The 144,179-nt window shown below is 41.3% G+C and overlaps 4 protein-coding genes and 1 pseudogene across 5 annotated transcripts in view; 2 read left to right on the top strand and 3 right to left on the bottom strand.

Annotated features, from left to right (window-relative positions):
• Positions 1-3,098, bottom strand: part of LOC143516396 (L-rhamnose-binding lectin CSL1-like) — a 5,509-nt gene extending 2,411 nt beyond the window's left edge. Inside the window, exons 1-4 of the mRNA XM_077007946.1 lie at positions 2,952-3,098; positions 2,510-2,548; positions 2,317-2,361; positions 1,660-1,795 (exon numbers count right to left, since the gene is read on the bottom strand). Of these exons, the coding sequence (XP_076864061.1) occupies positions 1,660-1,795; positions 2,317-2,361; positions 2,510-2,548; positions 2,952-2,982 (251 nt within the window). The 5' untranslated portion in view covers positions 2,983-3,098. The remainder of the gene's footprint in view (positions 1-1,659; positions 1,796-2,316; positions 2,362-2,509; positions 2,549-2,951) is intronic.
• Positions 3,099-7,192: 4,094 nt separating this feature from the next.
• LOC143517663 (cytosolic phospholipase A2 gamma-like) lies at positions 7,193-23,727 on the top strand. The gene is made up of 13 exons (XM_077010400.1): positions 7,193-7,327; positions 10,311-10,428; positions 10,830-10,972; positions 11,232-11,430; positions 14,802-14,907; positions 15,219-15,359; positions 17,664-17,741; positions 17,836-17,970; positions 18,187-18,306; positions 19,789-19,875; positions 22,576-22,730; positions 23,186-23,348; positions 23,521-23,727. The coding sequence occupies exons 2-13, from the start codon at positions 10,312-10,314 to the stop codon at positions 23,682-23,684; spliced, it is 1,608 nt and encodes a 535-aa protein (XP_076866515.1). The 5' UTR covers positions 7,193-7,327; position 10,311; the 3' UTR covers positions 23,685-23,727.
• A 2,320-nt stretch (positions 23,728-26,047) lies between these two features.
• LOC143516395 (general transcription factor II-I repeat domain-containing protein 2A) lies at positions 26,048-27,466 on the bottom strand. The gene has a single exon (XM_077007945.1). It carries the CDS (start codon positions 27,464-27,466, stop codon positions 26,048-26,050), a length of 1,419 nt encoding a protein of 472 aa, XP_076864060.1.
• A 45,857-nt stretch (positions 27,467-73,323) lies between these two features.
• LOC143516394 (cytosolic phospholipase A2 gamma-like) lies at positions 73,324-80,120 on the top strand. The gene is made up of 14 exons (XM_077007944.1): positions 73,324-73,477; positions 73,910-73,979; positions 74,182-74,290; positions 74,684-74,826; positions 75,339-75,537; positions 76,089-76,194; positions 76,436-76,576; positions 77,169-77,243; positions 77,339-77,515; positions 77,701-77,817; positions 78,222-78,308; positions 78,502-78,656; positions 79,450-79,615; positions 79,763-80,120. Exons 2-14 carry the CDS (start codon positions 73,963-73,965, stop codon positions 79,924-79,926), a joined length of 1,656 nt encoding a protein of 551 aa, XP_076864059.1. The 5' UTR covers positions 73,324-73,477; positions 73,910-73,962; the 3' UTR covers positions 79,927-80,120.
• An 11,789-nt stretch (positions 80,121-91,909) lies between these two features.
• On the bottom strand, positions 91,910-141,251 carry LOC143517671 (interferon-induced very large GTPase 1-like; annotated as a pseudogene). Its single transcript, XR_013132007.1, has 9 exons — positions 140,504-141,251; positions 126,455-127,246; positions 124,888-124,932; positions 123,870-124,502; positions 121,661-123,610; positions 110,430-110,841; positions 109,585-109,610; positions 99,492-99,526; positions 91,910-98,000 (listed from the first exon to the last, which is right to left on the bottom strand). The product of XR_013132007.1 is annotated as an interferon-induced very large GTPase 1-like (transcript).
• Positions 141,252-144,179: the final 2,928 nt, after the last annotated feature.

The following is a 144,179-nucleotide window of genomic DNA, read 5'->3' as shown; positions in this document are numbered from 1 at the left end:
AGGTGTAAATGGACACAAATTAAGTATTATATCGCGATCGATCGCCAAGTATAAACGCCTCCGCCGAGCAGAGCGTTGAGTAGCGATTTCGATTGGAGGATCGTGCTCTATTTTTTATTATTAATTTTTTGCTGATGCTGGTCCAGCGTGTCGCGTGCCACTGATTATGCCTCAGTATCAAAACAATACTAGTCTTCAAACTTTATTTGGATTATGTCACGGGTTTTGCGTTGGTGCACTTTATTTATTAACTCCTACATTTTCAATGAGACTGTGTGATCGCGTCCTTCTTTTACTTTACTTGCTGAGCTTAATTTCGACAATGGTTTTAATATTCAAAGGCTCTACAGGGTCGGCAACCTATGGCACGCGGGCCACCGTTGGCACGCCGAGGCATAATCAGTGGCACGCGACACGTTGGACCAGCATCAGCAAAAAATTAATAATAAAAAATGGAGCACGATCCTCCAATCGAAATCGCTCCGCAACGCTCTGCTCGGCGGAGGCGTTTATACTTGGCGATCGATCGCGATATAATACTTAATTTGTGTCCATTTACACCTCCCCTCCGCTAACCTTTACACTCGCCACATATACATGATGTACAAATGATGCAATACGTGCAATAAAGGAAAAAAAACATTAAAGTGCCGTTCCAGAAAAATAAGTAAGAAGTATTTTAAACTTTGATATAAAAATATCTAAAGTCATGGCTCTTCTAATGTTTTTATTCAGCTACTTTTGTGCAAGAATGGCATATACTTCTGTTTAAAGAGCTTCTCCGTGCAGTTTCCGCCTTCTTTTGGCAAATCTGTTAAGATGATTGGCTGCAGTAAAAAACGATTGACAGCTAACTCTGGCTGATAATTGGCTTAATAAAAATTGATTGACAACAAAAGTCTAGTATCTGATTGGCTGCATTCGAAAATGATTGACACATGCTCCGCCCTTTACCCACGCCCACCGGGGCTCCGGGCTGCAGCATTACCCTTCTCGGTTTTTCTGTCACTTTCTTGCTACGGTGGAGAAAGTTTGCGTATGTGATCACGTGATTGACCGGCTTCATTTGATTGGTCACTCATACTCGGGTGACGAGACGTTGGTCAGTCTTCTCACTAAAAAGACGAATTATTTACAAAACGAAAGTAACGGTAGCGCGCGGTGCAAATCCGATTGTAACGGAGTAAAAGTCGCGTTTTTCTCACCACATATTTACTCAAGTAAAAGTAGAAGTCATTCATATTAAAACTACTCTTACAAGTACATTTTTGTCCAAAAAGCTACTTGAGTAAATATAACGGAGTAAGTGTAACGCGTTCCTACCCACCTCTGGTAATTAATGTGTAATTAAGTAGTTTAATGTAGCTCTGCATAATTCAAAGCTGTTTACAAATGAGAGAAGGAAAATGAGCTTCCCAGTAACTGTATGAACTGACCTAGCAAACACTGTGGGGTAAGAACAGGACTACAGGTGAACTAACCTAGCAAACACTGTGGGGTAAGAACAGGACTACAGGTGAACTAACCTAGCAAACACTGGGGTAAGAACAGGACTACAGGTGAACTAACCTAGCAAACACCGTGGGGTAAGAACAGGACTACAGGTGAACTAACCTAGCAAACACTGTGGGGTAAGAACAGGACTACAGGTGAACTAACCTAGCAAACACTGTGGGGTAAGGACTACAGGTGTTACAACTGGTGTTGGAGAGCTGTGATGGATCCTTCTGAACAGAACACGTGGATGAATCAGTCCTGCCATATTTAACACCGGTGATTATTATTTGTCCAGCTCCTAAAATGGCAAAATGTTAAATATTAATAACATCATAATAAAAAATAGAGGACTTCTGAGCCAGGATACTGGATTAAAATGGTTAATTTTCTAAGTTTTGTTTCAGAAGAGTTTGAAATGATTTATAGTAAGATTATGCTCAGACATGTCATTTCTCTTCTGACCACTAGATGGAACTATTAGTGCAGTTTTATACCGACTTCCAGAGAGACTGTATGTCCATGACTTTCAGCATTATTGCAGATTAATCATTTAAAATTAATTTTAATTGTCAAACATTCAAATAGTTTCTCGAGATTACCAAGATAATTAGTCTAATTTAACTTTAACTGGTAATGTTTAATTCTTTCAGTCAGAAAATGGTTTTTTTTTCAGTCTTGTGAATCCTCTTCCCTTAACATTTCTCTTATATTTCTTTTTGCATTTAGAGAATCTATTGCAAAATATATTCAGCTTTTAACTGAGGACAGAAAACAAAACCACAGGAGTCAGAGGGAGACGAGAGAGGACGAGGACCTCACCACAGCTGATTTCAGTCTTCTCATTTTGACACGTCAAACTAATGTCTGGGGAAGGGGAAGTGGGTTGTGTTAATAAAAATGTTTATTTCTCATCTTGCACCAGTCATCTGATGTTTTATATTTTTCCCTTTCAGAATGCATTTAGGCCATGTGTGTAACTTCATTAATGTGTAATTTAATCATGATATTTTACCTGCAGATGCCAGGAACACAGAAACTGCCAACAGCTGCACTGAGAGACAGAAGCAACACCTTAAATCATCTCCGAGATTATGGTTTATAAGACTATACACCTTAAATCATCTCCGAGATTATGGTTTATAAGACTAAACACCATAAATAATCTCTGAGATTACTGTTTATAAGAGTAAACACCTTAAATCATATTTGAAATTGCTGTTTAACAGGCAGATTAAACAGCATAAATCATCTCTGAAATTACTGTTTAACAGACAAACATAATAAAATTATCTTTGAAATGATTTTGTGTAACAGATTAAATCATAACTGAAATTGCTTTTCACACTATTTAAAATCTTTGCAAATTGAAATTATAGCAAACCTACACTGGTTGGAAGAGGAAAAAAGACATATTACTTATATCTGATGTTACCATACGAAAGAGGAAAACGTACATGTTCTTACAAAAAGCTTGAAGGAGAACATTGCGCTGTCTGTATAGAGGAAATCACGGCTGAGGTTTTGAACGTTGCCGTCACTGGTGTGTTTTTATATCCGGCTCCAGGACTGAAGGTGTAATGAGAAACACAGTCCCAGTTCAGCTCCAGGAATGAAGGTGTAGTAGAAACACAATCCCAGTTCAGCTCCAGGACTCCTGTGTGGCAGCACCAGTGTAGCTGCAGATTTGCTTAATTATGTTTTCCTTTGATTCTTATTTGACCACATTGCAGAAACCACCCAAATAAACATGAGCACATTAAATAACGTTAACGTGGGAAAAGTGACAACCTAGAACACTCTGGCTTTGAAAAATGTTTTTTTATACTTTTTATTATCATATAAACAGTAAAATAGGCAGTCACACCATGAAATGAAATTCTTAATTGGCTAGTCCTTCAAATGAAAGTGAGATGTATAAAATAAAAACATATAACTAAGTACAGGATGCAAAAAGCAAAAGAAGTAGGTAGTGTACAACACAAGAGAAGAGAGATCTTGTTATTGATCAGTGTGTTCAAAGCAGAGACCTGCACACACGTTCTCAGGGGCTAAAGCCCAAACCTGGTCATCCTGTCCTGACAAATGTGAACCCTGTCTGGAAGATCATCACGCAGCACAGTCTTGGTTCTTATTTAATGCATTCAGCAATAATGTTCAGTTTCACTGCATCCCCTACAGTCTACAGCCATGTTTTGTTTTAAAGATACAGTGCCTAATACACTGCTACAGCTAGATGAAAACTACATTAACAAAGCCACTTCATCCAAAGGTTATTTTAAATGCGTTCATATGAATATGGTGATGTAACATTTAGGTTAGATGATTCTCCTAGTTGATTCTTCATCTGAGTCAGGTAGCACTAAAGCTTTGTATAAATAAGGCAAGAACAAGACTCCTGATGTAGGACCAGGTTAGCCCAGATCTACCAATGCAGCTGTCAGTGGAACATGTCAGTGGAAGATGTTTCAATGTGTATTTATTCCACGTGTTTATAACAGGGCTGGTTGTGGTGGTGTTTTTATAATGTAACAGGGCTGGTCGTGGTGGTGTGTTTATAATGTAACAGGGCTGGTAGTGGTGGTGTGTTTATAATGTAACAGGGCTGGTCGTGGTGGTGTGTTTATAATGTAACAGGGCTGGTCGTGGTGGTGTGTTTATAATGGAACGGCTGGTAGTGATGGTGTGTTTATAATGTAACAGGGCTGGTCGTGGTGGTGTGTTTATAATGTAACAGGGCTGGTCATGGTGGTGTGTTTATAATGTAACAGGGCTGGTTGTGTTGGTGTGTTTATAATGTAACAGAGCTGGTCATGGTGGTGTGTTTATAATGTAACAGGGCTGGTAGTGGTGGTGTGTTTATAATGTAACAGGGCTGATAGTGGTGGTGTGTTTATAATGTAACAGGGCTGGTCGTGGTGGTGTGTTTATAATGTAACAGGGCTGGTTGGGGTGGTGTGTTTATAATGTAACAGGGCTGGTAATAATGGATCACCTACACGCTGAGGCGTACACATCCAAGCACATGCAAACTCTCCACACTGATATACTAACATGGGTGATTGTGAATTGTGACTTTCAAATCAGGGAAACACCACATTATATTGTTTGTGGGTTTGACCAAATGTATTTAGATGTATTTACCTGTGTATGCAAAATTAGAGCAATTCCAGGTTCAGATATTAAAAGTCCTCACCAGGATTTTGCTCAGGCTCCCTGGATTGTGTTGATTCCACTAATTGTACCTGGATTGCTAATTAGAAAATCTAGCAAGCTTGAGCAAAATCCTGGTGAGGACTTTTAATCTCTGAACCTGGAATTGACACCACTATGCAAAATACAGAGTTGTCATGATAATTTAGCTCCAACAAGACCATTTACCAAGACTGAAATGGTTCTTGTGACAGGACCTTGCATGTTCTAACAACAAGGTGTGACAGAGAGAGTGAGAAAGGAGAAGACATAGAGGGATTATCTGTCTAGAGGACAAAATGTCTGGATTATACAGCAGTAATTTTGTTTTAGGTTTTTTTTTCTTATTTTTATTTCTCTTATGTGATCTTACATTTTTCAATTGAAGTTTCTCTTGAATGTTTTTGAGACCTGAACTCACTACAGCTACAGAAAACATTTAGCACATGCAAAAACGCCTCATTTAAATATGTTGTTTGCACATAATGATATTCAAACACATTTTCTTTGTAAGCTATTCAGAAAATACGTGTGACTTAGTGGACTGTCCATGCCAATCAGCTGGGGATTCTTAATAAATCCTTATTGGGATTTCAGTAAATCAGGATCTGACGGGTTCTGTTATTTTGTGGTAGGCTACTGAAGATGCGGTGAACACAGATACTCTCATGTTTCTCTTTTCAAACTGAGAAATGACGTTCCTCCACTACTCTCCACGCTCTGGGAATGAGACTGAACATGTAAATGGCACAAAAGGGATTTTCACACAGACAAATGTTTCAGTCAAATCGCTTCACTTTTGCATATGCAGTAGACGGGCCACAAACTCCATTACCATCACCTGATGCTCTGGTGGTGATGCTCTCTCTCACACACCAAGTCCTGGACACTTCAGAGACTTTAATCCCACTGCTACGAACCTCATCTGTGACTGTAACGTCCACAGTCACCTTCAGAATATTTAATCCCATTGCTACAAACCTCCTCATCTCACTGTAACGTCCCAGGTCCATATTAACTAATAACTAATAACTAATGTTATTTTTACTTCTATCAATTTTTCAATTTATTTATTTAACTTCTTCATTTTATTTTACCTGTTTCTCCTTTTATTTATTCAAAATCTTTGTTTCGTCTTAATTTTTAAATTTAATTTTTAAATTCTTGTTTTAATTTTAATCTTGTTTTTTAATCGTCATCATTGGTTGTAATAAGCTTCTTCTATTGTGTATGAAACGTGCTGTATAATTTACGTTGCCTTTCTTATTCACCTTCACAGTATTTAATCCCACTGCTAATCATAATCTGTGACTGACTTTTTCCCCCAGTCACCTTCGAGTGCTTGGGGACTACAAGCTCTTTGCTTACAGTATATATTGCAAAGGAAATTGACATGAACTGACCGTCTTATTGATATGAAGCACCAGTTTATACTTTATTCACGGATTTTTCCAAAGGACAATTTGTCATTTAACCTAGCTGGGATCAATTTAGCACTTCTAATTGTCCCGGTGAGCGCGACTCGGGTGCGTTTGTGTGTATGCGCGTTCACGCTCGAGTGGGTTTTTGGTGTGCATGTGTAGGTGTGTCCGTTCGTGTTTCTTTTCGTCTTTCGTTTTTGTCTCGTTTGTCTTATTTATTGCACTTGTGTCTTGGTGTAAGCTACTTTAATGTGTATAATATTACCATTTTAAACACAACGCGCTGCACAAGAAAAACGCGTAAATACACAATGGAAATTCATCAAATTCATTAAGGACAACGCGTACACTACAACTCAAAAACGCCGTAACACTATTTGGACAGAAACTAAGTTGTGTTAAATGGGATTTTTATCAGGGGTTTTAAACCTATGTTTTGTCTAAATACCTAGCTAGCTACATTTAAACAGCATTTATCTTACCCGTGATATAAGCAGTTGACTCTCTTGACAGAATAAAGACTCTGATTATTCCTGATCCTGTCGCGAAGAATTAAGACTCTGAGTTTTGCTGCACCTATACGGTATTATTGATAGAAAGGTGTTTAAGTAGCCTAGGTGTATTTCATCTAATGGTGCAGAAATGCTACGGTACTGTACCACTGTAAATACAAGAACATGCAGGACCTTTGGTGTGTAATACAAGATGTGGTTGTAACTGGCAGGTACTGCGCTGATTTATGGTGGTTATACATTTTGAACTTTGAATATTGAGCTATGCATTCATTTTCAGTCTTACCAGTCTTCATTATATTTATTCAGGTCATATTTAAAAATGAAAATATTAAAGTGATCTAATCCTGGATGGGTCCTTCCTGAATGTATTGTGTCTGTGTTCTGTGTGTTAGATCTACACAGTACTAGTGTGACTGATCACACTGGCCTTAGTCAGTAGTATTTTGACTATATATGAATATAATATATAAAATCTGTGTGCACACAGCTACACAGTACAGGACATGGTGATTGGACATGTGTATGGGGAAATTGCATTACTAGATGTTGCTATAGCAACATCGTAACGATCAAAGAATCAAAGCAAAATAAGTGATCTACACCCCGTGGAGTGAGTGTGATGATTTAAACATCTACGTTTTCTAACAAAAACAAAATCCTCCTCAGAAACGGAAAAGGAAACTTCGTCCTTGGATATATACGCAGGTGAGTGATAAATAATAAAATATGTATAGCCTAATATAAAACATGTATATGCCTATAGAGATCAAATTCAACTTTACGAACTAGAAAGTAACGGGTTGCAACAAGTACCGTTAGATAACACAGTTTCAACGTAGCTGTAAGTATCGGTTTTGATTTAAGTTCGTCTATCGGAGATAAGATCACGGACCCTAGCCGGCCTATCAGCGGAGGCTGTGCGCGCATACTTAGCAGCGCCCTATTTCTACGGTGGCCTAAAACCCATCGCGCTGGGTACACAAAGCAATTTCAGAAATGTGCTACAAATTCATAAACGCTGCAAATCGATTACCAGGATTGTAACACGGGTAAGCCAACGAACGTAGTATATGATACAGAAGAAAAACTTCCTTATTTGTGCACTGCATTATTGCTTCTTTCTGCTATGCAGCCTTAAAACCCTGATTAAAATCCCATTTAACAGTATGGAGGGCGAAAGGTGAAATCAATCAATAAATAAATATGAAGCATTAAAAAAATCATTATAACAATTAAGTCAATAAATAAATGCATAAATATTCAACATAAATTATATATTTTATTTATGCATTGATTTAAGAATTTATTTATATAAAATAAAACAAATAAAATCAATATAACAATACATAAAGTAAATAATTAAATGCATAAATATTCAACATAAAATTGTATATTTTATTGATGTATTCATTTAAGGATTTATTAATTTCTGGATTTACCCTCTGTTAATTAGGTGGGTGGGACTATTGCAGTTCTAATGAGCTATTGGTCGAGGGTGGGTGGGCGGGGCTGCAAGGCGGACCAGAGGTAACTAAATTATGTAACGTGAACTAATAGGAAATTGGCACGTGGGAGGTTGTCCAGGTCCTGCTGGGAAACACAGACGAGCTGGACAAGCATCGGTTTCTTGTTTTGTTCTTCTTTGTTGATTATCAAAAATGCATAGGCATATGCATAAATAAATAAAATTGAGTATTTATGCTGAATACCTACACATTTGTTTATTGATTTTTATGCTTCAAGGGTATTTATTTCTTTATTATTGATTTATTACCCTTTGCCTACATACTTCTCAGCCACTGTATTATATTTTGGATCAGCAAAATAAAAAGTCACACTACCAGTAAATTGTTTGGACACACTTGACTATATGCATGTCCTTAATAGCAAAGATCTATATCCAATAGCCATTTAATCTAATAATTATGCTAAAATTTGTTTATAAGACAAATTTAATTTGGGAAAAGTGATCTTATATATGAACTAATTCTCAAAACACACGGACAAATTTAAATGCACCCTTAGCAGTTTTATTTCAGAACTGTAGTTCCTCACTCTACAGGGTCTCTGCATGTGTGAATGTCTTCAGGACTGATGGAGAAGCATCACAGGTGCTGCTTCATGAGGCTGGTTAACAGAACACCATGAGTGTGCATCTAAATACAGTGTCATCTAAATACAGAATACTTCAAAGAATCTAGGCCTATAGAGTATATTAACATGATTTCTTTAATTGGTATGGCATCTTCTGTTTTTTATGATGAAAATGATCAAAATAAACATTTGTCCAAACTTTTGACTTGTAGTCTATATAATTCCAAAAAAGGGTCAATGCTACAGTTGAATTTACTGAAATCTCAGTAATGCTGAACATCTATCCTGAACATCTATCCTGTTGTGCTAGTTTGGTGGCTAATGCTAGCACTTCCTTGTCCAGTGATCTCACTAATGCGAACACTTGTGCCATAGTTCTGTTACTCTGGAACTCTGGAGTTCAAGTTCAAACGAGTTTGCTGTGCTGACATGCTTGGATCCCTGTTCAGTCAGGGTTCCATACTCAACACTGAATTTGGCCTTTGAAGAGTCTAAATCAAGCGTCTGCTGGCTGCTGATAATGGGGGCGTTAACATCCCCCTCTTGATCTAAGTGCAGCACTCTCAGTCAGTTATGATGGAGTCCTTTGTCATCCGTCCTCAATCAGCATATTGAGGACGGCAGTTAGACAGATTTTATTCCTACCTAACAGACGGACAGAAATATGTCACTGATATTTTCCTCATTTTCATTATTTGTGTGAAACTAGCTAAACTGGACAAAAAACTGTTTTAATTATCTAAATCTCCATTGCTATGCTGATAAAATCCTCCCACTTCTGACCTTCCCGGTTTTTTTATAAGACCAGGCACTCTGTGTCTCTAGAAACCCATACTCCCCTTTAGATCCATACTCCCCTATAAACCCATACTCCCCTTTAGATCCATACTCCCCTATAAACCCATACTCCCCTATAAACACATACTCCCCTATAAACCCATACTCGCCTTTAAACACATACTCCTCTATAAACCCATACTCCCCTTTAAACACATACTCCCCTTTAAAAACATACTCCCCTTTAAAACCATACTCCCCTTTAAACCCATACTCCCCTATAAACACATACTCCCCTTTAAACACATACTCCTCTATAAACCCATACTCCCCTTTAAACACATACTCCCCTTTAAAAACATACTCCCCTTTAAAACCATACTCCCCTTTAAACCCATACTCCCCTATAAACACATACTCCCCTTTAAACCCATACTCCCCTTTAAACCCATACTCCCCTATAAACACATACTCCCCTTTAAACCCATACTCCCCTATAAACCCATACTCCCCTATAAACACATACTCATGTTTCATCCTCCAAGTGTCTTTAAAACTCGTCTCTTTCAACAACACTTTTGTCCCTGATCCTTGTTGCATTGTAACAAGACCCCTGCTTTGGGAAATACGCTATATAAATTAATATGTTTATTATTATTATCTGTGCATTACCATGCTATGTTGTCCCTGCTCAGCAAAATGTCAGATATATCTACTGAACAAAAGCACTACAGTGAAAGCCTGTTAGTATGTGAAGGGTTGGTGTAGATTACTTTGATAGACTGTGTTCTTACATGCCTTTCTTACTATTGTATAGTATGAGTAGTGTTGTGAGACTTGGACACTCTCTGAATGAGGCTGAGAGACAACATGTGTCCAGCAGGAGAGAGACTGTCCAACAGTGTCTGCAGAAGCACAATATACCCTGCACTCTGGTAAAGTAGATTCATAACTATATTAATCACTTGTTCTGCTCTGTGCTACATTTTGATTATATGTGTTATATCTCTTTCTATCTTTATCCAAGTTAGCAAAATGGGAGTGAAATGTATATAAGAATTGAAATACGAAACATGTTTAAGTTTAAGATCAGTGTGGGTGGGACACCTCTGCAGCACTCACAGCTGATAGGCTGCCCGCACTGGAGCTTGGACCAATGATATACAGATTCTCAGAGCTGTACAGCATCTGTACATATTTCATAACATTGTCCATCAGTGTTAAATCTGTGCATATACTGGTCACCAATAATCCTGCAGACTGTGTGTAGCTGCTGTGCTGGTAGGTTCTCCCCAGCTGTGTGGTGGGTTTAGGGTGTGTGTTCCTACACCTGCAGGACGAGGTGCCCAACATTGCTGTGCTGGGCTCTGGTGGAGGGGAGAGAGCTATGATTGGACTGCTGGGGTCTCTGAGTCAGCTGGGTGAAGAGGGACTGCTGGACTGTATCATGTATCTCAGTGGTGTCTCTGGATCTACATGGTACTGATCCTGAACGTCCAGATATTTATACATCTTAATTATGTTCACACACAGAACAGCACCTCACACGCTCAACCTCAATATGCCTCAACATTCATGTCTATGGAAAACCTTATTCTTTCAAAACATGCACAGACAAATATTTGTACACATATTCAACAAAACAATATTATACACATTTGTCATCTCTATTCTTGAGGAGGAAAATCCAACTATTCCAGTTTGTTTATAATGTAAACACTGTGTTTCTCCTCTGAAGGTGCATGTCATCAGTGTACAAAGAACCAGACTGGTCCACCAAAATGGAGACAGTGGGAAAAAACATCATCCAGAGACTCGTTAGTGGCCACGTCAGCCAATCTGAACAACACAAGAAACTAGAGAAACTGTTTAAAAGAGACAACTTCAGTTTAACTGACATCTGGGCATCCTGCATTGTGCCTAGTGTAGTGAAGGAGGTAAGAACTGTTAACACATCCTATAGTCAGATATTTAAAAGATATTTTAAAGGAATAATTTATCCTTGAGTGGAGTGGTACTATACTGCATGTCTAGAGGTAAATGTACATCATCAACTATAATCTACAATACTTATTGAACTTTGCAAATGTACTATATATAAACAGCTTTGAGAGTGAATCAAATGTATTGTCAAACTAAAAAGAAATGTAAACAATGCCGTGTGGTGTTTAGTGCCATGGGAATTGCAAATATTGTTATTGTACAGAATACACATTTTCTTCCCTCAATATTTATGGGGATATGACCTTCAGGGGTGCGTTTCCTGATAACAAACAATCATAGAACAACTTTAAGAACGACGTAACTTTAAGAACGCCAAATTTACGAGTGTTTCCCAAAAGCCTTCTTAGTCTCCAAATTTACAAATGAGTTTTAAGTAGTTCTTTGTTAACTCCACCACTGCATCTGCACTGGAAAAGCTCCGCTAGTCGAAAACTGAACAACCAATTTACATACATTTCTAACAACTAATAAGTGTTGAAATGTCAAGTATAAGAAAAAGAAGAAGATATATATATATATATATATATATATATATATATATATATATATATATATATATATATATATATATATATATATATATATATATATTAGTGGTGGGACGCGATTAAAAAAATTAATCGAATTAATTACAAGCGTTGTAATTAATTAATCGAAATTAATCGCATTTTAATCGCATTTCAATATTTAACATGAGAAATATTCATTTAAGTTTGAATGATGAATGAATCAATGAACATAATCATAAACCTCAACATCTTGTTTATTTTTCTACCAGTCTACTACACAGACCAATAGATGAGTGCAGAAAACAAAGCAAACAGTTTTCAGAACACTGGAAATTCTGACCAAAAATGTTTAATTTTGGGAGCTTTGCTCATGATATTGGAAGAATAAGAAGTGAAGTAAATCAGATGTTTTTTAATACCATTTTAGATGGTAGACTTTTTCTTTAATTTCCCAGGCTTCTGCCACAGGCATAAAGTCCTCTACACAGGCATCTCCATAGTGCCTAGTGATCTTCTGCATGCTCAAAGCAAATGACTGGATCTTTCATTCATCATCTATAACATGAGCTGTCACACCAAGATAATTCTTGTTGCTAACAGAGGCCCAGTGATCCCCAGTCAGAGCCACATTTAGGGCACTCTTCACAATAACAAAATAATGTGATACGTAAAGTATTGTAATGATCCTTAAGGGATTATTGGGTTACTGTTTCTTTAAGTTAAGTTGTGTGTGCGAGTGGAAAAGTGCGCGAGGAGCGAGAGTGAGAGAGAGAGAGAGAGAGGATTCGGTTATTTTTCTTGAGTGAGTTCGCTTGTATTAATGTTTAAATAAAAGAGACGAGTTGTCAACAGTAAACTGTCCTGGTATTTAACCAACGTTACAGTATAAACGCCTCCGCCGCTCGTGCAAGGTGTGCGGAGTCGCGCGCGTCACTAGCGAAAGTTTAATCAGTCTTAATGGTCCAATGAAGGTAATTTAAAAACCAGGACATTTCTTCACTTAAAAAAACCCGCGACTCCCGGGACAGGATGTGAAATGCGGACGTTTGTTCACCATATCGTACTAGGAATACATTTATCAGCTAAGTGATCATTACTGACCTGCGCGTTAGACCCAACATGTTTTGCGTTGAGGTGGTAACGAAGGGTGGAAGTGCTCCTGTGATAAGCGAACTCCTTCCTACATAAAGTGCAAATAACACTATTTTTGTTTTTACTTCCATCTGGAAGTTTCTTATATTTATATTTCCCATCCACCAGCGTAGCCTCTTCAGTCATCTCCATCATGCTCATCTTATTGTGCGTCCATATAATCTGTATGTCTGGAACTCGCGCACTGAGAAACGGAACACGGTGCAAAAGTGTCTCATGCGTTAAATGCGTTAAAATGCGTTAATTTTTTTAGTGCGTTAATTTTCCTGTAATTAATTAATCGAAATTAACGCGTTAAAGTCCCACCACTAATATATATATATATATATATATATATATATATAGGACACAATTAACCCTTCACATGTCATTCAAAACCATGGCTAACAAGCAAAGGAAATGAAACTTTCTGTTGAGGGAACTGAGCTAAATGGTGAACGAAGTGGAAAAAAATAATGGGATGATGTTGCAAAGGATATCAGTGTTTGTACTGGCATTAAGAGATCGGGCACGGGGTAAGGGACAAGTGGCATGACTTCTCTAGTCAAGCCAAAAAAGGGGGGTACAACTCAGAAAGGAGAGGGCTAAGACTGGTGGAGGTCAAATGTCCACAAGTTCCCTTACTGTTGAGGAGGAGAAGGCACTGGGGATACTGGGGCCCACAGCTACTGAAGGGATACCAGGGGGTATAATGTGTCTGGGTGAGATTCCCTCTACCCCGCCTGAACCTACATACCCAGGACCTTCAAATATCAGCAGTTCTGAGGCATCTCCAGAGCCTTCCAGAGGGAGAAGCACCACCAAGAGTAACAGCATGCACACATTTAGATACTGCAGCTTTGCTTAGTACGTGGGCATCACCAACAGTCTGCAGAAACCCACATGTGGCATAAAATCGGAGGGCTGTCTAACTACACTGTGGGGCTAAGGGCAAAATTTCTCCTTGTTCCTCTAACCAGCTTCTCCTGCACAAGTTCAAGGAGAGCCATGATCTCCCCCCTACGTAGCCGGTATCTGTCACACAGCACATCGTCTGGAAAATTTAGGGGGTTCATATTCAAACGCTGTGCTGCATTAAGTCGAACTGCATGGCTTCGTGGACTACATCGTCTTCTTAAATGTCTCCTATTCAAATCCAATATCCTTTGAAGAGCCGCCATGTTCATCACACAAGTGCAATTGCTAGCCTTATTCCAGGTTACTTATATGTGCTACGGATTAATCAGTCAATTTGATTGTTTAAGTTAAAACAATCTTAATAGGCCAACGTGTGGCCATTTCTTTGTAAAGCATACAATAATTGTGAAAGTCTGATTAACTACACGATGATAAATGGAGATATTTAATTAAATTACTGGCTGGTTTGATTGTCAGAACAATGAACAAAGACTCAACAATGCGAGTCTGATTTCCCAGGCTCTTTAAAGCCTGACCACCTTATTAGGCTTGATTGCCTCCCAGGCTCCATCTGTTGGTCAGTGGTGGTATGGCGCTGCTGCCAACCCTTGCAGGATATATTTGCCATAAATTTGTCTTTACTTGTCTTTACTACATGTACTCAGAATATCATAGTGAACAGAGCTATTTTCACTGGGCGATTTCAGAAGTACACGTAAATGTTGCCATCTGTAATATCTCTGCAGATTGATGAACATGTTCTCACAGAACAGAGGGGTCAGCACACCAGAGACCCTTATCCCATCTATACGGTGATTGACAAACAGTGCAGCCATGATAGACTGTATAAAGGTATTTTTACTTGTATATATTTATCTGTGTTGTGTGCAAATGTGTGTATGTCTATATGAATGTATAATTAATTAAAGATTTAAAGTATGTTGTGTTTGTAGATGTTTGGTTTGAGATCACCCCAGATGAGTGTGTGAGTAATTAAAGGTTTAGAGTATGTTGTGTTTGAAGATGTTTGGTTTGAGATCACCCCAGATGAGTGTGTGTGTAATTAAAGGTTTAGAGTATGTTGTGTTTGTAGATGTTTGGTTTGAGATCACCCCAGTTGAGTGTGTGAGTAATTAAAGGTTTAGAGTGTGTTGTGTTTGTAGATGTTTGGTTTGAGATCACCCCAGATGAGTGTGGCTACTCCCTCACTGGAGCCTTTGTGGATTCCAGATGTTTGGGAAATCAGTTTAAGAATGGAATAAAGATCAAGGAACAGCCTGAGATTGACATGCTCTACCTACAAGGTAATGCCTGGGAAGGGGGCGGGACTTACCCTTAGCATCCCTAGAACTCCAGTACGTGTTAAACTTTTCTCTATGGAGTAAGATTTACACCAGCCTTGTTTATACAGAAAGCACACAAAAGAAAAACTCAATGTTCAACAAACCAATACCAGATAAATTACGGGATGCATTTGACTTAAACATTACAAATGGATCAGGTACCACTTTTCTATCAGTGTCCAGTTTTGATGCTGTTCAATTTTGTTAGAAGTCTATGGGACTGTCATATGCACTGGAATCTGAGACACCAAAGGGTAATGCCCAAGCATCAAAATATGATGATTACCACACATGATGATTACCTCACAAGATGATTACCACACATGATGATTACCTCACAAGATGATTATCTCACATCATGATTACCTCACATGATGATTACCTAGCATGATGATTACCTCACATAATGATTACCTAGCATGATGATAACTTCACATGATGATTACCTCACACGATGATTACCTCACACGATGATTACCTAGCATGATGATTACCTCACATGATGATTACCTAGCATGATGATTACCTTACATAATGATTACTTGATGCTTTGAACCAATTAACCAATGGTGAAGATGTGACTAGTGGTGAAATTGCTGCATGTTGAAGGAATCTCTTTTGTTGCAAATTATTGTTTGTTGCATTAAGACAAAAAGGAGCATTGTTTGTCAGTGCTTACATGTAGTGGGACTTAACCGCTGTATACTGAAGTAGAGACTGTAATCGTGATGCTTCACTAATGAGATGCTTCACTAATGAGAAAAGTTTCACAACCACTATTTTTCAACTGGAAAAACTTTACATGGTCCACTTCCTGCAGAACCATCTTGGCCAAAAGTGATAATTTCAGAAACAGTGATGATTTAGAGCAGGTATCACCCGAACGCCGTCCTGTCCGGACCCAATCACATTCCTGATTAACTGGATACGGACCCAAATGGCAAAAAAATTTTAACGGGAGACTAAATTTTAATTTTATTTTCAGACGAGTGTTACGTTCACCACCCATTTGAGTGTTACGTTCGCCCCCCCCCCCCCCCCCCCCCCGCTCAACAACTTTCGTTCGCCACTGCGGACCCGGACCTAAGGTCTGAGCTATCTGCCAAAAATGGACCGCGGAAAGATTTAATTGATTACCCCTGATTTAGAGCAAAAGTGATCATTTAGAGCATAAGGTTCACTGAGCAGTGTCATTATGGCCTGTACCAATGGGATGCATCACTATTGTTTCTGTCAAGGAAGTCAACTTAACATTCAAATGTATGATGCAGACACCTGGGAAACACTATAATGTACTCCCACTAGACTTAACCAGACTCCTACTATACTTAATCAGACTCCCCTACACTTAACCAGACTCCCCTACACTTAATCAGACTCTCCCTACACTTAACCAGACTCCCCTACACTTAACCAGACTCCCACTATACTTAACCAGACTCCCCTACACTTAACCAGACTCCCATACACTTAACCAGACTCCCACTATACTTAACCAGACTCCCGTACACTTAACCAGACTCCCCTACACTTAACCAGACTCACCTACACTTAACCAGACTCCCACTATACTTAACCAGACTCCCACTATACTTAACCAGACTCCCCTACACTTACCCAGACTCCCCTACACTTAACCAGACTCCCACTATACTTAACCAGACTCCCCTACACTTAACCAGACTCACCTACACTTAACCAGACTCCTTCTACACTTAACCAGACTCCCCTACACTTAACCAGACTCCCACTATACTTAACCAGACTCCCCTACACTTAACCAGACTCCCCTACACTTAACCAGACTCACCTACACTTAACCACTCCTTCTATACTTAACCAGACTCCTTCTGTACTTAACCAGACTCCCCTACACTTACCTAGACTCCCCTCCATTTACCCAGACTCTCCTACATTTACCTAGACTCCTCTACATTTACCCAGACTACCCCTACACTTAACCAGACTCTCCTACATTTACCCAGACTCCCACTGCACTTAACCAGACTCTCCCTATACTTCACGAGACTCCCGTACACTTAATCCGACTCCCTTACTCATAGCCCAACACCTCCTACCCTTTGCCAGACTCCATGAAAAGTTGCATACATTTCCTGTCATTTAGAAACAGCTAAATAGAATATATGTTTTTATTGTAACTGAGCTGAGACATTTGACTGACATGTATAATGCAGTTTTGTCTTGCTGTCTGTTCTATATATATTGTGTATTTAATCTCTGTTCATTTCTCTTGAATCTCTGAAGGTCTGTGTGGTAGTGCACTAGCTGATGAAGCTGAGATTAGAAAGTGGATTGGTAACGAGCTACAACAGTTTTTCAAAAGTATGAAAATGAACTAGTAAAAAAGTTAGCTTGTTTATGTTAGTCATAACAAGAAGTATAGCACATAAAGTTACTTTTTCTTTCATTTCTTTAGTGTCAGAGAAACAAATGGTACCAAAAACGAAAGAAGGTCACCAGATCTTGTGTGCCCTTCTGGACCTAATTCATCATTTCTTCAGAGAAGAGGATATAAAAAAGCACATAACCAAGATTAATGAGTTACTGAAAGGTTGTGTTCACCTAACTATTCCATAATGTAAAGAACAGAGCATGCATTATTTAACCTGACATTATGAATCAGTACTTTATTGAGAATAGTGGAGTCCTATTGACCTAATATTGAAAATGTTTGTTTCTGTGCATCTATACATTATTTTTGTTTATTATTATAGCAATAGTTTGTACTAGCATTTAAGACATGCAAACTAAAAACATTTCTCTTTAGGAAAGTTTGATAAAGAAGGAAACGAGCTCAAACTTGATCCAAATGTCTCCAAAGAGCAGTTGAAGAAGCATGCCATGAGTGTCTGCCATTGTTTCCTGGACTGGTTCTCAGAGCATAAGGGTGAGTCATGCCCCAGGGTCTCCTGATGGATTTTCAGAACAGTGATCCAATCATTTTAGTATGTATTTATTTTAGTGCTGTCAATTTCAGGTGCCGCGATTAAAAGTCCTCACCAGGATTTTGCTCAGGCTTCCTGGATTGTGTTGATTCCACTAATTTTACCTGGACTGCTATTTAGAAAATCTAGCAAGCTTGAGCAAAATCCTGGTGAGGACTTTTAATTGCGGCACCTGGAATTGACAGCACTAATTTATTTATACAGATTTGAATAAGCAAGACAGACATTATTTCACACTGGTTCTGCATTTAATTTCCCTAGGATGTTTTCTGCATGTACATGGCAGAAATACTGACTAATATCTGTATCTTCCTTTTTTTAATATTCAGTTATTCTGTGTCACTTCTGGATGTGAGACATTAGAGAATGAGTGTTGTTCCTGTTTTATCTCAATGTTTCTTCACAGGACTAAAATAAGACAGCAGTTCTGAGCAGAAAATGTTTTGCAGTAATTCTTAATTCATTGTTACATAATAGTCTGATTACTCTTTTACACTGAAAGATCTTCCTAAGTAATTCCTAAACAATCTTACTCAGAAAGTCATACATCTGCTTGATGAATGTTAATTTCCTTTTATTTTACTAGTACAAGTAGTGTGTGTCAGGGCTGAGATACAGCTCCTCCAGCTGCCACGGGAGACTCCCGAGTCAGTGCCAGACTCAATAAGCGCAATCAACAGTGATCCATCACACCTGTCTCCCTGGCTACTTAAAGAAGTTTGTTGTGACGGATCACTGGTGAATCGTTATGGCTTGCCGTCACATTCTCAGCCTCTCTCTCGCAGCCTCTCTCTGCTCATTACGTTGCGTTCCTGTTGCAATGTGTCTCACCGTCTTTGCCTTTCTCTCTTTCTCTGTATTTATCCTGCCTCTTATTCGAGTATCTATCTCCTGCGTCGCTTCCTGGTCCTCCTCAAGTTTTCTTCTAACTGATTCTCTTCCTATCCGTTACACGTTTATTTTGGGAAGGGTTTTTGTTTGTTGCGGTATTTGCCTGCTGCCCGTTACTTCCCCTGGCGTTGTTAGTTTCATTGTCACGTGTTGAGTTTTTTCCACATAATTTTAGTTGCCTTTGTTATTTTCCTCTCGTGTCTCTACGGTTGAGTTTTCTTTTTTCACGTGTTGAGTATTCCGCGTCTTTTGTGTTTCGTTTGGCTACTGTGTGTGTATGTAATGTGCACGCAGATTAATTTCACCGTCACTGAATTCTGTCTGCTTTATTCTGCACTTGGGTCTACTTCGCCCTCTGTTTTCGTCCGCTGTGTGTACTTGTTTGTACACTCATCATCACAGTGTGGTCAAACGCACATTATGTTAGTTCAGTAAAAGTGGTGACAGCTCTGTCCAGATGTTGTTTGTGTTATAGGGTCTCATTTTGTAGAACAGCTGAGATCTGTGTTAATTTCTCTATTTTATCTTGTCAGGACTTGGGATTCTCCATTTAAAATGCATAAAGAAACTTTGTCAGTGGAACTGGGGAGCAACATACAACTTCCTGTATACGATGGCAGGTGGGAAATGTCCCAGTATTATCAAGTGTTTATGTGACCACAATGAGTTTGGCCATTTCATATTTAAATACACTTGTGCACTTACAATGGAATTGAATGTTTCTACTACAGTGTGATTTAAACGCTTCAACGATTTGCCATTCCAATTAGGAGTTCAAACACTTTGTAGTCATAGACATTTTGTAGAAACCACTTTGAAATGTCACTACAAATAATAAATTAAGAATAATAAACTTTAGAACAGAATTTCAAATATACAAATACACTTTGGCCAATGGAAACGGGAACACAAGGCCCTGGAAATAACTAACACTGAGTATTTGCTTATCCAAAAATATGCTCTGCTAGGCAGAGGAACTCACACTAGACATTGTGGTAGTCTTTGAAACAATTTCTTCTTGCACACAGCACATCAACTGCAATTTTCCTCCGTGACAGGCCAATGGGTGATTTGGTCAAAACGAACATCTGCACTCCGATAAACTCGAAGAAATCTTGGTGGTGGCGGGAAGCATGGGCCAGGAGTTGATGGCCTACCCCGCCTCCTTTCTGTTCCAACTTCAACCAAGCCCTGAGCTACCAAACCCTGAAAAGTTTGAGGATGTTTGATCCACTGATTCCCTGTGCCTTACAGTCATGCTGGTAAAGAAGCCATGCTTTGATTACCACGACAGACAAGACATGCCAGAAGAGTATCATGTACCAGCCACGGGTCCTGATGGGAAATTTATACAACGTGCAAGATGTGGATCCAGCATGTCAACTCCTCCCATGGAAGTGTTATACTCCTTGATGATGTTCGGCTGATCAATGTTGACGTACTGCTTTTTGGACTTGTCCCAGTGCTGAGCTTTTCCCATAGGCTCTGATCCAGCATAGGTTGACATCAAACTGCTTTAGTGTCTTGCTATTTCAAACAAACAGTGTTGGTGTTGGACTCTATTCGATAATCATAGGATCCACAGCCTATTCTGGACAGTTCTTTGTCTGTTATCCGATTTTTTTGCACAGTTCTGGTGTAGTAGATTCCCTTTGCCAATAATTTCTCAATTGGGGCAATGAAGTGAAGAAATTGTCTGCAAAAATCAGGAAATGTACTTTCTCTGCAAGTGATTCACATAGCTTAATCACAATGTCTCCACCAACTCCCAACTGACTCTTCCTTTTTTGTTTATTACCACCACCTTTTCCCTGATGTATGTCAAAGTCGTGCAGGAGACCAGTGACATCGCAGCGTGCCCACACTTTGAATCCCCATGGATGTGGCTTCCCTTTGATGTACTGTCTTATGCCACCAAATTTTCATTTGTACGGCACCATCATCTCATCAATGGTTTTTGGTGAGGAGCTGTAGACATTGCCTCCGAAAAGAATCCAAAAATGGTCTCAATTTCCAAAGTTGATCCTTTTTTATTTCTTCACTGGCCGTTTCATTGTATACAAAGTGGATGGCAGAAAGTAGAAGGCTGAATAGGTTGCGATTCATTACGTCTGCCACAGGCCCATAACGAACTTCACTTTCCCAGTATTGACGTACTCCATTCTGATCCCATTCTGAGATACATTCCTAGAACTTGTTCTAGCTCCTTCACTGAAGTGTCTACACATTTTCTATGCTTTTGAACACTGAATTGATTTGTATGCTCCACGATATTTTCCAGCATATCAAGAGAAAAAAAACGTCGAAAGTAAACCAGTGGGGTGTCTGTCGCAGCATCCTGGTATGACTTAACCTGTTCACCTTGAAAGTTTATGTCAGGCAACTGAAAGTCTTTCTTTCACCACTTTTTAAGTGTTGGTGGCTGGATTTGGCTCCATCTGTGCAATAGCAGTGTTGGCAAACAGCACATCTTCATCACTGGACGAGTTATTGGACAAGTCACTGTCTTGGGAAGAAGATTCACCACCATCTCTTTCATACAGTAACAACAACTCATCGAAATCTCTATCACTGTCAAACTCAGGGCCAAAGTCACTAACATCAGCTTCAAGTTGCTCTAATACTTGTTTTACAGTGAACTTTTGCTTTCCCTGTCTTGAAAAGGGAGCGGCCATACTCGCTAAAAATACTTTCTTAGTCTCTGCCCCTGTACTACCATGGTAACTTACTAAAACATATAAAAAATACATTTATTTGAAGGTTTTAGCCAAATACAAGACTGTCACAAAAATTTTACCAACCTCTGATTTGCTGAGAAGCCAAATTAGTTTCCTGGGTTTGCAGCTCAACAAAACAGCATGTGGGTAGCCATCTTGTCACTGACACTGTTACTAACTGCAGTTCAATATTCACTACATAGGTGTCACTATACAGGGGACAGAAGTGGCACTCTAGGTTTTGAGGTTATATATTAGTGCTGTCAATTCCAGGTGCCGCGATTAAAAGTCCTCACCAGGATTTTGCTCAGGCTTCCTGGATTGTGTTAATTCCACTAATTTTACCTGGATTGCTAATTAGAAAATTAGAGCAAGCTTGAGCAAGCTTGAGCAAAATCCTGGTGAGGACTTTTAATCGCGGCACCTGGAATTGACAGCACTAATATATATATATATATATATTTTTCCATACTTGCTCATTTTGGATGGCAGCAATTAACCACAAACCAAATTTGACCCCATGGGTTCTCCAGGGCTAGTCTGTGTGTATCTGCGTATAATCTGGTTGAATCTCATGTAATGAGTCTTGTTTGTCATTATCAGCTGCTGAAGTTCACCCCAGCATCCTGAAGTCAGAGACTCGACAATATGAGGATGCTGGACTGTTACTCAACTCTCCCTACTTCTCTGTACTGAGAAAGGAACGAAACGTTGACCTCATCATTTCACTTGACTTCAGTGCTGGAGATCCATTTGAGGTACCACACACACACACACACACACATTATATATATATATATATATATATACGCACACATAGACTACATTTATGGCATTTAGCAGATGCTCTTTTGCATCTGATCACAACACCATAGACTATGTAATCAAATGTGCCTCTGGATAGGCAGATTGACATCTGATTGCTGTATAGCATAATAAATGCAAATCTGCTCCTGCTGAATCTGCTCCTGCTGAATCTGCTCCTGCTGAACCTGCTCCTACTGAATCTGCTCCTACTGAATCTGCTCCTACTGAATCTGCTCCTGCTGAATCTGCTCCTACTGAATCTGCTCCCGCTGAATCTGCTCCTGCTGAATCTGCTCCTACTGAACCTGCTCATACACACACACACACACACACACACACACACACACACACACACACACACGCACAAACAGCTAATTTTGAAAATGGTGCTTTTTGCCCCATACAGACAGTATATAGATCTGCTCAAATGTGCACAGACCTGCAGATCCCTTTCCCTACAGTCAAGCGTCCTGGACCTGGTGAAGAACTACACGACTTCTATGTGTTTAAGGACAACAAAGCTCCAACTGTCATTCACATCCCTCTGTTTAATGTTGGTAACTGTAAAGGTAACTGTGATATACAGTAAACAAACCTTCACTGTGTAACTGGCTTCACTGTGCATGCATGTTTCAAGCACAAAGCACATCTTCACCAAATCCAGAGATAAAATAACAAACAGCCAAGACAATAGGGTTATGAGATCTATGTGTTATGAGTGATCTATGCCTGTTCCCCCAGGTGAAGTTGAAAAGTGGAAAAAGAGATATCACACCTTTCAGTCAGCTTACAGTGACAAAACGATCAGAGATCTTTTGGAGAAAGCTGCTCAGAACATCACAAATACAAAGGAGAAACTCCTGAAGGAGGTCCAAGATGTGGTTCAAAGAAAGAAGAAACATTAGAGAAGAAACCTGTTAAATAAACACATGAGCAATTTGAACATGATGCCTGAGAATGTGATGATATACACCTTTATAACTGGGTAGACTGGGTAGAGGTCTGTTAATTATGTTAGGGTTAATTAAACCCTGTCTGGTTTGCCATCATTTCCATATGCCGTGGACACCAACACCAATCACTTGTGAAATGGCTACAATGCTCATTAACAGACCCATATGCGAGATTAATAGGTAATTAATACGTATCACTAGTACATACATACGTACTGAGGGGGAGGCACTAGGGCGCGGTTCTGACATCGGTGATGGTGTGGGGCTTACAGGTGCGGGAGCGGGAGCAGCAGGTGAGGTTAGACCTTGAACGTACTGAGTCAACGTCTCTACGGTTGCGTTCAGTTGATGGAGGAGTTGGTCATGACTACCCAACAACCTACCCTGGGACTGAACAGTCCCAGAATTCTGAACGAATCAGAATCATGAGGCAGGTTGGGATCCATGTGCAGGTAAATAGGTTTAATATCGGACAATCCAGAAAACATAGTCGTACAAGCAGGGGTCGAATAATCCAGATAACAGAGGCAATATCGAGGGCAAGGCAAAGGCAACGTCGAGAGAACCAGGCAGCGAGATCATACACAGAGAGGCTAAATAGAGATAAACGCTCGGTATGCAAACTAAGAAAGAATGGCAATACTTTGCAATGAGCAAGAGGGCTGGGCAGTGTTAAATACGCTTGTCAATCAGATGTAATGACAGACAGCTGGGCCACACTAAAACTTTGGGAAGTCAGACCTCTGGTGACTACCCAATCCTAGACTCAGTAGGTATAGCCCAAATTGTGACAGGGCCTACTCACCTCTGTAAACACACCTTAGACCAGGGGTGTCCAAACATTTTTTGTTTGGGGCCAGAAGCAGAAAAATATGTGTAGTCACGGGCCACAGACTCTCTGTAACAAAACAAATCAGGAAATAATATGCCTCCTTGATTACTATTGTAGGGGTTATAGTTATGAGATATAACTAACCTACCTGCTTGCCTACAACCAAGGACGGAAATAGGTGCAGAAGAAGGATTGACGTGCATAAAACTTAAATATCTGACTCCAAATTATAGTTGGTAAGAATCTAAAAGAACTCACTTCTTGAATAGATCAGTACAGGTTATAGAATATACCTAACCAACTTTATAAAGTACCTTGCTATAAACAATAGCCTGCTTTGTCAGAGGTTTATCATAAACATGCGTAGCAGATGGGATACTTTAGAGGGAATTGGCATTAGCATTGATTTACCTTTTAACTGATACTAATAATGAGCTCATCTGGCCCAGTATAGCTATAATCAAGGAAGACCGTGGCTACACAATTAACCAGATTTATTCAATAACCAACAAAATATAAAACAATAACAACCATACTAAATTAAAGTAACAATAATACCTAATGGAAACAGAGATACCAACCGGTGCAGGCTGCCTCACGGAGAAGGACCCCAAAGGAAGCAAAGAGAGAAGAGACCAGATGAAAGAAGAGACCAGATGAAAGAAGAGAGCCCAGATGAAAGAAGAGAGACCAGATGAAAGAAGAGACCAGATGAAAGAAGAGAACCCAGATGAAAGAAGAGACCAGATAAAAGAAGAGAGCCGAGATGAAAGAAGAGAGACCAGATGAAAGAAGAGAGCCCAGATGAAAGAAGAGACCAGATGAAAGAAGAGAGCCGAGATGAAAGAAGAGAGACCAGATGAAAGAAGAGAGCCCAGATGAAAGAAGAGAGACCAGATGAAAGAAGAGAGACCAGATGAAAAAAGAGAGCCCAGATGAAAGAAGAGCCCCCAGATGAAAGAAGAGCCCCTGCACCCACAAACTTCTCTTTTTATATTCCCCCAGCATCTCAAAGGGACAGCAGTCACAAAAACCAGGTTAACCAATGGGAATCAGGTTGCTGGTAAAGACATCAGAGTACATTTGCATACAGGGTGCATTCCATACAGGACTGTCCCCTTTGGGGTGAAATCTACAAACCTTATCAGGGAGTGATGGAACTCTTATCCTGTTAGCATAACCTTTACCCAGTACACAACAAGCTGCAAAATAAGACTAAACATGCCACACAAACATACTGACATAACTAAAATCCAAATGGTCAGTTTTATCCCATTGCTCTGGGAACCTCTTGAGGTAAACCACCATTTGTTGCCCCCCATGGTTTTATGGAAGAACACCAGATCCTGCATCCCCCACAGGAACACATCTGAGCACTCCTACACTATCAATTACACTTCATTTTATTTGAGTGATTAACTACATATCTTTGACAGTGTTGTGTAACTAAGATTTTGCAAATTTCACTCACCAGTTAATAATCCTAATGGGAGCAGTGATATTGTGCTTTGGACTGTAGAATTGCTGTCAAGTCAGGCTTTAGTCTGGTTGTGGAGATGCGAAGCACATCGCAGAGGTGACTATCAGTTATCCTAGATCTCAATCGGTTCTTGTTCAGTGTCATTAGAGAAAATGTTTGCTCACATATATATGTGGAGCCAAACAAACTGATCATTCTTTTGGCGTGGCGCCTCATTAGAGGAAATCTGGACCTTTCCAAGCTGCTGTAGAATTCTGGAAGTGGGAGCATCTGGTGGCGACTGCGCAGAGTATCATCACATTGCATTTCAATAAGTTCTAACTGCACTTCCCCCTGTACTCCTTCCACATCAACAGAGAAAGGGCTTGAGAACACTTGGATGTCTTTCTCGATGGCAGCAAAGTCTTGAAATCGCTTGTTAAATTCTTTGATCAATGATGTGAGCACCGTCACATATTTGTCCATGTTTTCTGGAATGTTGGCATTTGGAAAATGGGAGATAATTTCTCCCAAAGCAGGAAAGTGTGCTGTATTACGGTCACGTATTTGCTTCTCGAAAAGACGGAGCTTCACAGCAAATGACTTCATGTGTGCATACATTTGAGACACGAGCGCGTCTTTCCCCTGCAGGCTTTTATTCAGTGTGTTCAGCTGGCCCGTGAGGTCAACTAAAAACGCCAGGTCTGCTAACCACATTGGCTCGCACAGTTCATCAAGGCGAAGTTGTTTTTCTTTCAAAAATCGGTCGATTTCAGATCTCAGTGAAAAGAACCGCTGCAGAACAGAGCTGCGACTGAGCCAGCGCACATCCGTGTGATAGATTACATCACCATATTCGGCATCAATGTCAGACAGAAATGTCCGAAATTCTCTGTGATTGAGAGCTCTCGATCGTATTAGGTTGATGGTTTTCACCACAGTAGCCATTACATTACCCAGTTGGGCGGCTCTGGCGCAGAGTGCTTCCTGATGTATAATGCAGTGCAACTTCACAGCCTCACCTCCAGCCTCGCGAACTTTTCTGCATACCATGGAAGCCATCCCGTTTCGCTCGCCCGTCATAGCTGGAGCTCCGTCAGTGGTGACTCCACACAACTTGTCCCAAGGGAGACTCATATTTTCGATGGCAACTGACACAGCCTCAAAAATGTCCTTTCCCGTTGTTGTACCTGTGAGGCTCCTTAAATCGAGGAGCTCCTCCGAAATGCTAAAGTCATCGTCAATCCCTCGCAAAAAAATTAACAGCTGAGCCGTGTCTGTGGGGTCAGTACTTTCATCACACGCGATTGAATAAAAATCAAATGCGCGAGCTTTGCCTGATACTTGCTGCTTTAAGTTGGTCGACAGGTCTTCGATTCGTCGGGCAACTGTATTTCTTGCCAGAGTAACGTTGTTAAATTCTTGCATCTTTTCTGGGCACATTATACCAACGACTTTAGCGAGACACTCTTTTATAAAGTCACCTTCTGAAAAGGGTTTCCCGCGCTGGGCTATAAGTTGAGCTACCTCGTAGCTAGCCCTTGTAGCATTTTCTTGCACTTGGTTAGCACGAAAAAATTAGTTTTGTTGAGCTGACAGGCTAGCTGCTAGTTGTTTTACCTTCTGTTCTCGCTCAGCACCAGTGCATGCCACGAAAGAGTGATGTTTCGTTTCATAATGTCTCTTAACATTATACTCCTTCATTACAGAAACAGTTTCCTGACAAATTAAGCATACACACTTCCCTCTGAACTCAGTGAAAAAATAGTCATTTTCCCAACGTGACTGAAATCTTCTGCATTCATTGTCTATTTTTCGCTTCTTTGGAACCGCCATGTCTACCCAAAAGCTCAGGAACATTAATGTACACGTAACGTCGTGAGCGCTTTGCGTTAGAGGGAAAAGGAGATATGGAGCGTTTTAGATTGGTTTTACGAGACAGCGACACCCAGCGTTAAAACTAGTAATAGCGGGCCAACTTTCATTTTATTTCTAAAATACAACGCGGGCCGTTCCAATAATGGCAACGGGCCGCAAATGGCCCGCGGGCCGTAGTTTGGACACCCCTGCCTTAGACTTAATACTTACTTACGGGTTAAACATAGAACATTTGGCAATCATCCCCCAAAATGATGCCATTTCAGATCACTCCCTACTGATATATGAAATAGCTTTATACGATGTACATCAGATGTGCCATACAAAAATCACACGCACTATCACATCCGACACCGCAGCAACATTTATAAACGTACTGCCAGAGCTACCAAACACTATGCCACTGTAGCTGAATGAATTAGAACAGGCAACACAACAGTTTTATTCCACACTCAACAATACCATAGACAGGGTAGCTCCAGTTAAAACAAAATTAATAAGGGAGAAAAAGCTTGCACCATGGTATGACGACCACACTCGTCTTCTAAAACAGGCAGCTCAAACAGCGGAGCACAAATGGAGATCCACCTCACTAGAAGTGTTTAGAATCACATAGAAAGACGCCGTAGTCAAATATAAACATGCCCTAATAAAAGCTAGAGCCTCATACTATTCATTACTAATAGAAAACAACAAAAATAACCCTAGATTTCTCTTTGCGACCGTGTCAAATCTAACAAGAAATATCAATGACACTAGTTCTAAATACAGCACTTACACACACTAGTGATGAATTTTTAAACTTTTAAAATAATAAAATAGATAATATCGGACTACAGAGTCGCAATACATCACAGCCTAACCTCCAATCCAACCCCAGTAGTATAGGAATTAGTAACTACGCTTCTGAAAATATTACTCAGCTGAATAGCTTCAAATCCTATATTGCAAAAGAGCTCACAACACTGATTCTAGCCAACTATAGAGATCCAGAGATTCTAGAAAAAGCAGTTTCCAATCAGTTAAGCCATTAAGTTCCAATCAGGATTTAGACCGAACCACAGCACTGAAACAGCTTTACTCAGGGTAGTGAATGATCTACTAATATCGGCCGATAATGGGCACGTCTCGTTCCTTATACTGTTAGATCATGGGTTAAAGTTCTCCGTCACTACGACGGATTTCCGTCATTTGATTTTTTTGGGGAAAAAATCCGTCAAATCATAATAAACAACACGCGCGTGCTATCTGTTTTGTGGCCGAAATATGATTCTCACTGGCGCTCATCAGCGCTAGATGGATGACGGCGGTGTCATTTGATTGACTTGCGGTTCATTCCGCCTTCAGATTTGCGGATGTTACGTAGAAAAGTTTTTACCCCCCTCCTGCCTGGCGTGATCGTAGAGCGCGACTCTGTACACCTGCGCGAACGGCGGAGGCTACTTGCTGCGTCACATTCTTTTTGCAGTGTTGTCCGAAGCAATATGTGGTAGTATAAAGAAACACCCCTCAAAAACAGGGGAATGAACATTTACCTGACCAATTGTAATGTTGCATTAGTGCTGGAATTTAGGCTAAAGTGCTTGAAAATGTAACTACTACGTTTCACAACAAATATCTGTCTGACTGAACAGTTCTCTTTACGTTAACAAATACGAGCCTCTTGTAATTCCAGGATGAAACATGAGAGAACGTGAAGTCGTTAAGATTGGGCGTTTTGAAAATAAACCACCATTAAATAATGTGATAAAAAGAGAATTATTTCGAATCATTTCGAGTATAAATATTTAACTTAATTAAATTTAACGTTGAGAACGCATTGAAATGGACCTTGAAAGTGACGTACAAGTGCTTTAATTCCACCTTATAAAGGTGTATGAACCCGGCAAACATGACTTGGTTCACTGCGCTGAAGCGCGAAGTTACAAAATTCGAGAGGTGCACGACTGCGAGGCTCTCGCGCACGGGTGGAGCCACCGCGATTACGTCATTTTCGGCGTGCGGACCCTCGCGCTGCTCACGCCACTCGTGCTGCGTCAAGTATAAAGGCTTAAACCAGGCTTAACATGGATGGTGTTGTTCTGTTTGTATTTAAAAGCTCTATCCAGTGGTGTTAATTTTTTTGTAACATACCTACTTAAAGCATGTAATCTTACGGCTTATGTTTATGCGATGGTGAATCTGATAAAAACAAGAGAGCTTCATACCTTTTAAAACTCACCAGGATTCACTAAATTTGACTTGATCTTTAAATAATTTTCTGGAAGAGGACCCCCAGATAACTCCCATTAAATACACATTTATGTACATTTATTGCTCAGATGTTCATTCTCTCTTCTCTCCTTACACAGGCTGTTTAGATAAATATACTTTATAAATGTGTTTATTGTGTAGAATTAGGCAAAAGAGGCCGTGTCCCAACTACACCACATTTTCAGTAATTGCTGGCATTGTCTTTTGCCAGGAAAATTTTTTCAGTCAAATGAAAATTTCTTGCTTTAACCCATGTGTTAGATCTTAGTGCAGCTTTTGATACTGTAGACCACAACATTTTGCTGGATAGACTAGAAAACACGGTAGGTATTAGAGGAGTTGCACTCTCCTGGTTTAGATCTTATTTGACCGACCGCTTCCAATGTGTAAGTGTTAATAATAAAACCTCTAAATCTGTGCAGGTTAAATATGGTGTCCCACAAGGGACAGTCCTAGGACCACTTCTATTTACACTGTACATGTTACCCTTAGGCGAGATTATGCATAAACACGACATCAGTTTCCACTCCTACGCAGACAACACTCAACTATATTTATCGGCAAAACCCGATGATTTAGGTGTAAACAGTAAAATCGAGAAGTGTGTAGAAGAGATAAAACATTGGATGGCGTGTAACTTTCTAGCACTAAATCTGGATAAAACAGAGCTAATAATAGTTGGGTCTAGGGCAGTGAGAGACAAGAAACGTAATGTAGCATTGAATCTACATTCCTTTACTATAAACCCCAGCGCAGAGGTAAAGAACTTAGGCGTCACAATAGACCCAGATTTCTCGTTCGATACACACATTAGTAATATAACTAGGGTAGCGTTCTTTCACTTACACAACATTGCTAAAATTAGAAACATATTAAATACTAGTGATGCGGAAAAACTAATCCATGCATTCATATCCTCTCGTCTAGATTATTGCAACAGTCTTCTAGCTGGATGTTCTGGTAAATCGATAAACAAACTCCAGCTGGTTCAGAACGCAGCAGCGCGAGTTTTAATAAAAACTAAAAAGTTTGAATCCATTAGTCCCGTACTATCGTCATCACATTGGCTGCCAATTCGATTCCGTATTGACTATAAAATATTTTTATTAACATATAAAACACTGCATGGCTTAGCTCCAGACTATCTTAGTGAACTTATTGAACATTACAACCCAGCAGGTTCACTTCACTCGCAGGACACAGGGTTATTAACTGTTTCTAGGATCAAATCACAGCAGGTGGAAGAGCCTTTTCTTTTAAGGCTCGACAACTGTGGAATAATCTTCCTGCCTCTATTCAGGACTCAGACACGGTCTCAATGTGTAAATCTAGACTAAAGACTCATCTGTTTACTTTGGCCTTTGATTAATCTGTTACATATTTACCACATCACATATCTTTCTTCTCCGAGGTTCACCTGGGGAGTAACACTGCAGTTGGAGCCTACAATACCAGTATCATCGCTCCGACACGGAATGAAAACCTGGAGTTCATCACAAGGCATTTACAGTGACAATATCAACACCCAGAATTTTCATTCTAATTACCTTATACTTAGTCTGATTGTGTGATTTGTGTGTGACTTGTGTGTTCATCTGTATAATTTGATTTTGTGTAATTTGTGTGTTAACGGGCCACCCAATGGAGGATGGGTTCCCTTTTGAGTCTTGGTCCTCCCGAGGTTTCTTCCTATTCCCCACCATCATAGGGAGATTTTCTTTGCCACTGTCACCTCTGGCTTGCTCATTAGGGATTTGGACCCATTGTATTGTTAACCTTGTAAATCCTGTAAAGCTGCTTTGTGACAACATGTGTTGTGAAAAGCGCTATACAAATAAATTTTGATTGATTGATTGATATTTTTAGTCATCAATGTAGCTATATTATTACATAAAAGAAAGAAATACAAACACACTTAACAATTTCAGAAGTGACATAAGCCAAAATAATAAACAAAACCCCAAACTAGAAAGTAAATACGACTATGTCTAACCCAGAAAAGAAAACACACAAGTCCCTGTCTCACTACTAACAAACAAAGATACATCCAACTCAAAATAAAATGGCAGCCACTTCCTACTAACCAGAAAACATAAGAAACACCAACATAACATGCCTGGTCACATATGAATATAATACACTGTTACAGCCACGCCAACAAGTCATGCCAATGCAACACAAAGTCTGCACAGACTATCAATCGTGCCCCCACGCTGCCACTACAGCTGCTGGCCTGTAGTAGCTTCTTCTCTTCCTGTCTGCCATCCTTATATTCCCGTTGGCCGTCCTCCTAGGGCGGAGCAGCATCCCAATTAGGAAAAGAGGTTTAAAACAAATCCCGGTCTGGAATCTGGAACCACTTCCATCCTGTAACAAAACATGTATGCACCATCCCACTAGTAACATAACAATATGTCTTGTCTTTGTACCAGTTGATTGGTGGTCATTGTATCCTTGATTTGGATCTTGTCATGGGTTTTTGGTTTGCTCACTTTCTACATTAAAACCTCCCTTTTCCCTGAGTCATGGCGTGATCGCTTCCATTTCATTTCGCACTCCCTGTCCATCACAGACACGTAAAAAGTTATATTAGTCTCATTACCTGAGGGTGAAATTAATAGTCTGTTCAGTGACCTAATATGGTTAAAATATGATTATTATATATATATGATTAGTTTAGTGTATAAATGCAAATTTTATTCATTTATGAATATCAACAATTTAACGTTATAATGCATACAACGCATACGGTCGAAAACTTGATTTAGCTTCAGAGAGATAATCAAGTTATTAACTGAATCAGATGAAGAAACATGCCAACTGAAACAACTATGAAACAGAAAACTACAGACCATTTAAACCAACATTAACCAAGCCAAAAACTACAATGACTAAAACAAATCTTAAGGAGGAAATGCCTTATGAAGTAAATTCTTAACAGGGTGAGAATGGCATGTCCTGCGTGTATGCTAAAGTGGATAAAATCTAAGTCTAAAATGCAAGAAAAGGACTGGTATGATCACACTAATTTGGTCGGAATAGCTAGTCTTATGGTGAGGACTATTTCTGAATGAAGGCAGCCTTACTCAGGGCGAGGGGCGTGGGAAGAAATGGACTTCCATTACTGTTGACGCCACCTCAGTCAAGACACATTTCTTTTGGAGTAGAACTGACTCTCTCCGTTAGGTTTCAATATTTAAGTATTAATCTGAGGGTGTTGTGAGAAGGGAGGGACTAGCTGTCATATGAATATATAAAGCTAAGGCATTTCCCTCCTGTTGGAAACAAACAGAAAAAGACAAATTACATATCAACAGACATTGTAATGTGCATTTTTCCTACAGGTGTCAGGATACGAGTTACGACATTTCAGTGGCGTTCACTCTGGTGAAACTGCAACAGGGAGTGTGAATAGTCTCCACTACACATGATTATACACTATTCATATGTTGGGATATGTTGGGGGAGGGGGTGGTATACATTATTCATATGATGGGATATGTTGAGGGAGGGGTGGTATACATTATTCATATGATGGGATATGTTGGGGAGGGGGTGGTATACATTATTCATATGATGGGATATGTTGGGGAGGGGGTGGTATACATTATTCATATGATGGCATATGTTGGGGGAGGGGTGGTATACATTATTCATATGATGGGATATGTTGGGGGAGGGGGTGGTATACATTATTCATATGATGGGATATGTTGGGGAGGGGGTGGTATACATTATTCATATGATGGGATATGTTGGGGGAGGGGGTGGTATACATTATTCATATGATGGGATATGTTGGGGAGGGGGTGGTATACATTATCACAGTGTAGTTGACTGTGTAAGGTCCTCCTCACTGCTCCTCTCTCTGTGTAGTTGGCTGTGTAAGGGACACTTCCTCCTCCTACTCCTCCTCCTCACTCCTCTCCTCTGCAGCATCTGTTCTTTGTTGCTGTGTGCTACCTGGAGGTTCTCCATCTATCTGCTTCCTGCTTCTCCTCCGTTTCTTTAGGAGTACCAACCCAATAATGTGTACAATAACAACAAGCCCAATGATTACAGTGGTTTCCAGAATCTTTAGGACTTTGTTGAATTTGCAATTTTGCTGAAGTGTCTCAACAGAAACTAAGCCGCCCCTCATGATGAAACTCAGATGGCCACAATGTTGAGTGTTGTTGACCCAGTCCTTCAGGAATATTCCCACAAAACCGCCGTCCCCAGTGTCAAACTTCAGAGACAACCCTGAGGAAGACTCACTGCACTCAGGAAAGCTTCCTGAAACAGAAGGCAGATATACGATATCAGTAGCACCATCTTCAGCACAGTTGTCAATGGTGATCCAGCCATGATGAGGCACCATCATGTAAATATCTCTTCCCTCTCCTCCAATTAGATAATCCCCGTCTACTACAGACACAAGGACATCATCTCCATCTGATCCTTTAAGAAGGGCAGGTTCATAACCAGAGACCAGGATGTCAGAGTAGATGGTACCAATTACGGTTTCCACATCTTTCAGCACGTCTCCCTCTGCATCAGCCTGGTGTCCTTCCCCACTCAGCAGGTTCACATAAACCCCTTCACCCTTCCCATGATCCCCCTGGTAGAGCACTGTGTCTCTCCCAGAGCCCCCGTCCATCACGTCTGCTCCTGGTCCTGGAATGAATTTGTCCCAGCCTGGACCTCCCATCAAGGTGTCATCTCCATCTTCTCCATACAGGGTGTCATCTCCTGAGCTCCCACGTATGATGTCATTTCCCTGCCCACCTATCAGCGTGTCATGCCCATCACCTCCATCTATGATGTCATGTTTAGAGCCACCAAACAGGGCGTTATCCAGATCATTACCTTCAATGTAGTTGGACTGACTGGTGCAGCCCTGAACCGTGTAGACAGTAGACAGATTTCTCTGTAAACCCAAATTTATGTGGCAGTCTAACTGTTGGTCTTTTAGAATCACTTTGTAAGCCTCAATCCAGGGATCTTGAAGTACCTGAGACTGGTTTGTCATAGGAGACCTGACCCAGAAATGAACTCCATCAGCACTCTGGAAGCTTAAGTGCTGATGTTTTTGTCCTGCTCTGTAATTCTTCAGCCTCACTTTCATGTCCTGCCCTTTCTCATTGGCTGAAATTATGACATCATGATTATCTGCATGAACTGAGAGTGGATTGGTCAGAAATTCTGCCTGAAACAGCACAGTGTCTTCCATTCCATCCTCTGCAAAGTTATCGATCACTATGTGAGTTCCATATTCTGGTTTTACATTGTAAGTGTCTTTACCTTGTCCGCCTGTCATCGCCCCTCCCCCAGTGTAAGGGTCCAGCAGGTTGTCCTTGTCATTTCCTATCATGGTGTCATAACCAGATGATCCATACATTTCCACCACAGAAACAAACTCTCGGTTGTTCATTAGCATCATTTGATCAGATGTCTTAGTCCTGTAATCAACAGTCTGTGGAAGTTTTAGCTGGTCTCCACATTTGCTGGAATTTGTTTCCAGATTGAAAGTGATTCCATCTGCTGTACGAACCTGCAGGTGCTGTGACTTCACTGAAATAAACCACTGTTTAAGGTGGACTTCCTCTCTGTGGTTTTTTAGCCTTCTAACTGGTTTAAAATATGGTATATGGTAAAATGAAGAAAAAATGGTCAGATCTGGCCCAGAGCATTTGATTTCAATGAGCTCATAATTTACTTTTAAGAAAAGTGTATCGAGAGCAAAGTCTGGTGAGTAGTTGTCGATAGTTTTAAGTCCAAGACCTGGTGTTACAACGTACAAGTCCTGTCCTACACGACCCTGGAGAAAATCTGCTCCTTCTCCTGGAATTATGGTGTTTCCTTGGCCATTTCCTTTAATATTGTCATCTAGGTTTGAGCCACGAACTTCAGTGACATTTTGCAAAGCCTCATCTGTTTCTAGATCGACCACAAGAGGAGATGGAGACTTACTGTAATCTATGATTTGGCTCAGGATACACTTACTGTGGACTGGATCAGGCTGACTGCAGAGAGACATGTCTGCAGACAGACTAAAGATGATCAGATCTTTTGTGACAACTAACAAATGTCTGTCTTCTTCTGAACTAAACCAATTTATCAGAGTAACATCAGACCAGATGTCACTAAAAGGCATTAATATTAAACTGGTCCCTTCTACTTTAGTTTTAAAGTCATGCAGGTTTGCCTCTATTATTACCATGTCCATTTTTTTATCCATGGAGTAGTTTTCAATCATCACTTTAGAATCTTTCTTCTCGTTCACCACATAAACATCTTCTCCCTCCCCCCCCTTCATATAGTCCCAGCCCCCTCCTCCGTCTATCATGTTTGTCTGTGCGTTCCCGGTCAGACTGTCATTGTGAGGAGACCCCATGATGTTGGTGACAGTGTTGAGAAGGGGGTCAGTGGTGTCCACTGTCTGACCTTCAGATTTAGACATCAAGTTCACCCCTCTGGCCACAAGCTTCACAGTGGAAATCACAGTTGGAGAAATACCAAACAAAACCCCATCTGCTGATATAATGTTTATATGCTGGTATTGTTCTCCTGTGAACCAGTCCATCATCATCACATTATGGTCACCATAATACTGTAAAACAACACTGTTCCCAGTTTTAGTCACTGATATTTGATGGTAATTGACACTGAGAATGAGAACATCAATTGTTTTCTGAGGGTCGTAGTTATTGATGATGGCGTTGCCTCCATCTTTAGGAATGATGTACGTGTCTTTTCCACCCTGACCTTCCACATAGCTCCTCTGAGGGCCCAGGTAGAAGGTGTCGTCTCCTTCTTTACCATACAGCTGATAGTAATAGCTCAGCATGACTTCCATTATATGTTTGTCTGGGTTTGTCTGAACGGCATAAAAATTATTTTCTTTACTATTTCCACTATAATGTCCATATCTGGAGTTCTGAATTTCCTCATAACCAGAAACTACTCTTACTGATCCAACTGGTATCAATAGCAAGATTCTTATTTGTATGTTACTATATACTAATGAATGTGATTCCCCAGTGCCCAAAATGACATCATCTGTCTCATGTGTGTCAATATTCCAGCAATGTCTCCCGATGCTTTCATCAGCTGATACAAAATCATCCATACAGAATTCTGAGGGGCCCTGATCAGAGAGACAGAACGTGATGTCCCCTCCATTCCAGGAACTCTGACCTCCTGTAAAATCAATGGCCTTTCTCCCAGCTTGGACTTCTGTTGTGGAATAATATTTATGGTAGTCAGATATTTGTTCTACAAGCTCCTGTCCATTCTCTATCTCACGATAAGGAATAGTGACAAAGAAACTTTCTACATCAAGGATAAAATGAACAAAGCCCTTCCCAAGACCTCTGAAAAATGCTCCTATCTTGTCAAGAATCTTGGCGTCTGGTGGAAGCTTTTCAAGCTCTTTCTGGACATCAACATAGATGTCATCAAAGACCATTCGAATTGCATTCACTGCGAGATTGATTGGAGCTATAAATGGTGTTAGTACTGGCACAAGTTCTACAACATCTAAAGCAAGAATTAGAGAGTCAAGGGCTAAATCGATTTTCCCCAGTGTATCATTTCTTTTGCTGTCCTCCCAGATATTGTAAATACTAAACCCAATTCCAGCAAGAGGCAATACTACAAGAGCGCGTTTGGTTACAGGGTTTTTTAACGCAGTTGCTATGGTCTTCATTACTTTGCTTCCTGCAGAAACAGACACTTTTTTCCCAACTGCAGCCAGAGCCATTCCTGTGAATCCATGAACAGACTGTAGAGTACCCATAACTCCCTGTGTTATGTTTCCGTGTTCAAATGCCTGTGCTGCCCCATGAGCTCCCAGCATAAACCCCAATATCCCCAGTGCCGTCCCAGTTCGCTCCATGTGCTCAGATATCTTGTGGGTGGAAATTTTGGCAGAAACTTTTTTCATGCTTTTCCAAATCTTTTCCATTTGAGTTTGGCTTTCTGATGGTAGTTTCATCTTCCATTCAGTAATTTCATGGGGATTTTTCACAGATATCAGTTCAAATTTAAATTCTCCATCCTTGATGATCACACTGTCTGGTTTCACATGAAGTTCCTGCACTTTCTCACCAAATGTTCTCTGTAGTTCAGTGTGAACATGTTCTGCCAGTAAGGTAGATGATCTGTAGTAGTGTGATGAAAATTTTAGAGAACTCTCCACATCAGCAGCTGAATGAACATCACGTAGTGTAACTGCTCCATCATGTGATCCTCCCAAGACTCTTACTGGATGCTGCTCCTGCTCTGAACCATAATTTTCACTGAATTTCTTAAATTCTTGTTTAAAATAATTAGAATCCTTTGGCTGATTATTGGTAAAAAGATAACTGAATAAATTTCCATCAAATACAATATTTTCAATTTTTTGATTATGGTTCAGAATTGACTTGTATTTATAAAATTCAGTTGCAACATGATTTTCATTTCTAAGCAAAATCTTTAGGTCATTTTTTAACGCATCTGGAGTTTTTGTATAAAGTTTATTGTTTAATTTACTTGAACCTTTGTCTGAGGCTGACCCTCTAAATCCTCTTTCATTCGGGGAGATCCAAGTGTTTTGTCGGGCCATAGGAAGCTCCTCTAAGAGAAACTTTATGCCATTTTCTTTAACATTGTTATCACTGCTCTGGGCCATTTCCAAAGCCATTAGATTAAGGGGTAAAGTACGGAAATTTCTAGAGGACTCTGACATCCATGATCCCAAAAAATACACACTAAACCAAGACTCTGTTTCCATGTTGTATGTCCCTGCTGTGTATGAACCCTCTAGAGTCTGCTTGCAGTATTGAGCATAACCGTGCCTATCTTTTATGTTTTTACGAATTTTGAAATAACCTTCTTTCCCAATGTGGTTTTTAATGCATTTTTGGACACTGGGCATTATTTCATTTTGTTTAAGCCTTTTTCCAACAGGATAAACATATAAATTTTTACTGTCTACCTGAAAAATCCATTCATTTATCATCATAAATGTATCATAATTATCTCCATATTTTGCATTATGATGTATCACGTTAAAAAGATCATTACCAGATTTTATTTCTCGACATTTCTTAAGAATAGCTTTCATTTCACTTTCTGATTTAAGAGAGATGTCCACGTTCATGTCAGGTGCTTTATTATTTTTGTGGTCTTTTTCAAATTGTTTATACTGGTATCTAAGGTTTTTAAGTTTTTCTATATCAAGAATCAGATATTTCTCCTTTTGTACATTAGGCTTTACCCAAAGTCTGTCTATGACTGATTTACTGTCATGCTTTGCAAAAAGAACCCAGCAGAAACCCTCTATCTCAGTAATATGCTCATAATTATTTAGCTGAATTTTAATATCCTCATCTTCATAATGTTCCACAAATGTTTGAGGTCTGTTTATGTCTGGCCAGTCATTTTTATAACTTGTTAAGTCTTTCTTTATATTTCGATAATCTGTGAAGTCATGTGTGCCCAAGACATTTCTTTCAGCAGAAAACATTTCTTGGCCTCTGATGCCAGACTGAATCTGAGTAAGAACCTCCCCATTTTTGTCAAGCTTTACTATGATTTTCTTACTCTCATCCCTGTGTGTCCAGAATAATCCATCTGTTCTAATGTCTGCAGTAATCTTCTCTCCAGAATGGAAAACTTGAACCAGTGTATTTCTCAAGTGAAGCTCTGTTTCTATTGATCTAGCTTGAAGCTCTTTAAGTAGAGTGTTCCTGAAGGTTTCATCTGACCCAACGTCACAGCCCACCACACTGGTGGTTTTGATCTGGTTCTCCTCAATGTTCATGTGTGTAATGATCATTGCTACCTCCTCAGCTTCATAGCCTGCCAGCCTCATTTTTCCATCACTGCTTTTCTTCCCATGACCTACAAGCACCAGTCTGCTTTCTGCAGAAAGAGGCACTGGGTCTCCTTTGATTAATTTGGGCCTCTGATTCTCCAGTATGTAGACAGAGCTCACAGTGGGATGTTTCTCATAGAGAAATGTAGCAGCATCTCGGACCATGGGGTCATCCTCCATGATGAGAATGTGCTGTGTGTCGTACTGAGTGGTGTGGTCCACAGGCCTCTTTGGGACCTGATATACAACAGCTGCTCCTGCGTCCTCCACAATCTGGTAAACATGATCATTCTGGATGGTGGTTTCTAAGACTGCATTGATGTCATGTGATCTAAAAACACTCAGGAAGTTATTTCTAAACGTTCTGCTGATGTTGCCAGTGATGGAGAACAGGGAAGCCTCATGGAATGAAAGTATTAACATCAGAGATGACAGAGATGATCCAGAGAAGCCTGACAGAGTGTCTCCATCTTGTGAGATTTTCCCAATAATCTTTATAACTGTGTCACTACCAGCCACTGAAGAGCATGAGTCAGAGTTCAGACAGGTGGGATGAACCTTGGTAGAGTAGTGAGGGTCTTCACTGTACTCCTCTTCAGCCTTCCTTATGGTCTCTGGTTCATTGTCCATTATGAGGATGAGTTTATGTCTGTAGGTGTAAGACACTTCAGATGCAAACAGTAAAGCTTCATGGGCTTTTTGTCCTTCAATGTTCTTCAGAAAATTATTTAGATCCTTAAACACACAAATGATTTTAGTTACTAACTATTATTAAAATTATTATTGTTATTGTTTTTTTTATGTGCACTGTATATGCAGATAAATTTATTATGAAATTATTCATATAGGCTACTAAAACAGCACAGTAAATTATTCATATATTAAAACAGACTTAACAGCATGTGATAAAGTTAATTTACAATATCAGGAATATGAATGTGTGCCACGTAGGTCCTCCGCCCGTGTTGTTATTGTGTGTTTAGTTCCTTTGTTTTAGGTTTCCTTGGTTTTCCTTATGTCTTATGTTGTGTCCCCACCTTGTGATTATCGTGTTCAGCTGTGTGTTGTTTTATTTCTTGTTTGGTCTGTGTATTTAATCCTTGTGTTTCCCAGTCATGTTCGTTGGTTATTGTGAGTCTGTGTATCCCTGCTTATCCTGTTAGTCTTGTATTATTGTGTATGCCAGTCGTAAGTTCGGTCCTTTCCCTGTCGTGATTCGCCTTGCATGAATGTCAATATCTCGTTCTAGTTCTGTGTCCAATCATTTAGCTTTAGGTTTGTTCATGTCGATGGCCCACGTTAGGATCTTACTCTATGTCTTAGCTTAGTAGCTGTGTGTATCTGATGTCTTTGGTTTGGTTTATCTCTTTTAAAACCAGCATCTCTCGCACGCGTGTCCAGTCTGCCCTTTCCAGTCGTTACAATTGGATTCACATTCAGCATTGTTTAAAATGTCATTTTGTTTGTTCATTTTGTAGCGTGGTTTAACAGCTGGGAAGAAATGTATGACAGATTCAAGTCATTAGTGTTCTTCCTACCTGCTGTTTGTGTAAGATGCACACAGCAAAGTCTGAACACTGTTGGAGATGTGTGAATGTTTCCATTTTCATGAGCTCATCACTGCGTTTGAGGCTGCAAGAGGGTCAAATACAATACAGGTGATGTGATGCAATACAGCCCTGTGATAAATGTGAACACACTTCTGACCATCAGTCACTTATTAGGGTTCACACACACAGTGTGGGAAACCTATAGTTATTGTCGGGTTTTTTCTTTCTTTCTTTCTTTTTATTATTTTTCTACTGATAAAACGCATACTGCAGCCTAGACCGTAAGGCCCAGAGACACCAAACTTGGCAGAATGGTGTAGTCTCTTTGCGAGACCGTGCTAAAGCACAGAGACCCACATTGGCCTGATGGTGGTGCTATAGCGCATCATTTTGCGTTTTGGTCCATATCTCCCAAACCGTAGGGCCTAGAAACAAAATTCCACTTCTGATGGATTCCTTGGCTCAAGCCAAACAAAAAAGCCTCAAGAACCATTAAGCTCCGCCTACTTAGATTTTTTGCTAATTTGCATAATATGCAAAACCTACTTTTTTGTACTAGTCCCTGGTTTTTCATCCGATCACCACAACCTTGGTGTCAAAATATTCAGGAGAATCTCATTATCAAAGTTGCTTAAAAACATTTTGAGATTTGCATACAGTCTGGTTGTCACATGTCAATCAATAGCTCCGAGGCGTGGCCAAAATTACTTAAACAGCCATATCTCAGCAACGCTTTAACCGATCTTCATAAAATTTTAACAGTTGTTAGGGAACATGACTTCGAGGTCATAGGTCAAAGCTGGCCACGATTGTCCAATAGCGGGCGCTATAACATGGGAAAAACTGTTTCTCAGAAACCATTAGTCACATCAAGCCAAAACTTTACAGGCATCATCAGGGGCCCAAGTGATCTCAAGACACACAATGATGACATCATCACTCAAAAAACATGGCTGCCATGAGCCAATTAATTTTTATTTGAATTAATTGGCCATTTGACAGACTTACCATTGGCCAAACAACATGAAACCTCACCACTGTGCATATCTCAGGACTATGTGTCATGCTGTGCAGTTTTGAAACATTTGGCCACTAGGTGGCGCTATTTGTGAAAATCATGCATAACTCCTCCAAATTTTCACTTAGGAACATGCAACTTGTTTATTTTTATTCCTTGCAGTAGACCTGACATCTTTGCAATTACAAGTCCTATTAAAAAATGCATACTTTTGTCACATTCATCAATTGTTTGAAAATAGCTATTTACAAACTAGTCATAGGAATTTGATCCAATTATGGCATAATTGCTATGAGCATAATCAGTAGACTCTGTAGGTAAAAAGTCATTTAAAAAATTTTGGATTTTTATTTTTCTGATTGGTCCATTTTACCATTATATCATTGTGGCCATGCCATATATGACCTATATTGCTATAACTGATAAACCATGTATGCAATCAACTCCCAATTTGAAAGGCTTTTATATCCTGAAGTCCTTGTGAGGAATGTCAAGTTTGGTTCAAATTGGCCTGTCGGGGGCGCTACAGTACCCAAAAACCTAAGAAAACATAAAAACTCATGCTGCAATCTTGTTATGCAGAATACAGACAAGTAATTGGTCTTGTATGATCCAGATCAATAAGTTCTATAACATTGCAATTGCATCTTATAACAAAAAGTGCACTGCCTGACCAGAAATGAACCTTTTAATTCACCAAAATGTCATATTGCATTACTGAGATTAATGAGATAACAGTATGGTAGTACTTGGGCTCCATCTAGTGACCAAACATCGGAACGGACTGAAAACTATTGCTCACATGAAATATCACATAAACACACACACAAAGCTGATCTCAGCATGTGATTTAGTTCTGTGATCTAAATAATTTTGCCAATACAATTTATTTTGAACCTTTTGTGTATTTAGTGCCTCAACTGAATCTTTTTTTTTTTTTTTTTACATAAAGTACACTGCCTGACCAGAAATGAACCTTTTAAGTCACCAAAATGTCCTATTGCATTACTGAGATTAATGAGATAACAGTATGGTAGTACTTGGCCTCCATCTAGTGCCCATATTCCGGAACTGACTGAAAACTATTACTCACATGAAACACCACACAAACACACACAAAGCTGATCTCAGCATGTGATTTAGTTCTGTTATCTGACTCAATTTCCCAATACACATTATTTTGATCCTTTTGGGCCTTTAGTGCCCCAATTGAACCTTTTTTTGCACATTGATTTATTTGTGCATTTTTTCCACTCAAACAGCTTCTTTTCACATTTAGGGTCTAAAGGACCTTTTTGGCCTCTGCCTATTGAGGCCAAGAAGCCTATTTGTGTGTGAACCCGCCAATTGCCGCTTGCGGCTATATTTTATGGTAGAAATTTACTGCTTCACTTAGACTGATGAAACAGATCATTACACTCTCTCTACGTTTTACTTTTTAGTCTCAATCTTTAGTTTTAGTTCAGAGCAGATCTTTCCATATCTGGCTAAAATACAAACAAACTACATTTGGAGTTAAGATTGTAAGTTCCCAAGCCACAAGAACAGCCAACAGCTCCTTTAGCTCCGCCCACTCTGGCCTTCTGCTCATACAGGCAGAGGTACATGTTACTGGTTACCATGGAATCCACAGGGTAACACTGAAACTAAGACAGAACACAGTGACCTGTGTGCAGTTGTGCTCACCTGGTGTCTCTGGCGAGACCAGAATCACGTATCTTCTCTTTCCACCTGTGCACCTCACTGTGTTGGTTAAAAGCTTGATCATCTGCACTCCTCACACTTTACATTAATAAACAACAACAAAATGTATTTACGTTTGTTTACACATGGAATTAATGTCAATGTGAGTTTTGCCCACTTTTATGTATAAATGCAGACCACTAAAATATTAATTGCAAAGTAATAAAATTCCATTGAGTGACAATAAATTAAAGTGTGTGAGAACATTTGAAGCATTATGAAAATATATTTTCATATATTTTAACTGACAAATAAAAGATAACCAGGGATTATGGCATGTGAGATGGAGATTGCATCAAACCTTATAAGACAGGCTGATCCCTATAATGTTTAAACCTGATACAACAGGCCGATTCTTATTCTAGTGTTTAAACCTGATACAACAGGCCGATTCCTATTCTAGTGTTTAATCCTGATACTACAGGCCGATCCATATCTAGTGTTGTTCAGTAATGAAATGAGCTCTGATGCCTTGATATTGAACATCCCATCTCTTCTTCTCAGTTCATCATATTGGATTGTAAACACCCCATCTCTTCTCCTCACTCTGTATGAGCTCTGTATCTGTATCATATTGTAAATGAGCTCCGTATCTCTGTACTGTATTGTAAATTATCTCTGTATCGTATCATAAATGAGCTCTATATCTCTATATCATATCATAAATGAGCTCTGTATCTGAATCTTATTGTAAATCAGCTCCATATCTCTATTGTATCGTAAATGAGCTCTGTATCTTTATTATATTGTAAATATGCTCTGTATCTCTGGATTGTATCGTAACTGAGCTCTGTATCTGTATCATATCGTAAATAATGAGCTCTGTATCTCTGTATCGTTTCATAAATGAGCTATGTATCTCTATGTCATATTCTTGATATCAAACGTCAAGTCTCTGTCTCTCTCTCTGGACTCTGACTCTGTTTAGACCAGGGGTGCCCACACCTTTTCAGCTTGCGAGCTACTTATAAGATGACCAAGTCTAAATGATCTACCTACTATAAAATGCAAAACAAATTTATTTCTTCTATATTATCATTAAGTTATAATATAAGATGCTTCAGTGGCTGCCTTCGCTTTTGTGGTCAGATGTGAGAAAAATGACAAATGAAAAAATGAAATGAAAAAAAAGAAAAATGTTTTCACCTTTCTCCTTCTCAGCTCACTTTTTTAGAGGAAAGTCAATGTCATAATTTTTATGAACAGTCTAAAAATGCCGCTCCACATTTTCCTTCTTTGGAATAGCAACGGCACACTGACAGATGAGGCAAACACACTTATGACATAGTGAAATGTAGTGAATATGACAGTGAAATACAGTGAATATGACATAGTTAAACAAATTCTCCTCCCATTCTGTATGAAGTAGGTTTTAGGCTTCTTACTCAGACCAGCTACGGCACTCATTTTTATACCCTTTGTTGTATTTAGTTTAAGATAAGATAAGATAAAATAATCCTTTATTGATCCCACAACGGGGAAATTTGCAATATTACAGCAGCAGAGAGGAAGGGACAGAGAGAGAAGTATAAAGATAATATATAAGGTAAATAATAATTAAAAACAAAACAAAAAGTATACTGGTTACAAAAATATATGATATTGAAAAATATAATAATCTTATGTATGGTGATATTGGACATAGAAGTAGTAACTATTGCACATTTGCCGTATTGAGAGAAAAAAAAAATTTAAATTGGAGGCTAGCTACGCAGCAAGCTAACTGAACAAGTTAGCGCGGTATAACGCGCATGCATAGGTTGTCAGAAGTTCAGACGTCAGATTGGCTACCTTGTATGTCAATCAAAATACAACTGTCAGTGCAGATGGACGATAGCCTGTCATTCATTCAGTACTTTTTAATGTCATGTGATCTACCCACACTTCCTTCGCGATCGACCAGTAGATTGCAATCGACATATTGGGCACCCCTGGTTTAGACCTTAGATTGTTTATCATTCTTATGAAACCCCATTTTAAATCAAAATATAAAGAAACAGTTTGGTTGCAATACGTGGCAGCCAGTTAGGCAGTCATTGTTGGATTAAAAAAATAAATAAATAATAATAATAATAATAATATTGATGATGACGATAGGAGTGATGGTGATGGTAATAGTAATAGTGATGATAACCATTGTAGTTGTTATCTCGGTTATTGTTAGTAGAGTAATTTATATTGATATAACTACCTACATAGTAATGTGAAATGGACATATGTAATATGGAATAAATCTGGGATACTATGTATCTATAATGTTGTGTGGGTGATAGTGTTGTGGGTTGTGGATGGCAGCAAAAAGATGGATTCTGATTTGGGATGGACGGGGGGAATTAATAAGCATGGCTTCATCCCACTCCTTTCCAAGTTGTTGTATGTATGTTGATTTATGCGTAATGTATGCATATGTGTAACTGTAAAAAATATGAATATTTATATGCAATTGTAATATTGGATTGTAATTGTTGGCTTGGCTTGGAATAAATCAAATCAATCAATCAATCAATCAATCTGGTTCTCAACACCCTAGTGAGTCTGAGTGGTTCAAAGCTCTTACTGGTCAGCTGAACTGACCACTGACACTTTTGCAAACTGCCCCTCCCCCTCCCACTGCCCCTCCCACAGGATATAATGCAGCACTGGGACATGGATGAATATTAAGAAATGGACAAATATATTTTCAAATAACTACTTCATGCTGGCCCTTATTTTCCCCTAAACATTTGTTGTTTTTATACAGTCACAAGCACTCAAATCTTTAAATTCAAAAGAATACACAACATCTACTTAGGTAGCCAATCTTTGACAAAGAAATCTTTAGATGCTTTCAAATTAGTAGGATTTAGTAGCAAACAAATCATCAGATACATGTCAATGTCCTGATAATGTTTCTGTCAATTATACTAAGATATAAAGGAGTGAAATATGTAGTTGAGGTATCTCAACTCTGCATTTGTGCTTTTTACAATACAAGTTGTAAAATAGAAGCTTTGCATTGGTCCTAGACCCTGATGAGCATTAGAGGAGAGGAATTAATGAAGAAACCTCCTTGGGAGTTTCCTTGGGCTGCCCAGCTAATCAACACTTGATGCTTTGTTAGTTGTGTTTAGTCCAAGCCACTTCAGTAGAGGTGTGGGAATGTTAGCACATTTATTCATTGTAAATATTAATAAAACATCTACTTCATGTGCTTTGTCTCCTGTGGCTTCACCTTTGCCTGTGACTTTCTCCCACACAATGTTGTTTTAATCTCATCTTCAGCATTGGTCATGCTGTACTTACTGACGATGGTCTCTTCCCTCTGCTGTGATGGGGTGATGTGTGATGTGTTGGGCCAGTCCCTTCAGTCTGTGCAGGGAGGCCAGGTCAGACCCCAGATCCTCCCAGTCACGCTCATCCAGCTCTGGGGGGTTATGGGGGTTATTGTTCAAGCATAATTTAATTTCATTATAACTTCTAAACCAACACAGTGATGTTGAAACTCATACGAGAGTATTATATAGAATTATTATATTGAATTATTTCAGTGCAAGCGAATCTGAGGAAAAGACGTTTCCCTGTACTCTGCTGCCCTCTGTCTGCCAACAGTAAACTTACCAAATTCTGCTGTTGGGCCAATAACACAGATCAAGAGCACCACCCACAGGAAGCACTGTGTTACTGCCATTGTCACTCCTGCAGCTCCTGGTTTCATTTTGGACCAAACACAAACAATTAAAGACACACATTAATACTGAAATACTCTACAGGGCATCTACACTACTGTTTTACTCTAGAACACCAGGACACAGACACATTAATACTGAAATACTCTGGGCATTTACACTACCGTTTTAGGGTTACGGTTGGAATAACAGGCCTGTATTTGTAAACGTAATACAAGCCAACTGTTCAATCAGATAGCTGTTTGTTGTGAAACAAATACAGTAACAATTTCAAGCATTTTCAAGTTGTTCAGACAAAATTCCAGCACTTTTCAAGCCTGGAACACAATGCAACACTGAAGGTAAATGTTCCTTCCTCTGTTTTGAGAAGTATTTCTTTACAGTACCACACATCGTTACGGGGAACACTGACAATAATGTGACGCTTCCAGTACGCTTCCGCCGCGCGCAGGTTCGTGCGCAAAGATTAAAGATGAACAAGGCACGGAAAACGACACAAGGGGAGAAGAAACAAAATCAAAACAGGGCTCATGAGGCCGCCTAGGGAAATAGACACGTAGACTGACAAGGACAGGTAAAACGAGGGGTTTAAATACAAAACTAACGAGGACTAACAAGGGACAAGACACAGGTGAACCCAATCAGAAACGATGTGCTAGGGCTAGTGAACTCAACACAGGGGCTGAAAGGGATGGAAGTGAGATACGTCCCTCCTATTCAGTACACCAAAGCAGTACGAGGTAACAGATAGTAAGTCCGAGAGGATATAAACACTGCCCATTCACCTACTGAAAGAACACACTGCTTTAACGGTTAAGCAGGACGTAGACAGAACTTGAGACTTTCGTGTAAATCTAAAATGAATATATATTTTTTCATGCACAGGAAATGCACATCACATGAGTGACTTCCATGTCCTGATATGTCAGTGCAGTCACACTAATGCTAAGAGACAACTACTTAATGTCAGTTAATATCATTCCTGTTGTTCATCAGGAATGTGACATGGGACAAAATCAAATGAAACAAATTGATTAGAATTCTAATTAATAATAAATAACAATACTAAAACATATCAGGACCCAATCAAATGATCTCCAGATTTACATACTTTTTGTAACGTCTGAGACTCGCAAAAACCGGAGGGCGAACATATTTGCGAAGAGAGCTTACTTTTATTCAGTACACAAGGGGTTAAACTCTCAGCGACAACGGAGAGAGACGAATAACCCACACGAACACTTGACGAACCCTTCCGGGATCGACGAGGCATGATTAACCCAATATACAACAACAAACAAAATCCTAGAAATCACACACACACGCAAAACTTACAATCAAAATATACACAGGTACAACATCACAGCAATTCTAATACGAACGGACACCAATTGAACATTACACTAGACACAGGCACAAGGAATACTACGGCTACATAACTGAATCAATCTGACCAAGTGCATCAGGCAAGACAACTATCAAAAGAACTCTCAACACGATTACTTACACAACATAAGACTCGCACAGAACACTGATTTTTCTACAATTACAAACAGTTACTCTTTAAACAAAAACGACAGGACAAGAATAAACTGAAGACTTCTCAATTCCATAAAGCACCGCGCTCCAATACACACAAGGAATTCAAACAGAGGACATGAACGAACAACACTGATTACTTCAAGGAGACAAAACGTGAAAGACCAAATGACAAAACCGTCTAATCTAACTGGACAAATGCGTGACTAGGATCTGGTTAATCTTAGCAGATTTTCATCAGTAACTCTTACATGAACACAGACGTACATACATGGCCAAGACGTAATAACAGACAACAATGGAGAAACGCGAGAGAACTAAATAGAAGAACGACACGGAATTAAATGCAACACAGGTGAAAGTAATAACAACCCAAATTAAATGAAAGGCATGAAAAACCAAGGAAAAACAAAAGAGGCAGACCCAGGGAGGGGCTACACGTTACACTTTTACATTGTAGATCACACATGCATCTGACATAGGTCTATATGATTGTGCTGGAATAGGTCCAGCAGTTTCAAACCAAACAGATCATCAGATATGATGCTTCCTGACAGTTTACAATGACACTAAAACAGATAAGAAACCCCCCAAGTCCACAGCAGAGCACGGAATGCAGATGCTGCCCTAAAGCACAGTGATTCAGACAGATGCACAACACACTCCACATCCCTTCAGAACATCCAGTAATCACAGAAGACTGGAGCCGGGGGGAACTGGAGAGGACAGAGGGGACAGAGGTTGTGTTGTCCCAAACAAGATAGAGATCGAGAGAGAGAGAGAGAGAGAGAGAGGGGGGGGGGGGGGACTTCCAGGAGCTGAGTGCATAATCACATACAGTATGAACATTTACAAATTGTAGTAAAGTTCACAAAGTTTCCAGAGAAACTCATTCATGGGCTTCTACAGCTCCAGTGGTGTAAATCAGTTCTTTTTTTTTATTTCCTAATTTCATTGCTGCCATAGCAGTGACTGGCTATGTAAACACATATGTCGTTAATACAATGTCCATTAGTATTAAAATGTTTTGCCACTGGAAATTACACATACTTAATTTTGATGGTCTGAAAGGTGTAAAACATAAAAGCCTCATCTATGACGCAAACCTGGTTTTCAGGAAAACCTCAGGAAAAACAAGAGATGTAAGATTAAAGATGATTTGTTCCATATTATTAACGAATGCTACTTTCTAATTCGTTGAGGTGAAAATAAGTTTATGTTGCAAGTAAAAACAGAAATAAAACATATAAAATACACATATATACATACATAAAAAGCACGTACAATTAAACAGCCAAAGAACGTTTGTTTTTACACAAATTATTAAACAAATCATTCCAAGAGCTACACGAAGTTCTAACAACAGTCCTGTTATAGATCACAGTGTAATAACAGATTAAATGGAAATGTGAAGCCAGATATCTGAAATAAACTCGTGCCAGTAGCCAGATGTCTACCAAGAACACTACTCACCGTACCAAGTTCTGAGAAAGAAGCGAAGCGACCACGGTACCATGGATTTGTATCATGGTAAGTTTCACTTTAGCTGTACGTATCCTGTATTTGTGGAGGTGGGAATAATTACCACCACGATAACTACTTTCTTTGATATTAATTAACCATTACAAAACACAAATAAGTGAAACAATGAAATGGTCAAAAACACAAGTGCGCAAAACTCCTAACGATGAAAACGAATGAAATCTAAAAAGACGCGTATCGAAAACAATCACGTATCCCACCAACTGCGGTTGGTTTCACGTTCGCAAATTCGCATATTCGGAATTCTTTCTTCAATAATATTAAGACAGTATCAGCAAAAGTGCCAAAATGTGCAAATTCTTATTTCTGGCAAACAAAACAAATACCTATAACTTTGTTTACGCCAGGAATATACACATTTTAAGTTGTAGACAACATTTTATTTAAAATGTAATATTGTGTCCGCTACAACGTCTAAGGCACCGTCTACAAATTACATTAACACGGTTAACACGGATGCAAGTGGCGGTATTAAAGGCCCCAGAGCACTGGAGAAGGGTAATGCTGCAGGCCGGAGCCCCGGTGGGCGTGGGTAAAGGGCGTATCATGTGTCAATCATTTTCGAATGCAGGCAATCAGATACTAGACTTTCGTTGTCAATCAATTTTTATTAAGCCAATTATCAGCCAGAGTTAGCTGTCAATCATTTTTTAATGCAGCCAATCATCTTAACAGATCTGCCAAAAGAAGGCGGAAACTGCACGGAGAAGCTCTTTAAACAGAAGTTTATGCCGCTCTTACACAAAAGTAGCTGAATAAAAACATTAGAAGAGCCATGACTTTAGACATTTTAAAATCAAAGTTTAAAATACTTCTCACTTATTTTTCTGGAACGGCACTTTAATGTTTTTTCCTTTATTGCACGTATTGCATCATTTGTACATCATATATATGTGGCGAGTGTAAATTGGTAGCGGAGGGGAGGTGTAAATGGACACAAATTATGTATTATATCGCGATCGATCGCCATGTATAAGCGCCTCCGCCGAGCAGAGCGTTGAGGAGCGATTTCGATTGGAGGATCGTGCTCTATTTTTTATTATTAATTTTTTTGCCGATGCTGGTCCAGCGTGTCGCGTGCCACTGATTATGCCTCGGCGTGCCAACGGTGGCCCGCGTGCCATAGGTTGCCGACCCCTGCTGTAGAGCCTTTGAATATTATAACCATTGTCGAAATTAAGCTCAGCAAGTAAAGTAAAAGAAGGACGCGATCACACAGTCTCATTGAAAATGTAGGAGTTAATGAATAAAGTGCACCAACGCAAAACCCGTGACATAATCCAAATAAAGTTTGAAGACTAGTATTGTTTTGATATAATCAAATGACGATGGAGTGTTGGAGTTATCGGACAGAGTTGATCAAATCAGAGTTAATCCAACTCAATGACTCCCGCAAAGATGTAATTAAACTCTGCCCACGAATTTCTCTTGGCGAAAGATGTACACGGTGAGCATACAATAGCTAGCTCTCCATAATTATGAGGATTAAAAGCAATGCCTGATTATATCAAAACAATACTGGTCTTCAAACTTTATTTGGATTATGTCACGGGTTTTGCGTTGGTGCACTTTATTCATTAACTCCTACATTTTCAATGAGACTGTGTGATCGTGTTCTTCTTTTACTTGCGCTACATTACTGGTCACATCTGAGCTTAATTTCGACAATGGTTTTAATATTCAAAGGCTCTACAGCAGGGGTCGGCAACCTATGGCACGCGGGCCACCGTTGGCACGCCGAGGCATAATCAGTGGCACGCGACACGCTGGACCAGCATCAGTTAAAAATTAATAATAAAAAATAGAGCACGATCCTCCAGTCGAAATCGCTCCTCAACACTCTGCTCGGCGGAGGCGTTTATACTTTGCGATCGATCGCGATATAATACTTAATTTGTGTCCATTTACACCTCCCCTCCGCTACCAATTTACACTCGCCACATATATGTATGATGTAAATGATGCAATACGTGCAATAAAGGGAAAAAAACATTAAAGTGCCGTTCCAGAAACTGGACAAATGCGTGACTAGGATCAGGTTAATCTTACGCCAGGAATATACACATTTTAAGTTGTAGACAACATTTTATTTAAAATGTAATATTGTGACCGCTACAACGTCTAAGGCACCGTCTACAAATTACATTAACACGGTTAACACGGATGCAAGTGGCGGTATTAAAGGCCCCAGAGGACTGGGGCTTTTTTCAATAATTTCAATAGCTTTTCAAGGGACCATCATAAGAGCACCAAAGAAGTTGTATTAGACAAAGTGCATCCTAAATAACAATCTATACATCAGATATGGGTATTCATAGCTGTTATCTATTTGTTGCAATCCATTGTTGTCTTATTATTTCAATAGCTTTTAAATAGTCCATCATAAGATCACCAGACAAGTTCTAATATATTAAGGGCATCCTAAACAACAACCTACATAGCTTATATGTGTATTTCTACCTCTTGTCTATTTGTGGTGGTGAGTTTTTATCTTATTATTTCAATAGCTTTTAAACGGTGCATCATAAGATCACCAGTTAAGTTGTATTACATAAAGTGCATTCTAAACAACAACCTACAACTCGGATATGGGTATTTCTAGCTCTTATCTATTTGTGGTGGTTTCTGTCTAATAATTTAAATAGCTTTTAAACGGTCCATCATAAGAGCACCAAACAAGTTGTATTACATTAAGTACATCCTATACAACAACCTACATCTCAGATATGGATATTTCTATCTCTTACCCATTTGTGGTGGTGAGTTTTTTCTTATAATTTCAATAGCTTTTACACGGTCCATCATAAGACCATAAAACAAGTATATATTAAGGGCATCTTAAACAACAACCTACAACTCAAATATGGGTATTTCTACATCTTGTCTATTTGTGGTTGTGAGTTTTTATCTTATCATTTCAATAAAAAAAAAAGTGTGCAGTGCTCTGGAACCGACCGCCACTTGCGTCCGTATTAACCGTGTTAAGGTAATTTGTAGATGGTGCCTTAGACGTTGCAGCGGTGACAGCAGTACATTTAAAATAACACGTTATCTACAATTAAAATACGCCTATTCCTGACGTAAACGGAGTTGTAGGTGGTTGTTTATGTTGCCAGAAATTAGAATTTTCATATTTTGGCACTTTTGCTATGACTGTCCTAGAGCTATTGAAGAACGAATTCTGAATATGCGAACGTGAAACCAACTTTACCTCAGTATCCCACTGCAATGTACAGTAGGCTAAACGACATTATTATTATTATTGCTGTTATTCTTAGTAGTATTATTACAGGTGTTAATGGATGGCTTGTTCTTTTTCATATTTGCTATTCTCCTGGAGCGTTTAGTAGACCGTCATTCACAAATCTCTAGCGACGCCTCTTGGCTTTCGCCATTATACCATCGTTGGTACCAAAACTATAGCTGAATTGCAGCCGTCACACAAAAAATTATTATGCTTTATTTTAACATATTGCTGTGTCATTTAAAAACACATCCACAAACTCATCAGGATTTCCGACGCCAGTGCTTCCTGACTCTGCTTAACACGTCCAAAGTGCTGAAAGACGCTCTGAATTTCTGAAGACAGTCCTGATAAATTCACATGCTGCATTGTTCAGAGGCAATCCAAGCACAACTTTGCAAAATGTAAAACAAAAAACATTCAGAGAACAGTGGAGCAGGAAGCAGAGGAAATGATTGCTTCTTTGAGAAATGCAACCACTCCCTCTAAAGTACAGATGCCTCTGTGGAGAGGGAATGAAATACAGTTTCACTTCACTGCTTCCGGTTGTTGTTTCGGTCTGACAGGCCTCTGTTCTGCTCTAGATCAGGACCAGGAGAGTCCTACGAAACAGCTCAGATGTTCTTAAACTGCAGTCTGTTAAATGAAGAACTGTGAGATTTATGGGGTTAGTTTGTTTTCATCCAATGAAATGAAATGTGAAATGAAATGTGCCATATTTTGTCAATTGTGATTTTTACACCCCAATCGAAATTTGTCCTCCGCTTTTAACCCATCTGTGCAGTCAGAACACACACACACACTAGTGATTACTAGGGGCTGTGGATCACACGTGCCCAGAGCGGTGGGCAGCCCTAGCCCGGCGCCCGGGGAGCAGTTGGGGTTAGGTGCCTTGCTCAAGGGCACCTCAGTCATGGCCTGTCTGCGAATCGAACCCACGACCCTCCGGTCACAAGTCCAGTTCCCTAACCGCCAGGCCATGACTGCCCTATCCAGATATCTCAGTAGAAGCCGTCCACCGTCTGTCCTTGTTCTCCACCGTGTCAGTCCCACATCTGATTTACTTGTTGCTGAGTCACAGCTCTGACTGATCCTGGACTTTCTCAGACATCCCCCCATTTTTAATGTAACATCGTAGTCCATCTTAATGTTCAGATTTTATTGTAAAGAGGCTTAACTTTCCCTTAGAGTTTAGGATTACACTTCATGATACTCTTTGGTAGATTTTATTTTAAAGACATTTAGAGTTACTACAGATTTTTTTTCCACGTTTTTCCATTTGGTTTTAGATGTATTTATTTATTTACAATTTGCATTCACCCAAGTATTATTTTCTTGTAGTACTGCATTTAGCCTAGTACTGCATGTCACAGTGACACTCCCCAGCTCCCCAGTGGCACGCCCAAAGAAATGGACATTAAAGACACAAAAGCACCACTCTCGCATCTATGGATGTTATTCTGTGTCAATATTCAAATGAAAATGTAATACGCATTTGCATTTACATGTTCCACTCATACAAGCAACTTTGAGCTCAAAATTCAAATTCAAATGCAATAACTCCATTTACATTTGCAATGTGATAGACGTCTATTCACATTTCATTTACACATACATGTTGAGGCTTTATTTGTGCCTTTATTGAAATGAAAATATATTTCCCGATTTGAATTATCAAGTTCATGTGATCATGCAAAGGTTGTATCAAAATTATAATTAAAATGCTATTCGCTTAATATGCTTTGCATTTAGTGATAACACGTTTGAAATGTAATTATCAACCTCACCACCTCGCTAAAAAGATGTCCATATTCAAACGTTAATGGAGAAATAGCGCCACCCCTGTTTGCAATAACATTACGATACCAACAGCGCTCAAACTGTGTCAAAATGCATCTTGAAAATGCAATCCGAGCAGATGTCTACCAGAATGTCTACCAGACTGGGTATTTGATTTATTTAATTAAGAATAGAGGTTTAATTGTTAAGTTTACTTCTGTTGTGAACAAACCAGTTGTCTCAGGTTGAGAGAATTTAATTTAATAGATGTAAATGCACTTTAACTGTAACTGTTTACTGTAACGTTCCCAACACTGGTCAAAATGCATCTTGAAAATGCAATCCGAGCAGATTGCATTTTCATGGTCTTCCACTATAGTCAAATTAGATCCCATCAGCCTTCCAATCAGATTCCACAGCCCTCCACTTTATTCAGCCAATCGGGTTCCATAGCTTTCCACCTCAGACAGCCAATCAGGACTGAACTATAGCACACTAAGCAATACAGGCGAGTTTTTTTTTTTTTAACATGGCGGCAGAAGAACTTATCAGATGAATCCGAAGGGTAGCAGACGAGGTGGATGAGAGTCCTCATGGTGAAGTTACATTTACACTTCATTTACATTTACATTTATGGCATTTGGCAGACGCCCTGATCCAGAGCGACTTACATTTTTATCTCATTTTTTATACAAGTGAGCAATTGAGGGTTAAGGGCCTTGCTCAGGGGCACCTCAGTCATGGCCTGGGGATCAAACCTGCGACCCTCCGGTCACAAGACCAGTTCCCTAACCGCTAGGCCATGACTGCCCTTATGATCAGTGTGAAAGCTTAATCAATCAAGTGTCAGAATTCTCGGCTTTCTCTGGCACTGATGTGACTGGTGTCATTGCCAAACTGAGAGCCGTTGCAGAGCAACTGAGGGCGTACTCACACTAGACACGGTTTGCTGGTTCCGTGCTGGGGCCCGGAACTCACACTGGCTTCATCAACCCGGCCCGAGCACGCTTACATCATCACAACGGCGCTTTATTTGGAAAAAAAGCACGCTCGCACAACACTATGGAGTTCACGATTCTTTTTATTGTATTTTTGGAGTCGTTTTGGGAGTGCAGAAACACGGTGCAAGCACAGATTTATCGATCATTTGTCATTTGCCACCATGACTGTTTAACGTGAGCGTCGCATCACTGACATCATGTTTGAGTTCCGGCAAAATGAACCAATCGGACGAGGCACCAAGCGGGCCCGGGCACGGATAGCGCTCACACTAGAAGCGAACCGGGCCCGAGCACGGTTAACTGAGCCGGGCCCGGGCACGATTCGGAGTGATCACACTAGTCAAACGAACCGTGCTTCGGCAGGGAACCGTGCCCGGGCCCGGATCACAGACCCTAGTGTGAGTGTGCCTATGGCGGTGGGGAGACCTGCTATAAAAATTTCGGCGGATGCCATCGAAGGATATCTTCTTTGCGGAATGAAAATTACAGATATTGCAACTGTGTATGGAGTGAGTCGGAGCACTATTTTTCGTCGTATGCTGGAGAATGGATTAAGATAAACTGTATTTATTTTTGTTGGTTTATTCATTCACTCACTCACGCATGGCATTTTTGCGACCGTGGTTAAACCACCTGTTGTAGCAACCCTTGGATCCCAAACAGAGTCTCGACAGGCGCTTAAACTTCCTTTATTTGCTCATCACAGCATAAACTTTGTTCATTTATTTTATCTCATAGCACCGTGAAAACTGAATAAAATACAAACAAGACATCAGTCACTCCATACAAATCTCACACACCAACCATATACAAGCCATACAAACTGACATGCCTTATTCCGTTGTTAGACACAGGTGTCAATATTTTCTTTGACAATGCAAACCCGCAATACACCGCATCTAGGCTTGTTGCAACCAGCGACGTCTCATTACGCCCACCTGTGACTTCTTTACCTTTATAGGCATTCCACCCCGTGCAATCCACGGCATCCCCAGCAGGACAAATTCAACCATACAAATACAAAACGCACACAAACACGCACAGAATATAAATACATCAACACACAAACCCAAATTAATTAATCCAGTGAATTCAAACCGATGATCCTGGTCATTTACACCTGTGTTTCGACAAAAAACTGATACTGGTCGCACGTAAGATATGAGTGCGCGACTACAACACACTTAGCGGTAAGAGTCACAGCACTTGATCTGAGAAAAGGTGCAGAATTAAAAATCACCAGTTGATAAGTCATTTCTAATAAATAGTTCAGACGTCCTACAAATATAAATTGATCATGCTTTGTAGCTATAAAATATGAAGTGGTTTTACTGTAGAATTTAAATATTTGGCATTCAAAATTTGGATTGCATTTACTTTAAACCTGGACAGTGGAATCACTTCATAATTAATGTCTATATATGACAGAATTGAACTGATATATGTTGGATTTATGCTTATTATAATGACTACTGTGGTGGAATTGATGGCACAGAAGTTGAGATCTCATATTAAACAGTATTTATTTGATAGCAAGAGAGTTACAAAATATAAAAGTATGTGAAGCTTACGCTTCATGCAGTAACTCTGAACTGTCTCTCTCAGTCCAGATTCTTTATAGTCAAAGTGTGTGTGTAGAAAAAACTAAGGATGCCTGCTTCCCAGGAGCAGTTATCAGTTTCCCTGGGATTCAACCTTGGGTGCATAGAAACGGATAAACAACATTATCTCTAATTCTGCTGCTGCACAGAAAACTTCAGTCTTACAGATAAAACATCTTCAATATGGTCATAGTTCATTACTAAGCAGTGCGAGCAGTACTTTTCACACAGACTGCGCTATAGTATCTGCATTGACATGATTAACATGAATCACACATGAATATAACAGAAGTGTCAATTCCAGGTTCAGAAAGTAAAAGTCCTCACCAGGATTTTGCTCAGGCTTCCTGGATTGTGTTGATTGAGCAAAATCCTGGTGAGGACTTTTACTTTCTGAACCTGGAATTGACACCTCTGGAATATAATCAATATTTATTTCACACTACTTATTTGAAATTTAACTTGAATCCAATATCTTTCTTTTTGTATTCCAGAGTAGCAGCATTGTACTCTAACATAAGTAATGCAGAGCTGGATAATTTGGTTTTACAACTTCACCAGGCTCACCCACAGTCAGGATATCGCATGATGAGAGCCTTACTCCAAGCAAGAGGACAAAGTATGTTTGTTTGAAAAATGTTTACTGCCACATTTCATATCGCCTTTGTTACAGCAACATTAAATGTCATGTATTACACTAATCATTTGCATGGTTTTCTAAAGTTACTAGAGTGCGAGAGTCATTGAGAAGAGTGGATCCAGAGGGCACTGAACTTCGAGCCTTGGCCAACCGAACTCTTCATCGGAGATCAAACTCAGTTCCTGCTCCAAATTGCATGTGGCACATTGATGGAAACCATAAACTAATCTAAACTAATTATTTGCTTTCTTACACCTACTTTGTTGCTTCACTCATTAGCAATTTTATCAGGTATAGTTACCATATGAGTGTGCTTATACCATATAAGTGAATATAATAGCCGTCACGTATGACCATGTCCCCCTCCGTTAGCTGTCACTCCGAACCCCTCGTGTCTGTGTTCCGTACCCGTTTACCCCGCCCCGCTCGTTTGTCTCTGTGATTACCTCGTTAGTTCCCATGCCCCTTGTTATTACCGTCACCTGCCCCTTGTTTAATGTCATTGTATTTAAGCCCCTGAGTCTCCCTTGTCCTTTGTCTGGTATTTTGTTTGATTTGGTTGTTTGACAGTCTGCTGTTGATCTGTGTACCTGACCGTGGTGTGTTGTTGGTTTTTGACTCCTTGTCTGTTCTCGTATCCCTTGTCATTGTCATGCCCGTATTCACCTGTTACTCGGACTGCCCTCCCGTTATCGACCCGGACTGGTGTAGCAGACTCAGTATCGAGATGATCCAAGGAGCAGGCAAACACGAGCCAGGTGTAGACAACTATGGATTTATTCTGTAAAGATACAGCATGGGGCAAAATGGGCACACGGCAATCAGCGTTTTTTTTTTCCCACTCTGTATCGTACAGCATCCACTATGCTTCTGACGCACATAACACGCATATGCTTCGCACGTTACATGATTAAAAAAAGAACTACCCATTACACATTAAGAACTACCCATGCTACCCATGTTAAGAGAGCAACAACAAAAAATGTATTCAAATAAAATATGAATAAAGTTTGGCCTGTGACCGTATAGTGTACAAGTCTCGCGTTTCAGTTAATCAATACAACATACCTGTAAAGATACAGCATGGGGCAAAATCCCAGCTTAAGGCCAGGCTGTTTATATCCTCTTTTTCCTGTGGGCTCAGCTCACTCTGGCTTTCCAGCTGTAAAATTATAATTTGTGAGACAAAACCGCCAACAGGTTTTTTCAATTTCTGTTTTAAGATAATGTAAATTCTTTAGAGTCACAATATTAGCCACATCTATATCAGGGCAGTGTTTCAACTCCAAAATAGGAGCATCTTTGTTACTGCCACTTAGAAGGGGAAGGAGAGATGGGCTCAGCCCTGAGAAGAGTGGACCTCCATGAATAAATGTGTGGCCAATCATTCTTCCCACAACTCTAAACAGGTCACCATCTACAAGTGCTTTTGATGTTGAAGGAACCTTGTGATCATCTTTTCCATTGAATAGAAGTGTTTTTCCACAGCTATCTGGGGGTTAGAGGTTAGGAGACATTTTAAAACCTAGATAAAAAGTCACACAAAATTTTTTAATAGCAATGTGGATTCAGTGAATATAATTAATTGCCTGAACATGACTGCCAAAAAAACTGTAATAGCACAAATCACCCACAGTCTGAAACAATCAGTGGTTTACCAAAACAACCAATTGAATAGCGCTGTACATCAGTCAAACATGGACGTAATTCTGAATTTGAAATAATGTCTGCAAAATCCTTTTCAGGCAACATTTACCTTACTTTGAAAAACTGCACAAATTACATCTTATGGGAATTACATCTACTCACCAAGGTCAATGTCAAATCCAAAGTGCAGCTTGTCCATTAGGGAGAAAAAGTGTCCTGTTACTCCGTCCCCCATTGCAGCATCTCCTGTTTATGGTTGTAATGACCAGAACGCTTTAATAATCATTATTAGTCTATAGTAACAAAGTCAGTCAAATGTAATTGCATAGACCATGTTACCTTTAAATCTTACACTGAAGGGACTTGTCCAATCAAGATTTTGTCGTTTATAGAAGGTAAGCATTTCTCGTTCACGATCCTGTTCACTGGCATGTACATCAAGTGTCACAACTACATCTGGCTTTTCCTCAGCATTCCTTAAAATGCGCCTTCGATACATCTTGGCAGCTGTGTCAAGATCAGGCTCCATCTTCCACTCTGTGGTGTTTGTGTGAAATATTAATAATACAATAAGTTAAATATCCACATCAAAAAGACAAAGGGCTTTTATATGATGTAAATAATGTTTAGAACATTTCTGATTCATGAAAGAAAAAGTTTATCATTGGTTGGCCTCTTAAAATGCAAATGAACACATGTACAGCTCTGCGATATGATTAGAACTGAACCTTCAATGGCAGACTGCTGTTGAGCAATGACTGGTTGATGGACCATCAGCCACTGATGCTGAAACCCTGTCCTGCCTTTCAGTGTTGCTCTCTGCCACTGTTACTGATGTTCCCTCCTGTCCTGCATCACCATCATCCAACCTCTCTCTGTCTCTCTCATACAACCTAGTGTAATCAGCAATATGTTAAGGCTTGTGACATTTTGCAGTAGACATTATGTTCACTTGTGCTGCATTTTAATGCCCAAGTTATTACAATAACATCAGAGATGTGTATTCCTTTAACACCAATGCAGCTCTGGGGGAAGGAATAAAAAAAAACTAAAACAGACACCACTTAAAAATGACCAGCTTCTTTGCTTCTGATATTTAATATCACTGACCACTTGTGTGAAGTGAACCATTCTGCCTTTGACCCGCCCAAGCAGTGAAACACGTGCACAGAGCACAGGGGAGCAGATGCAGGTTAGGTGTCATGATCAAGGGCTCTTCAGTCACATCCTGGCACTTCGATTTAATCCAGTGACCCTCCCACTACCCTTCAGGCTATGCTTGCCCGATTTATAAGCGGTATAAATACAATTGCAAAAAATAGCGAATTTATTATTCATTTTGGAATTGGAGAAATGTTTCAATAATTTATAAAATAAAAACAAATTCAAACCAAAAACACTAAAACCTAGGTCAGTCATTTTTAAGTGGTCAATTCCAGGTGCCGCGATTAAAAGTCCTCACCAGGATTTTGCTCAAGCTTGCTAGATTTTCTAATTAGCAATCCAGGTAAAATTAGTGGAATCAACACAATCCAGGAAGCCTGAGCAAAATCCTGGTGAGGACTTTTAATCGCGGCACCTGGAATTGACAGCACTAATAATTTTAGAATAAAAGTATTATTCTTGAGATATGTAAACCCTGCCACTTACTTCTCACAGACATCAACATGGCCTGGCATTTCTGACAGGCTGTATTTCTCAGTGCAATACAAATCAAATCAAATCAAAGTTTATTTGTATAGCGCTTTTCACAACACATGTTGTCACAAAGCGCTTTACAGGATTTAAAAGGTTAACAATACTATGGGTCCAGAACCCTAATGAGCAAGCCAAAGGCGACAGTGGCGAGGAAAAACTCCCTATGTGTCACGTTGAGGACCCCGGCCCCTCCCTTTTGGGCGTGTGTTTACGTAGTCTACGTGCATCGTCTGCGTCTGTGGATATTTCGTGGTGATGGCTATGTCATGTGATAATCCGTCTCACCTGTGAATCGTCTCGTAATCACCTGGGGTTAATGTGGTTTGTCTATTTAATGTGCGCTCGCGCAGTGTCCTGTGCTCGTCGTTGTCTATAGTCTGCACGTTGTGTGCCTGTGTTTGTTTTCTGTTCGCCAGTGCGCGATTATTACAAATAAAAACGTGTCGTTTGGACCGGAGACCTGGACTCGTGTCTCGTCCTTGCTCCAGCACCCCAGCGTCACAGAACGACGAGCCTACCAGAGACACCCATCATGCCGGGCTGCAAACAGAAGCCGAAGAAGGGGAAGAAACCCTGCAAGCGGCATCACGGCTCTTCTTCCTCTCCCTCACGCCGCAAAGCCCCGCCGACGCTGGCACAGCTGATGCAGGACCCAGAGTGTGCCTACCTGCTGTGCGCGGCTAGGGAGACCTCCATACCCGAGCTGAGAGAGGAATACCGCAGGACAGCTGCTCGGGTATGGGAGGAGCGACACCCCTCTCCTTCTCGGGAGCTATCGCCCCTGCGGGTGGGCGTCCTCGAACTGGAGGAGGACCCCCCCGGTCGAGAGGAGGGCTCCTCTCCGCTTCAGGAGGCGATGCCCACGCAGGAACAGCTGGAGAGGGATCCTGTGTGCGCTTCCCAGCTGTCTGCGGCGCGTGAGTGCAAGGACCCGGAGAGGGCGGAGATGTTCCGCGAGGGCGCGGTGAGGATTTGGAGACATCTCCACTCGTCTCCTTCCCGCGCCCTCTCGCCTCCGAGGGTGGTCGCCTGCACAATCGGCGCTACCTCGTCAACTCCGGAGGAGGAGTTCGGAGAGGAGGACTCGGAGGAGGAGGAGCAGGAAGACGAGGTAGAGGACTACTCCCCGTCTATAGGCGACGCCTCCACCGTGGACTACGGTGGAGAAGAGGAGGAAGAGGAATACCCTCCGTCAGAGGACTCCGCCTCCACCGTGGACTACGGTGGAGGGGACGGAGAGGAATACCCTCCGTCAGAGGACTCTGCCTCCACCGTGGACTACGGTGGAGGGGACGGAGAGGAATACCCTCCATCAGAGGACTCCGCCTCCACCGTGGACTACGGTAGGGAGGAGGCGGAGTCGGAGGAAGAGTCGGAGGACGAGGATTACCTCCCTCCGCCCGTGTGCCCCTCTCGTACCACAGAGAAGGGTGAGGAGGAGGAGGGCTCCTACACTACGGAGGAGGAAGAGAGCCCTCCCCCCTCAGAGAGGTCTGCGGAGACCATAAGAGGGAAGCGGACGCCCTCTTCCGCTCACTCCAGCGACAGGGCTATGGACTGCTCTCGGGGTGGCAGCCCGGAGCAGCCCATGGAGTGGAGCCAGGGAGAGGAAGAGGAGGAAGAAATGGAGACCGAGGGGGACCACTCACACGGCCCGTTCGGTCAGTCCGTCAGCCGCGACGCACCAGGCGCGTACGCAAGCCCCGGCGCTCCTGGCACGTCAGCCCGCCGCGCTGCTCCTGGCACGTCAGCCCGCCGCGCTGCCCCTGGCACGTCAGCCCGCCGCGCTGCCCCTGGCACGTCAGCCCGCCGCGCTGCCCCTGGCACGTCAGTCCGCCGCGCTGCCCCTGGCACGTCAGCCCGCCGCGCTGCCCCTGGCACGTCAGCCCGCCGCGCTGCCCCTGGCACGTCAGCCCGCCGCGCTGCCCCTGGCACGTCCGCCCGCCGCGCTGCCCCTGGCACGTCCGCCCGCCGCGCTGCACCGGGCGGAGAGTCCGCAGCAAAAGCAGGAGGAACACCGCCTACCGCAGCGCCTGCAGCACCAGCAGCTCCGGACCCCTCTCTCCTGCTCGCTCTCCTCCTGGCGCGAGGCCTAGCGCCCATGTCGTGTGTGTGTGTTCCCGTGTTTGTCAGTCTTCCCCTTTGTGTACCAAACCCGTTTTTCCCTCTTGTGCCACTGTGTGTGAGCGTGCCTGTTTGTGTATTCGTGAACGTTCCGTTTAATGTGTCTTCCGTCTTTTCCCCCGTCTTCCCAGGGAGGGTGTTCTAGGCGGTCCGTGGCGGACGCTTCACCAAGGGCAGTCACCTCCCAGACGCAGGACGGAGCGCGTCGGATCCGCCCATCGTCGTGGGTTCGGGGCACTCGGTCCTGTTGGCACCCCGGGACGGGTAGTGCCCTTGGAGGGGGCGTCTGTCACGTTGAGGACCCCGGCCCCTCCCTTTTGGGCGTGTGTTTACGTAGTCTACGTGCATCGTCTGCGTCTGTGGATATTTCGTGGTGATGGCTATGTCATGTGATAATCCGTCTCACCTGTGAATCGTCTCGTAATCACCTGGGGTTAATGTGGTTTGTCTATTTAATGTGCGCTCGCGCAGTGTCCTGTGCTCGTCGTTGTCTATAGTCTGCACGTTGTGTGCCTGTGTTTGTTTTCTGTTCGCCAGTGCGCGATTATTACAAATAAAAACGTGTCGTTTGGACCGGAGACCTGGACTCGTGTCTCGTCCTTGCTCCAGCACCCCAGCGTCACACTATGATGGTGGGGATTAGGAAGAAACCTCGGGAGAACCAAGACTCAAAAGGGAACCCATCCTCCATTGGGCGGCCCGTTAACACACAAATTACACAAAATACAGACAAATACACAAGTCACACACAAATCACACAATCAGACTAAGTAAAGGTAAAAATGAAAGTTCTGGGTTTTGATATTGTCACTGTAAATGTCTGTTGATGAACGCCAGGCTTTCATTCCATGTCGGAGCAGCGATGCTGGTATTGTAGGCTCCGACTGCAATGTTACCTCGGAGAAAAGATACGAGATGTAGTAACTATGTAACAGATTAATCAAAGGCCAAACTAAACAGATGAGTCTTTAATCGAGTTTTAAACATTGAGACTGTGTCTGAGTCCCGAATAGAGGCAGGAAGATTATTCCACAATTGTGGAGCTTTAAAAGAAAAGGCTCTTCCACCTGCTGTGATCTTTTTGATCCTAGGAACAGTTAATAACCCTGCGTCCTGCGAGCGAAGTGAACGCGCTGGGTTATATTGTTCAATAAGTTCACTAAGATAGTCTGGAGCTAAGCCATGCAGCGTTTTATATGTTAGTAAAAGTATTTTATAGTCAATACGGAATCTAATTGGCAGCCAGTGTAATGACGATAGTACGGGACTAATGTGATCAAACTTTTTAGTTTTTGTTAAAACTCGTGCTGCTGCGTTCAGAACCAGCTGGAGTTTGTTTATCGATTTACCAGAGCATCCAGCTAGGAGACTGTTGCAATAATCTAAACGAGAGGATATGAATGCATGGATTAGTTTTTCTGCATCACTAATATTTAATATGTTTCTAATTTTGGCAATGTTGTGCCAGTGAAAGAACGCTACCCTAGTTATATTATTAATATGTGTATCGAACGAGAGATCTGGGTCTATTGTGACGCCCAAGTTCTTTACCTCTGCGCTGGGGGTTATAGTAAAAGAATGTAGATTCAATGCTACATTATGTATCTTGTCTCTCGCAGCCCTAGACCCAACTATTATTAATTCTGTTTTATCGGGTTTTAGTGCTAGAAAGTTACACGCCATCCAATGTTTTATCTCTTCCACACATTTCTCAGTCTTACTGTTTGCGCCTAAATCATCGGGTTTTGCCAATAAATATAGCTGAGTGTCGTCTGCGTAGGAATGGAAACTGATGTCATGCTTATGCATAATCTCGCCTAAGGGTAACATGTACAGTGTGAATAGAAGTGGTCCTAGGACTGTCCCTTGTGGGACACCATATTTAACCTGCACAGATTTAGAGGTTTTATTATTAACACTTACACATTGGAAGCGGTCAGTTAAATATGATCTAAACCAGGAGAGCGCAACTCCTTTAATACCTACCGTGTTTTCTAGTCTATCCAGCAAAATGTTGTGATCTACAGTATCAAAAGCTGCACTAAGATCTAACAGTATAAGGAACGAGACAAGCCCATTATCGGCCGATATTAGTAGATCATTCACTACCCTGAGTAAAGCTGTTTTAGTGCTGTGGTTTGGTCTAAATCCTGATTGGAACTTTTCATGGATACTATTTGATTGGAGATAGTGGTTTAACTGATTGGAAACTGCTTTTTCTAAAATTTTAGAGATAAATGGGAGATTAGAAATGGATCTATAGTTAGCTAGAATCTGCGGATCGAGGGGTGGGACCAACCGCGCTGCACCTGGCGCGTCGGCCAACTGCGCTGCACCTGGCGCGTCGGCCAACCGCGCTGCACCTGGCGCGTCCGCCAGCCGTGCTGCGCCCGGTGGAGGGTTTGCGGCAAGGGTGGGAGGAGCATCGCCCACCGCAGCGCCTGCAGCACCAGTGGCTCCCGATCTCACTCCCCTCATCGCTCTCCTTCTGGCGCGCAGCCTGGCGCCTGTTTCATGTGTGTGTGTGTGCCTGTGTTCGTGAGTTTACCCATATGTGTACCTAACCCCCTCTTCCCGTTTGTGTCTATGTGTGTAAGCGTGCCTGTTTGTGTTTTTGTAACCGTGCCATTGTCTAACGTCTTTTCCCCTGTGTTCCCAGGGAGGGTGTTCTAGGCGGTCCGTGGCGGACGCTTCCCCGAGGGCGGTCACCTCCCAGACGCAGGACTGAGCGCGTCGGATCCGCCCATCGTCGTGGGTTCGGGGCACTCGGTCCTGTTGGCACCCCGGGACGGGTAGTGCCCTTGGAGGGGGCGTCTGTCACGTTGAGGACCCTGGCCCCTCCCTTTTGGGCGTGTGTAAACGTTGTCCACGTGCTTTGTCTGCGTCTGCGGAACTCTGTGGTGAAGGCTATGTTGTGTGAATAATGTGTCGCACCTGTGAATCGTCTCGTAATCACATGGGGCTAATGTGGTCTGTCTATTTAATGTGCGCTCGCGCAGTGTCCTGTGCTCGTCGTTGTCTAAGTCTGCACGTTGCTGTGTTAGTGTTTTCTGTTCTCCGTGCGCTATTGCGCAATATCTGTTATTAAAGTGACGTTTTCCCGTGTCTCTTCGCCCTGCCCGCGCGTCACACTAGCTTTTACTTTAGGGCATGTTTATATTTGACTATGGCGTCTTTCCATGTGATTCTAAACACTTCTAGTGAGGTGGATTTCCATTTTCGCTCCACTGCTCGAGCTGCCTGTTTTAGAAGACGAGTGTGTTCGTCATACCATGGTGCAAGCTTTTTCTCCCTAATTAATTTTGTTTTAATTGGAGCTACACTGTCTAAGGTATTGCTGAGTGTGGAATAAAACTGTTGTGTTGCCTGTTCCAATTCATTGGGCTGCAGTGGCATAGTGTTCGGTAACTCCGGCAGTAAGTTTATAAATGTTGCTGCAGTGTCGGATGTGATAGTGCGCGTGGTTTTTGTATGGAGCATCTGATGTACATTGTATAAAGTCATTTCATATATTAGTAAGGAATGATCTGAAATGGCGTCATTTTGGGGGATGACTGCCAAATGTTCTATGTTTAATCCGTAAGTAAGTATTAAGTCTAAGGTGTGTTTACAGCGGTGGGTAGGCCCTGTCACATTTTGGGCTATACCTACTGAATCTAGTATGGAGTCGAATGCAATTTTCAGTGGGTCTGATTCATTTTCATAATGAATGTTGAAATCACCCACAATTACAAATCTCTCGATGGTTAAGACTAGTTCCGAAAAAAACTCAGCAAATTCCTGAAGAAATTCTGAGTAGGGACCCGGCGGTCGATAGATATTCACTAATTTAAGCTTTGTTTTATTGCCTATATGATTATTGCCTATTTCACCTATCAAAGCCTCGAATGAGTTAATAGAGGTGCATTCTCTATTACAAGCATTCATAATACAAGCATTCAGTCAATGGGCCAGATGATATGGACTGATCATACCCAAGCTCAAGGCTCTGCAATATCATGTAAGCACACAAAAAATGCAAGCTTGAAAACAGAACTCTGCAAGACTCCAGCCCTCTAGCACAGGGGTTCAACAGACCAGATTGTAGCACATGTACCCTTCAAGTCATGCTTATCCAGCTATTTTCCACCATGGACATCAGCACACTAACAAGCCTGTATTGTCAGAAACTAGCAGAAAGATGTGCATGCAGAGTTTCATCTGCACTTCAACACATGTAACATTACAAGTTGTTTATATACCTGTACATCTATGTCCTTCTGTAGTGGTCGTATATATACAAGAGCTTGTCCAACCATGAGTGATTTACTCAAGAGATACTCAGGAGAATAACCATCATCTGGACATGGTATTTCCTCAAGCAGTTTACAGCGAGTGTATTCCCTGGATCGCAACAGCTGAAATCCACCACATTCCTTTAAGGCAGGGAAATTTAACAGTATACTGTAAAGATGGTGCTGGCGAGAAGGATGAGACACGAATCCCACGTAGCAGCAAATGTCACGTTTAATTTCAACACTTTTACAGCGCATATAGGGCACATGAAACACTCAACTCACAGAGACGTGAATACTTTTAGACAACGACAAGCACAGGACACTGCGCGAGCGCACATTAAATAGACAAACCGCATCAGCCCCATGTGATGACGAGACGAGCCACAGGTGAGACAGATTATCACAGGACTAAACCACAACCAAGTAGATTTACTGACATAGACGAATAGACGCGGACGACGTAAACACACGCCCAAAAGGGAGGAACCGGGGTCCTCAACGTGACATATACGCTCTGAAAAATCCTGTGGACTGCAGCATTTGTCTGAAACGAAGGGACAATTTCAAAGTTCATTAGCAAAAAGGGAAAATCAATCAATGATTTATATATTATGGTGAGAAAGGAGCTGTCTAACAAAAATGGCTAATGTATAAGGAAAATATGCTCCCAGTTAATATAGACAGTATTCTGTACCTATAGAAATGAAAAATCACATCCCATAGTCCCTCATTCACACACTCATGCACAAATATTTCTGAAACCCAATGAATAAAATACCAGGGAAAGTTATCCTCTTCTCTCCTAATCCTACTCTCTCCAATTTGTTTTTTTGAGAAGGGTGTGGCACCTCCTTTTCCTTTCTTTTGGAGAGGCAAAAGAATCGATGGGTGCAAGAAGACATTTTCTTTTTTTTGACTGGAAGAGCAGCGCTACGTCGCAGAACGGTGGGACGTCTAGTCCCTATGTTCCTTGATCTTGCATATGGAGCAAATAATCTCTGAACCTCAGCTGCAATAAAATATATGAAACCTTTCAATAAAATTTATGCTAATAATTAAAAATCCCAAGTGTATAGATTTCAAGTATTGCTCGACAATACGTTAAATTGCAAACTCACGACATTCCCTATTTATATCCTTTCTCCCTCTCTCTGTTTTGGGCCCACTGGGTAATCTGTGAACTTTCTCACTCACCTCGAGTTCCACCACTTCGGTCCAGAGCTGCATTTGTTTCTCTCTGAAACTGAAGATGTTCTTTGGTGTTCCAAAGCTTCGGCAGCCTCACGCAGAAGCTGAGACACTGTTTTAGTCATTTTATTTATTTGCAGTTATATCCGCCAACATGCGCAACACGACTCCAATCCTGATTGACTGCCGGAGGTGGAAAGCTATGGAACCCGATTGGCTGAATAAAGTGGAGAGCTGTGGAATCTGATTGGAAGGCTGATGGGATCTAATTTGACTATAATTTGACTATAGTGGTAGACCATGGAAATGAAAATGCAATCTGCTCGGATTGCATTTTCAAGATGCATTTTGACACAGTTTGAGCGCTGTTGGTATCGTAATATTATTGCAAACAGGGGTGGCGCTATTTCTCCATTAACACTCTTTCCCTCCATTTATTATGACACTATTCTCTACCTAGACTACAGTCAAACTACAACCTGGTCCACCTCAGGATCTAATGTCCCTGCATAAGAAAAAACAGGAAAGCATAAATAAAAGCTAAAATATTGTGTCTATTTGCAATATTGTATATGCAATGATGCAACATGAGGATGCTTTAAACTTATAATTACACATACCTCTTATAAGTAACATTAACATAATTAACACTTGCTTGTACTGGTTAGTCAACAGACACAATAGAACAATAAAATGTAAAGAGATGACTACAGAATCAATGTTTACACATGTAGCTCTTGAAAATATTAGTTTAAAATTCACAAGTTGTTTTAGTCCTATCATTGATAACAAATAAACTGGTAACATTTAAAAATATATTTAATGTATTTAAAAGATTTAAATATATTTAACAGATAATATTTAAAAGATTTCAGTTTGTCTAGTATTACATTTTTGCAAAGTCACCTTGGTGAAAACATGTAAGACCACTTACGAAGTGGTGTTGAGAGGGAAAGACCTAACCCTATCCATAACTCTATCCTAACCCATACCCTACCACCATTATAACCCTACTATAACCTTAACTCTAACCTTACCACCACCATAACCCTACAATAACCTTAACTCTAACCCTACCACCACCATAACCCTACTATAACCCTAACTCTAACCTTACCACCACCATAATCCTACTATAACCCTAACTCTAACCTTACCACCACCATAACCCTACTATAACCCTAACTCTAACCTTGACTCTAACACTAACTTTTTTACATTGGATTTCATACACAATCTTTTTTCTCTGTCTGTATGCAAACACAATAATGTTAAACCATTTCACTCTCACATGTGCCATATAACAGCTCTCACACAACATTTAAATGTGTAAAAATATTGTATTAACACGTACATTTGATACTACAACTACAACAGCACCTAAACACAACACCAGCCCAACGCACAAGCAAACTAAGCAACTGCATAGGGCCCCCTTGGCCACCAGAGGGTGGGCAAGAACACTAAATGTTTTTGTGTGCTTCAATGATGATCATACAAAAATCCAATATGATCTTAAGTATTTATGTGATGTATTTAACCCATAATTCTCTTGCCCCCAGTGTTAGAAATTGGTTACATTTACCAAGTCTGTATCTATCTATCTATCTATCTATCTATCTATCTATCTATCTATCTATCTATCTATCTATCTATCTATCTATCTATCTATCTATCTAACCAGAAGAAATAACTTTTGTTTTAGAGTTTAGGCATTATTATTGATGATGATTAGTAATCAGAAGGTTGCAAGTTCAAGCCCCCCCCACTGCCTAGTACCTGCTGGGGCCCTGCACAAGACCCCAATCACAGTTACAAGTGTGTGTGCTAAATGTAAAATTAATAAGTTGGTGAATACACACATTCACGTATCTGTAGAACAAATGAGTGTCTTGCATTATTTTGAAACCATCGACTCCGCCTTCTCACTGTACTATAAATGGTCTTGCTTTTCCTCATATATAGCCACAACCCAACCTGAGCTTTAAAAGCCTTTATGCTGAATATAAGACTTCAGTGAACATATGTGCTTTCATTAATTAAACTCATTATTCAAATTCCATTTGTATCGATTTTGTAGTGAATTTAATTCTCATAGTTTAGTAATTCTCATGTGTTGTGATGGACATCTAAACAATCCCATTATAATTAGCATTACAAACTGTCTTTACACACATCAGTAGATGTAGTAGTGCTAGTAGATGTAGTGAGTTTAATAGTGAGTTGATAGTGCTTAGTATGTGTTACACAGAAAACAAGACAAACCTTGAAAATGTGATGGAGAACTTCTATGAACATGTCATCTGTCGCTCCAGAATGTCTTATACTTTAGGCCATTGTTATCCAGTGTTTAAGCACAGTTACAGAGCAAACAGCTGGGCTATAACAGCTGGACTGCAGTAGCTGGTATATAACAGCTAGACTGCAGTAGCTGGTATATAACAGCTGGACTTCAGTAGCTGCTCTGTAACTGCTAGACTGTAACAGTTGGTCTATAGTAGCTGGTCTGTGGTAGCTGGTCAGTGACAGCTGGTCTATATTAGCTGGTCTGTAAAAGCTGGTCTATAGTAGTTGGTCTGTAACAGCTGATCTATAGTAGCTGGTCTATAGTAGCTGGTCTGTGACAGCTGGTCTATTTTAGCTGGTCTATAGTAGCTGGTCTGTAACAGCTGGTCTGTAACAGCTGGTATATAGTTAGCCAGTCAAGTACAGTGATACTGTAGTTACTGTACAGGCTGAGAGGAGGAAACCTTTACAGCGGTTTAACAGCTACTGTGTGATAAAGTGATGGCCACACTGAACTTTGAACATTAAAACAAACTTGGGAAAATGGGGAAAGTTAAACCCTGTTAAACTGAGTTTATTGGCCAACATAATCATCGTTCCACTGGGGGAAACATCCAGAAAAACCCAGCAGCACCACTCCAACACTCACATTTAGCCCCGCCCCCTCCTGTCATGTCTTTGTTTCTCCCTTGTGCTAATGTTTGTATTCCCATGTAGTTTTCCTGCCACTCCCATTTCATTTGTAATCCCGCCCCTCATTATCACTCCTACCTGTTTCTAGTTGTTTGCCTTGTTAGTCTGGTCTATTTAAGCCCAGTGTTTGTCTAGATCTGTGCTGTTTCTTGTAGTGTAATGCTGGTGTCTAGACTCTGTGGACATAACTCTGTGCATTCCTGTATTGGTCTTGTGTTTGTTTTTCTTTCAAAGCGTCTGTAAGGTAGGTCTCCAGTCTCCATATTAGTTATCCTCACATGTCTGTTCAGTTCTGTTGTTGTTCTGTTCTGTCTTGTTTTTAAATAAAATTATTCCACTCCAGCACTAACGCACGGACATGTGCACACAGTCATGATTATTGGTCTTAAACTCGCACACAAATAAATCAACTGGCTAGAAGTTTAATGTGTTGAGGACGTTAGTAAAGGTTTCTGCTACTTGTATGTATACAACTACTCCCTGTATGTAGTTGGGAACAGTTTTGAAAGCTTCTTTTGAATTGGTCCTGTAAACCTTCCTCACAGACTTCATGAATCTCGTATGAGTCTGAGTTCTGCATCTGTGCACCTTGAACTGCAAGTGAATTCATTGTGTATATGTGGATATGTATTGTATGTGTTTTTGTGCATTGTGTTTCTGTCTGTGTTCTCAAAAGCTTCCCTGTTCTCAGACTCTATTCTTCTACAGCGCTGACCCCTCCATCCCTCCATGGACCAGAACAAAAGGTGTTTCTGGTTTTTTTTTTTTTTTTTTTTTTTTTTTTTTTTTACATACACAAATATAATTCTTGTATGTTACAGAACATTGTTAAATCTGCTAACCCAAAGCACTTGGCTTTCACTTTTCACTACATATTCGCTATAAGGGTTGAACTAGATGGCTTTGTTCTTACCTGTTTTACCTGTTTTACTGTATCATGTGTAACAGGGCTGTGAGACTTGGACACTCTCTGAATGAGGCTGAGAGACAACATGTGTCCAACAGGAGAGGGACTGTTCAACAGTGTCTGCAGAAGCACAATATACCCTGCAGTCTGGTAAAATAGATTCATGAATATATTAATTTGATAATCTACTGTTCTGTGCTATAATTTCTACTGTACATGAAATGTACCAACTTGCCTTTTTGCCACAGATCATTGTGCTTTTGTCCCTCTTTACTTACACCAGCATAATATGAGTGTGGACGGGACACTGCAGTGTCCTCGCAGCTGATATGCTGCTCCCACACTGGATCTCGGACCAATGATATTGTCCTCAGAGCTGTACAGCATCTGTACACATTTCATAACATTGTCCATCAGTGTTAAATCTGTGCATATACTGGTCACCAATAATCCTGCAGTCCTGTAGACTGTGTGTAGCTGCTGTGCTGGTAGGTTCTCCCCAGCTGTGTGGTGGGTTTAGGGGGTGTGTTCCTACACCTGCAGGACGAGGTGCCCAACATTGCTGTGCTGGGCTCTGGTGGAGGGGAGAGAGCTATGATTGGACTGCTGGGGTCTCTGAGTCAGCTGGGTGAAGAGGGACTGCTGGACTGTATCATGTATCTCAGTGGTGTCTCTGGATCTACATGGTACTGATCCTGAACGTCCAGATATTTATACATCTTATGTTCACACACAACAGCACACACATCAGACAGAGACACACTGATGTAAATTACATCTAGACATTCAACAAAAACACAACTTGGTATCCACATGTCATCTCAGTTCTTGAGGGGAGGGAATCCAAATATGAGAATTATAGACAGTTTAATTTAACATAAATGTTTCTGGCAGTGTGTAAATACCAAACTTCATACAGAATCACTAGGAAACCTACAGAATGGCTGGTCCAGGCACAGTGTTATACATGATGGTTAATCCTTTCCCAATGGATTGTGTATAATGTGCGTTAATGCAATAATGCCATTTTACAGAATTATAAGCACTGTTTAGACAAAACATAAAGAGAATCATTAAATATCTTTAGTGAATTTTTACATCTTTACTGTCTAGAAAATGTTAGTTTTCATAGTTTATCTAAATAACGAACATACTTTCACACATTGCCACTAATAGTGTTTCTCTCTGACCTCTGAAGGTGCATGTCATCAGTGTACAAAGAACCAGACTGGTCCACCAAAATGGAGACGGTGAAACAGGGCGTCATCAAAAAGCTCAACAGTGGCCAAGTCAGCAAATCTGAACAATACAAGAGACTAGAGAAAATGACTGAAAGAGACAACTTCAGTATAACTGACATCTGGTCTGCACTGGTTGTCAGTAATGAAGTAAAAGAGGTATTTATTATTATTTATTGTTGTCGTAGTAATGTGAGGCAAAGCAGCATATAAGAGGACGAGGAACTGGAAGAAACTACCACAAAAGCTGATTTAAAAAGGTGCATAAAGAAGAGTGTAGAAAGGAGAATAGATTAACCTTGGGAGAGCAAGACGAGGATTAAATACACAGCCAAGTTGGTGAAAGTGATAAAGGGCCACAGGGTCATGAGACACAGTGGAGTATTAGGGTGGAGTGTTCATCAAATCAAAGCAAAGCCACGTGACGTTTAGCTCCAGTGACTTAAAATAATAATAATAATGCATATAGCATATATTGTCATGTAAAGTTAATTAGTGAATAATATTATGATAATTCAGGGTGCATATTCATTTTTACTCACAGTATTTATCATGGATTATTCTTAATTTACCTATAATCAAAATACTATGGCAGGTATAATGGCAATTTTCATTCGGCAGTTTAACATCAGATGTGTACACAAACTCTGCAGTTTAATGTTCTATGAAATCTGTGCATACAAACTCTGCAGTCTGTAATATATTTGCAGATTAATGAACACGTTCTCACAGAACAGAGGGGTCTGCACACCAGAGACCCTTATCCCATCTATACGGTGATTGACAAACAGTGCAGCCATGATAAACTGCATAAAGGTATTTTTACTTGTATGTCTTTATCTGTGTTGTGTGTGTATGTGTATATGAATGTGGAAGTAAATCAAGAATTAAATGTTTAGAGTATGTTGTATTTGTAGATGTTTGGTTTGAGATCACCCCAGATGAGTGTGTGAGTAATTAAAGGTTTAGAGTATGTTGTGTTTGTAGATGTTTGGTTTGAGATCACCCCAGATGAGTGTGTGAGTAATTAAAGGTTTAGAGTATGTTGTGTTTGTAGATGTTTGGTTTGAGATCACCCCAGATGAGTGTGGCTACTCCCTCACTGGAGCCTTTGTGGATTCAACTGCCTGGGGAAGTCTGTTTGATAAAGGAGCAGTGACCAAGAAACAGCCTCAGATTGACATACTGTCCCTACAAGGTAACACCTGGAAAAGGGGAGGGGCTTATCCTTCACACTCGTACACTACTTGGTGTGTGTGTATATATAACTAAAACTGAAGAGACCAGGGACTGGATAGCCCATAGCGGTGAAACCAGTACTCCTGGGACCCCATCCCAGAGGACTCCCAGAGGGACACTGTCTAATGTCTTCTCCATACTAAAACACATGAGGACAACGCATGCAGTACCCATGCTGAGACCTTACCAAGGACACTGAGGACTGTGATCGTCCGATAGTTGGAGCACATCCTCCAGGCCCCTTTCTTAAAAAAGGGAAATATCACCCCTGCCGGTCCAGACGCACTATTGCCCCTCGTGTCCATGCAAAATTGCAAAGACGTGTCCGCCAAGACAGTCCCACAACATCCAGAGCCTTAAGAGCTCTTAAAAGCCTCGTCCACCCCTAGAGACGTGTGGCCAAGGAGTTTCACAACTACCCATTTTCATATAAACTAGACCTGGGGCTATAGCTCTTTATGTAATTAATTGAAGGACACATAATGCAGTTTTTATTTGGCTGTCTTGTGTGCTAAATCTTGTGAATTTGAGGTGTTTGTTGATCTTTGCAGGTCTGTGTAGTAGTACGCTAGCAGAAGGGAAAGAGTTTAGGCAGTGGATCCTACAGGAGCTTCAACACTTCACACGTATGGAACAGTGCCTGATATCACCAGTGTGAAGTGTCCTCACAATGCAAGAGAACTAAATGTAAAAGTATCAACTTTAATTAAATTGCTAATATAAACAATGATCTTTTTATTTCTTTACTATCAGAGAAAAAAAGCATCAACCACTACACAAGCACCAAATAAGGACGAGGCTCACCAGGTGGTGTCTAACCTTGTGGAGTTGACTCGATGTTCCTTCATGGAAGAAGACCCTTCTGTTTGCATCACCAAGATGAATGATTTACTGAAAGGTTGTGTTCACTTAAATATTTTATAATACAAAGAACAGTGTATGCATTACTTAAGCTCTTAACCTCTGACATTATGAATCAGTAATTTAATGGAATAATTATTCACAAAGATTCTTTATAATTCTTTTAAAATTTATTAAAAGTACCTGATACACATGATTAAAAAAAAAACATTTGTTTTTTAGGAAAGCAAAATAAGGATGGCCGTGATGTAAAACTTCATGGGACGATCACAAATGAGGCGTTAAATAAATTCACCCTGGATGTCTGTGATTCTTTCTTTGTTTGGTTCAAAGACCATGGTGAGTCTCTGAAAGTTCAAATCAGTGAACTTGTGATTTTATTTCTACTAATTTAAACAATATTCAAGTAAACCAGCCAGTAATCAGAATCTGACATAGAACTACAGATTCATTAAACATGGACTGTGTTGGTTCAAGACAAAATGGTGGCGTCTGTGTGTGCATGCACGTCCGTCCTGATGGGGTGTGTGGTGTGTGTGTGTGTGTGCACGCACGTCCGTCCTGATGTGGTGAGTGGGGTCATGTCCATCAAGATGTGAAGTAATTAAGACTAGTCCTGGAATTATTCTACACATTCCAAATATATAAATTAAAAAGATGTTTTGTTTTTATCCCCTTGTAATTTTTACTTTTAAAAGCCAAAACAAAGGCTTGATGCCTGAATCTTTGTTTTATCTTGTCAGACATTTGGAGAGTCATTATTAAATGCATGATGAAAGTTGCAGAGTGGGACTGGGGAACACAATATAACTTCCTCTACAACACAAAAGGTGAGGAATACAACAATGTGTGTGTGTGTGTGTGTGTGTGTTGAAACACCTCTATTATTTCGGGTGTCGTAATCTTTTACTTTGTGCAAAAACTTAAAAAAACTTTGATGCCTGATACAAGAGCGAAATGCAAAAAGAACTGTGACCCCTGAACAGCTGATCTAAACTTGGGACTCTTGTTTGTCATTATCAGCTGCTGAAGTTCACCCCAGCATCCTGAAGTCAGAGACTCGACAATATGAGGATGCTGGACTGTTACTCAACTCTCCCTACTTCTCTATACTGAGAAAGGAACGAAACGTTGACCTCATCATTTCACTTGACTTCAGTGCTGGAGATCCATTTGAGGTACCACACACACACACACACACACACACCTGCCTGCACATAGTCAAAGATTGTCCACAATCAAACTCTTATTGCATGGCTAGATACTGGTTTGGGTAAAACAGGTTGTTCGTGCATCTTGTATCTGAATGGTTAAGATTTTAATGACCCACGTTATGTTGTCACAAGTATATCTGGATACTCGGACTGAAATCTGCATAATAAATGCAAATCTGCTCCTGCTGCTGGAATCTGCTCATATGTCCCGAGCTATTCTGCTGTTATGCTAGATGTAAATCATGATGGCTAAGGATGTTTGAATAGTGTTGAACTTCCTAAACAAGAGTGTCCACTTTGTGGTTCAAAGTGTTTCACTTCACTATTGTTGAAACAATAAGAGGAGAGGAGTTCATTATCAGCTCTGGTTCAGAGAGGCAGATGTGTTAACTTCTATAAGGCTGGTCTCTATGTATATCAGTGAGGAGACAGAAATGCAGAAACTCGTAGATAAATCTACCGATGTTACAGCAATCCAGAAATGTAAATGATGAATGAGAAAAGTCTTCTGTTTTAGAAAAGCAAAGGTCTGTACTCCAGTTCATTTAGGTGTACAAGAGTTGGTCTAACTACACAAAGTTGTATTTCTGTGCGTGTCCAATATTATATTACTTAATATTTTTTTATTTATACATTTTCTTAAAATCATAAGACACTTTCAGACACACATGTAAACAGACCTGCACACACACGTACACGTGTGCGCATATGTGTACATACAACTAATTTACAATATTCTGATTTTTCCCCTGCACAGACAGCAGACAACACTGCTCAAATGTGTAAAGACCTGCAGGTCTTTTTCCCTACAGTCAAGCGTCCCGGAAATGATCAAGAACCAGACGACTTCTACGTGTTTGAGGACAACCCCACAGCTCCAACGGTCATTCACATCCCCCTGTTTAATGCTGGTAACTGCAAAGGTAATTATGATGTGAATTAATCAAAACTTGTATGTTTATCGAGCTTCATTGTTCATTCAAGCTACAAGCACAAAACACATCTTCCTCAAATCCTGAAATGAAGTAACCGAGACAGTTGTGGTAAAAATGATCACGGTGTTTCCTCAGGTGAGGTTAAGAAGTGGAAAGACAGATACTGGACCTATCAGTCTCAGTACACTGAAGAAATGGTCAGTGATCTTTTGGAGAAAGCAGCTCTAAACATCAAAAACACAAAGCAGAAACTCCTGAAGGTGATTGAGGAAGTCATTCAAAGAAAGAAGAAACATTAGAGAAGAAGCTTGTTTAATAAATTCATAACCAGTTTGAACATGTTGAAGAATGTGATGGTGTACTCCTTCTATAACTGGTTAGTCTGGGTACAGTTGTGTTAATTGGCACATGATTATAATCTTTTTGAAATAAGATGTTTTTGCAATAAATGCTGCAATAAGGAATTCTAATTATTTTGGTACAGAAAATTCAATTTATCATTGCTTTGATGTAATGGAAGTATATGAGCATTAATCCACAATTGGTGCTTTCTTGTATGTATATGTTTGGGAAAACGTTTTGATATCATGCCAATTGAGGTGTTCAGAATAATACACTTGTATTAAGGTAACTGACATAAATAATACACAATCAAATAATTCATGTGCAGCACATTTTGTGTCCAACCTGAGGAACAGAGTTAGAGAAACAGGTTATTTCAGTTTCATTGGTTTTTTGTTTTTTTTTTAGCTTCAGTTGATGTGAGTTGTGTTAAATCTTTGCTGCATTCATGGTGGTTTATTTGGTGTCAACAAGTTAAAGGAGGTGGAGTTAAAGGAGGTGGAGTTAAAGGAGGTAAAGGCTGCAGTGATGCAACATCAACATTACCAGGAGACATGACTAATCAAACATAGAAGACTAACCTTAAACAAGCCAGTGCCCAGCACAGCAGGAGTAACGACATTTCAAAGAACTGGAAAAAAAACAAGAACCAGGAAATAAAAATATGAGACGGAGTTTCTCTGAGTCATAGAAACATAGACAGTAGGGAGGGGCAGTTATGACACATTGACAGATCAGACATAAATTATTCAGACACCTGAAGTTCCAGTCAAGCGTTTGGACACACTTGACTATATGGTTTTAATAGTAACAAATACATTTAAAATTATGTATTATGCTTAGGTTTGTTTACATAATGTATGTTAACTCTAAGATAAGATGAAAATAATTTGGGAAAAGCAAAATAGTTTAATTTTGTAATGTTAGCTCCTCCCTGTACAGGTGCTGTGAGTACTGTAGAATGTGTTGCTTGTACTAAACCTCAAAAATGTGAGTCAAAGGGGGAGGTGTATACTTGGGTAAGCATGTTGGTTCTGGTCTGGTCCATTTGAAGTCAAAGTATTGGCTATTACCTTAATTCCTCTGTATGACGTGTATTTCTGATGTGTATTTCATATTCACACTTACATTTGTACATGCATGTATATATATGTATGTATGTGTATGTGTATATATATATATATATATATATATATATATATATATATATATATATATATATATATTAGAGAGAGATAGATAGATAGATTTATTAACTCATTCACCATTGCTGGGTAGACCATCAACAAATCTCACAAAGTCACCAGCTTTTCAAAATCTCCTCTGACTCAACATCAGTAGTCAGATGTCTATGCCATCCACAGAGCATTCTAGACAAGTCTCAACAAAAACACCTACATCAGTGTTTGTACTGTAATTACCATCCACAGAGCATTCACAATAAAACACCTTGATCAATATCTGCAGTGACAATTTACGTTACGTTAATGCTTAACTCTCAGTTGGGTAAAAAGAATTACTTCAAACTGCATTATGATGTGCTTGGACCCCTTATTTGCCTCTACTTGCTTATACCTCCTCCCACTTTTTAGTTAGACTGGATTTAGTCTAGTTAGACTGGATCTCACTTTTTCAGAATCCTTAAATCACTCTGTAACTCCGGTACCTGTTGAAACTAGATTCAACAAGGCTAAGATTCTGTGGCACCTCCAAATCAAACTGAACAGATGCAGATGAACTGGTGAACAACCCAAACACTGTGACACAGGACAAGATCCAGAAACATGCAGTGCTAATAGATCTGGTGGTCCCATGCAGGACAAGATCCAGAAACATGCAGTGATAATAGATCTGGTGGTCCCACGCAGGACAAGATCCAGAAACATGCAGTGATAATAGATCTGGTGGTCCCACGCAGGACAAGATCCAGAAACATGCAGTGATAATAGATCTGGTGGTCCCACGCAGGACAAGATCCAGAAACATGCAGTGCTAATAGATCTGGTGGTCCCACGCAGGACAAGATCCAGAAACATGCAGTGCTAATAGATCTGGTGGTCCCACGCAGGACAAGATCCAGAAACATGCAGTGCTAATAGATCTGGTGGTCCCACGCAGGACAAGATCCAGAAACATGCAGTGCTAATAGATCTGGTGGTCCCACGCAGGACAAGATCCAGAAACATGCAGTGCTAATAGATCTGGTGGTCCCATGTGTTGCAAACATTGCAGGAATATGAGACGTACCAGGGACACATCTAATTAATTCTTCATAAATCCAATCAACTCAATGTCAATTGTTTTAGGCTATAGACCATCAACAAATCTCATAAAAGTCACCAGTTTTCTCAAATCTACTATGATGCAACATCAGTGAAATGCCCTGACAAATAGCCTATAGGCTTCAACTGTCAACCACCTGTCAAAACTAGAGACAGCAAACAATCTCACAAAGTCACCAACTTCCCAAAATCTACTATGACTCAACATCAATGGCCTGTCCTGTCAAATATCTGTACTGTAATTACCATCCACAGAACATTCTCAATAAAACACCTAGCTCAATGTCTGCAGTGATAAGTGTTACATTAATGCTTAACTTTTGTAAATTGAATTACTTGACTGCATTATGAAGGCAAGGCAAGTTTATTTATATAGCACCTTTCACACACACTGGCAATTCAAAGTGCTTTACACTAAGTGTGTGTGTGTGTGTGGAGTGTGTATGAGTGAGATGTATGTGTGTGTGTGTGTGTGGAGTGTGTGTCTGGTATATATGTGTATGTTTGCTTGGTGTGTGCATGTTTGTGTGTGGAGTAGGTATGAGAGAAACTTGATCAAATGATTAGATATCTCGGCATGCCAGAAAGGACAAGTTTCTCTCCCATTTAAAATTTAAATGGAGCTTCTAGGTGAATGTGTAAGGATTTTACAGCAGTTTATCCAGGAGATTTTTGATCATTTTTCATGCCAGCACACACTCCAACTGGCAGTTAAGATTTGAAATTCTGAACATTCCACCATTCATTCCTATGGGGAATTTTAAAAATTTCAACTTAAATTTATTAATAAATATAAATCTTATTGACTCAAAAAAACAGCACAAGTCACAATGTGGAGACCTTCGAAACGCAGTCTGTACGTTGAGCAGTTTGGGCTGTATTAAACGCAGAAATGTGGACAAGAAGAAGTAGAAGAATAAGAATAATAAGAAGTATGAGTGATAACAATATATGGCTTTTCAAGCTTTTTAAGCCCTATAATAAAAGATAAATGATTAAAAGATAAAAGAAAAAATAAATAAGACAATAAGAATAAGTAAAAGAAAAATTAAATAATTTAAATAAATAAAATAGGCCATGTTTATGGTATCTACACTAACCAAAAGCCAGTTCAAATTAAAACATGTTTACCTTGGATTTAAAAGCATCTAACGAAGGACATATTAGTTAGACTCAATTTCCTTAGTTCTTCATATTCCAAACATGACTGAGTAACTCGTGTGACATCTGTTGAGACTAGATACAACAGCGAAGCTAAGATACTGTGGCACCTCCAAATCCAAACGAACAGATACAGAAGTACTGGTGAACATCCCAAACACTGTGATGTAAGAAAACTGCAGTGCTAATAGATCTGGTAGTCTCACGTGATGGTAACATTGCAGAAATATGAAGAGAAATATCAGAGTTATGTCTAATTAATTATTTAATAGTGAAAACAGTATATGTTCACACTATTCTAAAATACAACCATTCAGGTTAAACATGCACCTAACTGTAACTACTTAAAATAGAGACATTAACCAATACCTCAGGTTTACTCATTACCACGAGTCTAGAAATTCTCACGGTCTAGTATTTCATTAGCAGTGAGGGAACCAGGAAAATGGAGTAAGCAAACTGAGGTTAAAGCTTCACACTCACTAACATAGAAAGTTATATTTACTAATTGTAACAATAGTTAATACTCAGTAGAGGATCCAATTGTAAGTGAAAGTATTAATGGCAACACTAAATAGACAAATTGAAACCCTACTGCAGTACTTAATCCAGGAATGAGAGAACGTTCTTCAGCTCATCATCTGTCCAGTCCCAGTTCAACGTGGATCCAGGAGGCACAGAAAGGTCAGGAAGCAGGTGAAGTCTAGGAATGGAGCGGAGAGTGATCAGTGGTTGGATCAGGCAGTGATTGGTGGGAGTGACTAGTGGGTTCCACTCTGCCAGGCAGCTCAGCCAATCAGATTAATCGAGCCAGGTTCATGGACCAAGTCCTGCAGGTAAAAGAAACTGAGGATCTATTATCTATTGATTCCATGTGTTACACATGTCTGGGGAGCAGAAGCTCACTTCTTATGAACCAGATCACATTCCAGTGATAACACTGCAGGTGCAGCATGGTGTGTCCTCCTTCTCTTTCATAATCAGACCCTTCTGTAGAATCCATAAATCACTCTGGACACACGACACCTGTTGAAACTAAATAGAACAAGAACATAAAGATGTGCGACCTGCAGGAGCAGACAGACAACCAACCAAACATCTTAATAGTGGAAAAGACAGAAACAGCAGTGGTAATAGATGTGGTGATCCCAAATGATAGAAACAGCAGAGGTAATAGATGTGACGATCTCAACTCAAACTTTATTTATAGAGCACATTTCAAATAACTGAGGTTGACCAAAGTGCTGTACAGGATGAGAAGCTGCATTGGGAATAAAAGTAGGACCGATAATGTCACAGTTCCAAACAATTATAATCAATAAACAGAAGCAGTGCAATGACATAGAAAATATAATAAATAAAACTACAAATAAATAAAACAAATTAGAATAAATAAAATAAAATATAAAACAAATCAGAGTTATCAGCAAAAAGTCCACTTAACTATAATTAAAAGCCATGGAGAATAAATGTGTTTTTAAAGAAGATTTAAAATTCTCAAGAGAACCTGCAGATCGAATGTGCCCGGGCAGGTTATTCCAGAGTCTAGGGGCTGCTGCTGCAAAGGCTCTGTCACCTTTGGTTTTGAGTTTTGTTAGAGGGGGGACCAGTAGGCGCTGGTTTTATGATCTCAGTGATCTGGCGGGAGAGTATATATGAAGGAGCTCTGTCAAATATTGAGGAGCTAAGACATTAAGAGCTTTAAAAACAAACAGTAAAATTTCAAATCTATTCAAAAAGCAACAGGGAGCCAATGAAGTGAAGCTAAGACCGGAGATATGTGGTCGCGCTTACGTTTACCAGTAAGGAGACGGGCTGCTGCATTTTATACAAGCTGCAGACAGTGCAGCAGTGACTGATCAAGGCCAAAGTAGAGAGAGTTGCAATAATCCAATCTTGTATTAATAAAAGCATGAAGTACAGTTTCCAAATCTCTATGTGGCAAATATCCTTTTACTTTAGATAAAACCCTCAAATGATAAAAGCTGTTTTTTACAACTGAGCTAACCTGGCTATCAATTTTCAGCCTGTCATCAAATATTACCCCAAGATTTTTAACAGAAGACTGAATGTTTGCTGTTAGGGGCCCAGAAAGCCAGCAGAGAAGTCTAAGAATGATTGAATCTGAATAAAAACCACTTTCTCTAAAATTTTAGATAAAAATGGCAGTTTAGAAATAGACAGCACAGAGGGATCACGATTTTTCTTTTTGATGAGATGCTGCACAACAGCATGTTTGAGAGCAGCTGGAACACATCAGGTGCTAAGAGAGGAATTAATAAATAAAAGTATGTCAGAGCTCACTGTACTAAATCCTTCTTTAAAAAGACGAGAAGGGATGCTGTCTGTAGAACAGTTTGTAGGTGTGACGGGCAGGGGTGAGCAACTAAAAGGAAGCGATCATGCCAAGTCTCAGGGAAAAAGGATGGTTTAATAGAAAGTGTGCAAACCAAAACCCGTGCAAAAGATCCAAATTAAGGATATAATGACCAGCGGTCAACTGGTACAAAGACAAGACATATATAGGCATACAAACGACCCTCAGGTGACACGGATCACGGGCTCCGCTCACCTGAGGGACGCACATGACGTCACAAAACAACAACAACAACAGCCGCTGTGGACGGAGGCGGCCGGTAGGGGGCCTCACCGTGACAGACCCCCCCACCAAGCCGCACTCCCCTCCACTGGGTGTGTGGCACACAGCGGCTGCACACAAACACGAAGGGGCAGGAAGGCAGGGACAGGCAGGAACACACCTCCTGCAGTCCGGGAGCTGGAACATAAAACACACAACATTAAACAGCTCACCTCCCCGGGCGGAACCCTGGACCGACCGGGCCGTTCACAACACAAAACCACGCCCCAGTCGGTCACAGGGCCCTCACGCCCTAACCAGCGTTTAGCCAGAGAGCCCCAAGGGTGTGCGGACGAGGGGCTACGACTCCTTCATCGTCCTTAGTGTGTGTGTGTGTGTGCAGGTTACCTCCCCGAGGCGTGGCTACTTCTCCTCCTGGACCTACCTCCTCCCAGAGCTGACCCCTGCCTTCTGCTAGGGGTCACCCCAGCCTCCTGGGGAGCCAACCCCTCCCGGGGCCTCTCATCGCAAGGTGGACTCCTCCACCCAACCCAGGAGCGCCAGAGGCCGAGGCCCAGAGCACCCCCGACGTGGGCTAGGGAGCAGCCCCAAGGGCCTTCTGGTCACCCCGGGTAGGAGGGAGGATCTCCCTCTCCAGCAGGAGTTTCTCAGACCGGAGCCCCATGATCCCCAAACATCCGGGGGTCCCAGCCCTCTAGGGAGGGGCTCTTCATGACCAGGCTCTGGTCACCCCACAACACAAGGGGGCTCCTGCCATGTGGAGACCCCCACAAGGTCCAGGGACACCGCCAGGGAGAAGCACCTGCACAGAAAACACACACCAACGTAACACAAACGCGCCTCAGACGCCCTCCGTGCCATGTCCAGTGGCACGGGACCACAGCCGCCCCCCCCCCCCCCCCCCAAACACACATTTAAGGGGAGGAGCATGCGCGGAATTACATGTAACAGTTGACAACACGCTAGGACAAAACACACACACTAATACTAGACAAACAAACAAAAACGGTGTGCAAACAGACAGACGGGACCTACACATGCGCGCTCGATATAAACACACAGTGACGCGCCACTCAGAGTCGCAGTCGCTCCCCACATTTAACACAAGACACACGGGGAGCGAGGCGACAGTGACGAGCGGCGACCGCGTCACACATAAAACATTTAACATTAAACACAACGAGCACGCACACTGATCCACACGTCCGTCGACATGTACACACGTTTTAACCCACACAAGACATGAAGAGCCTTTCCAGGGAAGACGCCCTGGTCCTCGCCGTGCCACAAACACAGACACGGCGGAGCTCTTCAAACAAACAAACAAACAAACAACAGACACGAAGAGTTTTCCCAGGACAGACAGCCCTGGTCCTCGCCGTGCCACAAACACAACACAAAAGAACGGCGGAACTCTTCACAAAACACCACGCAGACAAACACTTACCACGAGACATGACCACGAACAAAGGAGAAAGAAAAAGAGACTGGCGGCTTCCGAAGGGTGGCTGGTCATTCTGTGACGGGCAGGGGTGAGCAACTAAAAGGAAGCGATCACGCCAAGTCTCAGGGAAAAAGGATGGTTTAATAGAAAGTGTGCAAACCAAAACCCGTGCAAAAGATCCAAATTAAGGATATAATGACCAGCGGTCAACTGGTACAGTAGGTCTTAGATGCTGGACTACATTGGTCAATAATGGGAGAGATACAGGCTCAAATTGATTGAATACGTTGTGTGAAAGAGAGATGGTGATATCAGAACTAATGCCTACAGATGAGAAGGCAGAAGACCTAAGAGCAGAATTTTTTTCAGTAAAAAATTTGAGAAAACTCTCACATAGAGTAAATGAGGGTACCACTGGAGAGTTATCACAAGTATTTACAAGGGAGTTAAAATGTTAAAAAGAACTTAGGGCTTGTGACTATTACAGGAGACAAGATTGGAAAAATATTGCATTTTAGCAGCCTTAGCAGCATTCTGGTAAGCAAACAGGCTTTCACAAAGAGCATCTTTGCTCCACCAGTGTAGAATGTTTTGGCAAAAACTTTGAGTACCAAGAAAGAAGTCCTTAATACATAGTTCTAATTCCTTAATACATAATTCTAAGCGAAGTTTGTAATATGGAAGAAGTTCAGCCCTTAAAGCTTTGGGTGAAGGAGGCCACCCACGCTTAATCTGATTTTGCTAATTCAGGGCACATTGTACAAGCAAGATCAAAGTCAGCAACAGACAATGTTGTGTGAGCAGTAGAGAGAAGAGCAACAAATTCTTCCTAAGCATCATCGAACTGTAGAGGTGGTGAGCCATGAGCAGAAGCTGTAGGTGATCTGCCGGAGCGTTTTCCACACCTGGACAGTAAGTGATCGTAATTGTATGGCATGAGACGGGCAGACCATCTTGCAATGCGTAAACCAGCACATCCAACACCTTTAGTAGTCAACAATGTTGTTAGTGCCTGGTGATCCGTCCGCAGAGTAAAACATCTGTCCCATAAGTAAGTACATCACCTTTCAACTGCCCATACACAAGCAAGAGCTTCTTTTTCTACCGTAGAATATTTCCGTTCAGCATCGGAAAGCGTTCGAGATGCAAATGCCACAGTCCTTTCAACATTGCCTGTACCTATTTGTGACAGAACACCTCCCAAACCGTAGTCAGAAGCATCCGTTGAGACAATGGTGTGTAAGGTACGGTCAAACAGCTAGAGCATGGCTAGACACCAACATGTTTTTCACCAGGTCAAAACTGGCTTGGGCCACCTCAGTCCACTGAAAGTCACAGTCAGGTTGTTTCAAGCACATAGGCTCCACCAGTGTAGAATGTTTTAGCAAAAACTTTGAGTACCAAGAAAGAAGTCCTAGGAAGGAACACAAGGTAGGGGCATCAGTGGGTGCAGGGGCATTTACAACGGCCTGTATCCGGTCCATATCAGGAAGCAGTCCCTCAGGTGAAAGAGTATGTCCTAGGAAAGGCATTTTGGGCTGTCGAAATTTGCATTTTTTCTTTTTTGAGCAGCAAGCCAGCATTTTCAAGTAATTGTAAGACAACTCCCAGGGCTTCATCATGAGCGGACATGACACGACCATGGACTATAATGTCATCCAAGTAATTCTGTACCCCAGGCACACCAGACAGGATGATGCTCAACATTTTCTGAAATGCAACAGGTGCTGAAGCAAGTCCGTCTGGTACACGGCAGAATCAGAACAATCCATCGTGGGTGATGAATGTGGTAAGGTCATGGCTATCTTCATGCAAAGGCACTTGATAGTAGGCACTGGCTAAATCAATTGAAGAAAAAACAATGGCACCTTTTAGGGTTGACAGAAGTTAGTCCATATGAGGTAATGGAACGGCATACACAATAACCGCTTTGTTTGGCTCACGTCAAACAAAGTCGACACACATACGAATCTGTCCAGATCTTTTTTGTGTGACAACAATCGGCTATACCCATGGGGAAGCATCAATGCGCTCAATTATGCCAGCTTTAAGCAAGTGGTTCAATTCCTCTGACACTGCATATCGTACAGAGAATGGCAGGCGACGTAGCTATTGTACTGGTGTGATGGTGTTATCAATTTTTACATAATGAACAAAGTTCTTTGCACAGTATAACTGAGCCAAGAAGAAAGCAAAAATAGATATTGTAGTGTTGGTACAATGGGGGATGACATTAGCTCTCATGAGCCCCCGTGGCTCCGATATTCATTCGTGTTATGTGTAGTGCTGTAACATGGTTATTATTGGTTCTGCATTGGATTATGTGTCCTGTTTAGTTAAGCTGCCCCGTACTGTTTTGTGTATGTGTACAGTTGTGATTATTTCCTGCCATGTGTGAGTAATGTTATCTCATTCTTGCCACCCCCTAGTGTTTCGTTTACTGTTTACTGTCACGGCTCCTTTACGTGATTTGGCTGCTGAGGCATTAATTAAAAGAGCCTTGTTACTTTGGCAATTGATCTGCCTATTGCCTCTCCTTTCCACACCACGCCACAATGTTGTTACTAAGGAAAATAAAAATAGCAACTAACAGTTATTTGAATAAGTAACTTTAATCTGATTACTGGACTGGAAATAGTAACTCGTTACATTATTCGTTACTGAAAAAAGTGGTAAGATTAGGTCACTGGTAATCACTAACACAGAAATTGAAAGGCTGTAAGCAAAATTCCTAGCATGGTATAACCAGGAATTATGAGGCCCCTTATGGAAAGTGAGGCATTTGTACAGAAGGGTGTTTCCAGTGAAATGCATGAATAATGTAGCTATATTTATCAGTCACATCAGGTCTTCAAGTCTCCTTACTAAATGTCCACTCACTCACAAACAAGTCTTTCATAATAGCTGTATATGCACAAATCCAATCACTTCTGAATTCATGAGGATGCTTAACTCTTTTGATTTGAAAATTTCTAAATGCATAGATGTTAATAATATTGAAATTCCAGATGATGCAATTTCTGATCATTTTGGTGTATTTTTCAATGTCAGGATGTATTAGAACACTCAGTGAATACCGCATAAAAACAAAGAGTTATCTCAGACATCATGACTACAAGCAGGACAGCTTATTTTCACCTTTGAAATATCGCTAAGGTCCGAGATGTGTTCTCTCCTGCTGATAGTGAAAAACATGTCCATGCATTTATCACATCAAGACTAGATTTTTGTAACACAGTTTTATCTCCCAAAGAGCTCTAGAAGAGCTCTTCTGTTTCACCTAGAAACAGTGAGTTCAGAACACTACTGCAAGGGTCCTAACCCACAGGAGAAAGAGATGGAAATCATGGAAATATGATGGAAAAACTGGTAAATAGGGTGAAAAAAAAAGGGGTTGGCGAACGAAAGTTGTTGAGCGGGGGGGGTTGAACGTAACACTCAAATGGGTGGTGAACGTAACACTCGTCTGAAAATAAATTCTCCGTTTTAAAATATAGTCTCCCGTTAAAATTTTTTTGGCATTTGGGTCCGTATCCAGTTAATCAGGAATGTGATTGGGTCTGGACAGGACGGCGTTCGGGTCCGGATCCGGACCGCGGTCCGCCATTTGGTGATACCTGCTCTAGCTTATACATCTATTATGCAACTATTATGATTAACACATACTAATAAAGCATAGTAGCATCAAGGAAAATATTAAAATTTTCACCACATTAGTCTCTGTTGTGAGAATAGAATGTTAGAATTTCTGGGTCATTTTTGATAATTATACTATTTTTATTCATGAATTTGGACCTCAACATTGTCACTTTACATGTATTGTCATGTCTACCTATAATAAACAAGCATAACTCAGCTATGGGAAAAAAAAAATCTAAATTCTCATCCTGATACCCCATTAACCACAGAAGGCATATCCACAGTTACTCATAACAGTAATATGTAATTTTATTAGATAGTAATAAAAACCTATGAAAAACTGATTATATGAAAATCAAGTGAAATTGCTACAATGTACTTGATAATAGAAAGAGTTATAAGAAAATATGTTTAAAACATACCCTTGACCTAATGTCTCGGGTAGGCATCCTTAGCATACAATGTAAAAAAAAAATAAAAAGCATCAAGATGATGTGAAACACGTAAATAAAACACTACAATTTAATGACAGAGTAGAACAGTGTCCTCCTTTAGATGGCATTACATAATACAATGACATACAAAGACATTCACTAATCACACAGGTTGTTTAAACAAGTATAAGACTGTTTACCAAAACGTTTAATTCAAAATCATGTGCATTAAAGGAAAACATATAATTATAATATCATAATTATATAATAATATACATAATCATAATATAATCAAAGAAAATAAACCATATATAATTGTGGCTGCCTAAAGCTTTTTTCCCCATTCTGTAAATGCTACCACCCTTTATGTTTGAGCTTTGTGAGGCTGAAACCATTTCCATGCTTGTTCATTGTTTATGCAACTTACAAGGCTTAGTGGTGCAACAAATTACTTCCACCACTAGGGGGAACTGGCAGGCCTAGCACAGCACAATTGAATTAAAAAAAGAAGATCGTTAGCATGTAACCAGGTCAGTAAACTCTGAACAGTTTGGTTGTTGTTATATTAGAAATCCACATTTGGGGGAAAATCTTTTGTTTTAAAGCCCAATAATAAAGGAGATATCCTTTCTACACTACTGTTTTTTCTTTCCTTGTGTATTTGTGAGTTGATGGACTGTTTGGTCCATGTTTTCATGCATGTGTATGGAATAACACATTGTGAGGAGTTTCCTTGTTTTAATGTTAGTAACTTCTATCTCCTCCTTTGGCCAGGTTATTATACCAGCTGGATATCTGATGACTGGTAGAGCACAGGTGCTGAAGGCCTGGATCTTGTTTTAACCATTCATCTGTCTTCTCAGGACCTGTGTCACTCTTTGGAATGTTTGGCTGTGTCTGCTTTCCTGGTGGTTTCTTCATGATTTCCATTCTCCTGTAGGGTACCTAGGTGTTTGTAGCTGCCCTCAACATCTGCTGTGTGGCCTTCTCTTAGGTCATCCCCTTCTGTAGCTGGTATCTTCAGACACTCTTGGTGATGATCTTGCTGAGGAGGTTCAGGCCCATGCAGATCAACTGTGGGGACAGAGCATCTCCTTGGTAAATACAGTACTTGATGGAGACTTGTGCTGTTGGCTTGAAGTTGGCTTCAAGGTTTGTCTTCCAGAGCCCCACTGAGTTCAGTGAAGGTCCTTAGATTCTTGTTGATATTATACAGCATCAATCATTCCAGTATCCATGTGTGGGGCATTGAATCATGGGATTTCTTGTAGTCAATCCAGGCGGTGCACAGGTTGCTCTGACTGGTCCTACAGACTTGGATGACTAAAGTCCAAATATGTCCTAGTGTCACATTTCAGACCGTTTATGTTTGCATGAAAATATGGCAATCTAGAGTTCACATTAAAGTTATTAAAGTTTTCATGCTGTGCAATCATAAAACTCTTCTAATGGCTTGTTCTTTGGTCTTTGCTCTACTGTGTCCATCTGTCCAGGTCCTATATTATGTGATCCCATGAAGTTTTACAACAGCATGGAAAGTATATTTTGTATTTTCCTTTAATTTTTCATTTTCCTATTATGATGTATAATATGTAATGTAATATTTATATACATCCAATTAAATGTATAAGTCTAAACTCCCAACAGCATCATCCTTTGTGTACTTTCTCCATTCATCAGGAATCTGACCATGTTCCTGAAATGTTTTTTTATAATAATTCTCCAGATCCTTCTGGAATGTGCACACAAACCACTTCCAGTATGGCAACTCAGAGTTATCTGGTGTGATGCTCCACTTAGCAAACCTGCCACCTGCTGTTCTGTATTGTTTGTAGGGTACTGACACATCTGATCCACTGGGGTAAAACAGTTTATTACTTTGCACATTAGTTGTGCAGAAAGTATTACACAGATTTGTTGTATTTCTGTAATGCCATCCATTGATTCCATTTACTCGATGGAAAGGGACACTGTGGTCTCCATCATGGTCCTCCATCGTGTTGGTGCAGATGGCTCTACAGAATGGACACTGTTCCCAGCAGCACCTGCAGAAGTGCTCAATCAGAATATCTTCAGGTCTGTTCCTGACATTTTCCATTTTTATGTCCTTTACACTATTAAAGTTTTTGTTTTGCTTTGAAATAATATCAGTGAGACCATCAGTTACAACCTTTTGAAGAAAATCAAAGTCTGTAATTTGTTTGTGATCAACAAAAATAATTTCTTTCAAGTTTAGCTGGTCTGTTAATAAGTCAGAAAACCTTCTCACCCACATGTGTGCATCACCAGAGTTCATCTTGGTGTCTTCAGTTGCGATGTGCACAGCATTAATGACTATCTGCTCTTTGGCTTTCAGATTTCTTTTGAATAGCTTCAGAACCACGGTTCTGTTTTCGGTAACGTACTGGTGTACCTTTTCAGTTATGAACTGTTTGAAATGTTTTCGGGGGTTATGAATGTACTGTACATACTTATCAAAGTTCTTCTCTTCTGCAAGAGACTTCAAGATGTGTTTCTCAAGACTTGACCTGTTTCCGTTAAATGCTGGCATGTTTGATCTTATTTGTGTTGTCAAATCAATGGCAGTTTTATTGTGGACTGCTTGCAGGATGGATGATTCAAGGTTACTGCAGAGAAGTTCACCAAATATTGTTGTGGCTGTAGCTCCTCTACAGTAGTTTTTGAACACACCATAAAATTGAGGTTTCTGCTTTTCCAGATACAGTCTTGGATCATTTGTCTCTCTAAACTCTTTATGAAGTTCAGTAAATCTGACATGTGCAAGGTCACACACATGGAGACAGAGATCCACAGTGAATGCCTTCTTGAGTTTGAACCTCTGACTTTCATCTTGATGTTGCTTCACTGTTTTTTGGACATAATCTGTTAGTTCTTGTATGTAGCTGTCTTTGTACCCTATTTTAGCTATTTTCATCTTCTTCATTATTTCCTCAGTTTCTTGGATGATGTTTATAGTCAAATCTCTGACTTGCATGTGATCTTCAGAAATCAATAAGTTGTTCTCAGCTTTTGTCAGATTTTCTGTCTGCTTGCTTCTGAAACCTGCCAAAATTGAGGTAAAACGATTCCAGATTGACTGATGAGTTGGAAGTGTTTGATTTTTACCCTTTGCTTTTTTTCTATTCAAATCTGATTCTTGTGCACATTGATCCTCATCACAAAGCTCTTCATGCTTTTTCAATATGAGGTACTGTGAGTAACTTCCCAATTTATCTATGTTTTTGTATTTTTCCTGACGTTGTCTGTCATATACAAAAGCCCGATCATTGCTAATTGATATAAACTGTATGGCATCATTCCAAAAATTCATAGTTTTTTCTGAATAAGTGTCTGTTGTCAGGTCAGTGACCCATTTGTTCCACACATCATCAAATTCTTGTTTGAGAACTTTTTCTTCTGCTTTTTTGTCTTTTAGATTTAAAGCGAACTTTTTGCTCATATTGAACAGCTTTTCATCATACTCATTCTTTTTGTTTTTGAAATTCTCTCGTGCATTACGCTGTTGAATCACTTCATTTAGTTTTGTTTTTGCATCTTTAATAAGGTTTTCAAGAAGCTCTTTAATTTTGTTTTCATATTTTGCTAGCCACTGTATTAAAATGTCTTTGTAGCTGTCTTCTTCAAAGTACTGCTTCACTGATTTGTCCACTTCATTTCTAGTCTTTTCCATGTGTGCATAAAGTTCCCTTTCCTCTATTTTTTGCAGTTTTTCATTTTCAATTCTGTTGTGCAATGTTTCTTCAACATCTAACATGGCTTTCCTGAGATTCCAGGTCCATTTTCCAAACTCTGTTTCCAGTTTTCGGTAGACTGCAATTTCCAAGGTGTTTTTGAAGCTAAAAACAAAGTTCTCATTCAACAACGCATTCCACAGATCACTGAGTCTTGCTTTAAACTGTGAGAGTGTGATGGCTTTTGACTTCATAGCTTTTTTGAAAATGGCATTCTTCAGCTCCTGAACATTTCTGCTGTAGCATGGGTTTGGTGGAGCCATGGGTGGACTGCCCTCCCACAGCTGAGCAAAGTACTTCACATCTGTCTGAACATTGAATGCGATGACATCACTGAAACACTCAGCGTCACGGTCTTCTTCTTTGGCTGCCAGCTTTGTCATCTCATCCAGTTTCTCCTGCAAGCGTCTCCTTCCTTCCATGTTCTTCTCTCCAGCTGTAATATCTCCAACATTCTGATGTACAAACATGCAGCTTGGTCTCAGTCTGACCTTCTTCATCCTCAGGAAGGCCTGAACTACAATCTGAAGGATGTCCTGCATCTCAGCAGGGTTCTCTCCAAAAATGTTGACCAAGGTCATATTTCCAAGACCTATGACAAATGTGGCGAGTTCATTATCGTGATTCCTGGTAGATTTTCCTGCAAGCTCAAGTGCTCTGAGACCTTCAGTGTCAACAACTAGAATGTAGTCAAACTTCAGCTCTGCCTTCATCTCCTCTGACACTTTGACCAGCTGCATGAAGGCTCCTCTGGTGCACCTGCCTGCACTGACTGCAAACTGGAGTCCAAACATGGCATTGAGCATGGTGGATTTACCAGAGCTCTGGATCCCCAACACTGACAGCACAAACACTCTCTGGTCTCCCAGGATCTTGATGAGTTCATCTAGAACTGCTGAAATCCAGACCAGAGGAACATGACCAGCATCTCCATCCATCAGCTCCAGTGGAAGCCCAGTTTTGATGAGATCTGCTGCAAGTTTAGGGAAAAAAGACAGATCTTCACATTTGTAATGTTTCTTGTGTGCTTGAACAGATCGAAATGACTCATATATCTGGCCCATCTCCCTGAAGATGTGCTCCAAACCAAAGGTTGCTGCCTTCAGTTTTTCTGAAATGTCCTCAAGTTGTGTTTGGGATTGTCTCATTTTGTCTGATTTGTCATGCTTCTTTTTCAGGACTAAATGTTCTGTCCACTTTTCATTATACTCATGATGAAGGGCAGAGAGGTCGTCTGAAGTACAGTTGTCTAAGAAAATACCAATCCATTTCAGAAAATAAGATTTTTCATTCCCTTCTAGAGAATTCAGTGTAATAGTAAAATGTTTCATGAGGCCAGACAGTCCATGGTTGTGCTGTTTATCCCGGATTCGCTTAATTTCCATTTGTTTTTTGCTCTTTTGCATTTCCAAGTTGTCTCCTTGAAGACGATACAGGTCTTTGTTCATCTCACACCAGTTATGCCACAGTTTCCCCTGACAGGGCAGATGTTTCTCCTTTAGTTTATACACTTCATTTCCATCCAGTAACCTCATTAACTCCATTGCATAATTTTTTCCTTTCTGGCAATCAGGTTGATTTTCATCAATTCTGAGCACTTGATTTTTGCACAAATCTTCAAGTCTGAATACAGGTGATGACTCTGAGAGACATTTTTTGATAGTTTCTCTGAGTTCTGTACATACATCTGACTGATTTCTGTCTTTAAGTCCAATTCTATATTTTCTGGTCGTGCTCCCTCTGAGTTCTGAGTCATCCTCAGCAAATAGACAAATTAAAGGTTTGGGGCCTTTGAAAAGCTTCTCTAGCACCATCATATATGTACTATTTCCCTGATCAGCTAACAGTGCAACATTCACAGAGGACATTTCAGTCAGAATCTCTAGTTGTTCCTTATTAGTTTCTGCATCACCATGAAGATTACAGAATGTGACACAATCACTGAACAGATCATCAGTTGTTCCAGATGGGAGGTACCAGGCGATCTCCACCACTCCATCCATCAGTAGACGGGTTCTGCTGCTGCCTGGACAATGTCTGTGGAAGAATGTGTTGTGTTTTTCATTGATCAGTTTGTTCATCAGCTGAGACTTGGATGAGGACACAGAGCCCAGCCTGAAGAACGCCACCATTGAAGTTTCAGCTACATGAATTGGTTTAGTAAAAGATGTCTTTTTACCAGAGGTGTTATTTAAATCAGTCTCTTTACCAGATGCCTCCATGGTCTTCCAGCTATTCTTGATTTGTCTAAATGTCCACAGAGGAAACTCAATCTCTCTGGTGAAGGGATCAGGCACTAACAGAGGCAGAGCGTACTGACACTGGGACAGTTTGGTCACTATGAGCTGCTTTAGGAAGCTGTCTGAGCAGTGGAGCACTGCCATCTGGACATCCATGGGGTGGATGGGATGTTTTTTGTCATTTTTCTTATCTGAGCTTGTTGACTTTTTGAAAACAAAGTCATCAAAATCATCACTTTCTTGTTCATGTTCTATAGTTAGATCCACATGACTTGCTGTTTCTGTAATGTCTCTTGCTTTATAATCAATCATCAGTAACCTTTGCATGAATGTTTCAGCAAATTGCATCTCCATGCATGAAGTTAGGCCACGCATTGAAATTGTGGTTATTTCAAGAATATCTGAAGTCTTCATTTTTTGTTTGTACTTTTCCCCAAGACCAAGTCTGAAGAAAAGTTTCTCTTTATTTGCCAAGTTTAGCTTTTCCTTATTTTTTAATCCATCTTCTGACATTGTGTTCTGTAAAATAACAAAATTATAAATAAAATTGTATTCTCAAATTGTCATACTTGCTTTGAACCACTTTCTGATCTTAAGAAATTATACAAAGACGTGCCATTGTCTTATGGCACACAGAATTACATACTGTTTGCTATAGTAATGAATCACATAGCTGAAAGTTGTAACATTAATGATGTTGCGAACTTGGACATTCATTTGTGTATAAATGTACTATTTTACAGTGAAAAACAAATTGTGTTGCTGTAATGATGTAATCATAAACAAATGTAGAAACATCTGGGCACGTATGATTCCTGAGGTGATTTACATTACATACATTAAATACATTAAAATGTTAACGTTTACACATACGATTCATACTGTGAAGAGGAGAAGGAAACAGGAAAGTCAGAAGTCATTGTTTTAGCTTGTAGCAAGACTGGAAAGAGAATATGGAGGAGAGGAGGAGGAGGGTCTGGCTGGGTTCTATAGGGACCTCATGAGTATAGCAGCTCACTCATGAGTATAGCAGCTCACTCATGAGTATAACAACTCACTCAGGAATATAGCAGCTCACTCAGGAGTATAGCAGCTCACTCATGAGTATAACAACTCACTCAGGAATATAGCAGCTCACTCAGGAATATAGCAGCTCACTCAGGAGTATAGCAGCTCACTCAGGATCCAGTCATGAGTGTCTCCCCAGGGCATGAGGAATCCGGTAATGCTCTACACTGAAAAGCCCCTTTTCTACACTGAAAAACCTCTCCTGAGCACCACTGGGGAGTGTGCACTGGCGTTGGCCAGGGTAGGGGTGTTTGCACCTCTCCTGGGCTGCCAGTGGCCACCAAGAGTGCAGCTTTGTGTTTAAATAAACAGATTTTTTTATGTCTATTATTTTATAATTTGTCACTTTATTTCATTATTTTATTGTGTTTGTTCCTTTTTATCTTTAATTTTAATATTTTATTTTTATCTTCTTATCCTTATCCTGTTCCCTCTTTAGATCTGCTTTTAGTTAAACTTTGTCTCTCTCCTCAGCAGAAACTTATTGCAGAGGTTGTGACTTCTCTCCTGGTACGTGTATACACAGGCGACGCCAGACACAGTTCATAGGAAACTGTCAGGATCAGGGGATCTAACTCGACAAGAGTCGAGAGGTTTGGCGGTCGAACTCCATGGGGGGGTATACAGGTATACAGGTGGCACCATTGGTGGTTACCAGGCAGGGTAACTGAGTGATTGGGAATTTCACCCTCGGCTGGGAGTCGAGCACCAGGTGGCCGTGCATAACTGTGGGCTGACGAACACACAGTTCGCATAAAACCAGTGAGAGTGAAGGTCGTGCTCTGTGTGAGTGTTTGTTGTACTAGAGAGCATGGGTGAGGAGCTAAATCTGTTCTAATTATCTTAATAGTTTTCCCGATTATTATTATCTTATTTACTTTTTTATTATCTTATTTACTTTACTTTTTTTACATTTTATGTTATTTTAATATTTTTATCTTTAATTTCTTTTAACATTTTCTTTTTGTCTTTGGAACGCTGGGAGGAGGCAGGCACGACGAACAGGTACTTGGACATACAGTGGGGAAAATAAGTATTTAGTCAGTCACCAATTGTGCAAGTTCTCCCACTTAAAAAGATGAGAGAGGCCTGTAATTGACATCATAGGTAGACCTCAACTATGAGAGACAAAATGTGAAAAAAAAATGAGAAAATCATTTTGTGTGACTTTTAAAGAATTTATTTGCAAATAATGGTGGAAAATAAGTATTTGGTCACCTACAAACAAGCAAGATTTCTGGCTGTCACAGACGTGTAACTTCTTTTATAAGAGGCTCCTCTTTCCCCCACTCATTACCTGTATTAATGGCACCTGTTTGAAGTCGTTAACAGTATAAAAGACACCTGCCCACAACCTCAGTTACACTCCAAACTCCACTATGGTGAAGACGAAAGAGCTGTCGGAGGACAACAGAAACTAGGGGTGTGACGAGACACTCAGCTCAAGAGACGAGACACGAGACTGGGTTCACGAGATCCGAGACGAGACGAGATTTTAAGAACACTAAAATTACAAATTATATGACTGGACAACAGACCTTTATTTAACTTTAAACATGCATTTTGAAATGTTTTATTATAACTCTTAACATGCATTATGTAAGAGACTGAAAAGTCCGTTGTAAAGCAGTTTTCGTCGTTAAGCGTGACCCTAGATTTAGATACGCTTTAATCGTAAATACAGTATAGAAAAAAACTAACAATGTTCTCGTGCGTACAGCATGAGAAAGAGCTATCACGTTGCCGAGATGGGCTTATCATACACAACACTCCACAACACTCCGCTACACTCCACAGTTCCTCCGCGCACAGCGCGAAATAAAATTAAAAGTTGGTGGTAACTCCGTCCGTTGTTAACCAGACCCGTCGTTAAGCGGGCACTCACTGTATTATGTACAAAACAAAACGTTCTTCTCTGTCAATACAGAGTGCAAATAGTGCAAACAGAGCCTGACCAAGTATGTCACTGAATTTGCTGCAACTACACTGCCATGTTCATTTTTAAGAATATTAGCATCCCCACACTGCTCCCGATATCCTTTGCTGTCTCAACTTGCCAAAGCGTCGTTCTGTCCCTGCTACCTCTGTTCAAGTGAGATATGTTGATCTGAGTACTGAGCTGTGGTGCTGCTGTAAATGTCTCTGCATCCTGCTCGTATTAGTCGCGGTGTACAGCATTATTTTCATACAATGTTTGTATATGGTCAGTGTCTTATCAGTCACTCTCTTGCCATTTATCATTTCCGTCGGATTCCCAAAATGCTGCCAAACAAACGATGTGAAAGTGGCGGATGCATCTTCAATAGTAATACCTGTATTTTCCGACGTCGTTTTGACGTCATCAAATCTCGCGAGACAGATTTTTTACGCGACAAGAAATCTCGTGGAGTTGCGTCTCGCAAGATCACATGACACGGAGATCTCGTCACACCCCTACCAGAAACCGAATTGTAGACCTGCACCAGGCTGGGAAGACTGAATCTGCAATAGGCAAGCAGCTTGGTGTGAAGAAATCTACTGTGGGAGCAATAATAAGAAAATGGAAGACCTACAAGACCACTACTAATCTCCCTCGATCTGGGGCTCTACGCAAGATCTCAGCCCGTGGGGTCAAAATGATCACAAGAACGGTGAGGAAAAATCCCAAAACCACAAGGGGGGATCTAGTGAATGACCTGCAGAAAGCTGGGACCAACGTTACAAAGGCTACCATCAGCAACACACTACGACGCCAGGAACTCAGATCTTACAGTGCCAGACATGTCCCCCTGCTTAAGCCAGTCCATATCCAGGCACGTCTGAAGTTTGCTAAAGAGCATATGGATGTTCCAGAAGAGTATTGGGAGAATGTCATATGGTCAGATGAAACCAAAGTAGAACTATTTGGTAATAACATAACTCGTCGTGTTTGGAGGACAGTGAATGCTGAGTTGCATCCAAAGAACACCATACCAACTGTGAAGCATGGGGGTGGCAACATCATGCTTTGGGGCTGTTTCTCTGCAAAGGGACCAGGACGACTGGTCCGTGTACATGAAAGAATGAATGGGGCCATGTATTGTGAGATTTTGGGTGCAAACCTCCTTCCATCAGCAAGGGCAATGAAGATGAAACGTGGCTGGGTCTTTCAGCATGACAATGATTCCAAGCACACTGCCAGGGCAACAAAGGAGTGGCTTCATAAGAAACATTTCAAAGTCCTGAAGTGGCCTAGCCAGTCTCCCAATCTCAACCCCATCGAAAACCTTTGGAGGGAGTTAAAAGTCCGTGTTGCCCGCCGACAGCCCCAAAACATCACTGCTTTAGAGGAGATCTGCATAGAGGAATGGGCCAACATACCAGCAACAGTGTGTGCCAACCTTGTGAAGACTTACAGAAAACGTTTGACCTCTGTCATTGCCAACAGAGGATATACAACAAAGTATTGAGATGAACTTTTGTTATTGACCAAATACTTATTTTCCACCATTATTTGCAAATAAATTCTTTAAAAGTCAGACGAAATGATTTTCTCAATTTTTTTTTCACATTTTGTCTCTTTGAGGTTGAGGTCTACCTATGATGTCAATTACCGGCCTCTCTCATCTTTTTAAGTGGGAGAACTTGCACAATTGGTGACTGACTAAATACTTATTTTCCCCAAAGTATAACATTTACTTGTGCACAACATCGAATAAAGTGCGGCACATTTAGCGCAGGCACTCAACAGGTAACAAGCACAGACACGATGTTTAGACAAAGATGAGCACAAGACATTGCGCGAACGCACATTAAATAGGTGATTAACACATACCCTCGTGATCACGAGACAAGGCACAGGTGAGACTACGAACACGCTCACAGACGACCCACACCCACGGAATTACAAACATGGACATAACGGCACGCAGACAATGTAGTGACACACCCACAAGGAGGGGTCCGGAGCTGTCACCGTAACAGTTTATCTCCTTTTATTGTTTCTTTTTATTTATACTGTAAAGCACTTTGATTTTCATGTATGTAAGAAAGGTGCTATACAAATAAAGATTATTATTATTATATTATTATTTAAATGAACCCTTGGCATTATACCCTTATTTGTGACAAATTAAGCACTGTTCCTTTATGCACTGGCCAAATGTGATTAAAATCTGCACTTTTAGTTTTCTAGTTTAAATCATTAGTTAACAATGATAATAGGACTAATTAAAAAACTGGTTACCTGTCCTCCTTTTGCTGGTTCTTGTCTGATGTGTGGAATGTCCACCTCATCTTTTTGTAGGTGAGAGCCATGATCTAGCAATAAAATGAAAAAATTTGAATAAAAACACAGGTAAAATTGATGCTATATTTTTTGACAAGGATCTTCTGTAGTCCTGGTCCTCTCATCTCTCAAAGCTTCCATTTAGCTTTTTTTCTTTTAGCGATATGTCTCATCATTCAGTTTCTGGTCTCTTGTCTGTGTCTTCCTGTGTGTTTTCCAGCTGTTAATTATATCACTAAGTTATAACATTTCCCTGAATAAACAACTCACTTTCTCACTTGCCTTAACTGGGGATCTGAGTATTTATGAAGGTATGAAGCTGTTGCTAGTGCCATAGTCTTCATGTTTATGAAGATCCATCAATGTTTTAGTACTAAAGGCTGAAAGGTTTAGGTGTTTGTACAACATATGAATGTGAATGTCACGGGTGGTTCTGTGATCGCTTCCTTTTTAGTTTGCACTCCCTAACACCAAGCAGTGTGTGCCTAACATGGACCCAGCCTTACCACAGGCTGTAGCTGATCTGAGAACTGCTGTAGCCCAGCAAGGACAACTGCTGGGCAGTCACGAGCAGACGCTGCAGCAGATCTTAGGTCAGCTACAGAACTTGACCGTAACGCTGCAGGCTGCCACTCAAGCCACACCACATCCTGCCAGCGCTAACGCACCCCTTGCACCCGAACCCCCCGCTGTCGTGACACGCACAGAGCCCGCTCTGCCTGCGCCTAGACATTACTCAGGGGATCCGGAGGAATGCAGGGGATTTTTGCTTCAGTGCTCCCTTGTGTTTGAGCAGCAGCCGTCTCGGTTCCCCACCGAAAAGGCCAAGGTGGCCTACGTAGTGACACTGCTTTCTGGGAAGGCATTGGCGTGGGCAACCCCGGTTTGGGAAAACCAGCCAGAGCTGTGTGCTTCATAAGACCGCTTTTCCGAGGCCATGCGGCAGGCGTTCCACCATCCTGCCTCGGGGGGAGTAGTGGTTAGTCGGTTGTTGCGTCTGCGCCAGGGGAAGCGATTAGTCTCTGAGTATTCCCTGGAGTTCAGAACACTAGCAGCTGAGAGCCAGTGGGAATCCGCAGCCCTGCTGGCGGTTTTTCAGGAGGGGCTTAATGACAACCTTAAAGACGAGTTGGCTGTCCGCCAGCCCCCCGGCGACCTCGACGCATGCATTGGTCTCGTGGTTCAGCTGGAGAACAGGTTGCGGGAACGCACGCATCGGCACCGCTCCCACAGCAACGCCGCCACGCACGCACCTAGGTTTAATCCCCCGGTTTCAAGCAGTGACGCCGGGGAGGACAATAAGGAGCAGCCTATGCAGATAGGGCAGACCCGGTTAACCCTGCAGGAGAGGCAAACGCATCTGTCAGAGGGCCGGTGTATTTACTGTGGTAGCCCGGGTCATAAAATCGCCACCTGTCCTGACTTACAGGGAAAAGCCAGGGCCCGCCGGTAGACGAGAGACCGCCGGCGGGCCTCTCGGGTTCTCCTCAATACACTGGTCTGAGCCTTCACACAACCCTGTCATGGCGGGGCTCTACCGAACATCGACAGCTGGCCTTCATTGACTCAGGGGCAGCAGGTAACTTTATGGATGTCACGTTGGCCAAGGACCTTAGGGTGCTGTTGCTCGCCCTTCACACGCCCCTATCTGTTGCTGCCGTAGACGGCAGGTCGCTATCCTCGGGGGAGGTCGCCAACCAAACCATTCCCGTCAAACTGTCAGTAGGAGAACACGTTGAGCACCTTACCCTGTATGTCATCAGTGCCCCCAAAACACCGCTTATCCTTGGTCTTCCGTGGCTCCAGCGTCACAACCCCGAGATAGACTGGCTTAACCTGACGGTTAGTCAGTGGGGTTCCACGTGTAAACAGTCCTGTCTCTTTTGCTCACAAAACCGGTTGTCCCGATGGGCCCCCTGAATCCGTTGACCTCAGTCGGGTTCCCTCTGTCTACCACGACCTTAAACAGGTGTTTAGCAAGAAACAGGCCAGCGTCCTTCCACCTCACAGGTCCTATGACATAGCCATCGACCTGCTACCTGGTACCAGTCCTCCCCGGGGTAGGCTGTTCTCTCTCGCTAGGCCCGAACGTAAAGCCATGGACCTGTACATCCAGGAAGCCTTGGCGGCCGGTCTCATTCGGCCGTCCACGTCCCCGGCTGGGGCAGGGTTTTTCTTTGTGGGCAAGAAGGACGGGGGGTTAAGGCCGTGTATCGACTACAGGGGCCTTAATAAAATCACAGTGAAAGATCGCCACCCGCTGCCTCTCATGGCCACTGCCTTTGAGTCCCTTCAGCAGGCCGGGGTCTTTACCAAACTGGACCTCCGGAGTGCTTACAACCTGGTTCGGGTTAGGGAGGGGGACAAGTGGAAGACTGCTTTCATCACCCCGTCTGGTCATTACGAGTACCTAGTCATGCCGTTTGGGCTCATGAACGCCCCCGCTGTCTTCCAAAGGCTCATCAACGACGTTCTGCGAGAAGCCCTGGACTGATATGTGTACGTCTATCTTGACGACATATTGATATATAGTCGCTCACAGCAAGAGCACGTCAAGCACGTCCGTCGGGTTCTCCAGCTTTCGCTGGAGAACCACCTCTGTCAAACTAGAGAAGTCAGTCTTCCACGCCACTGAGGTGCCCTTTCTGGGTTTTATCATCTCACAAAACAGGCTGGCTATGGACCCCGCTAAAACTAAGGCCGTAGCTCAGTGGCCTGTGCCCACAACGCTTCGCCAAGTGCAGCGGTTTCTGGGGTTCGCCAATTTCTACCGCCGTTTCATTAAGGACTACAGCAAAGTAGCCGCTCCTCTCACCGCCCTGACCAGAAAATCCCTGGGGCCATTTGCATGGACCCCTGAGGCCCAGGTGGCCTTCGACGCCCTTAGAGCACGTTTCGTGGTTGCCCCGATTCTTGCCACGCCCGACCCTGAGCTCCCCTTCACCGTGGAGGTCGACGCCTCGGACGAAGGGGTCGGGGCGGTATTGTCCCAGAGGACAGGGACGCCCCCTAAGCTCCGTCCCTGTGCCTTTTACTCTCACCGTTTGACACCCGCCGAGCGCAACTACGATGTTGGGGACAAGGAGTTGCTGGCGGTTAAGACCGCCCTAGAGGAATGGCGGCATTGGTTGGAGGGGGCCAAACATCCGTTCCTGGTATGGACGGACCATAAAAACCTGGCCTACCTCCAACAGGCTAAACGTTTGAACCCCAGACAGACTAGGTGGGCCCTGTTTTTTAGCAGGTTTGATTTCGTCTTGTCCTACCGCCCTGGTTCCAAGAACGTCAAGCCCGATGCTCTGTCCCGCCAGTGGGAGCCGCAGGCCGGTTCGGCTGCCCCTGACGCGGTGTTGCCAGCCACTAAGATCTTGGCTCCCATTCAGTGGGACATCGAGGCCGCCGTTAAACGGGCTCTTGTGGCTGAGCCTGACCCTGGGGGTGGACCGCCTGGGCGGTTGTACGTTCCTTCAAGCCAAAGGAACGGGGTCATGCAATGGGGTCATGTGTCATTGTTTGCTGCTCATCCTGGGTCTCGGCAGACTGCCAAACTCATTCGCAGGAGGTTCTGGTGGCCCAGCATGGGTAAGGACATTGAGGGCTTTGTGGCCGCATGCGCCGTATGCACCAGCAGCAAGGCCTCCAGGTCCAAGCCCTTAGGTCTCCTGCACCCTCTTCCGGTGCCTTCACGACCATGGTCTCACGTCTCCATGGACTTCGTAACCGGTTTACCGGCCTCACGAGGCAACACGGCCATCCTGGTCATGGTAGACCGGTTTTCCAAGGCGGCTAAGTTCGTGGCGTTGCCCAAGCTGCCTTCTGCCCAAGAGACAGCGCTATTGTTCTTGGGGCACGTGGTTAGGGCTCATGGGTTCCCGGTCGACGTGGTCTCCGACCGAGGGCCCCAGTTCACCAGCCGTTTCTGGGCGGCCTTCCTCGGGCTGCTGGGGGCCAAGGCTAGCCTCTCCTCGGGATTTCATCCCCAGTCCAACGGGCAAACCGAGAGGGTCAACCAGGACCTGGAGCAGACCCTACGTTGTCTGGCCTCCGCTAACCCGTCTACTTGGGCAGACCGTCTTGTGTGGGCAGAGTATGCCTACAACACTCTGTGGCACTCGTCCTTGGGGATGTCCCCGTTCGAATGTCTCAACGGGTTCCCTCCCCCTATGTTCTCCGAACAGGAGGACGAGGTCGCGGTTCCTGGGGCTCGGGCCCTTGTCAGGCGGTGCCGGATGGCCTGGAAGGGCGCCCGTCGGGCCCTGTTGTCCGCTTCCAACGCCCAACGTCGCCAGGCCAATAAACACAGACTCCCTGCTCCCTCGTTCCGCCCTGGTCAGCGGGTCTGGTTGTCCGCCAGGGATCTGCCGGTTCGAGGGGGTACTCGGAAGCTGGCCCCACGGTACTTGGGGCCCTTCAAGGTGGTTCGGCGGGTCAACCCCGTTGCTTATCGCCTGGAGCTTCCTTCGTCCCTTCGTGTCCATTCTGTTTTCCACGTGTCCAAGCTGCGGCCGGTTCTGTGCACTCTGCCTCGGGCTCCGTCGCCCCCGGCTCCGCGAATCGTTGGGGGCGGTCCAGTTTACAACGTCAGGCGCCTCCTTGACGTGCGCAGGGTTCGGGGTCGGGAGTAATTCCTGGTGGACTGGGAGGGCTACGGGCCGGAGGAACGCAGCTGGGTTCCAGCTTCGCGCATCCTGTGCCCTGCCTTGATCCGGGACTTCTGTCGCGACCGGGCCGTCGCTCTTGGCCCGCGGGGTCGCGGGCCCAGGGGGGGGGCCTCTGTCAGGGCAGGCCCCAGCGCTGCCCCGCCCGTGACCACCAGAGGGCGCTCACGGTCCCCCGTCAGGGCAGGTCCCTCCTCTACGCATGCCATGCATACCAGAAGGCATGCGCATTCCACAACACGCAATCAGCAAAGATGAGCCGCAGCCGGATTTCATCCTTCTTAAGGAAGCCGGCTGCGACTCGTCTTTGCTGAGTTGTTTGATCTTTCATGCGGCCAGCCGGTATCGTGGGTTTACACGCCGATTTCTTATGCTCGAGTGTTATTTTCTCTTCGCTATCTCCTATCTCTTCGAGTTTATCTCCTGCGCCTTTTGGCCCATCTCAAGTTTTCCTCCCGCTGTATTCTTCCTGTCCGAATTTTGTTTCATTTCAAGTAGAGCTTTGTTTATCCCCGTTGTTGGTGGGGTAGTCGGGTTTTTTCCCTGACTGTTTTTTGTTTCACCTTTCCTCTCTCTCTCTCCTTCTCGTTTTCGCATTGAGGTTTTCCGCGTCTTTCTGTTGTCATTCTGATTTGGTTTTCCTTTCATTTAGTATTTACTGCGCGTCGAGTTCCCTCCGCGTTATTTCTCAGTTCACTGTGTTTTACCCTTCATTATATTTAGCCTTAGGGTTTTTCTTTTTCTCTTTTCCCGCACTCCTTTTGGCGGAGGTTTCAGTTCTTTGTTTTTGTTTGTTTATGGTTTGGCATTTGGGTCCCTTTAGTCTAACACCAAGCAGTGTGTGCGCGTGCGCACCACCTGCCTTACAGACTGTCACATAGTAGAAAGCAAAGCTGCTACATTTACATATTTTTACATATATTTACATAATTTACATATTTACACATGTGCATTTCATTATAGTTGCATTCCTTTTAACTACACTAAATTATCTTTAAAAAATGAAACAGTTTTCATGGTAGTCATTTAAAAAAATCATTCCTACCAAAAAATCTGTCTACCACTTTCTGGGTTTTTTTTACTGTCATATCAAACTAATAACAATCATTACCTGATCTTAATGTGAAAAATGTGAGCTTCACAATACTGTACATTTTTCCATGACTTGGAGTCATAAACAAATGTACTGTTTGCACATTGGTCTTATTTGTATTGTCACTGTACTGAAATGAAAACTGATGCTGATCTGGAAATGAAACCAAAACGGAAGACAAATAGTTTCAAAATGTTTGATGGAGATCACTGGTCAAACATTTCATGATAATCTCCAGACTCATTACTGCCACAGAGATTGTGTTCTAACCAAAGGCAGATCATGTGTTGTTTTTTCTCCATGGACTGTAGTGTCTTATTACTTAGTGACTGTAGTGTCACATCTGATCTGTATGTATATGACAGTAATGTGATTGGTTAACAGAATTTTTTTCCTGTTTTTAATATTTAAAAAACATAAACATTTATTAGTTACATGGCCCCTAACATGTTGCTTTTCTGTGCACTTTAATGAGGTGTGGTACCCTGATGATTTTTTAAATGTCATTTTAAAGTAATTGCTATCAACAACAAGGAATCTTAAAAATATTCTCACCAGTGAGCTTCAGTCCTGTGTGGTACGTCTCAGCAGTGTAGCAGTGCTGGTTGTTCTCAGAGACCAGATGATCAATCTTCTCCAGCAGCGTCCTCATCTCTGATTGGTTGTTCATGCTCTTGCTGCAGGTGTGATATCTGTCCCCACACTTCTTCAGCAGTTCTTCTAGAACACTGTTGTTCTTCAGGTCATCTATGATGGTGTCACAGTCCTCCTCTCTCTCATAAGTGAACAGAATCATCACATACGGTAGAACACCTTCACCAAACCTGCTCTGTAGCCACTCTAACCCCAGCTTATCAGCATCTGTTAACTGGTCCAGTGGGAGGATGAAGATGAATGCGTGGATTCCATTTTCTTCAACAAGTTGATGAGTGACCTGGTCCAAGTCTGGATCATGTTCAGCATCTTGTAAATTGAGTATGATGATAACAGAAACATCACGTCCTGATATGGTTCTCTGTTCAGAGGTAATCAGAGATGAACTGCAGCTTTCTAGATGGTCTCTTTCTCGTCCCAGTAGGATGTTTTCATCTCCACAGTGGAGTGCTGACGTGCTTCCAAACAGCACAATGGTAAGATCTTGGATCTTCTGATCTACAATACAGCACCAGGCAAGGGTTTTAAACCTCATACATTACAGTATATTACAGATTGAAATCTATCTGTGATTATCAATGATAGTAAACTTCTGTCTATATAACAACAATGTCAATGTATGCTTAGAATCACTGTCTGTCTAACACTCCCTGTTAGCATTCACAGAATTAGTCTTGAAATAACCCTCATTCCATTCTAGCAATATTGTGCTAATCTTACTGAGTTGTTTTACTGCTATATCAAACTAATAACAGAGATCATTACCTGATCTTAACTTGGTTACTTCTGTCTTATGTGCACTGACTGTTTGCTCTTTCATCAGTTGTCCTTCCTTCTCTCTAAATTCCTCCTCTTTGATTGTTCTCTCTTGTTCTCTGTTTATCTCTGATTCCAGTCTGTCCTTCTCCGTGGTCGTCCTCATCGTCTCCATTTCCTGCTGTTTGGTCTTGAGTGTTTCTGTATCCTGATCATTTTTTGTCATGTGATTTTCTCTATTTTCTTTCTGTAATTGATGATTTTCTTCAAGCGCCTTCCTGTGTGTCTCTTCCATGAATTGATCTTTATTATTTTTAACCATTTTGTGGATCTCATCAAAGAGATTCAAGATAATTTGTTTATGGTTATGTTTTTCTAAATGATCAAATTTGTGGTGTCTCCCATTGCACTCATTCAAGAACATGTTAAAGTATTCATTCTGTCTCCTGGAATCTCTCTCCTTGTCTATAGTGATTACAATGGCATAACTCAGAGCTCTTTCACTGAAGGACTGCAGAATGTCTCTCAGTCTGTTTCTATCCTCATCTGTGAAATTATCAGACTGGAGCACCAGTAAAAACACATGAGGTCCAAGATCAGACAGAGATACACACTCTTTCACTCTCTGAGTCAGTTCCTCTTGAGTGAGTTCAGTATCAAACAGGTGGGGTGATTTGATGAGGGTGATGTATCTCCCCTCCACGTGTCCTCTGACTCTCTCACTGTGATGTTCTACTGAAGGAGGAGGAGCTTCAGTCTCAAACACGTCTCTTCCCAGGATGAAGTTTCCAACTCTGCTGGTCTCTAGAACATTCTTCCCCAGCAGAACAATTCTCAGATCAGACACTGGAATTAAAAAAATAAACAAATAAACAATTAAACAACAGTTTATGAACCATGAGCATGACTGAGATCAGACACTGGAGGAAAATAAATAAATGGGTGAAAGATGTGCCGCTTATTTTTTCCTGTCTCTGAAGTTTGAATAACTTTAAAAATGTGATAATTTTAAAATAAAGCTATAATTTACTTTGAAATATCTTTTTCTTTGGGCCCAGTGCCGGCTGGCCAACATGGGGCGCTAGGGCGCCGCCCCCTTAATATTGTTCTGATATTAAAATGAGTTCATTATAAACTGCGATAGTGAGGAAATTATTTAGTCACACTGTGTGTCTAATATAGCCTTGTTTGAATTTATTAAAAGAGTAAACACATAATTGTATTTAATTGCTTACATTGTGCACACTTCCTGGTTGGGGTGCCGGTCTAATGGAAGTGAATGTAGATGCGTAAACTTTTGCCAAGCACGTGATCTGAGGCTGCAGTTTAATTGGTTGGTTTCAGATTTTCCACGGGGCGCAGCTCTCTGTGCCCCAGACACACCCACTCTTGTTGGTAGTGTCAGTCAGCTGCGGTTCATCAAAGCTGGTTTATACTTTCGCAAATGACCGTAGCGCACGACTCTGCCCACCTTGCGCGAACCTCCAACGTAACTCGGTTCATGTTGAATATCAGCAGGCTGGAGCAGCAGCTCTTACAAAATGAGAGAAAATTCCATACCATACATTCATATACACCAACACCTACACACAAGGAAGTGCGGCCCTGGGACTCCACTGCTCCTGGAGGGGCCGTGGGTGGGTGGGATTCCCTGGTCTTTCTCTGCCTACCTCTGGGGGAATGTTGTCGCAACTTTCTACCCTTGCTGGTAAGTACATTCTGTACATTTATCCTATGTTGCACTTACATAAACACACACTCACACATACATCACGGTCAGTTATTTGTTCTTTTGATCCTTACATAAAAATAAAGTTGTCCTCCAAAGATGGGGGGTGTTGTGTTTTTAGAAGAGACACTGCAAAAAGTACCATCTTAATAAGTTAAAATTGCTCAAGCTGAGGGTTTTTTGTATACATTTATGTAAAAATATCTTTACCTAATGCAGTGGTTCTCAATTATTTTCTGTCATGCCCCCCCTAGGGAACATAAAAATTTTCACGACCCCCCTTGAATTGAAACACTATTGAGAACCTGATAATAATTAACTATTTATCTGTACAAACTGCAGTTTTACTTTCTGGCACCACCATTCTGCATATAATCTCACCTGTTTATCAAAACAGAATAAAATTAGCTACAAACTTCAAACAATTACCAATTTCAGTGTGTTTAACTCAATTTATAACATTTATTCAAGTATAACTGCTCAATCTGACACAAATAAAAGAAAACACAAACTAAAAGTGCAAATGATTCACTGGGATGTGCATTTTGTATCTTAACACAACATTCAAAAGTTTTTAAACTATCAACATTGGTTGCATATAACCTTATCTTTTGAAAACAGTCAATATTTTTGTAACATTTGTTTGTGCAAAATTTGCAACAACATTGCTTGTTATTTAGCTTATCAGAACAGAAAAAGATTTATTAAATTTGAATTAACTTTCTCTGAACATTTTATCCATGAGGAAAACAATTAAAAAGCCTTTAATCTAACATTTCTGACAACTGTCAGATACATCAGTTTGGGCTTTTTAAAAATATAAAACACAATTAACTTTCACAAACTTATTTCACCGCATTTTTCTGTTTTATATGAACACATTCAACTTCAGTAAAATTGACAATCACTGTCAGATGCCCAGTAAATCAAGTAGAACAAAATAAAAGACATGCAAATATTTGGTAAGGAGATGAGTCCATTCAGTGTATTTTAATGGCTGGGGTGAGACTTTTTTGCACTGCACATCCTTTCAAATCTGGGCATCAAACTTGATATTGCTACTCTTAACTCTTGTTCAATGCTAAGCTGGGATCTGTGTTTTGTTTTTAGTGCAGCCACAGCAGAAAAGCCAATCTTGCAGAGATAGGATGTTCACAGCTTTCTCTCCAATGAGAGGGTACTCCCTTTCCACACCCAGCCAGAACTCACTCAGTGTCTGTGATGCAAACCTCAGCCTTAGGGTGGAGTCGGAGGACAGGTCAATCAGTTGGTCCTCTTCTGCAGAGCTGAATTCAGTTGCTGTCGCACTGAATGGATCCCTCACCCAGTCATACTCCTCCTCCAGTCCGGCTACAAGGGTTTGGTGAACGAGCCTTCAATGTTGTTGGCCCAGAGCTTTGGAACTTGCTACCCATTTCCCTTCGTTCCTGCACATCACTGAAAACACTCCTGTTTCGGACTGCTTTTAATATCTCTTAATTGTTTTATATTATTTACTGCTGTACCTGACCTTTCTCCCATTTTATCTGTACAGTGTCCTTGGGTGTTATGAAAGGCGCTTTAAATAAAATTTATTATTATTGTTATACTGAGAATAATAATTATACAGGAAATTTTTTTAAGTCCATTTAGTGATGAGATGTGCTGCTTTAGACATGGAATCACTGTGGTCACATCAGAGTCATTTAGTCCTAGAAACTCACTCATGTTTGAAAATGGAGTAGTATTTCCCTGGTCAAGTCGCTTGCCCCATGTCTCCAACTTTCGAGTGAAAGCGCTGATTTTGTCTGCGAGGTCAAGGAGGTGTTTGTCTCTGCCTTGAAGCTGCACATTTAGTTCATTTAGCTTTTCAAATATATCACTGAGATACGCCAGTTTCAGCAGAAATTGTTCATCACTGAACTTATTTGCATACTCATACATGCACTCCTGTTCCAAAAACATTCTGATTTCATCTCTGAGCTCATACACTCGTGACAAGACTTTGCCTCGCGACAACCACCGTGCTTCACTGTGAAACAGCAAAGCTTTATGGTCTGCTCCCATTTCCTCACAGAGAGCAGAGTCGTGCTTTCAGTGGTCTTGTTTTAGTGTAGTTGACGATGCTGATGACATCAGTTAAAACCTTATTTAGTTCGGGGCTGAGCTGCCGTGATGCAAGTGCTTCCCTGTGTATGACGCAGTGGGTTCACTTTACATTTGGCGAGACCCTCCTGATGAGGGCTTGCAGTCCTCTTCTTGTCCCCACCATGGTCTGTGCTCCATCACTGCAAACACCAACACAGTGTTCCCACTTCAGTCCGTGCTCATTTAGGTGACCCTCCAGCAGCTTGAAGAGCTCTTCAGCTGTTGCCCTCATTCGTACATATTTACAGAAGAGCAGGTCTTCACACAGTCATTTAGGTGACCATCCAGCAGCTTGAAGAGCTCTTCAGCTGTTGCCCTCATTCGTACATATTTACAGAAGAGCAGGTCTTCACACAGTCATTTAGGTGACCATCCAGCAGCTTGAAGTGCTCTTCAGCTGTTGCCCTCATTCGTACATATTTACAGAAGAGCAGGTCTTCACACAGTGACCCTGACATCTCAAAATGGACATAAGCAATAAATAAACAGTCTTTATTGCTGTCAGTGGCCTCATCAATTTGTAAGGCAAAACGTTACACGTCCAATGGAGTCGAGTCATCCATTGTTTTATGCCTCGTGCAGGCGGGAGAGAGAGTGAGGGAGAAGCAGACCCTGTGTGTGTGTGTGTGTGTGTGTGTGTGTGTGTGTGTGTGTGTGTGTGTGTGTGTGTGTGTGTGTGTGCGTGTGCGCGTGCTGATTCTGCCCCATGTCTCACTCAGGTATGTTTTTCTGTTGGGAAAAGTGGTTTATTTGGAGTTCTATAATCTAAAAGCCGCTTAGAAAGACTTGTAATTTATTTTTTTCTCATTTCATTTTATTTATGCTTTCGCTCGTAGCTTAGTCGTACAACGGTGTTAATGGTTATCTAGCTAGCCAAGTGCTAGTAGCTGGGATGCACATTTCTATGTGAATTTTTTTTTTCTTTACACTAAAATATGTTTATATTGTGACAGTGAATTAGCATTGCTGGTTTATATTGGTAAGTTATACATTTGGCCTTTTCTCCTTTCGGCTGTATATGTATTAAAAGAAAAAATGGGAGTAGCATCGTGAATGCTGAACTGGCGGGAGAGAGAGAGAGAGCGAGGGAGAAGCAGAGCCTGTGTGTGTGTGCGTGCTGATTCTGCCCCATGTCTCACTCAGAGAGAAGCATCGTGGACACTGAACTGAATAAACAACGCAGAGTATCGTATCCCAGTGTGTTGTGTGACTACTTCATCCGCCCGGAGTCCATCATCTGGTTAATGTCTGCTACATTTGCAAACCTAAACTTCTGTCAGATTGTTTTTGAAAAACCTTTTCCTGGCTACCCTATACTAAGTGATCACTTAATTAGATACGTTCATTCTGTGGCTGTAGATTTTATTGAAATCCTTCATTCCAGGCACCATCAATATAATTGAACTAAAATAAATTATTCGGTGGCATATTATTCTAAAATGTAAACAATACAATTTTTTTGAGTAATTTCAAGAAATTCAGATGTAACTTATTACAAACTAATTTTTCTTTATTGATATACGTTAATGGTAAACAGTACTAAGGAATTTAGTTAACGCATGCGCACTTGGTGTTTTCAGTAGTGTTTTCTACGGGGTTTCCCTGTCTTTGCAGTGTTGCTAACTTAGCGACTTTGGCGCTATATTTCACGACTTTTCAGATCCTCTAGTGCAGGGGTCACCAACGTGGTGCTAGTATTAGAGATTGTCCGCGGTTGCTAGCGGTCTTCACTCGCACACGAACCACCCCCCCCAACAACTTTCGTTCGCCACCCCCCCCCCGCTCAAGAACTTTTGGTTCGATAGATGTGTATCAATCTGGTAGCTCTCCGCAATAATTGGTAGCTCCCAGTTTCACAAAGGTTGGTGACCCCTGCTCTGGTGACTTGTTTTTAAAGTGACTAGTGACAATTCTAGCGACATTTTGTAGTTTAATTGGAAACTTTAGGAGACTCTGAGATGAACACACATGCTCTTCAATTACTCTCCTCGGCGAACAGCCCCGTACCACAACAACAGAGCAGACCCACACCCCTCCACATCCACACCGCAAGTGAAATGTCAGTTTTACCCTACAGATTTTTTCTTTAGTGGTAGAATGGACAAAACTTTTAAGTTTAATACAAAATATGAATAAAAGTGAATGAATACAATGTTTTGTGACTAAAAGTTTTAAACACATACCTATTTTATGTAAGAGTAAAAAATAAATACACCAATTAAACGTGAGGAGATGAACAGGTAGTGATATCCTATACATTTAATTGTATTGGTAAATGTAGGGTAGAGGCAGCAGCAGGTATGACCATTTCTACCTTTAGTGAAGGTGCCTCTGCTATGATGACTGATATGGAGAGGTTGTGTCTGCAGTACAGTCTTACTGTCAATGTAATGAACCTGATATACTCAGAGTAACAACAGCAGAGGTTGTCACATCTGACACGTCCACCAGCGTGAAACACAAGTGCAAACCTGAGCACAGCTAAAAAGCTGAAAAGACATCATGAGGAAATGTGTGAGGGACATACATATGGAGCAGGGATGGATGACTAGGTTGTAAACAGGACTGGGGAACTATTGTGCAGAACAGACATACAACAACCTAAGGTAAAAGTTCTACAGGTTGCAGTGTGTGTGCTGTGTCATTACATTGCTCTGTTTTGCTGTTGTTTGTCCTTTTATTGTTGGGGGTGCTATAATGATATGATTAGATTGAGAGTAAGTAAACAGTGGTTTCCAATACAAATCCATGAAATTTCAAAATGTATATCTTTAAAGGCTGTTTTCTCAAAATGAGTTTTTTCTTATACTCTGAGCCAGAAATCTCTAGTTGACTTGCACTTACATATATGAAACTTTTATTCATATCTATATTTAGAAGGTTTTTACAGAGGGAAATCTTCATATATCAAATATAGCCTGAATCATCTAACAATTTATGCCTAAAAACATGGCGAAAGAATATATAGGAAATATATAGGAGGAAATATATATATATATATATATATATATATATATATATATATATATATATATATATATATATATATATATATATATATAACTTAACAGTATTTTCTGATTTATAAAGTAATAAAGAGATATTCAGAATCTGTGACAGGCAGGTGTGAGCAACAGAAATGGAAGCGATCACACCAAGTCTCAGGGAAAAAGGATGATTTAATAGAAAGTGTGCAAACCAAAACCCTTGCAAAAGATCCAAATTAAGGATATAATGACCAGCGGTCAACTGGTACGAAGACAGGACATATATAGACAAACAAACGACCATCAGGTGGGAACGGATCACAGGCTCCGCCCACCTGAGGGGCGCACACGACGTCACAAAACAACAACAACAACAGCCGCTGTGACAGAGGCGGCCGGTAGGGGGCCGCCTCACCGTGACAGAATCTCAAATTCAAAACAAGAATTTTGAACTTGACTTTATGCATTGTTTAGATTTCTGTTTTTGAAATAAATGCAAATTAACATATATTTAATTAGATAATGCCTAATTTGCATATTTAAACATAACATTTCAGAAAACTTGTATTCTCTTAATGTCAATAATCAATGTGGTAAGTTTCATAGTGATTGCTAGATGACATTTTTACCCTATTCACCTGTAGTGTCTTGCCTTAAACTAAGAGAATGTTTGGGTGTAATCATCTCAGTTACATATTGTTTGGTGAAAGGTGTGTTTGGAGGGTTTGGTTAATTTTGACTAGATATACAAAACTCAATAGAAAAACAAGGAACGTGAGCTCATGTTCATGGTTAGGTTTCCTATGTAGAGTCACAGTAGAACGTGTGATTGATGATGGGCTACATATTAAGTAGAGTCACAGTAGAACTTGTAGAGTCACAGTAGAACTTTGTGAACTTTGTGAACTGCTATGCACATAGATTAAACTTGGTGTTAACTGGTGCACAATTCATGCCTCTGTCCAGTGTTTTTTTTTGCAAATTTCTATGGGTTTGTCACATTTATTGATAAACCCACATTTACTGTTAAAGGACGGCCTTTCCTAAGTCTTCAGGAAGTTCCCTGAAACTCTGCTACACAGTGGAGCTCCACATAATGGATATTAAGCACTATGACCCAACATGTATCATAGACTCCTGCAGACTTTAGAAAGGATATGTTTTAAAAGAGTCAGGTGATTCCTGAGGAGATATTCCAACATTTGATAAAAAGTTATGGCAGTTTCTTTGATATAGGGAGACTGAAATCTGAGTTCCATGTTTTCAGAAAAACACAGTGAATAAAACAATGTATTAATCTTTTACATATATTTACATTGTTTTAAGATTGTCATTATAAACTTGATAGTTTAACAAGGTTCTCTACATTAAATTTCAAAAGAGGTAATTTTAATGTTTATACAGTGTGGTTTAACTCGGTTGAGAATGATTCTTCATTGATTCATTAGAGTTTGTTAATTGTTTGAAGTATGCTACTTTGAAGTAAGCATATTTGTGTGTGCGCTGTTCTGTGTGACTAGGGGAGTGTGTGACTAGGGGGTGTGTGTGTGTGTGTGTGTGTGTGTGTGTGTGTGTGTCGCGGGGAGTGGACGGAGGTTTCCCTACAGCGTGAGTCAAGGTCATGTGCGAGTGCATCGGTATGTGTGTGTGTGTGTATGTGTGTGTGTGTGTCTGAGACCCTCCCTGTCTTTAACGCTGTTCTGTGTGTGTAGAGGGGTGTTTGTGTGTGTGTGTGTGCACGTGTTTGTTTATGTGTGTGTGTGTCACAGGTGTCTAGGGTTATAGGGCTCCGGAGAGTCAACATCAAAGAAGATCAAAATAATGTTTTAAGTAACCTTATCAAGCAAAATATCAAAGCACAGCTTAATACTCTTTGATCGTCATGACGTTGATTGATGTAATGATGATGTCATGAGGTGGGGTGGGGTGGGGTGAGGGGGTGGATGGGTTGGAGGGGGGGGGGGTGAGAGGGGCGGGGTCAACTAGAGGTCAAAGTCGTAAATCACTTTTTGTCATAAGCGGACATCTATAAATATATATTCAGCACAAGAAATGAGTTGTCACACCAGTCAATAAACTCCTGGAGGGCTGGACCATGGGACTGTGATGTGCCCGACAACACGCACAAGAAAATTGTGTCGTCTGCATACTTGACCAGAAAAGAATTGGGTTGAATGGTTCTGCAGTCGTCGGTGTACTGGATGAAGAGCAGTGGAGAAAGGACACAGCCTTGAGTAGAGCCAGTGGATGTGTGTAGTAGGTTGGAATAGACATTATTGACCAGCACTCTCTGTGATCTGTGTGTTAAAATGTCCAGTAACCACAGAATAAGCTGATCCTCCAAGTAAAAGTGGGATGAGAGTTTGTGGGCCAGGATGTGAGGCGGGAGGGTGTTGAAAGCTAAAGAAAAATCTGCAAACAGAAGTCTGGCTGAAGTGTTGGGACATTCCATGTGCTTATGAACTGTATCCATAATGAATACCTTGGTATCATCAATGCCTCTGCTCGTGCGATAAGCAAACTGGAGAGGGTCCATCTGTGAGTTGGGGATGTCGATGATGTGATATTTAACAATCCTCTCTATGGCTTTCATCATGAGGGAGGTGAGAGCCACAGGTCAAAAGTCATTGAGTAACTTGGCTGTAATCTTCTTGGGGATAGGCATGACTGTATAATATTTCCATAACTGTGGGACCAGATGGACTGATTTTTTTTTACAGTGTAGCTGCAGAGATCTTCTGCAGATGTAACTTTGCCAACTTAACTGCTGTTTAAAGTGTTTGAAGAAGTGACAGACTGGATGAATACACAGACAATGTGTTGTCATACGTAAGTTTCTGTGAAGACAGCTGTATCTCAACAACATCACGAGTTAAATACAGCAACAGTGAACCCTGGAGAACTGCAGAATTTGGGAGGAAAAAGGAGACTGTGTTCAGGAGTGGAGACAGAACTGCCTACAAAAAGGCCACGTCCAGACTGGACAGAGTTGTTACAGTTGCGAAGAGAAAGTATTAAGAGCAGCTGAACAGCTACATCACAGCTAACAACCCATATTCAGCCTGGAACAGTCTTCAGCTTCTCACATGCTCCAGGGTGAGAAATACCTCCCTCCTCCTGAATGACGACAGCTCACCAACCATCTGAATGAGTCCTACTGCAGATTTGAACTCACAACAGACAATCAGCAGACTGTCTCCCTCCATTACCCCTCCCCCCGCACACACACATGCTGTCTCTTGCCCCATCACCCCCTCCTCTCCCATGCTGTCTCTCACCTACACCCTCTGCGTGTCTCTCCATCAGCCTGCAGGATGTCCGCAGACTCTTCAGCAGACAGAAGGTGAGGAGCCTGACTCAATCTCTCCATCCACCCTTAAACACTGTTGTGACCAACTAGCACCAGTCTTTACTGGCATATTCAACAGATCACTGGATGTCTGCTACGTACCAGCCTGTTTTAAAACCTCCACCATCAAAACTTACCATCATCCCAGTCCCCAAGAAACCCACCATCACTCGACTCAATAACTACAGACTGTCGCCCTGACCTCTGTAGTGATGAAGATCTTTCAACGCTATTACAGACTGCAGTTTGCGTACAAACTGGTCTGTTGATGACGTGGTACACTTGACTTTTCAATTCATATGACATCTGGACAGTCCTGGAACCTACACTAGGGTTCTTTTTGTGGATTTTAGCTCGGCTTTCAACACCGTTGTGATGCAACTACTTCAAACCAAACTGTCCCAGCTGTCAGTGCCAGACTCCATGTGTCAGTGGATTTCCTGACAGACAGGACACAGCAGGTGCCATTGGGGGAAACACACTTCAGACCTCTTAAAACTCAGCACTGGAGTTCCACAAGGTTGAGTTCTATCACCCCTTCTCTTCAGCCTCTACACCAACAACTGTTTCTCCAAGGAACCAGCTGTAAGGCTCCTGACATTTATGAACGATTCCACTCTGGTGGGCCTCATAGTCAACAGGGACGAGTCTGCTTACAGGGACGAGGTCCAGCAGCTGGTGTCCTGGTGCATCAACAACCACCTGCTGCTAAACACTGGAAAGACTGCAGAGATGGTGGTGGATTTTTGATGCCCATTTCCCGACACACCCCCTCTACACCACTCCCGCTGTCTGTCACTGGAGTATTAATGCAGCACACCTGTGTCACATTCTTCACATTCCTCTCCTCCCTAAGTGCCTACAGGTCCTGTCATCCAGTGCTGCATATTCCTCCACCTTGACCTGTGAGTGCTGCCACCTGTGAGCCTGTCACCCTCGAGTGCTTCACTTGTGTTTATTGCTCTTAGTTGATCTGCGTGTCTATGCCTTTTGCTTGTTATGGACAATAAAGCCTTGACAACACCGTTACTGCCCCCTGCTGCTTCTGCACCGTCACAACAGCATTTAGCTATTATGCTGTTTCTAAATGGAACCAGCTGTTGGAGGATATTAGAAGAGCTCCAACATTAGTGCTTACATATTACTACCTGCTCTTAACGTGGCGATATAAAGTATCAAAGACTAATAAGAGATTATTATTATTATTATATAATAATATATAAGTATTACCTGCTCTTAACGTGGCGATATAAAGTATCAAAGACTAATAAGAGATTATTATTATAATATAATAATATACAAGTATTACCTGCTCTTAACGTGGCGATATAAAGTATCAAAGACTAATAAGAGATTATTATTATTATAATATAATAATATATAAGTATTACCTGCTCTTAACGTGGCGATATAAAGTATCAAAGACTAATAAGAGATTATTATTATTATAATATAATAATATATAAGTATTACCTGCTCTTGAGTTGGTTATTTCTGTCTCAAGTTCTCTGATTTGCTCCTTTTCCTCCTTCTGCTGGATCAGTTGTTGTTCTTTCTCTCTGAATTCCTCCTCTATGGTTTCTCTCTCTTGTTCTCTGTTCATCTCTGATTCCAGTCTCTCCTTCTCCATGGTTGTCCTCATTGCATCCATTTCCTCCCGATGTTTGATCACGAGTGTTTCTCTAGATTTTACTTCCTGTTGAACTTTCATCTCCAGTTCTTTCAGTAGTTGATTATTTGATTCTTTCTCCTTCCTGTGTGAGTGCTCTGTGAGTTTTAGTTTCTCCTCTAGATCAGATCTCTTCTGTTCCTCCTCTCCTCTCCTCCTCTCATTACTCTGATCTCTTCTCTTCAGCTCTTGGATCTCAGCTTTCAATTCTTCTCTTTCACTCCTGTGTGTCTCATCCAATTCTCTCCTCTCTCTCTCTTCTCTCTCCCTCCTTTTCTCATCCTCCTGTTCTCTCCTTAATTGATCCTCATGTCTTTGTCTCTCAAACTCTTCTCTCTGCATTTCTATATCTGTGAATAACATTTTTTCCTTTTCTTCAGTCTTTTTCTCATAATGCTTCCTCCATTTTTGATATTCTTCTTCAGCAAGTCTCTGATGTTCATCTTTTTCTTCCATTTCTCTTCTGAGTCGTTTTTCTTTCTCACTAAACTCCTCCTCTCTTCTCTTTCTCTCATCATACTGATTCTGTCTTTCATCTTGTAAAGTGTTTTTTAACCTTGTAATTTCTTCTTCATGTGTAGCTTTCAGTTCTTGTTTCTCTCTCTCACTCTGTTCCTGTATCTCCTTCAGTTTTCTCTTGTGTTCCTGGATCTCATCGTTCAGTTCTTCTCTTTCCTTCCTCTGACTCTTGTCCCTCTTCTCTCTTTCTATCTTCTCTCTCTCTTCTCTCTCCCTCCTTTTCTCATCCTCCTTTTCTCTTCTTAATTGATCCTCATGTGTTTTTCTTTTAAACTCCTCTCTCTGCATTTCTATCTCTGTGTACAATGTTTTCTCCTTTTCTTCAGTCTTTTTCTCATAATCCTTCCTTCTTTTTTTATATTCTTCTTCTTTTTTAACAGCAGCAAGTCTCTGCTGTTCATCTTTTTCTGCCATTTCTCTTCTGAGTCGTTTTTCTTTCTCACTAAACTCATCCTCTCTTCTCTTTCTCTCATCATACTGATTCTGTTTCTCCTCTTGTATGATTATCTTCATCCTCTCTATCTCTGTTTCATATTTGATCTTCAGTTCTTCTTTCTCTCTCTCTCTCTCCTTCTCTCTCTCCTTCAGTTTTCTCTCCTGTTCTTCTTTTATTTTTCTCTCTACCTGCTGGAACATCTCATTAGTGTAGTAGTTCCCTCCATTCTCTGTTACCATGGCGTCTATCTTCTCCAGGAGTGTGGTGACCTGTGAGTGGTCTCTGGTGTTGTTATTGAACACATGGTATCTGTTCCCACACTGTTCAATGAGGTTCAGAATCTCAGATCCAGGTTTTCTAAAATACGGTTCAATGTTCCTGTTCTTCAAATCATCTCCTCTGGTGAATAATACCATGGTGAAATTTACAGATCCTTCACCAAATATGTCTTGAATTATTTTCACAGTCTCTCTCTCCTCTTTTGAGAACCGCTGACCAACCTTCATCACCAGAAGGAAGACGTGAGGTCCTGGTAATATCATAGAGAGACATGTACTGATCTCTCTCTTTACATTCTCATTATCCAACTCAGTATCAAACAGTCCTGGAGTGTCAATCACACTAATCAGTCTTCCATTAACCTCAGCTGTCTCTTTCTGACACACTCTGGTAACTGACTCATATCCTGTGTCCTCATTAAAGACGTCTCTCCCCAGGATGGTGTTTCCTGTAGCACTCTTCCCTGTTCCAGTCTTCCCCAGTAGAACGATGTGGAGATTATGACTGCTGGCTCTTAATGCTGTGAGGAATTTATAAAGAACACTCCAATGTTGGCACAATACATAAAAAGAAATACTAAGAGCATTAATTAATCAAAACAAAGTCGGTTGTAAAAAGCCTGTTAAAAGAACACATTACAATTTCAGTTCTTTTTAGAGTATTTTACTGCATTAAAATGGGATTCTCCACTCACAGTGATGCATTAGAATTATCAGTGCTTCGTAGAGTTTCCAGTACTGTTCAGTCACATTTATAGAATATGTTAATATTGTTATTACCTTGAGACAATCTCTGAATCTCACTGTTGAGTTCACAGATGTGCCTCCTCATGTCTGTCTGGTGTTTCAGTCCTGCCTCCATCTGTGTGTTCAGGTACGTCACTGTAGTGTAGCAGGTTCCTTTATTCTCCAACACCATCTGTTCAACCATCTGCAGTAACTCTGATGGATCTGATCTGGGTGATATCACATGGTAGCGTCCTCTACAGGTGTCAATAAACTCTTGAGATGTTTCAGACAGCTGTGAAGTGTCACACGGGGTCTCTGTAGTGATGAAGACTATGGTGTGGTTATTGATCTCACAGCTGAAGATCCTCTGTATTCTCTCAATTTCTCCATTGTCTTCATCAGTGAGGGGACCAACAGTAGTGATGAAGATGAAAGCGTGGACTCCAGGATGACAGAGAGAGACACAGCGGAGAGTCTCACGCATCACTTCCTCCTCTGAGAGCTGAGTGTTGTAGAGAGCTGGCATCTCCACCAGGGTGAGCAGGTGTCCACACACCTCTCCCTCCCTCACACACACTGATCTGGGATCTGGACTCTGCTCTCTCTGGCCCAGTATGAGGTCTGATATGGAGGTCTTCACTGCTGCATCACTCCCACACAGAACCAGATTCAACTTTGGACACACTGGAATTAAAGAAACAAAACCATTAAATTAAAGCATGAAATGATAGTGTTTAATAATTTTAAAGGAATAAGCTGTGTTTGTACTGGTCTGTCAGATTGTAAAGTATCCGTTCGCTGTTTCATGTTATCTGAATGTGCAGGTTCAGGTAGGTTAAACCCTAGATTAGGGTTCACTACTACTGGACAATGTGGATACATCTCATTACCTCATCTTCTGTTACTGTACAAAGTGGACACAGTCATCCATTGTAAATTTTGCCTTGATTATCCCATGTACGTGTTTCTCATAATAGATGCATATTTAAGCCACCATCCATAAGAACTGTAAGCTGTTAATATCTTGGTCATAAAATCACATTAAACCTAAAAACGTTTTACTACTTACTATTGGGATGTTGAAGATCTGGACTTCGTTTGTGAATCCTGACCACTTTAATGGACAAAAACATAAAATATAAACACATATTGTTACCTTAAACACATAACGCCTTTGTTAGCTCTAGACTAGACTACTGCAATTCACTACTGTCAGGATGTTCAAATAGGAATCTAAATAAACTTCAAATAGTTCAAAATGCCGCAGCTAGAGTTCTGACCAGAACTAGAAAATTTCAGCATGTTAGACCAGTCCTATCAGCCCTGCATTGGCTCCCAGTTAAATTCCGTATTGACTTAAAAATTCTATTATTAACATATAAAGCACTGCACGGGCTTGCTCCTGATTACCTCCAGGAATTTATTTCCTACTATGAACCCCCACGTCAACTAAGATCACAGGGTGCTGGTCTTTTATTAGTTCCACCAATTAATAAGGTAACAGCAGGGGGAAGAGCCTTTCTTATAAGGCCCCCCAGCTTTGGAATAATCTTCCTAAATACGTCCGGGACTCCGACACAGTCACAATCTTTAAGTCTAGGTTGAAAACCCACTTATTTAGTCTAGCGTTTGATAATTAATATCCCCCTTAGATAAAGGTACAGATCCAGGGGTTCATAGACGAAGGGTTTTATGGTAGACTGGGGTGCTGGTGCTGTCGTCCTGTCACTGCTCGTGGTCACTCAAGTTTGTTGACTGTGCAGTGGACGGATGCCATTGTCTCAGAATGCCCCCAAGCCTATGTTACCTTCTGGTTCTGCCTTTTTTTAGCTAGGCTGTAATAATTTAACTTAGTGCCGGAGCTGCTGCCACACTCCAGAAATGTTTATAATTTTACCTGTCCTGTACATGTCCTCATACAGAGCTAATTTTCCCTGTTTCATTTCTCCACATGGCTGCCCGCCTGCTTGAGGAATAATGAGATGAGGAGAGACAAGCGATCCATCCTGGGCCAGCCACCTCCTGCCTAACCGGATGCCTACACCATGATGGACATTATTACATCTTTTATATTCTGTCTAAATGGACATTATTGCATCTTTTACATTCTGTCTACATTCTGTCTAAATTGTTGTTGTTGTCATGGTGACCGGTGTCGGCCAGAGGAGGATGGGTTCCCCCCCTGAGTCTTGGTTCCTCTCAAGGTTTCTTCCTCATGCAAAAAAATTAGGGAGTTTTTCCTTGCCATTGTCGCCTTTGGCTTGCTCACTGGGGGCTAGGACTCGGCACTTGTAAAGCTGCTTTGTGACAACAACTGTTGTAAAAAGCGCTATATAAATAAAATTTGATTTGATTTGATTTGATAACAACAACAGGCATGAATACTCTGACATACAACATACTCTGATATTAAGATACTCTGATATTTAAGATAAGATTTAATAAACTAATATTGTTATTATTAATATTGAGATTTTTATACATTATATAACATACTTGAAAATGTTCATTTCTTTATTTAACATTTAATCAGTTTACAGAATTTATAATTTTCAAAGATTTAAAAGGTCTCAATTCAGATATTATGATCAAAAGGTTGTAATCACTCAATTTTCCTTTTCTCCCTCTTCCCCTACCTCCATCATCATCATCATCATCATGAGCTTGGTCTGTTCCTGTGGACTGGTCTGTTCCAGTGGTCTGGTCTGGTCCAGTGGTCTGGTGTGTTCCAGTGGTCTGGTCTGTTCCAGTGGTCTGGTCTGGTTCAGTGGTCTGGTCTGGTCCAGTGGTCTGGTCTGGTCCAGAGGTCTGGTCTGCTCCTCTCCCAGATGTTCCTGAATGCTTCTCCTCCTTAAACTCCACTGTAGGTGCTTCAGTCACTTCACAGGTCAAATGTCTTCTGTTCTGCTCCACCACCTCATCTATCTTCTTCAGAAGCTGAAGAACCTGATCTTCATTAGATGTATATATGTCCTCACATATGTGGTGTCTCCCTCCACATTCTCTGATGAATGTAGATAAACATCCTCTTGTGTCCTGGTCTTCACCTGTAGTCACCACTACCGACTGTTTCAGACACAGTGGACCATAAGAGTCCAGGACACTTCTGATTCTGTCCTGGTCCTCCTGTTTGAAGTTATCAGACTGGAGCACCAGTAAAAACACATGAGGTCCAGAATCAGACAGAGACACACACTCTTTCACTCTCTGAGTCAGTTCCTCTTGAGTGAGCTCAGTGTGAAGCAGGTGGGGTGAGTTGATGAGGGTGATGTATCTCCCCTCCACTAGTGCACTGACTCTCTCACTGTGATGTTCTACTGAAGGAGGAGGAGCTTCAGTCTCAAACGCGTCTCTTCCCAGGATGAAGTTTCCCACTCTGCTGGTCTCTAGAACATTCTTCCCCAGCAGAACAATTCCCAGATCAGACACTTGAATAAAAAAAATAAACAAATAAACAATTAAACAACAGTTTATGAACCATGACCATGACTGAGGTCAGACACTGGAGGAAAATAAATAAATGGGTGAAAGATGTGCCGCTCATTTTTTCCTGTCTCTGAAGTTTGAATAACTTTAAAAATGTGATCATTTTAAAATAAAGCTATAAAGCTTTAAAATAAAGCTTTACTTTGAAATATCTTTTTCTTTGGGCCCAGTGGCGGCTGGTCAATATGGGGCGCTAGGGCGCCGCCCCCTTAATATTGTTCTGATATTAAAATGAATTCATTATAAACTGCGATAGTGAGGAAATTATTTAGTCACACTGTGTGTCTAATATAGCCATGTTTGAATTTATTAAAAGAGTAAACACATAAGTGTATTTAATTGCTTACATTGTGCACACTTCCTGGTTGGGGTGCCGGTCTAATGGAAGTGAATGTAGATGCGTAAACTTTTGCCAAGCACGTGATCTGAGGCTGCAGTTTAATTGGTTGGTTTCAGATTTTATACAGGCGCGCAGCTCTCTGCGCCCTGGACACACCCACTCTTGTTGGACACCCCCACTCTTGTTGGACACACCCACTCTTGTTGGTAGTGTCAGTCAGCTGCGGTTCATTAAAGCTGGTTTATACTTTCGCGAGTGACCGTAGCGCACGACTCTGCCCACCTTGCGCAAACCTCCAACGTAACTCGGTTCATGTTGAATATCAGCAGGCTGGAGCAGCAGCTCTTACAAAATGAGAGAAAATTCCATACCATACATTCATATACACCAACACCTACACACAAGGAAGTGCGGCCCTGGGACTCCACTGCTCCTGGAGGGGCCGTGGGTGGGTGAGACTACCTCTGTTCAAGTGAGATGTGTTTATTTGAGTACTGAGCTGTGGTGGTGCTGTAAATGTCTCTGCATCGTGCTCGTATTACCCGCATTGCACGGAATTATTTTCATACAATGTTTGTATATGGTCCGTGTCTTATCAGTCACTCTCTTGCCATTTATCATTTCCGACGGGTATGCAAAATGCTGCCAAACAAACAATGTGAAAGTTGCGGGGGCATCTTCAATAGTAATACCTGTATTTTCCAACGTCATTCTGGCTGCTTGCTGGATCACAAATCCCACGAGACAGATTTAGAACGCAACGAGAAATCTCGTGACGCGAGATCTCGTCACACCCCTAATTTTTTATATCAAATAATAATAGAGAAACATTGCAGTTCTGAATATTTCCATTAACATGGGGAATAATGTCTGCCAAGTCAAACGTCTGGTATGTCTACTGGTGTAACCACCTTTTTTGGAGCCATTTTGAACATGTCAAATGGTATGACCTCAGTAAAATGTTAATAAATATAAATCATCATAAAATATTCAAGTTAATTTCAAAAATAGTTTTAAATATTCAAACCAAGGTCAAGTGCAGAGGCGGTCTTTGCATAGAGGCGTGGCTAGACAACTGCCTTGGGCCCTGCCCACTGCAGCCCACTGTAGGGGCCCCCTGATTAGCTGACTTATTTCTCGCATATTAATGTTGATGGCCCCCCTAGCTAAATTTGCCTTGAGCCCCCAAATTGCTAAGTCCGCCACTGGTCAACTGTTTACATAGTCGTCCACAATAATGCATGCAAAATTTGGTTTCAATTTGAAATGTCCTGTGGAGTAACCGGGTTACACCATTGCACCATTTCCTTTATGAGACAACTTTGATCAAGTTATAGACAATATTTCTATTTTTGTAGTTTTTTTGTATTATTTTTGCATTTTTATTAATAACAAGATTATTAAAATTATTGTTATTATTATAAGGAGCGACAAAATGTAACACCTGAGCAATAAATGTACATAAATGTTTATATAATGGAGTTATCTGGGGGTCCTCTTCCAGAAAATTATTTAAAGATCAAGTCAAATTTAGTGAATCCTGGTGAGTTTTAAAAGGTATGACGGAGAAAAAAAACTATGAGAAACTATGTTCACAACTGTTCACACTGTCTTCTAACTGCTTCCAAGTAAACTCACTTGACTTCTATACTGTTTTGGTGATCTCATGTTCAATAAGGTACTTCATTAGACGAAAAGATAACAGTCCTGTATCAGTAACAATTTACTGTCTCATTCGGGTATGTTGCTCATTATTTTTATAAAGACTTCAGAACTGGGGAGTTTTCAGGATTATGCGAATAACGTACTGTACGCAGTTATCCTATCCTGATGCCGTCCTCCTCGGCCCCGAGCCGCATAACCGTGTATTCTTCCGCCACGCAGACCAAACACCAAGTTCCGATTACGACGCACGGATCAACGTTAAAGTTAATTAAGTTAAATATTTACACATATACTCGAAATGATTCGAAATTATTCGCTTTTTTATCACATTATTTAATGGTTGTTTATTTTCAAAACGCCCAATCTTAACGTCTTCACGTTCTCTCATGTTTCGTCCTGGAATTACAAGAGCTTCGTATTTGTTAACGTAAAGAGAACTGTTCAGTCAGACAGATATTTGTTGTGAAACTAAGTAGTTACAATTTCAAGCATTTTCAAGTACTTTAGCCTAAATTCCAGCACTTTTCAAACCTGGAACACAAAGCAACATTAAAATTCATCAGGTACATGTTCATTCCCCTGTTTTGAGGGGTGTTTCTTTATACTACCAAAGAATGATGCGCCAACTAGCCTCCGGCGTTCGCGCAGGTTTGCGCAAGGTGTGCGGAGTCATGCGCTACGGTCACTTGCGAAAGTATAATCCAGCCAGGCAGGAGGGAGGTCACTTTTCTACGTAATGTCCAAAAATCTGAAGGTGGAATAACCCGCAAATCAATCAAACGACACCGCCGTCATCCATCCAGCGCTGATGAGCGCCAGTAAGAATCATATATTTCGACCACAAAACAGATAGCACACGCGTGTGGTTTATTATGATTTGATGGATTTTTTCCCCAAAAAAGAACTTTAACCCATGTATTCTTAAAACATGAATATATAATATAATTTATCCAATTATATTGGATATCTACTTACAGTTTGACAATCGACATCTAAACACTTACAAAAATATAAGCAAATAAATCATTCAACTGTGTCTATTCAATCTGTGTTGGATCGTGAGCAGTGATGGCTTAGTTACCTTGAAAAAGTAATCCGATTACTGATTACTCCTTTTAAAAGTAACTTAGTTACTTAGTTACACTTGATTTTAAAAGTAACTATGTTAGATTACAAGTTACTTTAGTAGTTACATTCAGCAGCAAAATTTATTTTTTCAATACTCACTTTATTGGAAGTGCATTTTTAACAGTAACAATGTATTGAAGCAGGTTCGGTAACCGAGGCAGAAACTGCTTAATCCAAAAATCCAGAGGAGTGAAACTTTATTGATAACGCAACCCTGGCGCACGCAGGCTCCGCCCCCAGTGTCTCTTAAAGGGCTAAGACTCCTTGAGTGGCCAAGTGTCCTTTAGGCCAGGGGTTCTTAACCTGGGGGTTGCGACCCCCCTGGGGGGGTACTGGGGTACTTCCAGGGGGGTCGCGAATGTGACACAAATTAAGGTGTTTTCTGAGTTAAATGTGCGACGAATCAAGTTCGGAGCTACACTTTGTTATTCTTTACTCAGCCTGGACAAGCGGAGCCACAATGTGCATGCGCGAACCTGAATCAAGACTCAGAATGAGACAATTTCATTCATTAAGTTTATTGAATCAGACTGCCTCATTCTGAGTCTTGATTCATGGTCACGCATGCACGTTTTGGCTCCGCTCGTCCAGGCTGGATTGCCAACTTTTCAAGATCGCTTGGAGTGAGATTTGAACTTGGAGGGGTGTCGAATGTAAATTGTTACCGGGGGCTGTAAAATGGACACAAATTAAGTATTATATCGCGATCGATCAATCGTCGGTGGTTGGCGCCAGAGCGAACTAGTAACTCATTGAATCATACATATGGATCAGAGGTAAATAAACTAGATTTTATTTCGGCGTGAGATATCGGAAGTGTGGCGTGAGAGCGTGTGAAGACGGTCAAATGCGTGTGTCTCATGCTCAATGCGTGAGAGTTGGCAACCCTGGTGTCTTGTTTGTGGCGAAGTTCTAGCCACGGAAAGTATCATGCCCTCCAAGTTGCTACGCCATTTGCAGACAAAGCACTCGAGTTTTCAATCAAAAGCTGTGGAGTTTTTCGAACGTAATTGGGGGGGGTGGGGTCGCGAAATTTACTGGAGACTAAAAGGGGGTCGCACAGTGAAAAAGGTTAAGAACGCCTGCTTTAGGCAATTAACCGTGAGGAGTAGTAGTCGCTACAGTATCTCCTGACATTACGTTTGTGTCGCTGCACGGTATTATTTGTACATTTATTTGTTAACGTAATACAAGCAAACTGTTCAGTCAGACAGCTCTTTGTTGTGAAACTAAATACATTACAATTTCTATGGTGAGGAAACAGTGCCAATTTGAAAAGTAAACCCTACTAGACAAAAATGGAAATGCAATCCACAAAATGCATTGCTTTTCCATACAAACATGCAGAATACGTGCCAAAATGAAATGCAAAAGAACTATTACATTACATTTCACTGCACTCAATCTCTTTATTGAAAAACAATACTCAAGAATTTGCATTCAAAACGCTGAATTTGTGCCAGAATTGAATATAATACAGCTCGAAATGTAATCACGGCACAGAGGTATTGCTTTTCACCGTACGGTGAATAAATGTCTCCTTTAAATGTAATGATCACGAGATTGATTTAAGCCCTGATGTGATGAAAACGTGCCACAATGAAAAGTAAAAGCCACCTTGAAATGCAATCGACTGAACGTCATTGTATTCCACTGTGTTTCAGCGCTGTATTCATGCCAGAATTAAATCTAATCACTGTCCAATAGGAACGCTCGCCTGAATTTGGGACAGGGTTTAGACTCCAGTCAGAAGCAATCGCTCGTAGTTGGACTTGAAAGCAGCAGAAATGTCTTTTCACAACAGAATAAAAGAGGAAATAAACACTCAAATTGAGGCTGGTGCAGACGACTACGTGCTTAACTTAATTAAGCTGAAGGTGCTGGAAAATATTGAAAATGGACCTTGAAAGTTCCGTACATGTGCTTGAATTCCACCTTGTAAAGGTGAATGAACCCTGCAAACAGCGCTGAAGAGCGAAGCGACCTCGACATGCCACAGCGGAGCCCCTGCGATTGCTACCCATATTTTCCAGATTATATACTGCTACTTATTCCCTCACGCTTTGAACCATGCGACTTATAATGATGTGCGGCTTTTCTGTAGATGTTTCTTCACCCGTCAGGGGTGGAACAGAAAGTTAATCAGGTGGTAGGACAAAGTTGTAAATCAAAGAAGAAAGTGCTCACTTTCATTTAGTACATGCAAGCAGCAAGCACAGAGAATTGATTTCAAACGAACGTGTTGTGCCAAATTGCGACTCCCCTCGTTTGCACACGCATAAAGACCCTACAGATGATATTCGGGAGTTACAGTGATTATAACTTAGTTCATTGAGCACTCTAGTTTTGTCCTAACTAGATATGTAGACATAATACTGCTGTAATACTTCGAAGTCGTGGTCAGAGGTGAACTTCGGTATAGCTAGTGTGTATTTTATTTAAAATAATTACCACCCTTGAGCCAGTGTGGCTTTGAACATAGATAATTCCGTGCTGTTTGCTGTGATGGATAATTAAAGTCTAGCTCTTATTTATGCATAGAAACGTAAATCGACAATATAACACCACCTGCATCTGCATCATGGCGCCCTCCATGGCAGACGTGTTTGCTTGCTCCGTTCCTGGATCTTACTTATTTCGCTTTTTTTTCCTTTCTTGTATGTTTTTATTTCTTGTTTTGGACGTAGTACACAAATGCCATGCACTACGGACTTACAGCAGACAGGCATTATTGGACATACCAGACTTTACTGGACATATTCCACCGGAGCTACAACCCATTGTGCGCTCCTATAGCAACCACCGCTACTCCCGTCAAGGCCCCAAAGCATCGACCTTGCGTGAGATCGCGGACCCCAGGATAGCGCTTCAGAGACGGCAACGCAAGCGAGGCAAGAGAAGCGGGCTACATGCTAGGCTAAAAGCTCGCGCTAGTCGATCACCGCTGCCCAGCCTATTACTAGCAAACATCCAGTCTCTGGAAAACAAGTTGGATGAACTACGAGCCAGAATCATATCACAGAGAGAAGTAAGAGAGTGCTGCACTCTGATTTTCTCTGAGACCTGGCTTTTAGAGAATGTCCCGGACTCCGCCATTCAGCTGGAGACTCATTCTCTACACCGGTGTGATCGGACTGCAGCCTCCGGTAAAACAACTGGAGGGTGTGTGTGTATGTCAACAACTCGTGGTGCAAAGATGTACAGACTGTATACAAGCACTGTTCTCCAGATCTAGAGTTTTTACTGCTGAGATGTCGCCCTTTCTACATTCCACGGGAATTTACGTGTGTATTTTTAGGCGCGGTCTACATCCACCCACGGGCTAACTACACAACGGCACTCAGCAAGCTCTATGACATCATCAGCGCGTTGGAGACGGCTCATCCTGATGCTGTTTTCATTGTCACTGGTGATTTCAACAAGTGCAACTTACGGACTGTACTAACAAAATATCAACAGCATGTGAACATCCCCACCCGTGGCAAGAACATCTTGGACCAGGTTTACAGCAACATGCATGGTGGACTTAAGGCCGCACCCCGCCCCCCATTTGGAGACTCAGACCACATCTCTTTGTTCCTGTATCCTGCCTACAGACAAAGACTCAAGCAGTCAAATCCCATCTGTAGACAGGTTCAACTGTGGTCACCTGAGGCTCAGAGCACTCTACAGGACTGTCTTGCAACAACTGACTGGGATGTGTTTAAAGTCGCAGCCACCACTGAAGACACTTCCGTGAACGTCAATGACTATGCTGAGTATGTGTCTGGGTACATTAGCACCTGCATTGAGAACATTGTGCCCACCATACAGGTCAGGAAGTTCCCCAACCAGAAACCCTGGGTAAACAGTGAGGTATTGCAATTGCTACGTGCACGCTCTGTTGCTCATTGCACAGTACCGTCTGAAGAAGCCCATAAGATCAGCCAAAACACAGTACATAGAGAAGACGGAGGGATTCTACTCTACTGCTGACCCCAGGCATATGTGGCAATGTCTGGACCAAATCACAGACTTTAGGTCCAGGCCCACCAACACAATCAGCTCCCCAGACAGCCTTCCAGATGACCTCAACGCGTTCTACACCCGCTTCGAGACATCAACGCCCTCCAATATCTCCACCACAAAACACACACACACAACTGAACCCCACTCCTCACCACCTGTCATCTCATCAACCCAGGTACACAAAGCCCTGAGAGGAATCAAGCCCCGCAAAGCTGCAGGACCGGACAACATTCCTGGGCGGGCCCTCAAAGTGTGTGCCAACGAGCTGGCTGAGGTTCTCACTTCCATCTTCAACCTTTCCCTCAGACAATCCACTGTTCCCACCTGCTATAAGACCACTACCATTGTCCCCCTCCCCAAGAAGAACCCACCATCCTGCTTGAATGACTACAGACGTCAAGCATTATGAAGTGCTTTGAGAGACTGTTGCTGTCCCACATTCAAAGCAGCATACCAAATACTACAGACCCCCTGCAATACGCCTACCGAGCCAACAGGTCTACCTCAGACGCTATTGCCACTGCCCTTCATGTCTCCCTCTCCCACCTGGAAAATAAGGACTCTTACGTCAGGATTCTGTTCATTGACTACAGTTCCGCCTTCAACACGGTCATCCCTCACAAACTCACCCTCAAACTTTCATCCCTCGGTCTACATCCCACCCTCTGTGGCTGGCTTCTGAACTTCCTGACTGGCAGACCTCAGTCTGTCAGAATTGGAAACAGGACCTCAGCCAGTATTACCACCAACATTGGTACACCACAGGGATGTGTCCTCAGCCCCATTCTCTACACCCTGTACACCCACGACTGTGTCGCCTCCCACCCCGACAACGTAATCCTGAAGTTTGCTGACAACACTGCTGTGATAGGTCGTATCACCGGTGGAAACGAAGTAGCCTACAGGAAGGAGGTGAAAAGTCTGGTGACCTGGTGTATGTACAATCTTGCCCTAAACACAGACAAGACCAAAGAGATGATAGTTGACATGAGGAAACTAAAGAGAACTCATCAGCCAAAATTCATCCGGGACTTTGAAGTGGAGAGGGTCAGCTCTTTTAAATACCTGGGGGTCCACATTAGCGATGACCTCACCTGGACACAGAACACCACACATGTGCTAAAGAGGACTCAGCAGCGGCTGTATTTCTTGAGGAGACTGAGGAAATTTGGCATGTCACCCCAAATCCTCAACAACTTCTACAGCTGCGTCATCGAGTCCGTCCTGACCAACGGCATAACTGTGTGGTACGGCAGCACTACTGCAAAGGACTGCAAACGCCTGCAGAGTGTGGTAAAAACAGCCACAAAAATCACAGGGATTAAATAGCCCTCTCTGCAGAGCATCTATCAACGCAGAGTCCACAGGAGAGCCGCCTCCATCATTAAAGACCCCACCCACCCCCAACACGGACTTTTCACACTTCTACCGTCAGGCCGGAGGTACAGGAGTGTGAAGTGCAGAACCAGAAGATTAAAGAACTCTTTTTTTCCCACTGCCATCAGACTCTTGAACAGCTGAGCTGATTTCTACCCCACAAACACTCTTTTTTTGCACTGTCATTTGCACTACACTACGGGCTACAGCAATATATTTATATATTTATTACTAATGTAACCTACATTGCACAATGTAAATAATTTTGTATTTGTATTTTGTATTTAGCTTTGTTTTTATATTTGCATAATCCTTTATTCATTTATTCTTTTTTTTATTTCTTACTTATTACTTTATTACAGCAAAGTAGAAATTTCATTGTACAGGGAAGCTTGCTCCTTACGGTGCACATGACAATAAAGCTTTGAATCCTTGAACAGGCCTGATAGTTTTCAGGCGCCACGCCGGAATTCCGGCGTACCGACATGTCCGCGAGAAAAAAAAGGTTTGCTTAGTGCATGAGTTAAAGTTCTCCGTCACCACGATTTCCATCATTTGATTTTTTTGGGGGGAAAAATCCGTCAAATCATAATAATAAACCACACACGCGCGTGCTATCTGTTTTGTGGCCGAAATATGATCCTCTCACTGGCGCTCATCAGCGCTGGATGGATGACGGCGGTGTAATTTGATTGACTTGCGGGTCATCCCGCCTTCTGATTTTCTGATATTACGTAAAAAAGCTACCTCCCTCCTGCCTTAAGTCCAGTTTGTTTTGGTCAGTTTATGTTTTCAACTTGATTGGTCGTGCCGAAGACATTATTGCTCCGATTCAATCGACATAAACATCATACAGGTGGTCCCCGAGTTATGATTTTCCGTGGTTACTACACATCTAATTGTAATTGTAATAATTGTAATTGTAATAGTTCAGGGAAAAGTTGTAAAATAACGATATTTCTCAGCAAAAATATTAGTGCTGTCACTTTTTTAAAGTGCTTAATCATAATAATTCAGGCAAAATCTGTAAAATACCAGCATTTCTTTGCAGAATGTTTAATGAATTTTTCTGTAAATTTATAGTTTTTCCACTTAATTTAAATTAGGGGTTTTTTACTTTAAAATTAAAGTTTTTGTTTGGCAGCCGCTGCTGCCAGTCATTTACCGTTTTTTTAGGATTGAAACTACTAAAAGCAACAATAATAGTTGCTATTATTTCGGACCATTGGAGGTCAAGCGTGGAAGAACCATCTTGAAAAAGTATGGAGTCATATTCACTTGCTTAGCCATTCGCGCAGTGCACATTGAGTTGGCCTCGTCATTAGACACTGATTCGTGCATTAACGCGATTCAGCGATTCATAGCGCGAAGAGGACAAGTGAAAGAGGTTCGCTCAGATAACGGGACAAATTTTGTTGCTGCCAATCGTGAGCTGAAGGCAGCTGTTGCCGATTGGAACTCCTCAGAATTTCAGCATCTGTTCCATCAGCATGAGATCAAGTGGACATTCAACCCTCCTGCCGCATCGCATCACGGTGGAGCATGGGAGGTTGATATGATCAATCCGGAAGGTGCTGAATTCAGTTGTGAGAGAACAGATCCTTGATGAGGAGGGCCTTCTTACGGTCCTCTGCGAGACAGAGTCGATCATCAACAGCCGGCCGATCACCAAGGCATCCAACGATCCAAATGATTTAGAGGCTTTGACGCCTAATCATTTGCTAATGCTGAAGACAATGCCCTCATTGCCTCCAGGATTGTTTGATCAGGACGACCTATATCAGGGGTCGGCAACCTATGGCAGGTGTGCCACCGTTGGCACGCGGAGGCATAATCAGTGGCACGCGACACGGTGAACCAGCATCAGCAAAAAAAAAAATAGTAATAAAAAAATCTCAGACAGAGAACACGATCCTCCAATCGAAATTGCTCCTCAACGCTCTGCTAAGCGGAGGCATTTATACTTGGCGATCGATAGCGATATAATACTTAATTTGTATTTGTGTCCATTTACACCCAAGCTCAACAACTTATGTTCGCCACCCCCCCCCCCCCCCCCCCCTCTATAATTTAAACTGGCTCGCTACTCGGCACACTCATTGACTATACATGTTAAAGTTGGCACTCCATGTCTCAAAGGTTGCCGACCCCTTACCTATATTCTAGGCGCAGATGGAAACAGGTGCAATACCTGTCCAACTTGTTTTGGAAGAGATGGACTAAGGAGTACTTACCGCAACTACAGGAGCGCCAGCGCTGGGCTACAGCATCCAAGAACTTTGCGGAAGGAGACATTGTTCTTCTTGTGAATTACTGTGCGCCTAGTGCGTTCCAGACAAGAACGGTCTGGTCTGCAGCGTCAAAATAAAGACAAAGACTAATGTCTTGGACAAACTCATTACGAAGATCTGTCTGCTTGTGGAGTCTGACTGGGCTAGTGGTAAAGACTAAGCAACCTCTGGTTCTACTTTCTCTCTTTATTTCTTTATCTCTCTCTCTTTCTTTTCTCTCTTTATCGTAAATGGAGCAATTACATATTTATATCCATGAAAGTTTGGACAGTTAGTATACAATGGACATTTAGTATACTTTACTAATAGTATCTTAGTTATGGGACAGAAATTTGCACATTTCTTATACGTGGATATGATTCATACTTGGGTAATATATATTAATCAAGTTTGGTAATTGTTCTATGTTGCTTTGTTGTTAGAACAATTAGGGGCCGGTAATGTAGGCGCCAGATGCCTATTTTATGCTTAGTTCAGAGTTTGCCCATATTATGTGTATTTAATATTCATGTTTCATGTTATAATGTAATAATGATAAGATTTGATACTGATTTAAATTTATGCTTGATATATTTAATAATTATTTGTAAGAATATACGCAAAAGGTTAAATGTGGATTTAAAAGTAATTTTAGGAAGTGACGTAAGTGACAAGTGGGCCAGGGCAGTAGACATTGTTGTTAGAGTGACACGGGAGAAGGAAGGTTGGAGCCTCACGGTTTTCTGACCGTACCGTGGACGTAGTCACACTGTGGAACATTAGTGGAAGTTAAAAGGCAAAGTTTCGTTTGTATTCATTTTTTATTTATTTATTTTTTGTTTCAAATAAAAATACAAATGTGACTTTGGTTGAAGATATTGTTTCTTTTGGATCCTGAATCACGCGTCAGCCACAAAGCTCTGAACTACGAACAACTTTAGTTTAGAATACCCTACAAATAGCTTAAACCTAATTTTATAACATTACATCAACATTATATAACATGTTTCATTATTGACATTGTTAAGCACTTGTGATGAGTAAAAATGTTGCTTAACAATGCTTTATAAATAAAACTTTTATTATAACCAAATTATTAAATTATCACAAAATAGCACCAAAATAGAACACAATACAGCTTGGCCAATTGTCTGCCTGTTTCCACAAAAAAAGTGGAGATAACCTTTTTTTTCAGTGTTTTCCCACCACATTATTAACTGAAAGCTGCGTGTGATTGGTCAGATGTGTGGAGCACACGCTTGACATGCGGACAGTGGAGACATTCTTTACAGTGTTGTCTGAAAAGATATGTGGTAGTATAAAGAAACACCCCTCAAATACAGGGGAAGGAACATTTACCTGACGAAAATTAATGTTGCATTATGTTCCAGGTTTGAAAAGTGCTAAAGTAGGCTAAAGTACTTGAAAATGCTTGAAAATGTAACTGTATTTCGTTTCACAACAAATAGCTGTCTGACTGAATTGATGTGATAAAAAAAGCAAATTATTTCGAATAATTTCGAGTATATGTATAAATATTTATTTATTAGTTTAAGGTGCTGGGAAATATTGAAAATGGACATTGAAAGTGACGTACAAGTGCTTGAATTCCACCCTGTAAAGGTGTATGAACCCCCGCATATATAACTTTGTTCGCTGAAGAGGTGCACGACCTCGCTTCGCACGGGCTCCTCACGCAGGGCAGAAATCCGCCGGAGCCCAGCGCCGAGTCTCGGTTCCGGCGCGCTTTGCGCTTCTTTGCCAGTGGCACATTTCTTTACAGTGTTGCGGATGCAGAACATCTTAGTAAGGCAACGGTCTGCCACGAAATTCGAAAGGTTTGCCTTGCACTTGAGCGCTTCCTTAATATATTCATCAAATTCAAGTTCAAGTAGTTTTATTGTCAATTCTGTATATGTACAGGACATACAGAGAATCGAATTTACGTTACTCTCCTTCATAAGTTTCAGCACAAAACACAAAAGTACACTAAGTAAAAATTAAATTATAAAATACGTGTACAGAGTAGACAATAGTGCAATAAAATAATAACCGTACCAGTGTAGCAACATGTATAATAATAATAATAATAATAATAATAATAAGTTAGACTTATATAACTGTGACGGGCAGGGTGAGCAAACATAAATGGAAGCGATCACGCCGAGTCTCAGGGAAAAAGGATGGTTTAATATGAAAAGTGCGCAAACCAAAACCCGTGAACTGATCCGAATTAAGGATATAATAACCAGCGGTCAACTGGTACAAAGACAAGACATATATAGACAAACAAACGACCCTCAGGTGAGATGGATCGCGGGCTCCGCCCACCTGAGGGACGAACACAACACCACACCCACAGGACAAGCTGCCGCTGTAGACGGGGGTGACCAGTAGGGGGCCCGCCGTACCGTGACAGATTCCCCCTCCAAGCCGCACTCCCCTCCACCGGCTGTGCGGCACACAGCGGCAGCACACAAAACAAAGGGGCAGGAAGGCAGGGACAAGGGACACACCCCCTGTAGTCCTGGAGCTGCAACACAAAAACAAACACATGTTAGCTCACCAACCTGGGCGGGACCCTGGACCGACTGGGCCGTCAACAAGACAAAACCACACCCCGGTCGGTCACAGGGCCCTCACACCCTCACCGGCATTAAGCCGCTTAGCCCCACAGGTGCAAGGACGACGAGCTACTGCTCCTTGTCCGTCCGGGGTGTATGTGTGTGCAGGTTACCTCCCTGGGGCATGGCTACGTCACCTCCTGTACCCCGTGGAAGGGTCTCCATCTTGTGCAGGAGCTCATCAGACCGGAGCCCCATGGTCCCCAAACATCCGGGGGCCCCAACCCTCTAGGGAGGGGCTCTTTAAGACCGGGCTCCGGTCACCCCACAACATAAGGGGGCTCCTGCCAGGTGGAGACCCCCACAAGGTCCAGGAACGCCACAATCCACCATCAGGGAGAAGCACCTGCACAGAAAACACAAATGCACCCACACACCCACACACACCAACACAAAACATAAATGCGCACTACCCTGATCCCCCCCTACAAAGGGGGGAAGGGTCTCCCCCAAATCAGGAGAACCCCCCCACTTACCTGGTCAGGGCCTCCCGCAGGAGCGACGCCCTGCGTGCCACTCCCCGTGGCACGGGACCACAGCCGTCGTCCCCCCCCCCCCCCCCCCCCCCCCCCCCCCAAACACACACTTAAGGGGAGGAGCATGCGTGGAATTACAAGCAAGATATTCAATTTTTTGGAATGGGTCTGTATCAGTGGCGTGCAGACATAGACATCAAGCACCACCAACTCTGCCCTTAATCAACGAAAGTGCCCTTTTGAAACTTCGGTTTTTAAAAAAAAATTATTATTATTATTATTATTATTATTATTATTATTATTATTATCATTTTACTGAGGTCGGTTTGAAATGATCTTTTGAAACCCTGATTAAAAACAATGCCCTGAAATGAGCCCCCACCTCACACACGCCCGACCTCTCTCTTCCTGTCACACCAGATGTGCTGCAGCAGCAGTTCAGTTCAGCGAGTGGAAGGAAGCGTCTTCAGCACAGTACGCACGGTCACAGATAGACTTCTTCTCCCGTGCTCCACCAGCCAGGTAACATACACATCAAGTAAAATCGTAGCGTTTGCCCTCTAAGCCCAACGTGAAATCATTTTCTTGTGCAGTAAAATGTCTCAAACAGCACCAAACTGCTAAGCATTTTTAGCCGACTGGTCACCTGATAACCTAGTCGCTCATCAATGATAGATAACGTGAGGACGACCACATACAAATAATTAAGGTAGAGTTTGCAAATCTATGTGTTAAGCTGAACGTTTTCTGTAGTATAGGTTTTGTTAGGCAACATAAATTAACACATTCGTTTGTGAAAGAAGAAACGTTAAGTTCCCCATTACCTGTGAAAAATGCCCATCTGCATTCGTGTAATGACAACACTCAGTAGCCTATAACTCCTTCTCCTACTTTACGGTCTTTTTACTGTCTTAATTGTAGGCCTATATTGATTTACTAATTGCAAAATATATGCAACAAGGCCTGCAGACAGTGGAGGGTAAATAGAAGTTAACTGAAGGACTTAACAATGACTGTATATAGTTAATATTGGATATAGATTTTATCAGTTGGCGGTGTGACTTTTTCCATTGAAAACTCACGTTTAGAGAATGTTACAAATAAAAGTCAAATTTCATTCAACATGTGCTTGTAATTATTTTAATAATGAAGTGTTCCACGTGCGCTAAAAAGTGCCCACCCCCCCGCGCACTTGCCCCCCAAAATGTCTGTGCACGCCACTGGTCTGTATATTATGTGTTAAATTCGGTTAAATTCTGTGGGTGCAGTTCCCAGGGTGGTGTAGGTGTTGGCTATAGTGTTTAATGGATTTTACTTGAGTATAAACTAAACTACAACCGTAATAAAAATATATTCGGTATTCCACACCACACGTGCACAAAAGATATAGTAACTCTCGTAAAGTTTTGGATCAGGGAATAAAAGCGAGCATATGCGTTTTACACGAGTATAAAGAACATCGTTTAAAAGCCGTGCAAACTTTTGACAGTAAAATAACATCATACTTCAGCATGTACTATTTATTGCATTTATTTATTGCATTACTGCATTAAGCTGTGTATACCTTTTGTTTACTTGCAATAAAGGTCCTTAGAAATAGAAAAGGAAGGTTTCGCATGTAAATTTGCTTTTCTTTGTAATAACCAGGTTATCCGTGCTTCATGTCGAAGGATGTGCCAAATTAACTTTATCTAGTCCACGCTAATGTCCGTCTCTTTTCACACGTTCTACGTATTTCGATATGTCGTTCATTTACAAGATCTTGACATCGAAAATGTCTGATCTCGTTCAGATGTACTTTTAACAGAAGTTTCCTTACCTTTGTTGAACGCCATTTCATATTTCTTGCCGCCCAGAAATCAAAAGTGAAAGGTAGAATTTGTCCGGAACAACGCAACACACGTGGATTGTTTTAAAATGGACGTCCAGAAGTCCAAATAATTTTGACCTTAACTATACATGTATTATTCTAAAAGTAGCAAAGCAAACCAAGCTGTTTGTTTTCTGTATAAATGGATTTTGGCCAGTAGGTCACATTGCTGGATAAACTGAAATATTAGCAGTAATTTATTTTACAAAGTTGAATACTAGTGACATTAGTGAAATCATTTTTTGTTGTACTTATAATTAATATCATATTAATATATATAATATTATATTATATTAAATGTATTATATTAAATTAGAAACGTAGTATTTACCCAGGCCTGAGGGGCCCAACATGAAATCATTTTCTTGTGCAGTAAAATGTCTCATATACAGCACCAAACTACTAAGCATTTTTAGCCGACTGGTCACCTGATAAACTAGTCGCTCATCAATGATAGATAACGTGAGGACGACCACATACAAATAATTAAGGTAGAGTTTGCAAATCTGTGTGTAAAGCTGAACGTTTTCTGTTGTATAGGTTTTGTTAGGCAACATAAATTAACACATTCGTTTGTGAAAGAAGAAACAGGAAGTTCCCCATTACCTGTGAAAAATGTCCATCTGCATTCATGTAATGACAACACTCAGTAGCCTATAACTCCTTCTCCTACTTTACGGTCTTTTTACTGTCTTAATTGTAGGCTTATATTGATTTAATAATTGCAAAATATATGCAACAAGGCCTGCAGACAGTGGAGGGTAAATAGAAGTTAACTGAAGGACTTAACAATGACTGTATATAGTTAATATTGGATATAGATTTTATCAGTTGGCGGTGTGACTTTTTCCATTGAAAACCCACGTTTAGAGAATGTTACAAATAAAAGTCAAATTTCATTCAACATGTGCTTGTAATTATTTTAATAATGAAGTGTTCCACGTGCGCTAAAAAGTGCCCACCCCCCCCGCGCACTTGCCCCCCAAAATGTCTGTGCACGCCACTGGTCTGTATATTATGTGTTAAATTCGGTTAAATTCTGTGGGTGCAGGGTGGTGTAGTTGTTGGCTATAGTGTTTAATGGATTTTACTTGAGTATAAACTAAACTACAACCGT

The sequence above is a fragment of the Brachyhypopomus gauderio genome, chromosome 6, assembly GCF_052324685.1.
Source record: "Brachyhypopomus gauderio isolate BG-103 chromosome 6, BGAUD_0.2, whole genome shotgun sequence".
NCBI lineage: Eukaryota > Metazoa > Chordata > Actinopteri > Gymnotiformes > Hypopomidae > Brachyhypopomus > Brachyhypopomus gauderio.
This window is presented reverse-complemented; position numbering and strand designations above follow the sequence as displayed.

Bases quoted from the DNA above. Each gene is read 5' to 3' on its own strand.
- LOC143516395 (XM_077007945.1), bottom strand. From the start codon at position 27,466: ATGTGCCCAGAAAAGATGCAAGAATTTAACAACGTTACTCTGGCAAGA.
- LOC143517663 (XM_077010400.1), top strand. From the start codon at position 10,312: ATGAGTAGTGTTGTGAGACTTGGACACTCTCTGAATGAGGCTGAGAGA. The intron at 19,876-22,575 runs GTGGGAAATGTC...TGTCATTATCAG, and splicing joins CTTCCTGTATACGATGGCAG to CTGCTGAAGTTCACCCCAGC. The intron at 23,349-23,520 runs GTAACTGTGATA...CTGTTCCCCCAG, and splicing joins TAATGTTGGTAACTGTAAAG to GTGAAGTTGAAAAGTGGAAA.
- LOC143516394 (XM_077007944.1), top strand. The intron at 74,291-74,683 runs GTAAAATAGATT...CTACACCTGCAG, and splicing joins ACAATATACCCTGCAGTCTG to GACGAGGTGCCCAACATTGC. The intron at 78,309-78,501 runs GTGAGGAATACA...TGTCATTATCAG, and splicing joins CTTCCTCTACAACACAAAAG to CTGCTGAAGTTCACCCCAGC.